The 144,179-nt window shown below is 36.1% G+C and overlaps 7 protein-coding genes and 1 non-coding gene across 9 annotated transcripts; 4 read left to right on the forward strand and 4 right to left on the reverse strand.

Annotated features, from left to right (window-relative positions):
- Positions 1-9,479: 9,479 nt before the first annotated feature.
- LOC133801488 (probable leucine-rich repeat receptor-like serine/threonine-protein kinase At3g14840) lies at positions 9,480-15,474 on the forward strand. The gene is made up of 24 exons (XM_062239708.1): positions 9,480-9,628; positions 9,783-9,924; positions 10,007-10,078; positions 10,162-10,230; positions 10,327-10,398; positions 10,482-10,553; positions 10,674-10,745; positions 10,829-10,897; positions 10,976-11,047; positions 11,126-11,200; positions 11,292-11,363; positions 11,447-11,512; positions 11,667-11,735; positions 11,930-11,995; positions 12,568-12,606; positions 12,707-12,741; positions 12,826-13,205; positions 13,278-13,476; positions 13,584-13,718; positions 13,844-13,962; positions 14,047-14,257; positions 14,349-14,586; positions 14,689-14,839; positions 14,937-15,474. The coding sequence occupies exons 1-24, from the start codon at positions 9,505-9,507 to the stop codon at positions 15,282-15,284; spliced, it is 2,967 nt and encodes a 988-aa protein (XP_062095692.1). The 5' UTR covers positions 9,480-9,504; the 3' UTR covers positions 15,285-15,474.
- A 22,529-nt stretch (positions 15,475-38,003) lies between these two features.
- Positions 38,004-50,708, forward strand: LOC133801484 (probable LRR receptor-like serine/threonine-protein kinase At1g07650). 2 transcript variants are annotated; one of them, XM_062239699.1, is made up of 25 exons: positions 38,004-38,129; positions 38,288-38,384; positions 38,500-38,659; positions 38,774-38,845; positions 38,939-39,007; positions 39,100-39,171; positions 39,260-39,331; positions 39,446-39,514; positions 39,603-39,671; positions 39,761-39,832; positions 39,932-40,006; positions 40,101-40,172; positions 40,258-40,326; positions 40,468-40,533; positions 47,114-47,179; positions 47,266-47,304; positions 47,394-47,428; positions 47,517-47,899; positions 47,984-48,182; positions 48,315-48,452; positions 48,854-48,972; positions 49,064-49,274; positions 49,364-49,601; positions 49,753-49,903; positions 50,049-50,708. In XM_062239699.1, exons 1-25 carry the CDS (start codon positions 38,115-38,117, stop codon positions 50,391-50,393), a joined length of 2,973 nt encoding a protein of 990 aa, XP_062095683.1. In that variant the 5' UTR covers positions 38,004-38,114; the 3' UTR covers positions 50,394-50,708. The 2 variants fall into 2 exon arrangements, with proteins under 2 accessions (XP_062095683.1, XP_062095682.1); XM_062239698.1 differs by lacking the exon at positions 38,004-38,129 and having other exon boundaries at positions 38,187-38,341.
- Positions 50,709-52,494: 1,786 nt separating this feature from the next.
- LOC133802169 (dynamin-related protein 4C-like) lies at positions 52,495-54,510 on the reverse strand. Its single transcript, XM_062240438.1, has one exon. It carries the CDS (start codon positions 54,508-54,510, stop codon positions 52,495-52,497), a length of 2,016 nt encoding a protein of 671 aa, XP_062096422.1.
- Positions 54,511-63,061: 8,551 nt separating this feature from the next.
- LOC133802752 (small nucleolar RNA R71) lies at positions 63,062-63,168 on the forward strand. Its single transcript, XR_009877500.1, has one exon. It is a non-coding gene; the product is annotated as a small nucleolar RNA R71 (small nucleolar RNA).
- Positions 63,169-65,621: 2,453 nt separating this feature from the next.
- Positions 65,622-67,974, reverse strand: LOC133800488 (dynamin-related protein 4C-like). Its single transcript, XM_062238461.1, has one exon. It carries the CDS (start codon positions 67,801-67,803, stop codon positions 65,785-65,787), a length of 2,019 nt encoding a protein of 672 aa, XP_062094445.1. The 5' UTR covers positions 67,804-67,974; the 3' UTR covers positions 65,622-65,784.
- A 25,859-nt stretch (positions 67,975-93,833) lies between these two features.
- Positions 93,834-96,287, forward strand: LOC133801964 (dynamin-related protein 4C-like). The gene has a single exon (XM_062240198.1). The coding sequence runs from the start codon at positions 93,959-93,961 to the stop codon at positions 96,020-96,022; it is 2,064 nt and encodes a 687-aa protein (XP_062096182.1). The 5' UTR covers positions 93,834-93,958; the 3' UTR covers positions 96,023-96,287.
- Positions 96,288-120,337: 24,050 nt separating this feature from the next.
- Positions 120,338-120,860, reverse strand: LOC133802040 (uncharacterized). The gene is made up of 2 exons (XM_062240272.1): positions 120,755-120,860; positions 120,338-120,669 (listed from the first exon to the last, which is right to left on the reverse strand). Exons 1-2 carry the CDS (start codon positions 120,858-120,860, stop codon positions 120,338-120,340), a joined length of 438 nt encoding a protein of 145 aa, XP_062096256.1.
- Positions 120,861-120,986: 126 nt separating this feature from the next.
- Positions 120,987-121,823, reverse strand: LOC133802041 (uncharacterized). Its single transcript, XM_062240273.1, has one exon. The coding sequence runs from the start codon at positions 121,821-121,823 to the stop codon at positions 120,987-120,989; it is 837 nt and encodes a 278-aa protein (XP_062096257.1).
- Positions 121,824-144,179: the final 22,356 nt, after the last annotated feature.

Genomic DNA, 144,179 nt, shown 5'->3' on the forward strand with positions numbered 1-144,179 from the left:
TAGTATCAAAATATAATAGTTACTTTATAATCATTATTATTCTATTTCTCTATTTACTTTGTGTTGTAGTATACTACTACATAATTAATAAAACAATACTATTTAGTATTCTATAGAATCTGTTTGTTTGTATCTTATAAAATATTTACTATTTAGTATCTTATCTAATAATATATGCTACCATATTTAACTACTTATTGGAGATATCCTATACAAGCTAGTATATACAATCGGATATTTGTTGATATCATATGTAATTTGGTACTAATTGGTATCCAAAATAACTTGTTATAAGTTAATATGCAATCTGATACTTATTGGTATCATATGTAATTGTGTATTAATTGTTATGCACTTTGGTATATATACTAGCTGGTATCCAAAATAACTTGTTATGATCAGCTAGTATACAATATGATATTTATTGGTATCTTATGCCATTCGGTACTAATTGGTATCCAAAATAATTTGTTATGAGTTGGCATACAATATTTGTATGATATCCATTGGTGTCATATGCAATTTGGAACTAATTGGAATCTCTTAAATAACTTGTTATTGTGTATAATATGCAATCAAAAACTACATAATATCATACTATAATATATAACTACATGATATATTTTATAATATGATAACGTATTTCTACTTTAAAACGATTAATAAGGAATATTTTATTGTATTTAATAATTGTTTTAATGAGTGTTAAATGTTTTGGAATATGTTATTAATAATGAATAAGGATATGAATTAGTTGTAGGAGATATTTGTCATGAATATAAGATTTGTTATATTTAATAATATTATAGTCCATTTGGGTATATTATTTTTCTTATAACAAACTTGTAATTATTTTGTTATAGTGGTATATTATTGTAAAGTCATCTTCTATATATATATATATATATAAACTGAAATATAATCAATTTTCAAATTTGAATGAGTCAAGAAAGTACAAAATAAGGACATTAATTATAGATGTTGAGTGATTAAAATTGTCTTTTCACATTTCATCTAGCTAGCAGTTAATATCTAATGTTAAGATTTCTTTATTGATTCATGACTAATTAATGAGAGGAAATTAATAAGAACAATAAGGTACTTTGGTAGTATAAAAGAGTGAGAAAAAAAAGTTAATAAATGTGAAGAGAAGAGAAATTGTGAGGGAATAAAAGTAGGGTAATTTCAAAAATAATTAAATTTATAAGTTTAATTAAGAAGTAATAAAAATGAAAATTTATTATGATTCATTAATATAGATATTTCCCTCAATTACTTCATAAAATATAGACCATCTCACTTTCAATCACAATCAGATACAATCAGTGACACTAGCAAGCGGCAAGTGTGTGGGGAGAGTGTCACCTCACCCTACACTAAGAAGACCCTACGCCAAGAAGACCTTGACCTTGATACTACGCCAAGAAGACCTTAACTTAATTATCACAATTAATGTGATGCTCTTCCTGGCGTATTGGCACCATTCCCCTTGATGAATATTAATGTAATAAATTTCTTTGTTCCTTATTTAAAAAATAATAATAAAATCATTCCTTTTAAAATTGTCATGGAAAAATTATACTATAACGCCCTAGCTACCCCAGAACAGTTACGGTGAACAGTGAACCAGGAATTTGACCCGCTACCCGAGTCCTTTGGTTAAAACGTGTTCTAAGTGTTATTATTGGGTTAAGGTGAAAATCAGTAAAAAGGAAATGATACATTTCATTAAATAAATAAACTGCTCATGAGCCTTTCAAAATGTTTACAAGCAGTTCTTAATACAAAAGAATCGCTATTGTTTCAAATTTACAATCTCCGCCGGCCTAAGCGGCAAAAATAGGGTAAACCCTTAGTCCCTCTGAGAACTCCTTGATCGTGGTGGTCAAGCGGCCATGTATGTACACAACATCGCCCAAGCTCTCCACTCAGGGTTGGGTGAGCTTCTCTTTCCCTTTACCTGCACCACATAGCACCCATGAGCCAAGGCCCAGCAAGAAAACACAATAAAGCATGTTATAATATCAACAACGATCATAATAACCATTCAGGACTATCAGCCCAAGCAAATAGGTGACAATAGCCAAAAGTCACGATAATGAGCACACTCCCTCTAGCCATGTGACGATAGGGTCACCAGGGCTTAACTGATAAGTGGTTCCTTCATAAGTTTGATCAGGACAAGTGCATGGTGATTAGTCACCAACATAACCTTCCTCTCGACTCTAGAGTCGTAACTATGGACATCGTCCCCTGGCCATGTGACAAACGGTCACCGGGGTCATATACCTTGGCTAAATACATCTGGTCTTAGACCAGGCAAGCGCTTATAAGTTCTTCGACCTTAGGGTCGGTCCCACATTAATGCCATGGAGCTATTCAATGCGTGATCATCGACTTTAGAATCGGTCCCTGACTAGTCAGTGCCATAAACAGGTAATCAGCATTCACTAGCATTTAATATGCAATCCATGTCCACATATATCAACCAACATGCCTCAATATCAACCATGCATGTCATATACCTTTACAGGGTGCAACTGTATTCATACACTGTTTTCTTACCTCTGGTTCAAATGAGAATTATTATATGAACGACCCCTGAGAACGATCAACCTTTAAATTCCTCGACGGTCACCTGGTCATAACCAAAATATAGGATTCATCAATAAAAATGATAACTGAGGGTTCCCAAACCAAAACCTAGCCTCCGAGACATCAAACACTACCCAACTGGGTACTAGGTTCAACCTTGAGGCCTAAGGTTTAAATCCCCAAGCTAAAAACACCATTTTGGCTAAAATGACCTTAAGGGCCGCAACCCTCCCCTGTTGCGTCGCGGCGCGCCCCCAAACAGAAAGGGGCCTTCCCTGCCAGACGCCAAGGGCCGCGGCACCCAGCCCAGACCAGCAACACGACCACACACAAACTCAGTTTTTCCCCTGTGTTTTTCCTCTCAAACCAGCCCTTCAAATCAACTCCAAACCTCCTCCAAACACACAATTAAACCTCAAAACATCACCCATAACTTACCCCCATCAAAACCCAATCAAACCTACACAAAAACTCCCCTTGATTCCCACTTTCTACATCAAAAACCATGAGCTGAAATCTAAAAGGAAAACAGAGCACAACCTGAATTCAATAACTAAAACTCACCTTAAAACCAGCTTTGAACCTTCCTCAATGACTGAACTAAGTCTACCGCCTCAGCCTTTGAGTTTCCTAGCTTAATACCCCACCTTGAGCTCAAGAACACCAAAGAGAAATATGGAGAGGAGTAACGTACGGGAAGGAAGAAGATTGTCTCTGTTTTTGTTCTGTTTTAGTCTACAACTTTCTACAGCCAACAGCCACTTAAGTCATATATATCCAAACTCAAATGACCATAATACCCTTATGTAACGCCCCAAACTCCAGGGACCGTTACGGTGTGCCTTGTAAACAGTGCTAAACTCGCTAATCGAGTCATTTGGGCAAAATCGTGAACTAAGTATGATTAGCGGTTTAGGGATTAAAAACTTTGGTTAGGATGTAACGTTTCACTAGAACGTTTAATTTATACATTGGGATCCCGAAAATATAATTTCAGAGTTTATTACAGAAAATATTTACAACAGGCCGTTCTAAGCGGCAAAACAGGGTTCAACCCTAGTTCCACTTTAAAACCTCGGCCGTGGCGGACGAGCAGCTGCATATGTACACGTCATCACCTAAGCTCTCCAACTCAAGGATGGTCCAGCTTCCTCTTGCCTTTACCTGCACCACGTAGCACCCGTGAGTCGAAGCCCAGTAAGAAAACACAGAATAACATGATATAATATCAACAATAACCATAGTAACCATTCAGGACTATCAGTCCAAGCAAATAGGTGACAATAGCCAAAAGTCACAATAATGAGCATCGCTCTTTCTAGCCATGTGACGATAGGGTCACCAGGGCTTAACTGATAAGTGATCTTTTCATAAGTTTGATTAGGACAGGTGCATGGTGATTAGTCACCAACATAACCTTCCTCACGACTCTAGAGTCGAAACTATGGACAACGTCCCTTAGCCATGTGACAAACGGTCACCGGGGTCATATACCTTGGCTATAGTCATCTGGTCGTAGACTAGGCAAGCGCTTATAGTTCTCATTGACCTTCCGGTCGGTCCAGCATTAATACCCCATATGAGTCATTCAATGCCGACCTTGATTGGATCCAATCTTTATTTGGCCCGGCGTTCACAACGCACTGCCACTTCTGACCCTTGGGTCGGTGAAACACGACCAGTGCTCAGCCCGTGGTGAACTTAACTAATAAGTCACAGCTTCACAGACGGATCTGACACCATTGTCGATTCTGACTAATAAGTCAGCGCTATACACAGGTAAGCCATGCCACCAAACATATATCACATGTCTATTATCCATAAACAAGGTATTCAACATGCTTACTTAACATGTATTAGTACCATTAGGACTATGCATAAACACAGAGGTTCAAGCTCTGAACAATATCATACCCAGTATACAAAGCATGTCCTAATCACATGTTTCTCATGCATCATATGCAATATATCCTGCAATCAACGTGCATCAATACCAGCCATGCATGCCACGCTTAATAACCAACCAACATGCATCAAGAATAGCCATGTATGTCATACTCAATAATCAACCAACATGCATCATAATAGCCATGCATGTCATACTCAATAATCAACCAACACGCACCAATAACAGCCATGCATGTCACATATACACAGGGTGCAGTTTTCTTACCTCAAAGTCGAGCTAGAACGATTAAAAGAACGACCCTTGAGAACGATCAACTTCTAGTCCATTAGCGGTCACCTAGTCATAACCAAATATAAAACCTCATCAAAATGAGTAATTAAATACTTCCAAACCCAACCCAAGCCTCCGGAATATCAAATCCCACTCAACTAGGTAGTAGGATCGATCCTAGGCCCTTAGAGTTAAGTTCCCATCACAAAAACCACCATTTAGTATTTTTTTTCCCTTAAGGGCCGCGGCCCTACATGGACCATGCCGCGGCGCGCCCCCCAGACAGAGCCTCCACCACCTTCTTCAAGCTAGGGCCGCGGCGCCCAAGAACAAGGCCGCGACCCAACTTCGCACCAGCCATTTTTTTTTTCGTTTTTCCACTTCTAAAACCTTCCAAAAACCCATCTAATCATCTCCAAATCATCAAATCAATATTACCAAACTTCTCAATGGTCCAAAACCACCAAAACCTGAAGCTCAACCCAACCAAAAACTCAACAATTCACAAAGTCCAATCCTAAGCTTAAAAACTTAAGAAACTCAAAACTTAACTAAAAAAACAGAGCACACCTTAAATTCATAACTAGAACTCACCTCAAACACAGTTTTGAATCCCCTTTAATGGCTGTGACAAGTTCCCTAGCTTCCCCCTTTGATCTCCAAGCTTAACTCCTCAAGGTGGCTCTCAAAATTCAAAGAAAAGGATGAAGGAAAGTTTGTACGGGAGAGAAAGGATGAGGTTAGGCTCTGTTTTGCTATGTTTCTACAGCCTTCCAAACCCCCAAAATCTGATATAAATCCTTAAGGTCAAAAGACCATAATGCCCCTAGACCAATTTAAAAGCTTCAAAACACTCCCAAGGGTAAATTCGTCATTTCCAACCTATACCGTTAATTATAATTAACGCTCACCGATTCCCGCTAATCTCAACATTCCCAAATACCAATAAATCATATCCCATTACCCTTTAATTCCCGGTAATGCTCTAATCATTAAATTCACCCCGAGACTCACCCCGAGCCCCGAACTTAAACCCGTTATGACTAGACCAAACACTTACATCTCATGATCGTCTCATGTCGATAGCTCGAACCAATCCACCTTATAGTGTGGCTATATTAATTAATCACAATCATGCACCCAAAATATACAATTACGCCCATAGTGGCCAAATTACCAAATTACCCACATAATTAACATATGAGCCCATATGCATGCATTCACCATCATATAACAATATAATTCACGTAATCATGCATATAATCATTAAATACTATAATAAATCAATTATGGCCCTCCCGACCTCCTAATCAAGGTCTTAAACCTTATTAGGAAATTTGGGGCATTACACCTTAAGTCATCAAAAGCTTCTTAAACTATTCTAAGGGTAAAACTGGTACTTTCCACTTATCCCGTTAATCATAATTAACGCTTCCAATTCCCGCTAATCTCAATATCCTCAAACACCAATAATTCTTATCCCGTTACCCTAAAATCTCCGGTAACGCTCTAATCATTAAAATCACCCCGAGCCCCGAGCTCAAACCTGTTATGACCAAACCGATAAATCATGTTTAAAGATCGTCTCATGCCGAAATACTCGAATCAATCCACATCATAATGTGGTCTCACAATATATCATTAACATGCGAACAAATATACAATTATACCTTCAACGGGCCAAATTACCAAAACACCCCTGTAAACAAATGTGGACTCACATGCATGCATTTAACATCATATTATAATATAATTCTCATAAACATGCATAAATACATTTAATTGCATAATTAAACAGTTATGGCCCTCCCGGCCTACTAATCCGACCATTAAACCATAATAGGGAATCTGGGGCATTACATATACACATACAACTAATTGAAATATATATTTGATGATGATATTTTTATTTTGGGCATCCAGAAGTAATTACATAACACTTGGAGCTTGCTCAATAATTTATAAAATTAATTAATAAATTTTAAAAAATAAAAAATAGATTTTGTTGTTTTATTCTTTGTTTAAATTACTTTTTAGATTTGTTCAAAGCTAGTTTTATTGAATTTTAAATTTGTTGAAAGGTTTAATATCATAACAAAACTATACAAGTTTAGAAATTTTTGTAGTTTTTTCTGAATCAAGTTTAGATACATTAATAACATTATAAAAAAAATTGTCTTTATTAAACTTTTTCTAACTATTTAATCAATTATATAATCCAACAAAAAAATCACAATCAACTTCTATAAATAGTAGGTAAAAGATGAATATTTTTGTTTTGTTTTAATTTTCATAATAATTGAATAAAAACAATTAATTGTATAGTCAAATTTATAATAAAAATAAAATTTTAAGATAAAACTGGAATAATTTTATGACTTATGTGATATTTGGTTATAGGCAAAAAATTTGGGGGATAATTTATATTAAGAAAATTCATTAGGAGTAAAAGAATACTTATTTTATCATTTAAGGAGCATTTGAAGAAAATATAAAAAATGAAGTAGCAAAAACATATTACTAACAAAAGGAGGAGCAAATTGACTGATTATTATAATTGTCATGAGATTATTGAAATTTTTCTTTGATGTGTTGCACAGTCCAAAATGGTAGTTTTTATTTTTATTTTTTTGAGTCAATCATGGGAGTTGACTATGAAAGCACGTGGGACATTTTTATTGGCTTAATTAGCAATAAATTAGTGAAATGGTACTGTAAGCATGCATGTATTGTATGATATAAATATATATATATATATATCAACATTTAATAAGCACTGCTTGTTTGAGAACAACAAATTATATCCTTTTGTATTAATTACTCCTATATATGTCTTAATCACAACCAGATCATATCAGTAATATTAATGCTTAATCTATTTAATTATAAATTTACATAAAAATTTATGAGCTATTTTACGAAATTACTAGACCCAATAAATTTTTTTTTTTAAAAAAATCAAGTTAATTTCTAGAGTATTCAAAAAAAATATATAGCAACTTAAGTTTTACTTTATAATAATACTGGTCCAAAATAATTGATTATATTACTGTATAATGTTTATCAAATAAAGTAAAGTTTACATAATTATTGGTCTTACGTTGGATATGCTGATGTAAGCACGATGAGGTAACTATTATTTATTTGGTCCTCTAATTAATTATAATTGCAATAAATGGACTCAAATAATTAAAGATCTTTCCCTCTCATTCAATAAACTATTGCCACGTCACAAAGAGTTTGGTAGAGTAATGAAGAGTGTTCACACTTCACAATCACAATAACTTATTTTTTTTCTATATTATGAGGTAAAAAAAAAACATTATCTCTAGAAGATAATTTTAACTATTACTGCTAATTACTTAAAAATTAATAAAGCGTACAATTAATATCACATTTTGTAAAATGGGAGTTTTTTTTTTCTTTTTTGGAGTCAATCATGGGAGTTGACTATTAACTCTGTGTTTTGTTTTATTATTTGTTTTGATCCTGTATTTTGATAAATTATTTTTTGGACCCTATATTTTGTAAAATAGTTAAAATAGAACCTTAAACTCAATTTTGATGAATAAAAAATTAAATATAACAACACAGTTTTTAAGCCGAATGATTTTATTTTTGTTCTGAATTATTAGTTAGGTAAATTATTTGTGACTTTAGTTGAGAAAAGATTAACCAAAATCAGGTTTAGGGTTCTATTTTAACTATTTTACAAAACATAGGATCCAAAAAGTAATTTGTCAAAACACAAAGTCCAAAAAGTAATTTGTCAAAACATAAGGTCCAAACAAGTAATGAAACAAAACACAGGGTCCAAAAAAATATAAACCTTATATATATATTTTAAATAATATCTGGAGAACAAGAAATTATATCTTTTTGTATTAATTACTCCTATATATGTCTTAATCACAACCGGATTATTTCAGTAATATTAATGCTTAATCCATTTAATTATAAACTTACATAAAAATTTATGAGCTATTTTACGAGCTACTAGACCCAATAAATATATTTTTTTAAAAAAGATAAAGTTAACTTCTAGAGTATTCAAAAAATGTATAGTAAGGGTATGATGGATTCGCGATTAGAAAAGTGAGATTCTGAAATGAAAATCTGAATTTAGTGACTAAAAACATGTTTTCTGAAAATGTGATTGGTTCAATGTCAGTAAACTGTTTTTTAGTTTTAAAAAACTGAATCTGTGATTAGTATTAAATTTAAAAATATAACAAAAACTGAATGGGTAGGATTTTGGAAAATAATTTCACAAAACTGAGAAAACGAGTTTTTCTCGTTTTTAATTTTCTTTAACAAATTTGGATACAGATTTGAATTTAATTTTCAAAAACAAACTACCAATCACTAATTATAATGGATCCCACTAATTTTAAGAATTTAAAATTATTTATTTGGTCCTCTAATTAATTATAATTGCAATAAATGGATTCAAATGATTAAAGATCTTTCCCTCTCATTCAATAAACTATTCCACGTCAGAAAGTATTTGGTAGACTAATGAAGAGTGTTCACACTTCACATTCACAATAACTTTTTTTTTTCCTTTTTTGGAGTCAATCATCGGAGTGGACTATGAAAGCGCATGGACCTTTTTATTGGCTTAATTAGCAATAAATTAGTGAAATGGTACTGTAAGCATGCATGCTGTATTGTATGATATAAATATATATATATATATATGAACATTTAAGGCACTGTTTGTGTTGGGAATGATGAATATGGCTTCATTGCAATCAGAATGCGTTACTGTTCTATTACTATTAATGCTCTTCTTGGCACTCACACCATTCAAATGCAATGCCCAATCTAGTGCACAAACTCCCGACGATGAAGGTGAAAAATCTCTCCATCTTATATATATTTTGAAATAATATCTGGAGAACATGAAATTATATACCTCGTGCAGACTTTGGTTTTGTTCATCTTCTTTAGTTAATTTATTATTATTATTATTATTATTATTATTATTATTATTATTATTATGCAGTGGAAGCTTTTAAAGAAATAGCTAAGCAACTGAACAAGTATGACGACGGGCACTTCGATGACCCTTGTAATAGCACATACAGAAATGATGTCTTGTGCAATTGCTCCATCTCTGCTAATAATGAATGCCATATCCAAAGACTGTAAACTCCTCCTAGCTCACGGCTACATATATATAATCACCATGACTTGCTCCATTTCTGTTGACATGTGTTATATGTGCAGTGATTTTTCACGACAGAATCTTGATGGCAACCTTCCATCATCACTATGGAAGCTACCTTACCTTACGGCAGTGTATGTAAAAACAAATACTTTGTTCTTTCAAATACTTTTCAACACTCTCTATATATAATACCAGTCTTTCTTCTCCCTTGCAGATATCTAAACCAGAACTTCCTCAGTGGTTCGATACCGCCAGAATGGGCTTCAACAAAGTTGGAACGGCTGTAAGTTTCCATTTATCCCTACCATTATTCAAGATATATTAAGCTGTAAAAGGCCTGTAGTAGTAATTGATTGTTTGAACAAATGTGGGCATGCAGGGATATTAGTGTGAACAATTTATCAGGGCCAATCCCTGCTGAATTAGGAAACATAACCACTCTCTTAATATTGTATGCTCTTTCTTATCCCATTTAATTTCTCTCTTTTAAACTCCTGTGATTTGCTAATTATAATAATAAACTCACAAATTCAGGAGCATGGAGAGCAACTTGTTTTCTGAAACTATTCCCTCTGAGTTTGGGAAATTGATAAACTTGTATTATTTGTGAGAATCCCGTCCCTAATCTTTTCAAAGAAATTAACCATTTCATGAATATTTGTAAAAAAGTAGTAGAAATGACACTAACTAATTTAGTCTTATATAACTGACATGGTGTGGGTGCAGGAATTTAAATGCAAACAATCTCACTGGACAGTTCCCTCTGTCTCTCACCAATCTCTCCAACTTATCCACGCTGTAAGTGACAATGTGTACTATAACTTACTTCATAGCTCAACAATCGTCACGTTAATCTTGGTGACTCATGTTTTCCATTGCAGTAGGATCAGTAGTAACTACTTCACAGGAAGGATGCCTGAGTTTGGCAATTGGAAACAACTTCATTATGTGTAAGAGTTACTGATCTCTTTGTTGGTTTTCAAAATTTATAAGCAATTTATATTGATTTTACATGCTACTCTCCACAGAGAGATGGAAGCAAGTGGTTTCAGTGGGCCAATTCCTCCTAGTATTTCTACCTTGGCAAACTTAACGCAATTGTAAGTTCTTTTTCATTCTCTACTTTTCTCTGTCTCCTTTAGATCTATGCAATCTTTGTGATGAGGCAGTCTTTGCAGAAGAATAACTGACTTAAATGGGGAGAACTCGTCAGATTTTCCCGACTTGAGTAAAATGACAAAACTTTCTATGTTGTAAGCTCCATATATACATAAACTTTTGTGATGGAACTCAACCTAATATTTGATTATTTTTTAAATTATTGGACCATGTTTGAAATTGCAGGACAATGAGGAGCTGTAATTTAAGAGGAAATATCCCTCAATATATTCTTAATTTGGGAAGGCTAATTGTCTTGTAATTGTTCGATTATTCTCTTGTCAAATTTTCTATTCCTATATGCCATGACGCGACAGACATCTAAGATCTTTATTTTGCAGGGATCTTAGCTTTAATAAACTAGAAGGGCCACTTCCAAATTTTCAAGAATTACCTTTGCGTTATATGTAAGTGACTCAAAAATGTGTAGGCAGAAACGATCAAGGAAGGACCTTACAACATCTTAAATACTTCATTGGTGCCCTTTTTTTTTTTTTATTACTCTTTTCTTTATAATTAAACTACTCCTTCTCTTATGCTATGGTGTTGCATATTGAATAGATATTTAACAAGTAACTTACTCAGTGGGCCTATTCCAGCGTGGATGAACATAATCCAAGGTGCACCCATGTAAGTTACCAATGCTATGTTTTACAAAAATGTGTAAACCAAACCAAAATTACCAAGAAGAATGATGACCTACAAACCCCAACTCTAAGCTCACTCTTTAACAGAAGATGTAACAAAGAAGATAATTTTGCCAATACAAAAACAAAGTCACTTAAAAATATTTAGCTAATGATGAAGTTTCTTACTATGTTCAGGAACATAGATATATCTTACAATAACTTTTCGGAGATATCTGAACCATCAACTTGTCAAGATAATTTGTAAGAGTTCCTTCCTTTCTTTCTTTCATTTATTTCCATATTCATTGCACCATAAGCATTTTTTTTTTTGAAAAAGAGACAGAGGTCAAAGACTGACCTCAACTCAAATAAATGAAAACCCTCACTTGTGGCGGAGGAAAACCGTGGTTACAAGAAACAACAAAACAGCCAAAAAAAAAAAAACCACCACTAACCCCAACAACAAAAATTAAATCCAGAAGTTGCCCTAATCTCTAATAAGGTCAGAAAAGGGAACCCCTCAAAAAATTTGTTTCTATACACCCAAGTAGCCACCCAAAATTTTATCTTATCCCAAATAGTCTCAACAGAATTAGACATATCATCGAACAGTCTTTTATTTCTCTCCAGCCATAATGACCAAAAAGTTGCCAACACGGTGGTTTGCCAAAGACGTGAAACTCGCTTGCCGCCCCTTAACTTAGTGAGAAACAATTGAGAACAGTTAGAGGGCATACACCAAAGAATACCAAACTCCGCTAAGACTTACTGCACCATAAGCATTTCACAATTGAATATATTTGTGTCTTAACTTTTTTTTTTGTTTTGATCAGCAATCACTTTCAGAGCACATCTGGTCATGAAAACAGCTCGTAAGCTTTAACAAACAATTGAAACAAGAATAACAATAGTTTTGATTATGATTATGATTATACCTTATACTAATTCTTGCTTTGAATATGATTAATGTAGAACGCTCAGCAAGTGCTTGGCTCCATGTTCAAAAGGTAAAAAAAACCATTCATTGTGTTGACTAAAAACCATTTCTTTTGTATATTTTTAACCAACATTGTTTGATCTTTGATGTGTAGATTATTATTCATTGCATATAAATTGTGGTGGAAAAGAAACTACCATTGGAGGCATAAAGTATGAAGGGGATGAGAAATTTGTAGGTCCTGCAAATTTATTCCATAACTCAGCCAACACTTGGGGATTTAGCAACACCGGTCATTTCATTGTTTCAGAATATACAGGGACAGAATATATAGTAAATAATGTATCTGAATTAAGAATGAAGAACTCTGAGCTCTACACAACTGCACGCATCTCACCTCTTTCTCTAACTTATTTTGCTCGTTGCTTAAGAAATGGAAATTACACCGTGAAACTACACTTTGCAGAGATAGTATTTGGAAACAACAGATCTTATGAGAGTGTTGGAAGACGAGTATTTGATGTTTATGTTCAGGTAGTTTAATCATTATGCTACTTAATGCAGCTTGTGAACTTATGTTTTACTGAGTTTAGTAAGTTATTATAGGGAAAACAGGAGTTGCCAGATTTCAACATTAAAGAGGAAGCTAAAGGAGTTGATAAGGAATTTATCAAAGTAATTAACGCAGTTGTTGTGAGTCATAACACATTGGAGATCCGCCTCCAATGGACGGGGAAAGGGACAAGGAATGTTCCAAAGCTAGGAAAATATGGGTCTTTAATATCAGCTATCTCAATAGAATCTGGTAATTAAGTAACACACAATTGTGTATGTTTTTAAATATGATGAAATTAACGTATAATTGATATTCTTTTTGTTCGTCTTTATTACTTATTATATCACATTTTGTAGATTTCAAACCCCCAACGAACAAAACAAAAAAGTTCATCATTATTGGACTTGTTTCCGCGCTTTGCCTTCTTTTCATAGCTTTATGTATTCTTTGGTGGAAGTGCTATTTTGAAAGCAAGGAATCAAGGGATGAAGGTAAATAATTAATAATATATATATAATTTCATAAACTTTGTAATGGTAGAAAATAGAATAGTTTTATTTTAATTTCATTGCCACACTAGTTGCTTTACCTTTCTTGATAATGTTCAATGAAACAGTTCTGAGAGGATTAGATCTACAAACTGGTTTCTTTACCTTTAAACAAATTAAAGTTGCCACTAACAACTTCGATGCTGCAAATAAAATCGGAGAAGGTGGATTCGGATCAGTCTACAAGGTTTCTTAAAGTTGATTTTACATGAAGCATTGACATTTGAAGTTGATGGTAGAATGAAATACATGTCATGTTTTTTTATTACAGGGTGTGCTGTTAGATGGCACAATTATTGCAGTTAAGCAACTTTCTTCTCAATCAAAGCAAGGGAATCGAGAATTCATAAACGAAATAGGCATGATTTCTGCTTTACAACACCCAAATCTTGTCAAATTGTTTGGTTGTTGTATTGAAGGAAAGCAACTGTTGCTAGTTTATGAATATATGGAGAACAATAGCCTTGCCAATTCTCTATTTGGTAAGCTTATTATATTCTATTTATGTTTCCTTTTCTATGGCTACAAACTACACTGCTAAGTTATGATAAATTCATTGATTATATATGAAAGGTCCTGAAGGAGGTCAGCTGAAATTAGACTGGAATACAAGACAGAGAATATGTATAGGCATTGCAAGAGGTCTTGCTTTCCTACACGAGGAGTCAACAATAAAAATTGTACATAGGGACATCAAATCCACAAATATACTACTAGATAGGGACCTTACCCCAAAAATATCTGACTTTGGTTTGGCCAAACTAAATGAAGAGGAAAATACCCACATTAGCACCAGAGTTGCTGGAACTATGTGAGTTATACTAATCATTTATTCCAACTAATAGTTACTACTGAAACCATTTAACATGTATATTTAACTAAACTTTTTAATGATTGATTGTTGTTATTGCAGAGGATATATGGCCCCAGAGTATGCATTATGGGGTTACTTAACTGATAAAGCAGATGTATATAGTTTTGGAGTTCTGGCTATGGAAATTGTGGCTGGGAAAAGCAACATGAGATATCGTCCAGATGAAAACTTTGTTTGCCTTCTAGATTGGGTAACACACAACTTCATATAATCAATTTCTTAACTTTGTTGTTTTTTTTCTACTGCATTTTGGTAATGATGCAATCTTATTTATATGCTTGTTGAAGGCTATTTTCTTACAACAAAAGGGAGATATAATGGAGCTGGTGGATCCAAAGTTGGAGTCAAAATTCAAAAAAGAAGAGGCAAAAAGAATGATCAAGGTAGCTCTATTGTGCACAAATCCATCACCTTCACTTCGCCCCACCATGTCATCTGTAGTGACCATGCTTGAAGGCCGAACTACCATCCCTGAACTAGTCATGGATTCAAGTATTCTTGATGATCCATTCAGGTTCACCGGGTTGCGAGACAAGCTTGATCAGATTTCACAACAAGCCTCTAGTAAATCTCATAGCCTTCTTGCTCAGTCGTCTAACTCATCATCAATGTGCATTGATTCTTGCTCTGCATGATCTCTTTATTTTTAGTGAACAGGTCTCTTCTTTTTTAGTGTTTTTCCATATAGTTATATGTCTATATATATTCAGGTCGTAAGTTCAATTGTGCACTAGAATTCGTAGCAAACAATAAAAGAAACTTATATCCTTGTATGATTGTATTATTCATTTCCTTAATTAATATGGCGATAAGTGTTGTCCCTAAGTCATTCATGTTTAGAATGAGTCCTTTATTATTGAAATAAATATTTTGTAACAAGAATATTTGGTACGCCTAACAAAGTTTCTGCTATTGAATTTTATGGATGATAGTCATTGAGTACGGCACATATTTTTAATCATAATTTTTTGGCTCCTAGAACTCCTCAACAAAATGGTGTTGTAGAAAGAAAGAATAGGATTATTCAAAAAATGGCTAGGTCAATGTTAAATGAAAATACTTTTGGGCCGAGGCCATCAACACCTCTTGTTGTATTTTACATAGATTTTTTATTAGACCTCAAATGAATAAAACTCCCTATGAATTTTGGAGAGGTAGAAAACCAAACTTTAGTTATTTTAGAGTTTTTGGGTGCAAATGTTTTATTTTGAATACCAAATATAACTTTGATGCAAAATTTAATATTGCTATTTTTATCGGTTATTCTCTCACTAGCAAAGCATATCGTGTTTATAATAAAAGAACTAATGTGGCAGAAGAATCAATACATGTTGCATTTGATGAGACTAACTTGCCTAGAATGAAAGAAAATGTAGATGATGATGTTGTAGGTTTGGAAGATGAGGTTCGAAAGCTCAATCTTGGAGAAACTTCCAAAGCACCCTCTCAATCCTCAAAAGAGGAAACATCTATGGAAAAGGTAAATGAAAGCAAATTTGCACGTCTCCCATGTGGCAAACTTCCAAAACATCCCATGTGGCACGTCTCTCCAGGGGAGACGTTAGATGTCAGGCACGTCTTCCCAGGGGAGACGTCAGATGCTCTTACAAGTCTGATATTTTATAAATAAATAATTTTATATTCATATTTTTCAATTAACGTCTCCCACCACTTTTAATGACTTACCTTGGTAGTCATCAACAATAACTTTTAATGACTTACACCATTAGACTTTAAATATCCCTGAATACTTTTAATGACTTACACCATTGGTGTAAGTCATTATAGAGAGTCATTAAAAGTGAAAATTGTTGTAGTGAAATGTATGAATTCTAACCTTAATTCTAGGTGGAAATACCAAAATGCTCATCCTAAAGACTTAATTCTAGGTGATCTTTCTCAAGGTGTCACAACTAGAGCCTCCCGTAGGAATATATGTAATAATACGGCTTTTATTTATCAAATTGAACCTAAAAACTTTAAAGAAGTCGAGCATAATGAGTTTTGCCTATTGGCTATGTAAGAAAAACTTAATCAATTTGAAAGAAATGATGTCTGGGAGTTAGTTCCAAAACCGTCACATCAATCGGTTATTGGAACCAAATGGGCATTTAGAAATAAGCTAGATGAGCATGAGATTATTGTGCGTAACAATGCTAGATTAGTGGCCCAAGGACTATGTGAGGAAACCTTTGCCCCCGTAGCAAGATTAAAATCCATTAGAATGTTATTAACTTTTGCATGCCACAAGAACTTTGTCTTGTATCAAATGGATGTTAAAAGTGCATTCTTAAATGGATACATTTTAGAAGAAGTTTATGTCTTACAACCCCCGGCTTTCAAAATCACAAACACCCAAACCACGTTTTGAAATTAAAAAATGCTTTGTATGGTTTAAATGTAATATCCGCATTTACATTAAATTTGCGACCGATATGAGAGAGTTGCCCTCGGAAAATAATACTAAATTGAACTTTGATGTATGTGTAATGAGTTTGTCAAACCTACCACAAGAAGATTTACAAACATGTATGCTATAAACTTTTTAAAAAGTATATGACATCCACGCTATGTATTTGATTTTGTGTTATTATGTAGGATATTAAGACATGCACTTATTTGTGCTCATTTTTCCAATATTGACCGAATAATTAATTACAATAAATATGAAGATTTGGTCAATAGAGTGTTTGGTAGATGTCAAGAGTTTCTGGGTCATGCATGCATGTACATACTACATACTTGTGACCATTAAATATTCATATAAATATATATTTATAAATAATGTATAAAGAGAAGAATTGCATATTTATATTAATTATCTTAGACCAAGCAGGTGTAATAATTGAACGAAGACGCTATACAATGGGGTTCAACTTGAATTTTTTTTATCTTATTTTCAAGGGGAAAGAAATAACATAAATATCTAATTTGAATATAGTATTGTAATTTGGTTTATTAAGACGTAGTATAATGCTATTGATATAATTTAATGTTGGATTTCACAAATTTTAATTTTAAATTAAGATATATAATATCCAATATTAATCTACACTAATAACATTAGGTTGAATAAAAAGTGAGTGGGCCCATACACATTAGTAATACTCATTTGAATGTGTACGTAAAGGGTATCGATGTGACTTATTAATATTGGCATATTATCATTTTAGGTTAAATTATTGTTCACATTTGATATCATAATTTATTAGGCTAACATTTAGGGTATGTTTCAACGTCAATGTGTATTTGCCAAGCCGTATATTTGACAATATACATAGTTTCTAAAGTTGTTGACATTTTATAGCTAATTTTAATATATATTTTTTTTTTTGGTAAATCAGCTATCTTTGTATTATGCACAACAAATACAATCACCAATCAATTACAACCGCCACCATTAACAACAAACAACTTAATTACATTGAAGAGAACTAACCCATCTTAAATCTTCCTTTCCGATATTTTTGGCCGTACACCAAGAAACTCTATAACCAATTTGGTATTTAATATTCTGAATAATATTCCTAACCATAGGCACCTGAAGCTTCCAAAGAGCTGCATTCCTAGCTCTCCATATGAAGTAAATGCAAGCACAAATAGAGCTTCTGTAAACACTCCTTCTGCAAGCAGAGTGTCTACATCTACGAATCCAATTCATCAACCCAAAGAGATCAAAATTATTTGAACCTATCCCTAACCACGACAGAATAGGCCTCAGACAATTTTTACTGAATTGACATTCAAAAAACAGATGATGATGACTCTCAGGATAACAGCCACAAATGAGACACAGCATGTCTTGAGAGATTCCAAACCTATACAATCTATCTTTAGTCGGCATCCTCTGTTTGAGCACCAACCAAGCAATAAACTTATGCTTAGGGTATCCATTCCTGTCCCAGATCGCTACATACTTCCATCTTGCCTCTGTATTAGACTGCATCAGCTTATACATTTGAGCAATGCTGAACCTAGTCCAACTGGAACCTCCCTGCAAAAATATAACCTTGAGCTCATTCTTAATCCTCACCAGCTGCTTCCAGTACCAACTGCTAGAAGTGGGAGCTACATAGTCCCACCAATCATCCTGCTTAAGATAAATAGCATGAATCCACTTCACCCACAGATTGTCCTCCTTTTTGGCAATGGCCCAAATATGCTTTCCTATGGCACACGTATTCCAAATTCCAATATTCTTAAACCCCAGTCCTCCTTTCTGTTTAGGCTTGCAAATATCTAACCAGGAGACACGCCCTTGACCCTCTGCATTATCACCTTTCCTCCATAAGTAAGCTCGGCAAATTTGGTTTATATTACTAACCACTGAGCTAGGCAAGACAATCAATTGAGACCAGTAAATATTGATTGTCAATAACACCGAATTAAATAGGATGCATCTCCCAGCATAAGACAGATTTCTGGAATTCCAAATACGAATTCGTCTCACCAATTTGTCCACCAAAATCTCACAATCAGCCTTGGAGAGTCTTTTGTTGCTAATGGTCATCCCTAGATATTTGAATGGCATTTTACTTCTCTGGAAACCAGAAGCTTCAGAAAGTCTCTGCCAACAGTCCTCTGTAAGCCCCACTCCATAAATGCCCGATTTTGCTGTGTTAGCCTTTAGACCAGAAGAATCCGAAAAAAGCTGGAGACCTCTCAGAATCAAATAAGCAGCTTTGAAATCTCCCTTGCTAAACAACAATAAGTCATCAGCAAAACATAAATGAGTCAATTTTAAGCTGCCACATCTAGGATGGTACTGAAAATCAGGGTGCTCAGCAACTTTAGCTAAAATTCTAGACAAATACTCCATCCCAATCACAAACAACAACGGGGATAACGGGTCCCCTTGCCTAACTCCTCTTCTAGCAATGATGAGTCTCGATGGAACCCCATTAAGCATAAGAGAGAACCTGGCTGTAGTCACACAATTCATTACCAACTTGACAAACTGATCTGGGAAATTTAAAGCAAACAACATTTCTTGTAAAAACTGCCAATCTAGAGTGTCATAAGCTTTCTGCAGGTCTATTTTGAAAAGGCATGCTGCTCTAGAGTTCCTCCTTCCATACCCCCTTACAAGATCTTGACAAAGCATGATGTTATGAGCTATATTTCTCCCTTTAATAAAACCACTCTGGTTCTCAGAAATAATGGTAGGAAGCACCTCTCTAAGTCTAGAACAGATCAATTTGGTAGCTATCTTGTAGACCACATTGCAGCAAGCAATTGGTCTATACTCACTAACATTCATTGGGCAACTAGATTTGGGAATAAGGGAAATATTAGTGGTATTAATTTCTTTTAGAATTTTCCCAGTATGCAGGAAAGAAAGCACAGCATGGGAAAGCTCATCACCTGTGATGTTCCAAGTTTGTTTAAAAAAACCACTATTGTACCCATCAGGACCAGGGGCCTTCTCATCAGGAATCGAGAAAAGAGCAGCCTTAACATCCTCTACTGTATAATCTTTTAACAAGAAAACAACCTGCTGGTTCGAAATCAAGGGACCTGTTTGAACTATTGAAACTAATACTCTCTTTCTGTGACTCATTGCTGTACCAAGTAAATCTTCATAATAGGCATAAAAAGCATTGTGAACCTCTTCATGAGTATCATGCCACCTCCCCTTCATATCCCAAATCGAATAAATGGCATTCTGCATATGCCTATTCCGAATACTGTTATGGAAAACCTTAGTATTCTCATCACCAAGTTTCAGCCAATCTTCCTTTACCTTTTGCTTAAGAAACTGAACCAAATTGTTATGAGCCCACTGATACTATTTCCTTCTAGCAATCTCCTCATCTATCAGCTGAATATTACCCGGATCACATTGCAGCTTATCTTGAACATCAATCATCAACTTATGTGTCATTGTATCTTGCATAAACACATCTCCTTTCCCTTCTCTATTAAGCTTTTTCAAATCAAATCTCAGCCTTTTCATCTTGGTAACCAGCATATACATTGGAGTCCCCTGCACATCCTTTCTCCAAGACTCATCAACTGTCCTAAGAAAACCCTCTAAATTGCTCCAAAAGTTGAAATATCTGAATGGTTTTTTATTCTCAGGCAGAGAACTAAAATTGACCATAAAAGGACTATGGTCCATAGTACCCTCAGGAAAAAAGAGAACCTCAGCATTCTGAAACTTCCCTATCCACTTCTCATTGACCAAAACTCGGTCAAGTTTAGCATAAACCCTATCTTTGCCCCCTTGTTTATTGTTCCAAGTATAAAACGTGCCAGAAAATTTCATATCTGATAATTTGCAATGCTCAACACAGTGCTGAAAAGGCAACAGTTCAGAACCATTACCATGATAAGGGAATCGGTCTTCTGGTGATAACACTGCATTGAAGTCACCCATCACTATCCAAGGATCAGAAACACTATTAGACATGTTTTCCAAATCCTCCCAAAGTTTCTCCCTACCTATTTTATCATTCACAGCATAAACCACTGTAATAACAACTTGCATTCCAGTTTTAGCCTTAACTGCAAAATGCATCCACTGACTCGAACTCCCTCTAATATCCACATCAAAGCTCAAAGGATTCCAAGCAACCACTATTCTCCCATTAGGATGCTGCATTAAATTAGTAGTAAAGCACCAGCCCCTAAACATATTAAGGTATAAAGTTCCCATGTTAGGAGCCTTTACCCTTGTTTCTAGAAGGCTAACAAAACCAATTCTTTTGTTAGAGATCATTTTCATGACCTCCCTTTGTTTATTGGTATTGTTAAGCCCCCTAACATTCCAACCAAATAGCCTATCCATTGATGAATGGAGGTTCTCCCCCTCCACTCATATTGACCCTCATTCCTTGCAGTGTTTCTCCCACTGTAACTTCAGCATCTGTGTACTGACCTAGAACCTGAAAAGAGTTCTTCTCTAGTACCTCCTTAGCCTTATTCCCATTCCCTGTTTTCCCAATAATAGATACAGACCCCACTCCATTCTTCTTGACTAGTTCCTGCTGCATATTCGTATCTGGTGTGGTCGCAGAAGGCTGAATAGAAGGACTAGTTTTCTTCTCTTGTCAAACTTTTGATGACTCTCCTATATTCGGCCTCTTCTTACAAACTTCTTTCCTATGCCTTTGCAATGCAAACATAGATCCGGTTTCCAGTCATACTGCACTCCAACATATACAAATTCCCCATTTTCATCTTCAAACTGGATTTGGTCTGGTAAATCTTTTGTGAGGTTCACTTCAACTAAGACTCTGGCATATTGTAACTTTTCTCTAGCCTGAGTTGCTCTGTCTTGTTTAACCATTTTCCCAAATGAGCTAACAATCTTAGCCATGGACCTCTCACCCCAATACTTCAACTCTAGATTACTTAATTGCGCCCAAATCAGAATCGACATAACTGTTTCTTTAGTAAACTTTGAGTGAGGGTCCCAGCTTTTCATGATGAGCGGTTTCCGATCAAAAAACTGATATCCCCCATTCACTATTCCATCCCTCTGCTCCATCGATGTAAATCTGACAATGAACACCCCTGGAGCTAATAGAGCTAGTTTGTCAAGTCCCTTATCTCTCCAGATTCTGCGAAAAAAACCTTCCATTACTGAAAACGGAGGGTTTGCTCCCAGAACATAGCAAACCAATGTGGATTGCCAGTATTGAATCTCATCTTCAATGTCTTCCGCTTCTATTTTAACACAGTTAGTCTCAATATGAGGAGCGAAATAAGCTTTGGATGTACCTGACTGGTCGTTCTTCCCCAAGTCGCCTTTTAGGACCCCCAGCCAATTAGTAAGAGTTTGTTTCACCAAGGATCGCCGAACCTCTCCATCCGGATTCATATCTATATCACTCATCAATTGTGAAATCGGATTAGTCCCATCAACTTGCTCCATCACCACTTCATCCATAGATTGAGTAGACGATTTCTGCAATCCAACTTCATCTTCCAGTCGATTTCGCTCAGAAATCTCTTCTCCCTCAACCACCAATGCCTCCACTCCTAGGATGCTTGCCATAGATTTGACTTTGAGGACTGGATCCGTAGAAGATGGCCCCTTCTTCTTCTTCCCAGGCGATTTCTTCTTCAATCTCGGTCTTCCTGCCATGGCTCCAGCTCAAGCTGAAAAAAGAGCGGGAAATTCAAAGAGCTAATTTTAATATTTGAATGGAAAATAATGATACATAAAAATTATTGATAGAAAAATAATGATATATAAAAACTATAGAGGTGAATGAAAAAATATATATTTGTCTCATGATGTTGTTTTGAGGGAGGAAAATAGAATATAAATATGAAACTTAAATTATAACTTAAAATTTTATATAAATTATTATAGGGCAGGTAACCATTTGGTACTCTGTGTTTTTGCAAAGTATCATTTTGGTACCCTCTATTTTCAATAATGCTCATATAGTACCATGTATTTTAAAATTGTACATATTTGGCACCCTAAACTCAGATTTAATTAATAAAATTTTACCAATTTAATTAAACTACTGTCAATTATGTAAATTCTAAATTTAAATTTAATTACTTAATTACATATAACTGATGACAGTTTGATCATATTGACAAAATTTTATCTATCAAATCTGAGTCTAAGGTATCAAATATGTATAATTTTAAAATACAGGGTACCATATGAGCATTATTGAAAACAAAGGATACAAAAATGATACTTTGCAAAAACATAGGGTACCAAATGAGTAAATTATCATTATTATAACACACATTAATTTCTTAAACATTTGCATCAGTTGGGAACTGACGCAAACCTTCTGTTAGCAAAAGTGGGTTATTGACGCTAACATTCCCTCTAAATAGCGTCACCTGGCCACTGATGCAAATGAACCCGCTCAACAGCATCAATGTTATAATTGACGGAAATAACCATTAATCAGTGTCACTTTCTAGCTGTCACAAATGGTAAATCTCAGTCAACAACATTAGTCAACGACATTGACTGACACGTTTGACTAACACAAAAAAAATATTTTGTTGTAGTGTTGGGAGCTACACATTAGTGTGGGGTCAATTTTTCTCTTATATGTACATTGTTTTTCAACAAAACAAATACTCTATATTCCCATAAATATTTATCTCTACCAAATATAACATGAAAGTAATAGATATAAAATTTGAGGAAAAGTGTGCCCTAATTTTTTCTTATCTATAAATTAACAGAGCATTTAATTAATTTTCAATATCTTTCAAGTCATATTATGTCAAAGAGAAACTCCATATTGTATGCATAATGTAAACCCCCCACAACAAAAAAATACCCCTTACTTAAAAAATTACAAACATATGTTTATTTTTGTATGGGCTTCCTAAAATACCCCTCCCTCATCTTTCCTTTTCTTTCTTTCTTTCATATTTTGAAAGGAATTTTTAAAATGCCAAGCTTGGACCACCATTTTTTTTTTTAAAGAAATTTAAGAAAATAACAATTGGCAAAAAAGGCCTTATGGTAACCTGAATTAATAGTATATTCTCTTATATTGAAGTTAACCCCTAAATTTGAGTAGGGAAATTTCACTTTTTATCTCTAATAATACCTAATATTACCAAAAAATCCCAACATTAATAATATTTTCAAATTAATGCTAAGCTTTTCCCTCCTACCGAAAATACCCTTCCCATTCAATCTCAGCCTTCTCTCTCTCAGTCTCGGTTTCTCTCTCTTTCAGTCTCACAAAAATCCCCCAAAAACCATCGAACCCCCACCTCCGTCGAGCCGCCATCTCCGTCGAGCCGTCGAGCCCGCATCTCCGTCGAGCTCCCACCTTCTCCGTCGAGCCCCCACCTTCTCCCATTTCTCCGGCGATCTCGAGCCCACTGCAAACTCCCATTTTTCTGTCAAACCCGAGACCCACGGAGCATATTTCCTTCAAAGTTAAAAAAACTAAGGTAAAATCTTGAACCCAAGTCCATATTTGCTTTATATCGTTGTTGAATCTGTGATTTGTGGAATGGGTTGTCCGATTTTGTGGGAAATTTTTTCTGGGTTTGAACCAGTGGCTCGATAGGTTCGATTATGGTTCGATAGTAGGCTCGATAAGGTAGTTTGAACAGTTCGATGATGGATCGATTATGGCTCGATATGAGCTCGACATGGAGCTCGACATGAGCTCAATAGGAGCTCGATAAGAGCTCGGTAGGATATGTTGTATTATATTACAAGGGCTCGATAGGTTCGATAATGGTTCGATATGAGACTAGACTGTAGCTCGATGGTTATTTATCTAGACAGACAGATTTTTCCTAGCTCGATAGGTTCGATAATGGTTCGATATGAGACTAGACTGTAGCTCGATGGTTATTTATCTAGACAGACAGATTTTTCTTAGCTCGATAGGCTCGATGCTGGCTCGATAGGCTCGATAAATTTAGGTTGTTGATATTTCTCGATGGAACTCGATAGTTTTTCGATAGTGCTCGATAGGGTATGTTGCAGCTCGATGATAGCTCGATAGAGCTCGATGACAACTTATTTCAGTGTTTTTTTTGAAATTTTTTTTATTTTGTTTTCTTACAAATTTTTTTTCATGTGTTGTTACAGATGCCTAAGTTGCTTGTTCCGTTCAGTGATCACTTTCCTGGTCGAGTGACATATCGGGGTAGTAGTACTTTAAATCACATCAAGACCAGGTTTTTGGAGCTCGGGCTGCTTGAAAGGGCTAAGGAATCCCCTTTTAAGCAATTCTTTTTGGCTTCGGAGTTTAATTTCTCCGAAGTCTTGGTGCATCAACTGTTGCTGAGGAAAATCGCCAGCAACAACGAAGATGAGGTGCATTTTTTCTTGGGGTCGAAGTCTTGTAGATTCGGCATGGGAGAGTTTGCCCTGGTGACGGGGTTGGATTTCAGTGCCTTCCCGTCACCAGAAGAGTTGGAAGGGCGTAATCTCAGCGATCGGTTGATAAAGGAGTATTTCAACGATGCTGAGAAAGTAAAGCTGTCACAGGTGGACCATGCTTTCAAGACTTGTACGGTTGTGGAAGATGTGTACAAGCTTGGTCTATGTCTGTTTGTTGAGGGGGTTCTGAATGCCATTGAGGGCAAACTGCACATTTGGCGAGATATTCTAAAAATTGTTGAGAATGTAGAGTACTTCTTCAGCTATCCATGGGGGAAGTACTCTTATAGGAGGCTATTGCATTCTTGTAAGAAGGACATGATGAAGCAAAAGGCCAACTATGATGCCAAGAAGGATGCCAAGGTGCAGCAAGAGTCCAAATACAGTATGTATGGTTATGCCCCCGCCTTACAGTACTGGGCATATGAGGCTATCCAACAGCTTGCGGTGGAGCTTGTTGTGAGCTCGAGAAACATGTTCCCGAGGATGCTTAGCTGGTCGCATCGGAGGAACAAGGATTTCACCAAGTCCGTCATCGCACCGATATTATTGAAGAAGAATGTAAGTTATGTTGTTTTTTTTTATCTATATGCTTATCTTTTATCATTATTTGAGTTAACCAAATGTTTTATGTTGTTTGCAGTTAATTGTTCTTCCGATGTTGAAGCCTCGGCCAGCAGAAAAAGACTATTACTTGTCTTTGACTGAGGGAGATCTTCCCCTTTATCCTGGGCTTGGCCAGGATCCCTCGGAGACTGATGAGGAGGAGGATGCGACTTTTGAGAAAATGGCAGAGAAAGTTTCTCAGGCTGCCGAGGCAGCCAAGATATTTGTTGATGCTGCCCCGGGGGAGGAGGTTGCAGGTCCCACCCCTCCTATTCCCCCAGCCTCAGCCCCAGCCTCAACCTGTGCCCCAACATCAGCCCCAGCCTCAGCCCCAGCATCAACCTGTGCCCCAACATCAGCCCCAGCCTCAGTGTCAGCCCCAACACCAACCCCACCACCAGCCTCAGCCTCAGCCCCTGAGCTGGCCGACTTGATTGAGCGGTTGGACAGAGTCGAGGGTTGACAGGAGACCCTCTTGAAGAACCAGTCAGTGATCTTGGACGTACTCAGTCAGATCCTGACATTTGTTAAGGAGAAACCGAGGGGGTCCAATGAAGATTCAGAGTCAGAGTCATTGGATATTCCGCTAGACTATGTTGATGATCCAACGACGCCCCCTACCATCATTGTGACACCAGATGCTGAGACTCCGGGAGTCGTTATTGTCAACCCTGAGGATGTTGCTGGGGTTCAGTTTCAGAGGGCTAGACGCCAAAGACGCAAGCCAGATTGGTTTGAGGACTATACGGATCCCACGAGGAAAAGACCTCGCACTGCTGCAGCTGCACCAGCAGACGAGGCTACACATGTGCTGGACCCTCTCAAGAAGCCAGATCCCAAACAGTATAGGACAATGTGCAAGTGGCTTCTTGGAGACATGCCCAACAAGACCCCGCGGGATGTAAAGACTGGGAGTCACGGTCCAGCATGGTTTCTGACGTTGAAGACACCCCAGTCGTGGCTCAATGATGGGGTAACCAATTTATACCTAATTATGGACTGTTTTCAATTTTACATGTTTTATTTTTACTGACTCGATGTGAGCTCGATAGGAGTTCGATAGTAGTTCGACATGGATGTTAAAATAGGGGTTGTTCTTTACTGTTTCAGAGTGGCTCGATGTGAGCTCGATGGAGCTCGATAGGTAGTTCGATAGGGATGTTAAAATAGATTGTTTTTTTTACTGTTTTAGAGTGGCTCGATGTGAGCTCGATATTAGTTCGATAGTAGTTCGATAGGGATGTTAAAAGCTCGATGTGAGTTCGATATGAGTTCGATAGTGAAAATTCCCTTAACAAAGTGGCTCGATGTGAGCTCGATAGGGAGTTCGATAGGGATGTTAAAATAGGTTGTCTTTACTATTTCATGATGGCTCGATGTGAGCTCGATAGGTAGTTCGATAGGGATGTTAAAGTAGGTTATTTTTACTGACTCGATGTGAGCTCGATAGTAGTTCGATGGTAGTTCGATAGTAGTTCGATAGGGATGTAAAGTAGGTTGTTTTTTACTGTTTCATACTGGCTCGATGTGAGCTCGATAGTAGTTCGATGGTAGTTCGATAGGGATGTTAAAGTAGTTTGTTTTTTTACTGTTTCATACTGGCTCGATGTGAGCTCGATATGAGCTCGATATGAGTTCGATGTGAGCTCGATGGAGCTCGACATCAGCATTTTATGATGGTTTTTGCTAATTTTTTTATCGTACTCTCTTTTGCAGCATATTGATGCGGCAGAACATATGCTTCGTATGCGTCGCAATTATTTTCCCAATATATATCGACAGAATGCAGTTGTGATGAACAGTTATTTCTCACAAGTGATACCTGCCCGATATGATCAGTTCAAGAAAACAGCCGACAAAACAAAGTATTATTGGGATGCTGACATTATGTCCATGTTGACCGGCATCGAGCAGCAGTTTCTGGCATCTTGGGGAGGAGTTGAGGATGTATATTGGTGCCAGAACTATGGACAACAACATTGGTTTGCCATTGAGGCTTCCATTTCTAGTTGGACTCTGACTGTTTACGATTCAGACAACTCGGTGATTAGTGACGCAAAGCTTGAGGATATTATGAGTCCATGGTGCTTTATGCTACCTTCTCTGTTAATGCAGAGTAAACTGTTTACTGATAGCTTGATGTTGAAGATTCCATCAGCAGGAAATAGGCCGCATCAGTTCACATTGCGTCGCAAACAGAAACACGAGCTCCCTCAATCAAAGAGAAGGTAACAAACATCATCTTCATACTAATTTTGTTTCTAACTAAATTTATAGTAATGTGCACTTAATATATTTTTTTTTTTTACAGTGGGGATTGTGGTGTGTATGCTATCAAGTATATTGAGCATCTAATGGTCGGTCTTCCATTAGAAGCTATCTGCGATGAAAATATGGAGGTGTTCAGGAACAAGTGGACCACAGACTTGTGGTATCAAAATTTGTTACCTTGATGATTGTATATATACAGGGTCTTTACATGTACAGTTTGTTGTTCACATTTTTTTATAATTTTCATGGGCTGTTATCGAGCTAATATCAAGCTATATCGAACTGTTATTGAATTATCAAAATTTGTTACCTTCATAAAAAGAGTTTATTAATACAACAAGTTCAAATGGGAAAAAAGAGTTTAAAGCCTAGCTTTGCCATAAACATAACTTTTCAGAAAAATCAAATAAAAAGAGTTTATTAATACAACAAGTTCAAATGGGAAAAAAAAGTTTAAAGCCTAGCTTTGCATGTAGCCCTGTTGTGGCCAAGACCACCACACATGCTACACTTGCGATGACTGGGAATGATTTCTCCATTCGATGGAGTGCGGTTTGTCTTCCTTCTTCCCACCTTATTCTTCTTCGGTCGACCAATTGGTTGTTTTTCAACGGGAACCCCAACTTGCATTTTCTCTATGTTCTCGGGAACTTCCCAATCATCCTCATTGCCAGTTGGGTAAATTGTTTCTTTGTAAGACTCCCTCCACATCTCAGTAGTGTAATATGGTGAACACAGTGAGTAAATGTTGACATTGCGCAACATGGCCGCAGCCACACCATGAACACAAGGGTAACCCATTATTTGAAACTGACCACAAGAGCATGATTTGGTCATCAAATTCACCTCACCATCACCTTCTGGGTCTACCACATGAAATTCAAACTGTCCAAGAGGATGGACTTTCAAGTACCTTGCATCATCCGCAATGCCTGAGACATCTTTCTCATATGTTGTTGCTAATTTCAATGTGCACTTCTCTACCTCCTCACGACGCGCGGCAAACCATGACTGAATTGTGAAACGAATGAATTCCACAAAAGTAGTGACTGGGAAGGTTCTTGCGTCTCTGGTTTTGTTGTTGAAACTTTCAGCGTAGTTGCTTGTCATTACATTGTATCGATTCCCAGGAAAGTATACACGAGTCCACTTATCGAAGCCAATACCCTCGAGATATTGAGCTATGGCAGGATCCATTTGCTTTATATTATTGAAGAACCTGTGAAATTTTGACTTCCGAAATGCATATGCCGCATTATACATCTCCTTGTGACAGTGATCGGTCTTGAACTTAGCGATTACATTCATACTTATGTGATGGTAGCATGCGCCGTGGTAGGCATCAGGGAAGACCAACTCAAGAGCATGAATAATGCTAGCATGCCTGTCTGAAACAAAAGACAGATTATCAACAACTCCAATGGCTTCCTTCAATTTCATCATGAAATACTTCCAAGAAGCATGATTCTCACTGTCAACAATCGCGAATGCAATTGGATAAATGTGGTTATTCGCATCCAATGCGACAGCACACAACATGTGGCCACCGTACCTTGACTTTAAGAAAGTGCCGTCCACACATATAACAGGACGACATGATGTAAATCCCCTTCTACAAACTCCGAGTGAGAAGAAACAGTAAAGAAAGCGACCGTCATCTGTGACAAAATCAGTAATTGTACCTGGATTCTTTTGCTGCAGCATGTACAGGTAAGAAGGTAACTTGGAGTACGATTCTTCAGGTGTCCCCCTAACATAACCGAGTGCCTTCTCTTTGCATCTCCAAGCCTTAATATAACTCATATCGATCCCAAAATTATTCTTCATATCCTCCTTTATGCTGTTTGGTGGATAGCTAGTGCCATCAGTAGCATATTTGTTCTTGATAAGGTGCCCAATGACAGAAGGTGCTGCTTGACGGTGGTCTTTTTGTCGCAATTCTAGTGAGCAAGTATGTACACTATTATAAACAATGATCTCAAACATCTCTGATCGCGCTACTTTTTTCCCTCTTATTCTCCAACCACAATCAGGATCCTTGCAGGTGATATACAACACATCAGTACCAGACTTCTTAACCATAAACTCAAAATTATTCTTCATTGCAAAGAGAGCCGCTTTGGTTTTCAATTCCATCTTGTTCTCAAATGTCTTCCCAAGATGTAATTCCCCCAACGCTATACCGGATGAGGGTGATTCAGAACGACTACAAGCTATGATATCTTCTTTTGTAAACATGGGAGCACTCCATTTTCTGTGATCTTCTGTTGAACATATTGAAATGTTCCCTGTATAGTTATATTCTGTTCCACCATGATGACTAGAGCTGGTGCCAGGTGTTCGGCGTCCTTGACTTGGTGGGTTCGTCCGTGCAATATGACGTATTGGTTGTTCTTGTGCTTCTTCTACTTGCAAATGTTCAGCTAATAGATCATCATCCACCGAATTGTCTCCTAATTCCTCATTGTGTTCGGCTACCGGATCGTCATTCACATAGGGGTTGTACTCATACTGGTTGTCCCTCAGGTCACCAATAGGAAATCCTAAAGTACTGGCTGCTCCCTCAGGTCCGGGAGTGGAATATGGGTCTGCAATGACAATCTTTTTAACAGGAGTGACACACAAGGCCAACCTTTCTTTAGATGTTACTCCTATGAATGCACGGACACCAAGATCACTTTCAACATGAACGGGTGTAAACGGTTGGTCGCCGCAAGTGTAAGGAACCTCCAATTTCAACTCATACATCTGTTTATCAACTTTAAGTTCCTTGTGCAATATGTCAAGAAGTTGCAAGTACGTTACAGTATCCTCCATCGGTATCACCGTGCATTGAGGGTCCTTGAAAATCCACTTATTCCCTTGTAATTCCCAAACACCATTGTAGGATACAAAAACGTAGACAATAGAGCCTGTGTTGGAAAAAAAAACATTAACATTGTCAGGAAAACTGTCATTTTTCCAGAAATGCAATAAAAAATAACATTATCGAGCTATTATCGAGTTGGAATCGAGCTACCATTTCTCAAAACAGAACACAAACCTAACCAAACCCTCCATCGAACCCCTATCGAGCTATTATCGAGTTATCATCGAGCTACCATTTCTCAAAACAGAACATAAACCTAACCAAACCCTCCATCGAACCCCTATCGAGCTATTATCGAGTTAGCATCGAGCTATCATTTCTCAAAACCGACCATAAAACACAACCAAACCCTCAATCGAACCCTATCGAGCTCATATCGAGCTACTATTGAGCTCAAATATTATAGATCCATTCGAACCCTTATCGAACCCTTATCGAGTTTCCATCGAGCACTAAACCGAACCTATCGAGCTATTATCGAGCTAACATCGAGCTACATCGAGCTCTTACAAAGACCTTCTTCTACATACCATCGAACCGTTATCGAGCTTCTATCGAGCAAAAAATTTGCAGAAAACCCAGAAAAACACGGATCGCGGAATCTCTCAAAAAATCCCGAAAAATACACCAATATAGGCTCAGATCTGTTCAAAATAGCCAAAAAAAATGTAAACAAATAATACCCAACACAAAATGTAAAATCTCATTACCCATGGTTTTTCTCCTCCAAAAACTCTCAAAATAGATGTTGCCTTTGATATTAACGACTTCACAGAAACAATGGAGATAACTAACAATGATTTTGACAAGAAAATTATACAAAACTGTAGGTTTTATGGAGATTTCGTGAGAATTAGAGAGAGAGAGGGAGGAGAGTGGAAGAGAAGGTTTTGTGAATTTTTGATATAATGGGAGGGGTATTTTGGGTATGGGAGGAAAGTTTAGCATTAATTTGAAAATATTATTAATGTTGGGATTTTTTGGTAATATTAGGTATTATTAGAGATAAAAAGTGAAATTTCCCTTTAAGTAACCCTTAGATTAGTAGATGGCAAATATACTTCTCAATTTTATTTCATCCCAATAACAAAAGGACAATTTGATTAGGTTAATAAATGATACCATTAAAGGTGATAAATGATAACAAAAGGACCAGTTGGATAAATAATTAAAATTGAGTCAACAAAGATGATAACTATTACAATTAATAGTGTCCCTGACAGGTGAGTGGGACCTTGACTTAATAACCAATGAAAGAAATAGCCTTTAATTGACTCAATAGCTTTTTATTATGTAAATCTCTCATCAATTAAATTAATTAAGTACTTGCTTTGGTCATCATCATCATCGTCACCATATATATTAATAACCACTATAGTGAAAAGTTTTTTAATGATATATACCATTTTATTACTTAATTACAAAACAAAATTTATAACATAATATGTATATCTTATTATCTTTCAAAAACTAAAATATATATATTTTAGATTGTATCGTATAACTTTAAAACATATATATATATATATAAGATAATTCTCCTAGTGGCTTCACTTTAAGTTCTATCGGTAGGGCTTTTACTATTTCTCGACCCCTGAACAATTTTTGGCGCGGTTTTTTTTTATGACCATGTATATTGTAGCTATTTAGAGCATCCTGCAAATTTTCAGAACATTCCGAATAGTTTACAGTACCGAAAACTGGGTTCAAACATGTTGTTTTTCACGCGCATAAAAAAAATTAGTCACACGTGCAACAACATGTTTGAACCTAGTTTTCGAAACTGTAAACTATTCGGAATTTTCTGAAAATTTTCAGGATGTCCTAAATAGTTACAATATACACAGTCATAAAAAAAAATTACGCCGAAAACTGTTCACGAGTCGAGAACACTGAGAGCCCCACCGATAGAGCTTAAAGTGAAATTCCTATATGAAAATTCCCATATATATATATATATATAAAATAAAAATTTATAAATGTAAACACTAAGCTTGTTGTAGGGGAACAACATCTCATCTCATGGACTATCTCATGTCAAAATTTATTGTTGAAAAATTAGGAATTTAAAAATTATGTGCTAAGAAATTAGAAGTAGATCCAGAATCCAGATGCATAACTATCAATATTGAAATTTTATAATAATCAAACTGTAATAAATAATAATATAATTCATAAACTAACAATTATTTTAATATAATTTTGCATAGTTAAAGTCGGCTTCAACTTTTGGACTTTCTTGATCATGTTTTCAACTTTGAACGAAAATTATCAACTCTTCATTATTTTTTTATATTAATTTATCAGAATTTTCTTAGAATAAGGAAAATGTTTTATATTTTTTTATATTAATAATTCTGTTTGTAATTAAATATTATTTGGATACTTGTTTTTATTAGGTCAGAAATCAGAATATAATGTTCACAAGATTTCTGATTGACTATTATTTGTACTCTAAACAACTCAATTTGATTTTTTCAGTTTTTTTTCTTCTTTTTTAATATTATTTTCTTGTCATTTCTCGGAAGTTTGCTTGTGAAGAATTTTCAACTTTTTTTCTTTTGGCAGATTTCTTTTTTTTTAAATCACGTTCTTAACAGTAATACACTGAATCATGTTCTCTTGTACTATTAACACATGAGATATATTTTGTTATTTTCTTGGGTCATATATTATAGCGATAGTTAGAGTTAGACCACACTCAATCAAGAACCATGAACTTATATATTGGTATCAGGAAATGTAAATTAAAAAATTAATTATATATATTTTAAAAATTCTTCTTAAATGAGAGGGTGTTACAATAGATCAGTAGGTCTTCTTTAGGTCTGAAAATTCTAGAACTTTCTATAAGTACGATTTATTCTCTAAACTCTCTAGATCTCATTTACTGAGAATAGGGATGGCAAAAAAACCCGGTGGATCGGGGCGGGTCGGAGCCCCGACCCGATGGGGCGCCCCTGATCAGAATATAATCGGGGCAATAACGGGGAGGGTTGAGATCCGATCCGACCCGCTAGCAATTGAAACGGGTCGGATCACGACCCGACCCGGTTGTTGTTGTTGTTTTTTTTTTTTTTTTTTTTGTAAAAATTAAAAAAAAAAAAACTAATTACTACCACTATTTAGGGTGATCAATGATCCAAATATATATATGTATGTATATATAAATAAGACAATATATTTAAGAGGGATAGAGGAGAAAATTGATGTTTTGCTTTGAAGTATATTAATTTTTTTTTATTTTAGTATGCAAGACCATTTATAAAAAAATTTAGGTAGCTCATTTATGTCTAGTATGAGAGATTTTTTTGCCATTTATTTTTATATTGTAACATATTTTAAAAAATTAGTTTTTATTTTATTACAGAAAAATAAAATAAAAAAAAAATCTTACCGGGTCGGGTCTGACCCGCTCCATCACATCCGGGGCGGGTCTGACCCGACCCGCATCAAATGCCTTAACGGGGCGGGTCGGGTCGGGGCATAAGCTTAGCAGATCGGGTCGGATCCGGGGCGGGGCGGGGCCGACCCGCCCCATTTACATCCCTAACTGAGAACATTTAAAGAGCCTAAATAATCAACATGTGAATCTTACGTGCTCACACACGCCTTTTTGTATTGGTGGAACGACTTGGAAGGCTAGAGTGTACGTGAGTCTTCTCTAAATAGGAAGATTGTTGATTATACTAAAAGACTCAATAAATCTTGATAGACTCCAAAGTTAATCTCATTTTCCTTCTATGTGTTGATTTAATGTATAGATATATATATATTTGATCCTGACTACTATTAATAATTTTTTAAAATCCCCTATCCCCACCTTCCAATGCGTCCTTCATTTTATTCTAATTAATACCAACATGGAAGAGTATGAGATCTCAAGATTGGGTCGGTGTTTGGATTCATTGGGATTGCACTTTGTTTGTGTTCTGATGTCTTAATTTTATTTTGTTTTATTGCTCATGTTTCAGTGACTTTGATTTTCAAAATAATGGTGCTTTGCACTTACTATCTCACGTACCCACTATTGGGGTTTGTGGCTTGTTTGACGGTACTTTGTTGCGCCTGTTTAGTAGATCTAAACAGCGTGTCTATATTGGACAACATTTGGTTGGATCTTCTTTCGATCTGGCTCGGGAGCTTGTTCATTTTTTTATTGACCCTGTGTTATGTGACATCCCAAGCTCTAGCATCGGGGCCCCTATGCATGGTTTGGTCGTTATCTTAAGTCCTTTATTTCTTGTTTGAATAAGGGATCTTTTATTTCTCGCTTTCTTTTGAAAGTTATTTGGCTGATAGCCATTACTGGGTTGTTCTATATCATTTGCCAGTATGGAGAGGAAACCTAATTTACTTCGCACTCGTTGGAAACTTGATTATTTGTGTCTCATTAGACTCATAATTGAAGTTTATATAAGAGTTTTATTTCTTCTATTATTTATTGTAAATAGCTTGGTAAGCCTATGTTGGTCGATTTTGCTTTATGAATATTATCTTCTTGTAGTGAACTATATCTGATTGAACTATTATTAATGAATATTTATTTTCCTTAAAAAAAAGTTTCAATTAAGACTTTTATAATTATAATTTAGATATAGATCTCTAACTTTTTTTTAGAATATATAAGGTAGGTTTGTGGAATATTCATTTTCTATCCGAATTTTATTAAATGCCATCCCTGAAGGTTCAGGGAAAAAATGTTAGAAGTAGAACATATTGTTATTTTTTATTTTATTTTTAACAAATTCTAGTCTTTTTTTTACTGTATTTTTTTACTGTTTTCTCTTGGCGGAAAGTGTCGGCAGAAGACCTTTTTCAATATTCAATAGCAAGTGTGTGTGGGGAGTGGGGACATTGACTTATCTTCATTAGAATATAACGCATTGCCCAATTCTTCCTTTTCTTTTATAAAGGGAATAATAATAATAATAATAATAATAATAATAATAATAATAATAATAATGAGGGTTTATTTATTTTTAGACCGTGTGTTTTGTCTCATTACCTGTTTGGACCATGTGTTTTGACAAATTATTTTTTGGACCTTGTGTTTTCTAAAATAGTTCAAATAGACCCCTAAACCCGATTTTGATCAAAGTTTTTTGAACTAAAATCACAAATAATTCATCAAACTAACAACTCAGAACAAAAATATAGTCATTCTGCCTAAGAACTGTGTTGTTATACTCAATTTTTTGTTTATCAAAATCAGGTTTAGGGGCCTATTTGAACCATTTTACAAAACACAGGATCCAAAAAATAATTTGTCAAAACACAGGGTCCAAACAGATAATGAGACAAAACACAATATCTAAAAAAGTATAAACCCTAATAATAATAATAATAATAATAATAAGATCATCCTTTTATTTCAATTTTTTTCTTTATATTTTATTAGTTAATTTTTATAAGTAGTATTTGAGGCATAAATACCCAATATTTTACACTTGTCACAAATAAATACCTATTTTTTTTTTTTTACAGCAAAAATACTCAATATTCAATATATGTTGAAGATAAATACCTAATAAAATTTTTTTTGCGGTAAAAATACTCAAAGTTGCTAAAACATTATTTTTATCGGTACCCCATCTATTGAAGATATGTATCACTCCGTAATTTGGGTATTTTTGTCCTCAAAATATGATTTTTTTAAATTTGAATTCATTTAAAATGTCTTTTTAATTTGTTTTTATAATTTAAAATGTTTTTTTTTTAAATATTATGAAATTGACTGATTACAGAGAGACAAATATCTATTTAGTCAACAATTTTAACAACTCTAACAGATAAGGTACTTACAGAAGCAATGTTTTAGCAACTATATGTATTTTTGTCACAAAAAAAAAATTAGGTATTTATCTTTAACATATATTGAACATTGAGTATTTTTGCCGTAAAAATAAAATATTAGGTATTTAAGTGTAACAAATATGAAACATTAAGTATTTATGCCGCAAATACTCCTTTTTTATAATATATAATTTTTTTTAATTTGAATAATAATAAATTTTATATCATAAATTTTTATCTTAAATATTTTTTAAATTTCATAATTATTATTTCTTTTAAATTAAATAATTAATTTATTTTTAAATATTTGTTTTTATTAAACACCTCACATTAAATATTATTTAATAATATTTTTTACTAATAAAAATAATTTAATAAAATAGTGTGATCGCCTATCCTCGAAAACCCCCTTTACAAGATCGAATCATTCCAACGGTCCGAAATACACTCTAAATAAGTGAGGTCGGCTCGATTTAGGATCTCATTACAAGATCTAAGTCACCCCTTAGTTAGTAGTACCATCACTTTGAGAAATAACACTAGTCGTGAAATCTACCCTATAATGTGATCGACTATCCTTGGAGTCCGTGTTACAAGATCAGACCGTTCCAATGGTCCAAAATACCCCTTAGAGCAACTCCAATGCATGGGAGCTTAAGTAGTCAAATCACAATTTTTTTATTATGCTTAACCAATCAAAAAACAGATAAAAAAAATAAATAAAAAAATATTGAAGGCAACGTTGCCCATTTTCTTCCAATTTTCTTTTAAAATCATCTATCCACCTCATTTAATATACCTCACATCTGACAGCTTTTTTCTAAAGCAACTCCCATTAGAGTTGCTCTTACAAGTTTTATGAAAAATAAATATGTTTGATTTAGTCCGTACTTATAGTACTAGTATAATAATTCTCTTATAGTACTACTATAATAGTCTAATTCAACAGACGAAAGCTCACGGTTCCTTCTAGGATTGGTACTATTGTCAATTTTGGGGGTTGTGTGAATTATCCTCTTATTGCCAAATAAAGCCAATGGACTATGAAAGCTTGTGGGACCTTTATTGGCTTAGCAATTAATGAATGAAAGGAAGGTATTACTATACACAGTTTTGCATGCACATTGGATAATATTTATATATATATACACATATACATATGGTTGAGCTTTTTAGACCATTTATGCTAAAAAAAGAAAATATGGCTTCACAATGTGATACTGTACTGGTACTGTTTCTTCTCTTCTTGGCAGTGGCACCATTCCAATGCAAAGCCCAAGCTGGTATATCTCTTCCACTGGATGAAGGTGAAAAAGCTCTTCCTTTTCTTTTACTCCAAACTCAGACCCTGTGAGTGCACACCACATGTTTGACTATTTGAGCTACTCTTCCTGGGTTTTGTTCTTCTTATTCTTTTGAGTAGTAAAGGGCTCATCTTCTTTGGTTTATTATTATTATTATGCAGTGAAAGCCATTGAAGAAATAGCTGCAGAACTGAACAAGAAAGATTTGAACTCCGCTGACCCTTGCAACCAACCGACTTTTACAGCACAGGATAATTACGAAAATGAAATCTTCTGCAATTGCTCCATCTCTGCTAATAGTACATGCCATGTCCAAAGAATGTAAACTCATGTCTTTCCTTGTTCATGATTACACACACACACACACACTTGAATCATAACTGCAAGTTATTAGATTTCTGAGTTGGGAATTTTCTCTTGGTATACAATATGCAGATCTTTTACAGCACAGGATCTTGATGGTAATCTTCCACCATCCCTATGGAAGTTACCTCACCTTAAGCAAGTGTGCGTTGTTAAAGCTTTTGATTCCAATTCTAGTTATGTATATATATAAACACTATGCTAATTAATAATAGTTGTGTTTCTTCTCCCTTGTAGTAATTTGGAACGGAACCTCCTCCGTGGTCCGATACCAAGAGAGTGGAATTTGACAAAGTTGGAAAGATTGTAAGTTTCTATTTTTAACAAAAATATCTATTTTTAACGGCTGTTCATATTGATATTGCCATAACATTATTCAAAGATTATGCTTGTGTCAGGATCATTAATGCCAACAATTTATCAGGACCAATTCCTGCCCATTTAGGAAGCATAACCACTCTCACTCGTTTGTATGCTCTTTCTTAATCAACCCTTAAATTCTCTCTATTAAAATAATCCTTTGATTTGTTTATCATATTAAGCTCTTAAGTTCATCAGGTCCATGGAGAGCAACTTGTTTTCTGGAACTATTCCCTCTGAGATTGGGAAATTGGTCAACTTGGAATATTTGTGAGTTTAATTTCCTAATCTTTTCAAATTAAGTAACCATTTGATTAGCTACATAATAAAGTAGAATGACATTTATTAATTTAGTCTTAAGCAATTGAAATGGTGTGGCTGCAGGACTCTTGCTGCAAACAATTTCACTGGAGAGTTCCCTGATCTCACTAGTCTCACCAAGTTAAAAGAACTGTAAGTGTCAATTTGTAATGTAACTCCATGACCGAAATGAACCAAGTTTTATGTCACTTGAATCTTGACTCATGTTTTCTCATTGCAGAAGGATCAGTAGTAACTACTTCACAGGAAGGATGCCTGAGTTTGGCAATTTGAAACAGCTTCAGAAGTTGTAAGAGCTATTGATCTATTTGGCTCTTAAAATTCATGATCTGTATTTATGCATGTTGATTTTGCATACAACATCTATATTCTCTATAGGGAGGTGGAAGCAAGTGGTTTCGATGGGCCAATTCCTTCTAGTATATCTAACTTGAACAAGCTAATAGAATTGTAAGTTCTCTTTCATATATTTTCATTTACTTATACAGGTATCCTTAAATTTTTTATATGTACTATATAACTTCATTTTTAATGAGAATTTCTTTGCAGAAGGATTACTGACTTAAATGGGGAGATGAGCTCAGATTTTCCGAACTTGATAAACATGACAAACATAGAAAGATTGTAAGCTATTCATAATTTGAAAATTCTAAAAATCTTGAACTGCCCAATATTTGAAATATATATGGAACTTATAGGACCATGTATGAAATTGCAGGGTGCTGAGGAGCTGTAATTTAAGAAGAAATATTCCGAAATATATTCGCAATTTGAACATTCTAGAAATCTTGTAATTCTTCTATTCACGTGTTAAATTCTCATCTTATCATTAGTTAATTTGACATAAACTTACATCTAAGCTTTTGATTTTGTAGAGATCTCAGCTTCAATAAGCTAGAAGGGGAACTTCCAAATTTTGTAAATATAAGAAAACTGAGAAAACTGTAAGTGATACAAAATTGAGTAGGAAGAAGACATTAAGGAAGGACCTTACAAGTTCATAAAAACTTCATTATTCCCTTTTTTTTTTTATAAATTCCTTGCTCATTCACTTCACTTATGCTATTGTGTTGCACATTGAATAGGTATTTGACAAGTAACTTACTCAGTGGGTCTATTCCAGAGTGGATTAAAAACAGAGGCACTGACTAGTAAGTTACCAATATTATGTTATTTAATAATGTTTCTTATGTTTTCTATTATCTTTAATGTTGACTTTGAAACCATAAGCATTGCAGGCATAACAATGTGAAAACATGCAAATATTGATGCTTAGGAATTTAGAGATATGAGGACAAACACAGTGTCATACTCGTAGGGTTAACAGTATTTGACACACACTACTAATAATATAGTTATACTGTTAGGCTATCCCAACACCAACTTGTTCTGCACAAAACACAATCAACCAGAGAAACAAGAAAGAAAAGAACAACTAAAGAACACAGCAAATTGTTTCGAGGTTCAGCTAAAATCTTTGGCCTGCGTCCCCGTGAACTCCCTTTGAGAAGTTCAGTCTCCTCACTATCAATGGCACAATTACAACTTGATCATTTAGTACAAACACAACTTTCCTTCTGTTACAAGCTTGAGCAACACCCTGGGAAGAGTAGCCTTGGGAAGTCCCTTCGACATGCACCCTCTAAACCTTGACCTTTCACCTTTCACTCTTTCTCACTTTCACAACTCTAAAACTTGATTACAGAATGATATACACTGATAAAACAAGGTAAAACACTAGTCTGCAACTGAGATTGGACTAACATATATATAAGTGGCTGGAAGTACTAAAGATGCCATAACGGTTCTTGATTTTCTTTGCTAATCCGAGTGCTAAGTAAATGTGTCATTTAATTGGTCCAACTGGTTTATATATTTTTTTTTGAAAAAAGAGACAGAGGTCATAAAAGGCTGACCCCCTCCCAATAAAATTGAGAGCCCTCACTTATGGCGGAGGAATACTGTGGTTACAAACTAGAACAAAAACAAAACCCCACAACAAACCCCACCACCAAAAGTTAAATCCAGAAATTGCCCCAATCTCTAATAAGGTCATAGAAGGCAACCCCCGCAAAACACTTGTTTCTATACACCCAAGTAGCCTCCCAAAATTTTATCTTATCCCAAATAGTCTCTGCTAAATTAAAAATATCTTCGAAAATTCTGTTATTTCTTTCTAGCCATAAGGCCCAAAAAGTGGCTAACAAGGTAGTTTGCCAAAGACAAGAAACCCGCTTGTCGCCCCCTAACCGAGTAAAAAACAATTGAGAACAGTTAAAGGGCATACACCAAAGAATACCAAACTCAACTAAGACTTTCCCCCACACTTATCTTGAAAAATGACACTCCATGAATAAATGGCTAGTAGATTCCCTTGCCTGCTTACAGCAAACGCACCAACCAGGGGATAAACAATGGTAGGGTCTCCTTCTTTGCAAGTTGTCATGAACATTTAGTCTATTGTTGAAAACCAACCAACCAAACACTTTAACTTTCGAAGGAGAAACACTTTTCCACAAAGACTTTGCCCACTCCTCTACTGAATCCAAATGAGCATAACTTAACCTCCAAAAGGCCGACCTGTAAGAGAAAACTTCATTAACGTCAGGGGTCCATGCCCTCCGATCTTCTAAAATTGCTGGCAAAGCCACCCTCTCTAACAAATGTAATAACTGAGTGAGACTGGTAACCTCCCTGTCAAACAGATTCCTTCTAAAACACAAATCCCACCCTGGGTTTCCAAACCCGCCTCACCTCCATAAACCACCAAATCCTTAATCAAACAATTACTGGACGTTGAAATAAAAAATAAGTCTGGGAATTGAAGCTTTAAAGGAGCATCGTTAATCCAAATATCTTCCCAAAATCGAATTCGATCCCCCTTCCCCACCTTGAAACTAACCAACTGAAGATACTCCTCATAAAGAGAAGAAATATTTTTCCACGGACCACGAATAGACAACCTCCCCCCTCTACCAATGTCCTAAAAACCTCCATCCCCCCATACCTACTCAGCACCACTCTATGCCACAAAGTGTTCTTTTCCAACGGAAAACGTCACAGCCACTTCATGAGCAAAGCCTTATTTCTCGAGTCCAAATTGCCAATACCAAGACCCCCATGATCCCAAGATTTACAAACTTCTTTCCAAGAGACAAGATGATCGGACTTAGAATGATCCGCACCTTCCCAAAGAAAATCCTGCATCAACTTTTCCAAAACTTCTGCCACCCCTTTAGGAATACAAAAAAGCGACATATAATACACCGGAATAGAAGAAAGATTCGATTGAATAAGTGTCAATATACCACTCCTAGAAAGGAAAGCACACTTCCACCCATCCAACCGCTTAGCACAACTCGAAACCACGGGCTCCCAAAAACCTTTGTTGCGAGGGGATGCCCCTAGAGGTAAACCCAAATACTTCATAGGCCACTGACCCACCTCACACCCAATCTCCCTGGCACGAAGCTCCACTATTTCCTCCTCCAAGTTAATCCCTAACAACTGACATTTCTGCAAATTAATAGAAAGTCCAGAAACAACACTAAAGGCTTTCAGAATATCCAAAAGCACTGACAAAGACTCATTATTGTCCACAAAAAAGATCGTATCGTCTGCGAACTAAAGATGGCTGACTTCCACAAAATCTTTTCCTACTTTGAAACCTCTTAACGCCGAAACGCTCTTGGCCTTATCCACCATCCTACCCAAAACATCAACAACCAAGGTAAACAAGAAAGGTGACAGGGATTCCCCTTGGCGAAGAACTCTAAAGCCCTTAAATTTCCCCCTAGGTCTCCCATTTAAAAACACAGAGAATGATGTAGAAGACAAACACCCCAGCATCCACTTCCTCCAAACTTCACCAAAACCTTTCTTATCCAGAACAAAGCCCAGAAAATCTCAATCTACATAACCCAACCCTTCTTACCATTACTCCGATACTCCTCCACTGCCTCATTAGCCACCAACACTGTATCCAAAATCTGCCTACCCTCTACAAAAGCTCCTTGTGTCTCTGCTATCGTATCAGAAAGAACTCCTCTAAGACGACCAGCCAGCACTTTTGAAATAATTTTATACAGACTAGTTACCAAACTAATAGGCCTGAAATCCCGCACCTGACAACTATGTAACTTCTTCGGCATTAGGCAAATGTATGTTTCATTAGTCCTCCGGTGAATAACCCCATCCTTAAAGAAACCATCGAACACTGCTTGAAGATCATTCTTAACTGTATCACAATTATCTTGATAGAAAGCCATAGAGAAACCATCCGGACCCGGAGCCTTAGACCCATCACAATCAAAAACTGAACGACGAATTTCCTCTTCCGTGAAAGGCCTCTCAATGAGAGAGGACAAAAAAGAGGGAATAGGCTCCCAGGATATACCTTCCACACCACTCCACCTCCTATGGACCGAAGAATACAGCGAAGAGTAAAAACCAACAGTTGCCTTTTCAATATCCACATCTTTGTCAAGGATAGTTCCATCCTCTTGCTCAATTCTAGAAATGAAATTCCTAGCTTTACGAGCGCTTAGGATACTATGAAAGAGCTTGGAATTAGAATCTCCTTGTTTAGCCTATTGACATTTCGACTTAAATCAATCTCCTCTCTCCTCTTCAAAAACAACTTGCTGCCATTCTTTCTTAATCTTCCCTCGCTCCAAAAGAAGTTGATCATTCCACTATCCACCTTCCTCTAATCTATCCAACTCGAACATCCTTCTTTCCAAGGAATGTTTAAGCAAAGATCTTGACCTGAAAACCTCCCGACTCCACCCCTTAACTTTGTCTTTAACCAAAGAAAGTTTTTCCATGAAACCATATCCCGGCCACCTCATCAACTTAGACGAATTCCACCACTTCTGACAAAGAACCTGGAAATCTTTATGCTCAAGCCAGGAATTATTAAATCTGAACGAACTAGGGCCCCACGAAGGAGGATTGGAGTCCAACACAATAGGGCAATGATCTGAAACAATACGAACCATCACTTCTTGACGAATGAAAAGATAAAACTCTGTCCATAAGGGAAAAAATAAAAATCTATCGAGCCTACTGCAGATTGGCCTCTGTCTGAAATTAGACCACGTGAAACGACCATTATGGAGCTTAGGATCCACCAAGCTCATCTCTCTGATCAGCGCATCAAATTTCTTCATACTTCTAGTATTAGACACGCTGTTCAGTTTCTCATCTCCTCTTCTTACCACATTAAAATCTCCCCCCAGACACCAATGACTACCACAAATGACATGTAAACCTGCTAACTCATCCCAAAAACTATCCCGTTTATCATAAACCACAAGACCGTAAATACCAGAGAACCACCAAGGATTCTTACCCTCAGCTTCAATACGAACGGAAACGGTGAGCTCCGAAAAATTACGTGTAACAATCCCTCTTGATCCGCGATTGGCACCCTGAATATCCGGACCCAAATTAATGTCCCCGTACGAATGGAAAACGCCTTTGTTGACCTCCGGCGACAAATCAACTGCTGCAACACCTGTGGCCGAATCAACATCACCTAAAATTTTCTCCTTCTGATCCTCCCTTGGTGGCTCCAGCACCTCTGAATCAGCCTTCAGACCCTGGGTACTTTTTCTGACCCAAACCTTCCTGCCACCTCTACTTGAATATTCAGACGACTCTCTCAGCTTTCCCAACTTGAACAGTCTTAAAGAGATAAAGGTACCCTCATATGGCAAGGTGATGATTTCAGGAATGAAGCCTTTCGGCTGTCCCACCACCTTCAAACGAGCGATAGACACATCTTCCAACTCTAAAGTACGTTTATCCACATCCATCAAACCACCGCACATGTCTCTTATCACCTTAAAAACATGCATATTCCATAAGTTCAGTGGTATTCCATCCACTCCAATCCAGTTTTGTGAGCATAGAAACTTCTTCTCGTACAATTGAGATCTCCATGTCCAAGAAGAAATAGAGACCTTAAAGTTATTCGAAAATTTTATCTCCCCTTTAGAGATTAGATTCTGTTGCAAGGAGGCAAAGGGACACCAAAGAATGGCTTTATCATCAGATATAAAAGACAGTTCAACTTGTTTTCCTAACAACTTTTGGATATTTCTTAGAACAAACTCCCATGCAGTCGGACTTCCAGATTGAATCAACATCACATCAAAACCTTTCCTATTCAACAAAGCCTGAGTAGTAGGATTCTTTAGATTGTCCATACAAACATCCGCACCCTTCACTGACACCACTTCCGCCCAAGATTGTTTAGAGACCTTTGGATTTGGAAATATTTTCACATCAACCACCCCAATAAGGCACTTATTCATCTCCATCCAGCTTGACTCCCATCTTTCATCAGGTATGATAACGCTTCTGACCACCCTATTCCTTAATGTGGAAACTTTGAGAAAAATGCCTCTAATGTTCTTGAAACACTCGACAAAAACATTCAAAGAGTTGTTTCTAAAGGAACTCTTGAACCCCACCCTATCCTCAATCTTCAAAGACACTATCCTTCGGATCTCTCCGATCAGCCACCTTGCTCCATCTAATGGCACCAAAATCTCGTAGCCTCACATTCTCATTCTTTCACACAAACGAACAGCCCGCCATTAGCTGTGAGTGCAATCATGAAAAATTTATATGCTGTCCTGAAACTCCAATAACGATTATTGGAAATCTCAGGAACAGAACTACCCTTATGCCCAATTCCAAAAGGGAAAAGGGATTTCTTAACCCCATAACCAGTGGGGTCATGGGGAGCTCTCCTAACCCTCATTCTAAAACCTTACTTCGTATCAGGAAAACAATATGAAACCAAAGTTGATCTTGCAATTCATCACCCAGTGGAAGCTATAGTTGCATAATTTAGCCATAGTGTTTATGTAACCTGTGTCTTATATAAGTGTGCAAGACCACAAGTCTTATAAGGAGCCAACAAGGCTTTTCGAGAGCATGGTAGTCATTGGCCTTCACCCTAATTGATCCAACTGGTTTATATGAGGACTGATATTTCAACATGTATAGCTGTACAAGTTAACTAACTTAAAGACCAATGGTACACCATAAGAGAACAAGACTCCAGGTTCTACTCTATCACATCAAGAACAACTTTCTTGAAGCTAGCCTACATTCTCTTGCTCGCTCACGTACTGCACTCTTCCTTCTTTAGATTGCTTTAAAAAAACTACCAGTTGATTCGAATGCCTTGAACCAACTTATAATTATAACACAACAAAGAGAGCAAAATTTTCTGAAATAAGAATGGGGTGTAAAACAGAATATAAATTAACTTTCCAAATAAGCAAATTTTACCAAAGATTTGAGTGGATTATGTCCCACACTTCTATATAAAAGACAAAATTCTGGAATAAATCTGAAATACTTCTCTTTTTTCCATGAAAAACATAAAATACAAATAAAGTTCCAAGCTTTCGAAAGGCCTGGCTGCTCCCTTTGGAGACTATTTCTACTCTAATGATACAGCTGTACAAGTTAACTAGCTTACAGACCAATGGTTATAGCCATTAATTAGCAGCCTTAGAATTACCCTTTTTCCTAGAGTAAGTGTTTCAAATAGTGGGCATGACATTTCATAAATACAATAATTGGTTAATTCTATTGTAATTAATCAGTTCTTCTTTACTTCTCTATCAAGGGCTTTTGATTGGATCAGCTAATATATTTTTTTCATTTGGCTTTACAACATTTAGCTAATCAAGAAGATTTTTATTGCAGCCAAATAGATATTTCTTACAATAATTTTTCTGAGGAATCTGAACCATCCACTTGTCAAGATACTTTGTAAGAGTCTTTCTTTGCCTTTTTGTTATTTCTACATCTTTGCATCACAATCATGTCAAACTGAACATACTTGTGTTTTTCATCAGCAATCACTTCCGGAGCACATCTGGCCAAAAGAATAACTCGTGAGCTTTAAAAAACCAAAACAAATTGAATTATAGTTTTCATGATGATTTTACTTTACTAATGTTTGCTTTCAATATGATTAATATAGAATGCTCAACAAGTGCCTGGCTCCATGTTCAAAAGGTAAATAAGCCTCTTTCAAAACTATTCACTGGATTGACTATAAACCATTCCTTTTGTATAGTTATAACTAACACTTCTTGATGTGTAGATCATTACTCGCTGTATATAAACTGTGGTGGAAAACAAACTACCATTGGAGGCATCAAGTATGAAGGGGATGAGGAATCGGCAGGTGCTGCAAAATTTTTCCGTAACTCAGCCTCTACTTGGGGATTTAGCAACACTGGTGATTTCTGGGGTTCTAGAAATCTTGATCAAATAGACTACATAGCAAACAATGTATCTGTATTAGGAATCAACAATTCTGAGCTCTACACAACCGCACGCATCTCGCCTCTTTCACTAACTTATTTTGCTCGCTGCTTAGGAATTGGAAATTACACTGTGAAACTTCATTTTGCAGAGATAGTATTCAGAGACAACAGATCTTATTACAGTTTTGGGAGACGAATTTTTGATGTTTATGTTCAGGTAGTCATGATTTTCGTTGACTTTGGTAATAGGATTAATAGTGCAGCTTGTGAACCTATATTTGATTGAGTTAAGTTATTATAGGGAAAACTGGTGTTCAAAGATTTCAACATTGAAAAGGAAGCTAAAGGAGTTGATAAGGAAGTTATCATAGTAGTTAAGGCAGTTGTTGTGAGTCACAAGACACTTGAGATCCGCTTGCAATGGGTAGGCAAAGGAACAAAGAATGTTCCAAACCGAGGAATGTATGGTTCTATAATGTCAGCTGTCTCAGTAAAGTCCGGTAAGTAACTTAACTGTATATGTTATCAGGAAGAACTAGTATGTTCATAGTATAAAGTAAATTTGTATTTTTTTATTTATTATTTTTCTACTTTACAATTACTATTTTTTTAACTGGTGTTTTCTTCTGTAGAATTCGACCCTCCAAAACAGAAAAGAGACATAAAATTCATCATCATTGGAGCGGTTTCAGCTTTTTGTCTTATTTTCATAGCTTCAGGCATTATTTGGTGGAAATTCTATTTTGGAAGAAAGGAATCCAGGGATGAAGGTAAAGAATATACTGTCATCAAATTTTTCATTAGAAACTTTTGAAGGTAGTTGGTGAAAAGAATTAAAGTTCACATTCTCTACCTAAGCTAGAAAAAAGCAATTACATCTAATTAAAATTATTTCATTAAAAACTTTTTAAGGTAGTTGCATTGCTACACATCATTTCTACAAATTAAATCAAATATATAGTTTCAAGTCATGCTCAGCTTAGTTAAACTTTTATGCAAAGGATCTAAAAGTATGGGGTTGACATAATCACCAAGAACACAAATATTTATATTCTATATTCTAATTTTCTTCTTTAATGATTTTGATTGTATGCCTCACTAGTTTATTTATCTTTCTAAAAAATTCAATCAAAATTGTATAACATATGAGAAGTTGCTATTGTCTGCACAGTTCTGAGAGGACTAGATCTAAAAACTGGTTTCTACACCTTTAAACAAATTAAAGCTGCCACTAACAACTTTGATGCTGCAAACAAAATCGGAGAAGGCGGATTTGGATCAGTCTACAAGGTATCTAAAACTTTTAATTTTTACTTATGAGCTTACAAGCTGATGGGAAAATGAAATACTCAACTGAATAAATGTCATATTTTTATTGCAGGGTGTGCTATTAGATGGCACCATTATCGCAGTTAAGCAACTTTCATCCAAATCAACACAAGGCAATCGTGAATTTATAAATGAGATAGGCATGATTTCTGCATTACAACACCCGAATTTGGTCAAATTGCATGGATGTTCTGTTGAAGGAAAGCAACTATTCTTGGTTTATGAATACATGGAGAACAATAGTCTTGCACATTCTTTATATGGTTAGCTTATTATCTATATCTGCTTCCTTTCTATGGCTAAGGACTTTGCTGCTTCGATTAATTCATTGATTATTTCTTATGTTTAAAAGGTCCTGAAGAGGGTCAACGAAGATTAGACTGGAATACAAGGCAAATAATATGTATAGGCGTTGCAAGAGGTCTGGCTTTCCTACATGAGGAATCAGCACTGAAAATTGTACATAGAGACATTAAAGCTACAAATATATTATTGGACAGGGACCTTACCGCAAAAATATCAGACTTTGGTTTGGCCAGACTAAATGAAGAGGAAAAGACCCACATTAGCACCAGAGTTGCTGGAACTATGTGAGCCATATCTTCGTTTTAGCTCTTTAAATTGCAACATTTTGACTATCTTGGCAATGATACTAATCGGATGTTCCTATTAATAATTAGTGAAACCCTTTGACATGTAAATTTAACTAAATTGTTCAATGATTGGTTGTGGTTGTTGCAGAGGATATATGGCCCCAGAGTATGCAATGTGGGGTTACTTAACTGATAAAGCAGATGTGTACAGTTTTGGAGTTATGGTATTGGAAATTGTGGCTGGCAAAAACAACATGAGATATCGCCCGAACGAGAACTTTGTGTGCCTTCTAGATTGGGTACCAAAACTTTATAACAATTTTCTTTAATTCATACACAAATAGATTTAGTTGATTTCTTTCTTTCTTTCTTTCTTTCTTTCTTTCTTTCTTTCTTTTCTATTGCATATTGGTATTGATGTAATCGTATTTATGCTCATTGAAGGCCATTTTCTTGCAACAAAAGGGAGATATAATGGAGTTGGTGGATCCAAAGTTGGGGACCAACTTCAAAAAAGAAGAGGCGAAAAGATTGATTAAGGTAGCTCTATTGTGCACAAATTCATCACCTTCCCTTCGCCCCGCCATGTCTGCAGTAGTGAGCATGCTAGAAAACCAGACAACCATCCCTGAATTGGATATGGACTCAAGTATTCAAGATGATCTCTTCAAGTTCACCGGATTGCGAGACAAGCTTGATAAAATATCACAACAAACCTCAAGAGAATCTAATAGTCTTCTTGCTCATTCATCCAACTCATCATCATGGATTGATTCTACCTCTGCATGATCTCTTTATCTTTAGTTAGAGTTCACATTAGATCTCTTCCTTTCTATTGTTTTCCATATAGCTATGTCTTTATATTTAGGCAAGTTAAAGTGTAAACTAGAATTATTAGCACACAGTAAAAGAAAGCTATCCTTGAATTATTCATTTTGCATGTGTTGTTACTAAAAACAATTGGCTCAAAACAAATCATGTATAACCTTACTAGTTAAGGGAAAGTAATTCATGAGTCCATGAGTTTCAAATAGAAATACAAATGACATTTGACATACTATTTTATTATAAAATAATTAATAAAAACAATATTATTTTGAAGTTGAATTGAATCATGACTAGAAATTAGATTCTTTGCTGACTCTGGTTCATGGCTACTTACATGAATGGAATCATATGGAGGCTACCTTAACTTAAACAAAAGCTTTTAGCAATGCCAATAGCAGTCTTTTCCTTCTACCTTGTAGTAAATTAGGCTGGAACTTCCTCAATGGTTCAATACCGCGAAAATAGGCTTCAACAAAGTTGGAAAACGGCTGTAATTTTCCATTTTAAGCATGAGAATCAAGATTAAGCTGTAAAGGCTTGTAGTAATTGATGGGATGAACAAATATGGTGCTGCAGGTCATTAGTGTTAGCAATTTATTATCATCAGGACCAATCCCTGCCTATTTAGGAAACATAACACTCTCTGGTTATATATATTCTAACCATTTATGCTTCTCATCCCTAACCCAAAGTGTGATGTGTTGATTGCTAATGTAATCTTATCATATAAAGCCTTAAATATAAGTCTTTTAGCTAAAATGTCCAGCTGTCTTGTTTAAACAGTTTGGTTAGTTATATTCTGTTTCTATAGCTATATAAAGGCTTGTAATCATTTGTAAAAGATAGCTTACTTTGTAATCATCATCAGAGCAATAAAGATCAAAGAGAGTTGGTTTTCCCGTGGATGTAGGTTGGAGAAATACTTCTGAACCACGTACACAGAAGTGTTCTTTACTGTTTGATGTGTGTGTGTTCTTAGTTTCTGGTTTGTTAGAGTGTTCGATTGTTTACATAACACAAAGCCATCACCACCATAAGCAGAGGCAGAGAAGAATGAGTTTGGGAAACAAGGAAAACATTAAATCAACAAATGTGCAAGATAAAACTAAAAGAAGTAGCACTACCATGGCAAGGACTCTAGTCACTATTACATGTTCTTGTTTGTCAGTTATAAACTCACTGGCTAGACTCCTCTTACTCCACATTGGTATGATATTGTCCACTTTGGGCCAAGACCCTGGTGACTTTGTTTGAATTCCCAACATTTGACAAATAAGATTTTATAACCCATCTGAGATAAAAAGAAAAAAAAAAGATTTTTGTTCAAATATATGTAATTATGTCAGGTATATACTAGATAGTTGTTTACTCGAGACATTAGAAAGGAACAAAATATTTTTGTTTCAACATAACCAACACTAATATCATTACCAGTTAAGTTTAATTAAGACTTTGGATATGTTAATATTGTGATCTTTTTATTGTATATTGGTAATCATGGTTCTGAACTGGTCATGGACTCAAGTATTCATGATTATCTGGTTTCAGAACGAGCTTGACTAGATTTCGCAACAAAGTTCAAGTGAAACTCAATCTTCTTGCTCATTCATCCAATTCCAACTCATAATCATGGATTGATCCTGCCTCTAGATGATTATCTTTATCTTTGGTCAGAGTTATCATGAGTTCTCTTCTTATATACACTACATTTTAGGTATGTTCAAGTGCATACCAGAATTAAAGAAACCTGATTTTTTGTCATTTCCATGTAGAGTTATTATTTGAAACAAATTATATATGTATTGAGAAAGCGAAGTAATTCATGTGTCGGGACTTATTTGATTGATTATTAAAAGCAACTCTAACAGAAAGGATCACCTTGTAAAAAGCACATCAATAAGACTTCATTAAAATATTAAGAAACCAAAACTTCATTAAAATAGTCCAGACAGTCAATCAGACATACCCCCCAAAAAAGATCTAGACATTTGATGAATGAAAACTAGAAGCTGAAACTGAAAAGAAAACTTAAAACCAACTTGATAATCAAAACAAACATTTCTTATTCTCCATAAGCAACACTGTCCATGATATTAGCAAGCACACCCTTGCATTCCTGCAGCTTCTTCAAGCTGCCAGTAAGCTTTGAGCGCTTGGTAGCAACAGAAGGCGATTCCTCCATCAACCTCTCAATCCCGCCACCATGAGGAGTCATCAGCTCCGTCACAATCTCCATCTCCAAATCTTTGTTCACAAGGTTGAAAACTGTGTGCTGTAAATGAAGAGCCATTGAATCCACCAACCTCATCAGCACAATCTTCCAATAAGCAATCATCCTCATTTTCAAATCAAATGCTTGATGAAGAAGATGTGGATATTTCCTTAGGTGCTCCACTTCAATCTCACCAAAACCATCTAAATTCACCTTAAAAGGCCTGTTCTCATCATGTAAGATGCCATGAATGAATGAATCCTTCTGTGCCATAAGCTTGTTCCATTCTGAAAGAAATTCAGGATTACAAGTATAGTCAGTTAGTTTCTCCATGTCCACCACCTCCATCATCCAATTCAAAGACCTTTCCTTCATTTTCGCAATCAAATTATGGCCGGCCCGCCTAGCAGACAGCTGAAGCTGGTAGTAATCCTCAACGTGATGCATCAAAACTGTATTCAAAACTTCTCCTACATAGTCCCATAACTTGTCAACAAAACCAATAGGAATACAAGAAATTCCATTCACCTTACCTTGTAGAATAGTAAGAAACGAACCACGAGGCAAGAAATTCGGCAATGAAATCTCTTTAGCTTCCTCCAAGTTCCTTATCTCATCCATAAGAAAATCTCTAATGTGATCACTCTCAGCACACTTATGAAGCTCATCATTGTACTGGTTTAACATCTCAACCAGTCTAGCAGTACAGTGCATTCTCTTGTTGTTCGGATACTCATCAAACTCACCTCTAAGAAGAATCTTCCGAAGTGACTCTTTCACAAATCCAATGATTCTCATAAAAGCAGTCATTGCTTCAGCAACAGAAGACATATGCTTCGGCAACTTATTAAGTTCAGTCAGATTAAAGTTTACCTTATCATTAATCTTCTTAACAATCTCAGGCAAGTTTCTGGCAATGCTGGAAGCTTGAATCTGAACCAATTTCTGAGCCAAAACCGGTATGCCAACAATTGATTTATCGATCTTCGAAAGTAGAGGATGCCCTGCAAAGAGCCTAGCTTCCTCTTTCCTCGCCTCCTCATAAGACTCATCTCCTATCCTGTTCCTCACGCATACATAGCCAAGCCCAATGTTGACATCATCTGCCGTAACCTTCTCAAGCAGCCCTTCGGGAGCCTTATCAGCCTTAGTAACCACAGCAAGAGTCCTTTCCCCAGTCTTGTCCACACTCTGAGACATCCGAATAGACTCACAAGTAGGGAAATCAACAGTTGCAGACAACACATTGAGTATTATACTAGCTTCAGGCTGTATATACTCCATGATAATATCTCTAATCTGATCATAAATATTCTCAGGCTGACCATGAACAGGCACTCTAGTTATGCCAGGAAGATCAACCATGGTTAAATCAGGAACACCTTTCTTTTTCACAACCAAAGTCAAGGGAGCATTAGAGATACCTTTGCCATTACCTGCAATCTCATCGGTGGCTGTGTTAATGGCTTGAGAGATGTTATTCTCATCTGTTTCGACCACTTTCCCATTGAACTCCAACAACAGCTTTGGCTCCGGATTGGGATGGTGTTGGAGCCTCATAATGAGAGGGACCCTGGTGCATATTCCTTGGCCTCGAGGGAGGCTTATGCCTGCTAAAGACTCGAGCACGCTGGACTTGCCTGAGGACTGGTCCCCCACCACAACAATGGTGAGGAGCTCTATTCCTTCGTCCATAACCATGAGGTTTCTGAGCCTGTCGACTGCGTCGAGGAGCGGTCGAATCCGGTCGTTGTAGGAGGAGACAATGGGAGCGTTGATTGGCTCATTGGGATCAACTTGAACCAGTGCTAGCGATGATGAGTCTTCTTCTTGTGCCTGAGATGATGTTGACGACTTCTTCTTCATGGCCAAAGCCTTTGTTCCAGCCATTTTTCTGAAAGCAAAAACAGAAAAGAGAGATTGAGAGAGAGAGAGAGAGAGGTGTAGAGAGGTGAAACGGAGAAGGGATAATTTATAGAGAGGCTTTTGCATGCATTAAGAGATGTTACGTAAAAAAACTTAAAAGGTGGGAAAATGAAAAGTCTGATCAAACTCTCCAAAGTTTGGAATGTTAAAAGATGGTTTTGTAATTATCCAAGTGAAGTGGAAGAGTCCCTCTACTTAACTAGTGGTCTTAATTTATAATAATAATAATGTTATTTATATAGTATCAAATGTGTACAAAAACTCATAATAATAATAAGAAAAAGATTAATGATACGTGCACTCAAAATATACACTCAAACATTATACACAGTGATGTGGCAGTTTAGTCTAGCCAATCACATTTGTTAAAACTGGAACCTACTGTTTTAAAAAGTAGTGACGCGTCACTGTATGTAATGTTTGGGTACATATTTTGGGTGCACATATCATTACTCTAAGAAAAATAGGTAAAAGTAAATTTTTTTAAAGTGATTTTACATTTTGGTTTATTTTTTATAATTTTTTGTAAAATTGTCTCATTTTAAAATTCAATAAGTTGTAGGTGTCTAAAATTTTCGACCGTCTTTTTGAATTTTAACTAACTATCTAAATTATGAGAGATCATTTTGCAAAAAATTATTAAAACTGAATTAGAGGACAAAATAATTTTAAAAAATAAGTCATTTTGTTAAAGGACAATAATAATAATAATAATAATAATAATAATAATAATAATAATAATAATAATAATGCAATTGATATTAAATATGCTTTATCCTTAGTTAAGTTTCAAAATCAAAAGTGATAATAGGAAAGATGAAGTTAAATCTTAAAAGACACCAAAATGCTGATTTTGCAAGAAAAAGCCTCAATTGTCCAGCAAGCTAGCTTAATCTCAATTTCTAATAATATTATTGTTTAAATATTATTAAAAAAAACATTTAAAAATAAAAATAAAATGTTGTAAAAGTTATACAACTCAGAGACCAAATTTAAGTTAAAACAGATAGAAAAGAAAAAAAATATGAAAAACAGAGCAAGAACATAATTTTTTTAATCCAATATACATGTTAGATCTCACAAATATCGTTTTTTTTAACAAAATTAAGGTATAATTTCCTTTTAATATTATCATATAACTCTAAGCTTCATTTATTTGTTTTGTGTCATTTGGATAGATTGAGCTTAAAATATTTTTCACTCTTCCACTTGACTATAATGTTTATTAAGTACTTGATGTCTAATTATTAATTTAAAACTCATCAACTACTCTTAATTAATTTCATCTTGATTAATTACCATGAGTTACAAATTGAATATACAAAGCCTATTTTATCACACCACAAACGTTTCATCTTAATAATTTTCTGTTAAATTAACTAAAAAGCAAGGATTATATTACAAGAGAAGCAAAAAAAGCCACACATTGTAACATATTATTATTATGTTGAATAAATAGTATTTTTCTCCACCGAATTTTGACCGATTCAGATCATGTACATCTGAATAATTCATGATGTTAAAAATTCTCATGAACTATCCATACGTTACTAAAGTGTGTGAGACTTCTCTTAGATTTGGTATGGGCAAATAGAATAATAGTATGACATTTCATCGCTTATGTGGCAATAATATGTGTAGAATAATTAATAATATTGCCCCTGAACTTTGACGACTAACAAATTGTGTCTCTTTTATTAAAAAAAATTAATTTTAAATTTAAAAAAAATATTTTTTATAGAAAAGATAATTAAATTATTAAAAAATCATTTTAAAATATTAAAAAAATACTAAAACATTAAATCATTTAATGCTTATTTTATTTTTTTTGTTCTCGATATGTTCTTGCAGTTCATCAAATACAAACTCATATTATAAACAATTTTTTTAGTAATTTCATGTGTAAAATTGAACAAATGAGTGTATTCAATAACCACAAATTAGCTTTGTTGACTGTCTATTTCATTGTCAATTTTTATAAGAGAAGTTAAAGAAATAACTGTAAGAACACAAAGATTTTTACGTGGTTCAGGTTGTAAAAGAAACTCTAGTCCACGAGTCTCTAGTATTAGGGAGATTGCAAGCTTGTGATTGTAAGCTTTTATAGTGTCTTCTCAGGCAGCGTTTAGATTGCTCTAAGTACAAGTAGTTTTCTCTAAAAAAAATCGATCTCTTTACAATGAAACTCTCAATACTGTTTATAGAGGCTGGGGTCATTAATGTTAATCATAAACAATTAATACACATTATTTCTATAATTTGGGAATTAACACACTTCAATGCAATGGCCTGCATTGAATAGAAACTACGGCCCAGGCGAGATTTGTGGGGCCCACTGCAGAAAGCTAACCATTTTACGAGGAACATGCCCCTGGGACTATCAAGGCATGTTGTACGTACTTCCGTGTCAGGCGGCGTAGTGGGTGTACGAATTGTCGAGTCGTACACTCGACAACACTATTGACGGATCGCCTACATAGGTTGTCAGACAATCATCTGACTCTGAGAACCCACACCCATTGACACGTTGCTCCACCTTCTAGGTCCGAGAACCAGAACTTTGGGACTGGGAGGCGATCGAGATACGAAACTCGTTGCCTTAACTGTCCGAGCTAGAGAATCTTCATCTTCGAGATCGAATATTAGCGAGTAACTCACCAAGGCACCTACTGCTCTCTTCGGACAAAACTTAATCTAGGAGGACATTTTCTCCAACTACAGGCCTCGAGTAGTAACATGCCCCGAGGATATCCACACACATCCTAGCCAGCCACTAGGGATCGCCACGTGTCGGTGGTGAAAAAATACGGACAACAAGTTTGGTTCTCTTAAAAAAATAAACAATTACAAATCTTTACTCTGACAATAAAATAAATGATTGCGAAGAGTAATATCTCAGAGATGATAATAACCATTACCATATTTATAGGTCGTCACTCGTCGTCGACACTTCAATTCCAAATTTACACTGAAAAAACTTTGATTAAATTGTTGTCATATCAAATTTAAATCTCAACAATTTTCGTTATAGATTCAATCAGCAAAATTAGCAAAGAGAATGTCATAACTTCACAAAAAATACCAAAAACATAATTAGAAAAGGTTGTAAAAGTAATACAACTTGGAGACCAAGATTTGGACCAAATTAAATTGAGAAAAAAATAGAGATTTTTATATAAAAGATTAATTTTCACTAAAAAATTATATTTATACTGTCAAACTTTTTTTTTTTAATTTAACAGTTTTAAGGAAATTTTTATATTTTTACAATTTTATATATATATTTTTTGTATTGTTTTCAAGTGAAGTTATTTTCACGTTGGTTTTAGGTTCTTTTTTTGGGTTATTTTTGTTATTTTTTAGTTTTTTTGTTGACCAAATAAGTTATTTTCAAGTTGTTTTTCCTGTAAACTAAATTTCCATAAGTATTAAACTTTGAAAATCGTATCTTTGAAAACTTGAGTACACATTTTGTTGTGTAAAATCGATACGCAAGTGCACGTAATCGTAACAAGTAATAAAGAGTAAGTGAGATCGTTCCCACGAGGACTGTATACTAAGTACCCAAACTTAATTCCTATTTCTATTTGGCTAACAATAATTGAGTCACAAGAATTAACTAAAATTGTAAAACAAAAATCTAAAATTAACTTCAATAACTGAAAACAAATAACGTTACGAAAATTCAATGGATTAAAAACTAGGGCAATTAATTTCATCAACCATCCTCTTTAATTTTCCTTAACACAAATCTTACTATTCAATTCTTCTCTTGTGATAGCAGGTCAACAATAATAACTTATATTCGTACTAGGATATATAAGTCTCAATCTTATGCAAATTTTCTACATCTCTGTGATAAATAAACATAAGATAGGCATTAAGATTAACAACCCTAAAACTACACAGACCACATAGGTACTCTCGTCCTAATGTGAAATCTATGTTTATTCAATTATAGCATATTCAATTCTCACTTCTCAGATTTCGAATCAAAATCATATATTTCATGTCAATGGTGATCAATCATTCACAAGCATTAGAATCAAATTGAATAAATCAGTAGATAAAATTGAAATCATAAAACTTGCATTAATTTAAAATAAAGGTTCAGGAGAATCCATTAACACCCTAGAAAATTAGTTTAGTTCATGATCAAATCCATAATAACCATAGAAGAAATAAAAAGCATCCAAAATACAGAAATTCAAAGTAGAAAAGAAGAAAACTGTGATGAATTCTTCAATTCTGCTTGCAATCCTCTACAATGTGCCTTCAGCCGTCTCCTTAGGTTAATCTCCTCTAAAAACGTCATTAAGAAAGCTTTTATAATCCCTAATTAATTACGTGCAAAGGACAAAATTGCCCTTGAAAAATGCCCTAACTTCGGCTTCCGTACGGACTGGCGCCGCGGCTCCACTTGATAGAGCCGCAGCTCTAGTGCATTTCGCAACCCGGATTTCCTCTCTGACTTCATGTAGCGCCGCAGCTCTACTTGATAGAGCCGCAGCTCTAATTCAGATTTTAATAGAGCCTCAGCTCTATCTGATAGAGCCTCAGCTCTAATGCTGACATATTTGTTTTTCCTTCTCTGTAACTCATAGGGCCGCGGCTCTACACCATAGAGCCGCGGCTCTAATTCCAACTTTTCACCAAATCATCAATTTAACCCCCGGTTTCGCCTAGTTTCCATTCCTTAGCCCGTTTAACACCGTTTCTTCAAAAATTAAGCACTTTTCCTCCAATTTCAAGCTATTTCTTCCATAACCACACTTAATCCTGAAAACACAATAAACACCGGCATAATATCGCACAAAACCAAATAAAAGATTAAAATTGCATCTTAAAACACGCCATAAAAACATACCAAAACTAGTCCTAACAAATTCCCCCAAACTTATCCTTTACTCGCCCTCGAGTAAAGAACACAACTAAGACTCTATAAACCTAAACAAACCAAATTGACAACCATTAAAATAGCCTCAAAATTCATGAATGCCATATGCATATAATTCTAAAGAAAAGTAACGTGCCACTTCAAAAATTAATCCAGAATTTCAATCAAAATACTTCACCAATTCACTGTAATTCATCGATACTCATGCTCATTCACCCATAACCAATAAATGTAAAGAATTGAACCAATCTATGCATGCCAAATTCTCACCATCAATCCAATCAACATGATTATTCCATATGCTTGCTATACTTACTATTCTCCACTAATGTAAACAAATACACACTTAAAAATCAATAGGACTTTACAAAGCTTGTAATAGATGGCTTAGGTAAAGGTGGATGAGAAGACATTTTAGGCTCAAGTATACCATAAGCATTCAAACCAAGCAACCTATCCCTTTAACTCAACTTCACATCCCATTGTTACTCTTTTTTTTTTCAAGATTGAGAAGAGTTGACTATTTATTCATCACACACATTTTTTTTTCAAACTACATTCCCCCAAACTTAGATTTTTCCGTAAATAACTTTAAGGAATGTAGTTTATTCTGAATTTATAATTTCTTTTCTTCTTTTGTTTCTTTCTTCTTCAATCTTTTTTTTTTTTTAATTGCACTGAGTAACCACATATTTCTACATATGTCCCTTAAACATTCACTCCCCCTTCCAATCAAGAGATATGTTTTATACTCATGGTATAGGACAAAGGGAATAATGAATATACGAATACAAGTATGGGCTCAAAACATGTGTTAAGCAATGAAAAAGATCAATTGTAAGGCTTAAATAGGGTAACTAGGGATAAAAATATATAAGGGTTAGCTTGAAAGGCTCAAACGTTCCAAATATGGCCTATATCCTCTTCTTAAGTGTGTATTGTTTAGGATTTCATCTCAAATAGCAAGCAAGCAAGTTCTAGAAAAATTTCAACTTGTACAATCCACAATCCAAAATTCAACATGCATAACCAGAGTTCAATTCCCACATTTACAACTATGAGCAATAGTTCAAACAAATATCCAATTAACTACAGTGAAGTGACAAAGTATTTCAATCAAGCACACAGATTTTTTATATGCACAACTCTTCCTTCGGATTATACAACACAGCAATCATTCAATCTCATTGGCAAACAATTATCAAATTGGTTTACACTCTAACAACCCCGTGAAAACTAGACTCAAACACAATAACAACTAATACTAAACTTGAAAAACAACAAATAGCAACAAAGCTGAAAAAAAAAATCCCTTCGTCCAAACTTAAGACTAACATTGTCCCCAATGCTAAACTCAAATAAAAAGAAAGACTTACCTGGAATGGGAGTCATGCTAAAAAATTCTGATGGAAACCCTTAAATTGCGTTTCTAGGCCCAATTGGCGTCGCAGCGCTAGTGTGTAGAGCTGCGGCTCCAATTCAAATTTTCTGGCACTTCCCCTTCTAATCACATTAGAGTTGCAGCTCTAATTCAACTTTTGTGCTATTTTGCTATATTTTTTTTTTCACGTTTTTCACGGTTCTAATTACATAAAACATTAAAAAAAAACTAAACAAAAATAAAATAAAATAGAATTGTTCAACTAAAAAAAAAGAATAAAAATAAAAATAAAAACAAAAACAAAAACATAAACTTGAGATGCCTCTCAAGGGCGCTGTCGTTAACGTCATTTAGCCGGACGCTGACCACTTTCTTAAATTCAACTCGGATCCAAACCACCCCTCATGTCCTTAAGAGCCATAATATCATGAGAAGACGCTCGTTTCTTGATATTGCACATTTTTGGAACTTTCCATCGCTCATGAAACAATCGAGCTTTCTCACTAAAGATCTTTTTCATTTTATGACGAATTGTTCGCTTGCCACCTTCAACCATAGATTTCTTCTTAGTAAATTTCAGCTTATCACCCTTACTTTCCACCACATCAACTCTACAACAAGTTGGAACCTCCGTTGCTGCAAAAACATTAAATGTTACCTCTTCTTTTTGCACTCGCAATTTCAACTCACCTTTTTGCACATCTATTAAGGCCCTACCAGTTGCTAAAAATGGCCTTCCAAGAATAATTGGAATATTTTCATCTTCGTCCATATCAAGAATAATAAAATCTGCAGGAAAGATGAATCTATCGACCTTTACTAACACATCTTCTATGATCCCTCTCGGATGAGCCAGTGATCGATCCGCCATTTGCAAAGACACAGTAGTTGGCCGAGCTTCTCCCAATTTTAACTTTTGAAAAATAGATAGAGGCATTAGATTTATACTAGCCCCTAAATCACATAAAGCCTTTGTCACCATTGAACCCCCTATAGAGCATGGAATGTTGAAACTACCCGGATCTTTAAGCTTGGGAGGTAGCTTCTTTTGAAGTATCGCACTGCACTCCTCAGTAAGTGCCACTGTCTCATAATCCTCTAGTTTCCTTTTCTTAGTCAAAATTTCTTTCATAAACTTCACATAACTCGGCATCTGTTCAAGTGCTTCGGCAAAAGGAATGTTGATGTGTAGCTTTCGAAAGATATCCAAAAATTTAGAAAACTGCTTGTCAAGCTTATTCTTTTGAAGCCTCTGAGGATATGGGATCTTTATATGGTGATCTATGCTTATTTCTGGCTGCTTTGTCTCAAGGTTCTCATTAACTTCTTCAACTTTACCCCTTTTCTGCTTGTTCTCTGTGATAGGTGCCTGTTGATCCTGCTTCTGTTCAACTTTCTTCTCTATACTTGGTCCCTCATACACTGTTCCGCTCCTCAAGGTAATAGCTTGACACTGTTCATTAAGATTTCCCTTCGGATTCACTTCAGTAGTGCTTGGCAAGTTCCCTTGAGCTCGGTTTGCCATAAGCGTGGCCAACTGTCCAATCTGAGTTTCCAAGCTTCGAATAGATGCCCTCGTTTCTGTCATAAATTGAGTTAACACATCAGCCTGACCATCTTGCTTTGCTTGCATCTGTTGCTGTGCAGGTCTTACTGGTTGTTGCTGATAAAACCCAGGAGGAGGTCGAGGATACTGCGGTTGATTCTGTTGAAACTGTTGCTGACTGCCCTGCCCAGTTGTCCACGAAAAGTTTGGGTGATTCCACCACCCTGGATTGTAATTCATGGAATATGGGTTGTTGGAAGGTCTTGGGAAGTTCCCTATTGCTTGCACTTGCTCCATAGGCATATTGTTAAAATCCCTATTCGTGCATTGTTCAAATAAATGAGGCCCCCCACATAACTCACAAATTATCTGCATTTGCATCACTGGAGCTTGAGCATGAATGTTATTCTGCTGTAACTGTTTATTTAATGTTGCCACTTGAGCTGACAACATTGAAATGGCATCCAATTCATGCACTCCAGCCACCTTCTTATTGGTTTCTCTTTCTGATGGCCATTGATAGTTATTCATGGCCATTTCCTCCAACAGATCATAAGCTTGGTTAGCGCTTTTACTCATGAACGCTCCTCCAGACGCTGCATCTATGATTGTGCGAGTAGTACCACACAAACCATTGTAAAAAATATGGACTAACATCCATTTTTCAATTCCATGATGGGGACATTTTCTCAACAACTCCTTAAACCTCTCCCACGCATCATACAACGATTCACCATCTTTTTGGTGAAAATTGTTGATTTCACCTCTATACCTTGCAGACAGCGATGGTGGGAAAAATTTTGCTAAAATTTTTTGAGTCAGCTCCTCCCATGTTGTTATAGAATTGGCTTCCAGAGAAATAAGCCAACTCTTTGCTCGGTCCCTCAATGAAAACAGGAAAAGTCTCAACCTCACTGCATCATTTGTCACTCCATTCATCTTGAATGTGGCGCAGAGCTCTAGGAAATTAGCCAAATGTAAGTTTGGATCTTCCGTTGGCAATCCCCCAAACTGAACTGATGATTGTACCATTTGCAAAATAGCAGGCTTAATTTCAAAATTATTAGCCTCAACCGTTGGAGGTCTAATGCACGACTGTGCCCCCGTTACAGTAGGTAACACATAGTCCCGCAAACTTCTTTGCATTGGTTGCTGAACTGGTGCAACTCCTATTCCTCCAACATTATCCGCTGCTATCCCATCATTTCTATTCTCATCGTTACCATGGGCAATGTTGTCGATCCCTCCATTACCTCTGTTCTGAGCCATTTTTTCTACCCTTTTCTGTTTCCGATTTCTTCTACAGGTTTTCTCAATTTCCGGATCAACAGGCACCCTTGACTCAGACCCTTGTCGTCGCATAAACTATATGAGTACCTGAAATCACAAAGTGCACAGAAAGCCAGAATGAGAATGGTAAGAAAGGAAGGTAACCAAATTAGAAAAAGAATTACTTTCTTGATATTAGTAAAAACAGTCCCCGGCAACGGCGCCAAAAACTTGTTGTGTAAAATCGATACGCAAGTACACGTAATCGTAACAAGTAATAAAGAGTAAGTGAGATCGTTCCCACGAGGACTGTATACTAAGTACCCAAACTTAATTCCTATTTCTATTTGGCTAACAATAATTGAGTCACAAGAATTAACTAAAATTGTAAAACAAAAATCTAAAATTAACTTCAATAACTGAAAACAAATAACGTTACGAAAATTCAATGGATTAAAAACTAGGGCAATTAATTTCATCAACCATCCTCTTTAATTTTCCTTAACACAAATCTTACTATTCAATTCTTCTCTTGTGATAGCAGGTCAACAATAATAACTTATATTCGTACTAGGATATATAAGTCTCAATCTTATGCAAATTTTCTACATCTCTGTGATAAATAAACATAAGATAGGCATTAAGATTAACAACCCTAAAACTACACAGACCACATAGGTACTCTCGTCCTAATGTGAAATCTATGTTTATTCAATTATAGCATATTCAATTCTCACTTCTCAGATTTCGAATCAAAATCATATATTTCATGTCAATGGTGATCAATCATTCACAAGCATTAGAATCAAATTGAATAAATCAGTAGATAAAATTGAAATCATAAAACTTGCATTAATTTAAAATAAAGGTTCAGGAGAATCCATTAACACCCTAGAAAATTAGTTTAGTTCATGATCAAATCCATAATAACCATAGAAGAAATAAAAAGCATCCAAAATACAGAAATTCAAAGTAGAAAAGAAGAAAATTGTGATGAATTCTTCAATTCTGCTTGCAATCCTCTACAATGTGCCTTCAGCCGTCTCCTTAGGTTAATCTCCTCTAAAAACTTCATTAAGAAAGCTTTTATAATCCCTAATTAATTACGTGCGAAAGGACAAAATTGCCCTTGAAAAATGCCCTAACTTCGGCTTCCGTACGGACTGGCGCCGCGGCTCCACTTGATAGAGCCGCAGCTCTAGTGCATTTCGCAACCCGGATTTCCTCTCTGACTTCATGTAGCGCCGCAGCTCTACTTGATAGAGCCGCAGCTCTAATTCAGATTTTAATAGAGCCTCAGCTCTATCTGATAGAGCCTCAGCTCTAATGCTGACATATTTGTTTTTCCTTCTCTGTAACTCATAGGGCCACGGCTCTACACCATAGAGCCGCGGCTCTAATTCCAACTTTTCACCAAATCATCAATTTAACCCCCGGTTTCGCCTAGTTTCCATTCCTTAGCCCGTTTAACACCGTTTCTTCAAAAATTAAGCACTTTTCCTCCAATTTCAAGCTATTTCTTCCATAACCACACTTAATCCTGAAAACACAATAAACACCGGCATAATATCGCACAAAACCAAATAAAAGATTAAAATTGCATCTTAAAACACGCCATAAAAACATACCAAAACTAGTCCTAACACATTTTAAAAAAAAATAGGAACATAAAAAGTAAAAAAAAAAGTGTATTTAAGAAAAATCTAAAAATAAAATATGAAAAACAGAGCAAGTAAAATTAAATATTTTCTCCATTTTAATAATTAACTTTTCAATTAGTAAGTCACAGGTACCTAACTGGTTAAAATCTTTTCCAATCTCACTATTCCAGTTCACTTAATATTTAATAAAATAAGTATTTGATGATGTCTAATCATTACTTTAAAACTCATCAACTACTCTTAATTAAAGCCTATTTGCAGTCCATGAGTTTCTTATTTATATTTTTCTGCTAAATATACTAAAAAACAAGGATTATATTATAAAATTATAAGAAAACCATACACTAACATATTACATGCCAAGACAATAAAACCACACACAAACACAATTATTAATACTAACCACCATAACATATCAAACATGACCAAACTACTTTAACAAGTACTTAACTAATCATAATCAAGTTGTATTAATTCTGCCTTTGATCTTAGCCAAAATCTCTCTACATTCCTTCAACTTGTTAACAGTAGCAGTCAGCCTTGCCCTCCTTGCAGCCACACTCGGAGCTTCCTCCATCAACCTCTCAATCCCACTCCCATGAGGATCCATCAACTCATTCACAATCTCCATTTCCAGCTCCTTGTTCACAAGGTTATCAAGATTCAACCTCATATTCAAGGCCATGGAGTCAACCAACCTCCTCAACACCACTTTCCAATAAGCCACAATCCTCATCCTCAAGTCAAAAGCTTGGTCCAAAAGATGAGGAAACTGCCTCAAATTCTCAAACTCAATCCATCCAAAACCTTCTAACTCCATTCGAAACCGTGACTGGTTGTTCACTTCTGCCATGAAAGTTTCCTTTTGGCACATGAACTTGTTCCAGTCCTTGACAAACTCAGGGTTACAAGTGTAGTCAGTGAGCTTTTCCATCTCTATGACCTCCATAACCCACTTCATTGACTTCTCTTTCATCTTCTCAATCAGGTTTAGTCCAGATCTTCTTGCCGAGAGCTGGAGCTGGTGGTAATCCTCAACATGACTCATCAACACTGAGACCACCACCTCCTCTAAGTACTTCCATAGTTTCTCAACAAAAGCTATAGGAATGGTTGATATTCCGTTGACCTTTGACTGGAGAATGGAAAGAAAAGCTGTCCTTGGAAGAAAATTAGGCAGAGAAATCTCTTTAGCTTCTTCCAAACACTCGAACTCCTCCATCAAAAACTTCCTCTTGGGATCACTTTCCGGGCTTTCATGAAGCTCATCCGAGAAACAATTGAGCATCTCAACCAACCGAGCAGTACAGTGCATGTTCTTCTCACTTGGGTACTCCTGGAACTCACCTCTGAGAAGGATTTTCCTTAGTGATTCCTTAACAGAACCTATGATCCTCATGAAAGTGGTCAAGGCCTCGGCAGTGGAAGAAATTGACTTGGGCAACTTTCGAAACTCAGAGAGACTCTTACTCAACTTGTCATTGATTTTTTTATCAATGTCAGGCAAGTTTCTGTCGATACTTCTAGCTTGAATCCTCATAAGTTTCTCAGCCAAAACAGGTACGCCCACAATCGACTTATCAATCTTTGAAAGCAGAGGATGATATTCGAAAAGCCTAGTTTCCTCAGCTCGAGCTTCCATATACGATTCATCACCAATTCTGTTCCTAACACAGACATAACCAAGCCCAATATTCACATCATCAGCAGCCACCTTCTCCAAAAGCCCTTCCGGAGACTTATCAGACTTGGTCACAACAGCCAAAGTCCTCTCCCCAGTTTTGTCAACACTCTGAGACATTCGTATTGACTCACAAGTGGGAAAGTCAACCGTTGCAGACAGCACATTGAGTATAATACTCGCTTCAGGCTCAATATACTCCATTATAATATCTTTGATCTGATCATAGATATTCTCAGGCTGACCTTGAACAGGGACTCTAGTTATCCCAGGAAGATCGACCATGGTCAAATCCGGAACCCCTTTCTTTTTCACTACCAGAGTCAAAGGGGTCTTAGATATTCCCTTACCATTTCCCGCAATGACGTCGGTGGCGACGCTTATAGCTCCGGCGAGGTGCTGTTCGTCGGTCTGAACCACTCTTCCTTTGTACTCCAAATAAAGCTCTGGCTCTGGCTCGGTGTGGTTCTGCAGTCTGACGACGAGTGGGACTCTGGTGCAGATTCCTTGGCCACGAGGCAGACTGATACGGGCTAGAGACTCGAGCACGGAGGACTTGCCGGAGGACTGGTCGCCGACGACGACAATGGTGGGAAGCTGGATTCCTTCCTCCATAACCGCGAGGGTTCGGAGCTTGTCGACTGCGTCGAGAAGGGGACGAATCTGGTCGTTGTAAGATGCAACGATCGGCGCCACGAGAGGAGTACGAGGGCTTTCGTAGTTCTGATCAACTCCGACTGAGCTCTCGCAATGATCAGCATAGCTCAAAGATGATTTGGTGTCTGAGTAGCTCTCCATTTTCGTTCTCTGAAAACTGAAATATCAGATGAGAAAGACTGTGAGAAATGTAGTAGCAGAGATGACCGGTTATGGTTTTGTGATGAGGTTTTTAATGGGGGAAGGTGAGGACTGGAAAGGAAAGGGAAGAAGGGTGGGAAATGCTGGATATTTCGACGAAAGTGACGAAAAGTTTCAGAGAGATTCGGTTAATGTCGTACGAAGAGGGACCATGCAAAGACATTGACTATTCTATAATTTTGTATTGTGTATAAAAGAAAGAAGAAGAAAAACAAAAACAAAGAAGAAGAAAAACAACTGACCTTTTAATTATTATTATTATTATTAAGGTTTATACTTTTTTTTTTTTTAATAATGTATTTTGTTTTTTTTTTAATTTTATATTTTGATAAATTATTTGTTAGATTTTATATTTTGTAAAATAGTTCAAATAGGCCCTTAAACCTGATTTTGATAAACAAATAATTGAATATTACAACACAGTTCTTAGGCAAAATGACTGTATTTTTATTCTGAGTTGTTAGTTTGATGAATTATTTGTAATTTTAGTTCAAAAAACTTTGATCAAAGTCAGGTTTAAGGGTCTATTTAAACTATTTTAGAAAACCTAGGATCCAAAAAATATTTTTTTTAAAACATAGAGTCCAAACAAGTAATGAGTCAAAACACAGTATCTAAAAAAATATAAACCCTTATTATTATTATTATTATTATTATTATTATTATTATTATTATTATTATTATTACAAGCACAATAAACTATATACAAGATTTTAATAATGTATTATATAAAGAGATATTTCTCAACTTAATTATATAAAATGTTACACTTAATTAATTAAGTTATTTTATTACGGCAAAAATACATTAGTTTAACTTTTACTTGCATAATTTAAATACTTTTACCACAAATACTGATTTTTATTAACTTTTATTATAAATTTATAAATTCACAATTTCAAATAAAATAACAACCCATCAAAAGAATGCCCAATCTTTTATTTATTTTAAAAGATACAATAAAAATATATTTTTTTAATTTTAATTGTATCAAATTAATATTTTAGAATAAAAATCAATATATCAAAGTTTTAACTTTGTTTTAAAAAATTAGTAAAAATGAATCAATTTTTAAGGATAAAAAATTAATTTTAACTTTGTATGAAATGAAAAAAAGTTTTGGACGTTTTTATTTTATTTTAATAGTTTGTTATTTCATTTGAAATTGTGAAATTATAAGTTTATAATTAATAAAACTTAGTAAAACTTGGAAATTTACCGCGAAAGTACTTATGTTGTATGGATTTGTACCTAAGTATCCAAGTTTTTTTCCACGTAAAAAATACTTAAGTTCAACTTTTACTTGCTCTATTAGTACTAGCATATAACTTTGTGGTTAAATGGTGACGACGGGTACTAAATATGCAAGTAAAAGTTAAACTTAAAGTACTTTTAATATCAAAACAAAAAATAACTACTTAATTGTAATATTTTGTATAACTTAGCTACTTTATATAAATAAAGTAAGGGTGTCTTGGTAAAATACTCTATTTTTTGAAATTATTTTACACTTTATCCTAGTTTTGATAATTCTTAACAAAATACTCCCGACACTTTAGATAGCTAGTCAAAATTTTTAAATAATAGATCGAAAAATTTAAATAATTAGTCAATAAAAAAATTCAACAGCTAATTGAAACAGAATTTTACAAAGAATTATAAAAAGTAAGTTAAAATTGCAAAAGGGATTTAAAAAGGGGGGTATATTGATGATTAACTAACTCATAAAGTAAATATAATTACTAGTTCTATTCTACTAAGAGCATGAAATTAATAAAGCCACGAAATGATGATGGATCTTGGAATTTGGCAAAGATGCTCCCACTTTGATAATGTGCTTACTTTATATATAAAAAAAATGCAATCTTTTTATTTTTTTCTTCATAAAAGTATAAAAGTAATAGGACGAATATATATATAGGTACAAGTTACAATCACTCACTTTATATATAAAGCTACAAGTCACAACCACTCATTCAAGTTTTAAATAATATAAGTGAAAGACAATAGAATTACTCCCTTCTTTGAGAAGGAGACTTTTTTTTTTTTTTTTGGTTCACATGAACTAAAGTGTAATTTTCTACATGCCTGTCTGTGTTTAAAAAAAAAAAAAAAAATTAAAATATAGGACCCAAAACATAATTTTAAAAAAAAAAGTATTTGCCACATAATTTATTATAATGCGCTGTTTTAACCTAAGTAAAAAATTTATTATTTTAGTCTAAAAGTAACAAAATTTCACATCCCAAAACATTACAATACTCATTTTTCTCATTCTATTCAGTCAAAAATATACAAAATAGATACCATGTAAAGTCATTTGCACATGTCAACCTACACATACTTTTAAAAACCAATACCTCACAACAAATTAATAATACATCAAACAAAAAACAAAATTCACTTTCTCCAAACACTTTATAGACTAAACCCCATAAAAAACAACAAAAATCATTTCATTACATATATAACAAAGAGAAACTAACTTACCATACTCAGGGGTTCCTCCCCACAAAGGCGCCAAATATGCATTGGTGAGTCTTCGTCTTCCTCTAGTAATGGCCGTCGAAAATGGTTTGTGTGTCCCCTGGTGTTGACCCGAAGAGAGAGAGAGAGAGAGAATTTGAGTTTTTGCAGGAATGAGTTTCAGTTTTGAAGGAATGATTTGACCCGAAGAAAATGATTTGGTTTTGAAAGAATGGGTTTCAATTTTTTGAGTTTTCGGTTTTAGGTTTTTTTTTTATTTTAGTTTTATGTTTTAATTTTGTTTTATTAGTTTTTGACAAAAAAAAAAACAGGATTTATTCATATCTGTGACATGTGTCTTTTTTTCCCACTTAACGGAGTGGTAGTGACGGAATTAGCCAAATTATAATGTTTGGTATTTAATCCGTCAAAAAAATATGTGGTATATAAGTTTATAAAACTGAAAACATGTAGTATTTATGTCATAAATATTTCTTAAATTTAAAAAAAAAAAAATAGATAGTAGACAATAAAACAAAACTAAAGTAATTACAACCAGTCTCATATATATATATATATAAAAGGAAACAATTCGAAATGAAATAACAAGGCTAACAAAATAGAACATAAATATATTAATTATCAAACTTGTACATTAGCAAATAATAAAACAAAAATCCCCACTAACACATTCAAATCAACTACCGATAACATTTAAATTTGAGTTTGAATCTTATAGAGGGTAAGGAGTATGTAAAATCAACTTTATCTACTATATTATGAGTGCTTTATGTTTCTAAATTTTATTTGTAGAATCTTGAAATTGATCAGTATGATCTCATTATTAGATACTTTTCATTTGGTTTTTGGAGAAGTATATAATTAATAGTCCTCCATTTGATCAACAATAAAAGATTATATTAATCTCAATTATTATATAAATAAAGAGAATAATAACAGTCAAGCATGGTAATTAAGTCATGATTATGATAGTGACTTGTCCAATACAATAATAGAATTGGCAAAGGTAAAGTGGATTTCAAAAGCGCTCACATGGTGTTATTGGTAAAAAATAAATATCATATTTTTTAATTAATTTTTTTATTCATTAATATAAATTTTCAATTTTTAATTTATCTTTTAATAAAAAATTTAATTATTTTTATATATTTTCAATAAATATTAATAGTTATATTGAGTTTTATTAAGCTAGTTTGCATTTTTTATGTTAGGGTATAAATATAAAAAGTAGGTTAAATATATCATTGACACATATTTTAAGATAAATTTGATAAATTATACATCATCTATTAGAGATGGTCTAATGTAAGGTGGTGTTGCCCGACAAAGGGTAACCCATAACAATCTATAACAATGCTTGTTGACGCGGTTCTTCGCCAACAGGTAATTACGAAAATAAGAGGAAGGGATTAGTGCTTAACAATGAACCGAAATAGATAAATGATCTTTTAATAGACTGATGACACAACTACGTTTTTAAGTGATTCAAAGGTTAAAATCCTCCCACTCCACCAGCCAATATTATTGTTATATTTCTGGTATTCTTTACAAGGTATTTCCTTACACAGTAGAATCCAACCCCTTGCAATTCCCAAGGTCTCCATATTTATAGGAGAGGGCACCTGGGAGTTGGTAAGGGGGGTCATCCCGTGACCTTCTTACCTATCATGTCAATTCTGTGACATTCATGATTAATTCATAAAATCTGACACGTGAAGTGTGGTCTAATCAATAGGTAAGGGGGATATTGGGCCGCACGGCCCAACCTAGTCGTGGGTGCCTGAATACGCACGTTCATGCTGCGTGTCCGAGAAGTCAGGGATATATCAGACACGTGATGTTTGATATATGCACGTTTACCTTGCGTGGTTGACTTTATAAAAGGTTATAGCCTCCACATCCATCTCGTATCACGAGCTGGATGCCTCCTCGACCTGCGGCCTTCACAGTCCTGACTCGGTCCTTAAGTAATCTTGGCGAACCTTTGGATACCCCGAGCTAACGAGGTAGGACCTGACGACAACAGCTCCGGTCATGAGGGATCTACGTGGCTGATATAATTAGGCCGTATCTCAGCTCGCTAATAGCCTGTTGGAAAATTAGGGCGTACAATGCTAAATACAAATTTGTGTTGTACTTTTATGTAAATACTAGTGAAGCAGGCTAAGTGCTATGTGTACGAATCAGTTAAAATGGAACAAAACCAATATGTAACAACTATATATGACATGGTGTATTACACACAAAAAATATACAAACGTTTTAGTTATGTATAGTTTTACAACCAAAAGATATTTGATAAGAATAGGTCAAAGTGCTTCACATGGTAGACATTTGTATATCTACCATGTCAAGTACTATGGTACAAGTTCTTTTGAACTTATGACAAGATTTATGCAAGAGAAATATTAGATTAGTTTTCATACATAAGTTATTTAAAATATGTGCCATTTGGCAGAAGTCATAAAAAGTCATATAATTCTCCATTAAGTGGTATTTTTAATATAAGAAATGAAACAATTAAAACAAATGTAAAACATAAGAGCTAAAATGCCAATAAATATTTTATTTAGATTTTGTACGGTAATAGTGATATTCAAAGGAAAATTTGAAGTTCTATGCATAATGACTTAGTGAAATTTATTTTTAATATGCAAAAAAAATCAAGTTTTCATGATTTCATCGATGGTGTTTCGATGCTCTTGCGATGTAATCATGAAAACTCGATTTTTTTTATCAAAATGATATTTTTTCAATACAAAATCGATGCAATTTCAATGCTTTTGCGATGCAATCATGGAACTTAATTTTTGGCAATAACGAGGCTTTTTCGATGCAAAATCAATAATGTTTTTTGCGATGCAATCATGAAAACATAATTTTTAGCAATAACGAGGCTTTTTTCGATGCAAAATCGATGCTCTTGCTATGCTATCATGAAACTTGATTTTTGGCCAAAACGATGCTTTTTAGATGCAAAATCGATGATGTTTCGATGCTTTTGTGATAAAATCATGAAACCTTGTTTTTTGGGGCAAAACGATGTTTTTTCGATGCAAAATCGATGGTGTTTCAATGTTTTTGAGATGCAATCATAAAAACTTGATTTTTGACCAAAACGATATTTTTTCGATACAATTTCAATACTCTGCACTGAAATTTGATGAAAACTTTGGAAGTTCAATTTTTTTTCATTCAAATGTTCGTTTCAGATTTTTTTTTTAATTTTGGTATTTTTCGAGATCTATAATATTAGAATGAGAGTGAGAGAGAGTGAGAGAATGGGAGGCATTAGAGAGATAGAGTTCGGACTGAGAGATAAAATGAGTGTTTGAATGTCAGGGGTATTTTTGTCCAAAAAATTAAAATTGTCATATATTTGGGATAGTAACTTATGTTGGCATATTAAAAAATTTCACTAAGTTATTTTGCATAGATAATGGAATTGATTTATTCAAATGGTTTACAAGGAGATTAAAAAGGGAAAGTTAAATGTATAAATTTGAGAACTTGTACAATATAATAGCTTAAACAAGAAAGATTTAAAAAATAGTTAAAATTAACTAAACGAACAAATTCTAGAGACTTAATATCAATTTTAATAGAATAATTGGTCAAACTAAAAAATTATAAATGTAATTGTATTGGTTGTGTTTGGTAAAATTTTTATTTTTGAATTTTTTAAACACAAAAATAAAATTATTTTTATTTTTGTTTCTTTATTTTTTAAAAATAAAAATATGTTTGGTAACTATTTTTGTTTTTTGTTTTTAAAAACAAAAAATAATAAATGTGTTTGATAACTTTTATTTTTATTTTTATTTTTTATTTAACAATACAAAATGAGATATTGATTTTGTTGACTGTGTTTTTAGCCAACGACGTGGGAACGTCAATAACAACAAACATTCAAGAGAATTTAAACGACACAGACAGTTTAATCAAGAAAAGTAAATAACACACAAGATTTTATAGTGGTTTTGCCCCGTTCAGTCAGTAATAGCCTAATCCACTAAGAGATTTTATTACTTTTTCTACACTCAAGATCAGATGAACCAGTGTCAACTGAGTTTCTTCAATGTAAATTTTCAGGAATACAAAAAGGGTTCTCTCTCAAGGAAAACACACTTTCTCTCTCTAGAACTCAGACCCAATCTCAAATTGCCAAAAGTCATTTTCTGATCCCATCAACCCTCTATTTATAGGCTTGGGATCCTAAACTGATATCCCCCTAGGATCGGGATATTTTATTACTCATATTATATTTAAATTACATAAAATATTCAAAATACAACAGATTCCTCAATTCGAGTGAGGAATGAGAGATTCCCGCGATGCCCAGACCGATTCTTGCTGAAGCCGTTTCTAGGAATTTGACGTAGTCTGGTCCATTTGTTTGATGAATATCTTCTTCTGGTCGAACACATACATGCTGGACACACACAAGTGATGGTCGGACATATGCATGCTGGACACATGCATATGGACCATACTCCTTGGACTGCTCCTCGGACCAAGGTCCGACCAGTCACTTTTTGGGCTCACCTCGAACCACAGCCTTGGGGTCTCCTCGGACCAAGGTCCGAGCACACCTCTAGGCTCCCCTCGGACCAAGGTCCGAACACCTCTCTTGGCTCTCCTCGGACTAAGGTCCGAGCCACACTTCATGGGGCTTCTCCTTGGACCATGGTCCGAGCCACCCTCCTTGGCTCTCCTCAGATCAAGGTCCGAACACCTGCATGGGGCTTCTCCTCGGACATGGTCCGACCGGACCTCTTGGAGTGCCTTCCTCTGACCAAGGTCCGAGCACATCACTTGTGCCCCTCCTCGGACCAAGGTCCGACCGGACCTCTTGTGGCCTCTCCTCGGACTAGGGTCCGAGCCCATCTCTTAGGGCATTCCTCGGACTAGGGTCCGAGCCCATCACTTGGACTCCTCGGACTAAGGTCCGACTGGACCTCTTGGAATGCTATCCTTGGACCAAGATCCGACCGGGAACACCTTAGCCCAAGTATTCTTCTCGGGTGCACTTGGCTTGGTTATAACATCTCTAAGCAGTCCAAGCTCTTCACTGATGTACTGGGCTACTGTAAGCCAGATCACCCATCTATTCCATGCCACTTGTCACCTCTATTGCTACGTCATCGATCTCCAACTTTTGGGGATAACAGATTTGAAGAAGAGAAAATAAAAAAAAAACAAAAAAGTAAAAAACGGTTTAAAAAAATTTTGATAGTGAAAAAATTCTATTTTCAAATTTTAATAAATTTTAATTAAAATTTTTAAAAATAATAAATAAAAATAAAATTACCAAACACTATTTTAAATTTAATTGTAAAAATTTTAATTAATTAAATAAAAAACTATTTTTTTAAATGTTGTCAACACCATTATTAACTTCTAATTTTTTATTATCTTATGTTTGTAGCTTTAACTTAAATTTGTTTTTAGTCATTTATATATACATTTGAGTATGAATAATATTGTGATTTAATTAAAATATTTAAGTATATTTTATACTTTCATTTGTTCAAAGTGATTGTCATTATACATTCTTTATGTTAAGTAGAAATTATTGAAAAAATAATTGAGAACACATGTAATAATAATAATTTTAAAATTGTCAAATAATAGTAAAAATACTGCACAAAGTAATATTAAAAAATAAGGCTTAATACACAAAATCTAGAAAATAAGGCTTAGGTTTTAAAAATATTAAATTAGATATAGGCTTCTCAAACCCTCAAAAAATATATTTTTTTTAGAAAAAAAAGTCTCATATATGACAATTCTCATATAGGGATTTTACTTTAAGCCCTATTGGTGGGACTCTTCAGTGTTCTCGACTCGTAACAATTTATCTTTTTTTTATGACCGTATATATTGTAGTTGTTTAGAACATCTTGCAAATTATCAGAAAATTCTGAATATTTTATAGTACCGAAAACTAAGTTCAAACATGTTGTTTTCCACGCGCATAAAAAAAATGAATCACGTGTGCAACAATATGTTTGAACTTAGTGAAGGCCCCACCGAAAATATTGAGAGCTCCACCAATCAGACTTAAAGTGAATACCCAATAAAAAAATTGTCATATAAATACCCACACTTACAAAAATAAACCATCCATATATACATCTATATATACAAACTCACAATATTTATGAGTTATATTATAATTGGGTAGCCCAAATAACCAATTAGCAACATTTAATAAAGACAAGAAAAGAAAAAATCAAGTAAGACAAACAAAAAAATGTGCAATGACAAAATTGACATTATTTACTTAAATAAATATGTTATTACAAAAAATTGAAATGGAGGAAGAAGACAAAACATTAAGGATAATATTGGAAGGAAGAAAAATTGGTTGATAAGCTTATCCATGTTTCTTATATAAGTACAGATATGTATATGTATATGTTCATAATAGAAGATATTTTTATTTATTTTTTATTTTTTATAATAATAGTATATAAACAATGAGTGGATCGAGTTTTTCTTCATTTCCTTTTCATAATAGATTACCAATAATAGAGTTGTTCTCCTTCCTTGAGAAGGGATTACTAACTTAGTATAATAATGTCGTAGTCATAGACGAAGAAGAAAAAATAAAAAGAACAAATGCTTTGGTCGCATATGACTTAATGAATTAAGGGTCCACTTAGAAGTAGTACACACAGGTTATGGTTGGATATCTAATAATAACTTTTTAGGGAAAGTATCCAATGTTTAGAGTTTGTTGTTGATTTATATAATTTTATTATTTTTTTGGCGGGTTAAATACCCAAAGTCAAAAGAACAATTATTTTGCCATTATCAAGTCGTTAACCTTTGTTAGGTGGATTGAAATAATACGTGTTACCAATTATTTACCAAAAAAATGGTTGCTGATGACGTGACAAGGATTTCCAACACGTGGTCGACATGGATTAGAAACATGGTTCAATATTAATAATAGCACTAAGTGGACGTAGGTCATTACCATTCCTTGAGGCCGAACCACTATAAATCCTTGGTGTTTTCCTCTTTTCCATTAGATCTACTTCTCAATTGTCATCTTATCATTTATTGTATATTTAACTCCATGTCGTTGGCCAAATCGAGGGTCAACATTCTGGTGCTTTTCATTGAGAGTTTGGCAAAAATTGTGAGAAAGTCTAATGGCGAAAACATCCAAGAAGACTGAACAAGCTGCAGGCGCTGCACCATCCCAACCTCCTCCCCCAAGCGTGGCCAAGAATGAGCCACATTTGGAGTTTGATGAGGAGGAATTAGACTCCGACACACTAAGGGCAACGCTAGGAGTGTTGCAGGATGAGTTGGCTAGTCTAAGAGCCAATCAGGAGAATGCTGCGGAAACAATGGCGCTGCAGCAAAGAGAAATAGAACGCCAGCGCTAAGAGCTGAGTGAGCGGCAGACGGAAATGGATAGGCGGCAGAGGGATGCAATGGTCGAGAAACACTGAGAGCCCTACCGGTAGGACTTAAAGTAAAGCCCCTATAGGAGAATTGTCCTATGTATATGCCCCAAATTTCCTAATAAGGTTTAGGACCTTGATTAGGAGGCCGGGATGGCCATAATTAATTTATCATGTTATTAAATGATTATATGCATGTTTATGTGAATTATATTATTATATGATGATAAATGCATGCATATGTGTTCACATTTTGTTATAAGGGCATTTTGGTAATTTGGCCCGTTGAGGGCGTGATTGTGTATTTTCATGCATATGGGTGAATTAAAAATAATACCACATTATATGTGGATTGGTTCGAGCCATTCGACATGAGACGATCATGGAATGCAAGTTATCGGTTTAGTCATAGCGGGGTTAGTTTCGAGGCTCGGGGTGAGTCTCGGGGTAATTTGGTGATTAGAACGTTGCCGGGAATTAAAGGGTAACGGGATATGAATTATTGCTATTTGATAATATTGAGAATAGCAGGAATTGGAGGGTGTTAATTATAATTAACGAGATAGGTAGGAAATGACGATTTTACCCTTGGGAGTCTTTAGAAACCTTTAATTGACCTAGGGGTATTTTAGTCTTTTCACCCCTAGGATTGATATAAGCCATTAGAAGGCTGTGGAATTGTAAAAAACAGAGCATCATCATCATCCTATCTCACCTCTCCCGTACACCATTTCTCCTTCTTCTTCCTTTCAATCTTTGAACACCATTTTGAGGAACCAAGCTAGGAGAGCAACACTTGAGGGTTTAGTGATAACTCTACAAAATAGAGTTATTTTACCACTTTTTATGTGCTAATTGTTGCTTAATTCTTGAGTTTTTAATTGATTTATTAAGTTTTTAAGTAATTTTGAATTTATTAGGTTTATTTTAATTTTATATATTGTTGTGTGTTTTTATAGTTATTTTGTTGTAAAATGTTGTAGTTAATTAATTGAATTATTGTTGTTTAGTTTGAGGTAAAAAAATGTTGTATTATTGAATTTAAATATAAAATATAAAATATAAATTAAGTTATAATTAATATTTTCAAAGAATTAACTTGATTTATTTTATAGTTGAAAATATTTTATTATGATTTATTTTATATTTATTTTGTAGGAAATTGGTCTATTGTTGGTGCTTAAAAATTAATAAGAGCAAAGAAGAGAAAGGTGTATTTTTGAAAGAAATAGTATGAAAATTGGCATTTTTGCCCAGCTGCCTCCTGAAGCCTGGCCCAATCCGCACTCCCTGCCCAGGCCCAAACCGGGCCCATCTCCTCCCAGGCGTTGCTTCCAGCTCTCCTCCCTGCCCACCACGCAGCAGCCAACGTAGCATTCCTTCAGCACCATCATTCAGCTATCACATGCCTAGCCGAAGCACCAAAATCATCTCTTCTCCTCACCATGGGCCTCCTGCCCAGCCCAACAGGCCCAACAGCCTCCTCACGCCTGGCACCCAAAGCAGCCACCAGTTGCCTGTCTCACAGCCACCCCACAGCCCCCTTGAGCCCATAAATTGCCCAAATGTACCACTTGTCCCCTATGACCAAAATGCCAACTTTTTACCCTTTTGTCTACACATTTTTACCACAACATCATCATTACACTCTATAATTTACCTATACATACTATATTTATTTTATTTAATTAATCTAATCAATTTAATTAATTTAAATTAATTATTTTAATAATCTCACTTTGGCTATAAATATGGAATTTCAAGACCATTTTAGGGTGCTTAATTTTTGGTTACTCTCTTCTTTTCTCCCATTTTCTCTCTACCATTCTCTCTTCCATTTTGGGTTTTTCAAGAGCACTTTGCAAGTATGTATGTCATTTATTTTGTAATTTCTACTCTAGTTATGTGCTTCTAATCTTTTTCATAAGATTATTAAGATCATGATGAAGCAACTTGTAACTAGGTAATATTTATGTGTATGTTGATTTCCCTTGTAATGCAACAAAGTTTATGAGTTTTTCTTCTTCATATATTTCTTTCATCTTAAATATCTTGTATTTTAGATTGTTATAACATATTTACACTTTGTTCTTCATTAGTGCATAAACATAATATTCTTTGTGTAAGATGTGTCATTAAATTGTACACATCCATGCTTAGAACAAAAATATTATGTTTTGCCTTATAAATAATGTTCATTAATTTATTTGTTATTTCATTAGATTGATTTACACTAAATGTTTTGAAATTATAATTTTGAAAAGTGAAGAAAAATCCTATATTTTTAGAAGTAATTTGTACTTAAAATTATAAATCTATTTTGAAAATGATAGTTTGATTTATTTTAACTATCACTAAAACTTGGGAATCAATATACTAATAAATATTATTAAACTTACATTTGTGGATTCTAGTATCTTAATAATCTTTTCTTTTAACACTTATTTTCAAATCATTATTGGTTTATTTTCATTCTCTTAAATAGCTTTATTTTTCAATCTTTTATTTTATGTTCATAATATTAAAACTCATCAATCTTTGGAGCTAGGTTAGAATTTATTACTTTTGATTTAAAATAGTTTTCTTTTTTTATTTTAGACAACTCCTTTGGGTTCGATCTCGTGCTTACACGAACACTATATTCCATATACGATTTGTGCGCTTGCGAGTATAAATTTTTAAAACATACCCGTTTTGGGTCCATCACTTAGGACCTTGGTTCAACCATTGAAGGGGATCTAAATCAAGCTTGAGGTAAGATTACATCCATAAATTTAAGCTATACTCTGTTTTTCAAGTAAGTTTTCAGTTGAGAATTTGAGGTGTTAGTTGTGAGAATTCATGGAAGTTTTTGAGTGAGGTTGATTGGGTTTTGATGAGGATGTGGTATGAATGAAGTTTTAGGGTTGAATTTGATGTTTGGGATTGATTTAGAAGCTTAGTTTTCAGGGGAAGTCGCAGGGGAGAAGACCAGAAAAGTTTCTGGTCTGCTGATGGCGCCCCAGCACTAGGCAGAACATATTCTGGGCTTCTCTGACTTTGGGGCAGCGCCCCAGCGCTAGTGCATTTTCCAGCAAGCATATTTTTGGGGTTTTTGATGATTTTGGGGGCTCGGGGAATGGTTCCACTACCCCATTTTGGTGATTGGGAGTCCCGAGAGTGCGGGATGGATCCCGGGAGTGAGGTTTTAGATTATAAATTTTTTTATGATATATTTTATTGATGGGATTCCATATTTGATTATGACTAGGTGACCGTTAAAAGATCAAAGGATTGATCGTTCTCAAGGGTCGTCCTTTTACTAACTCTTGCTCGAACCCGAGGTAAGAAAAATGCACCTCATATGTGACATGCATGGTTATTCTTGATGCATGTTGGATGTTTAAATGTGAACATTGATAGCATATTGAATGCTTAGCAATCTTTCTCACTTGTATATGGTTATTATTGAGGCATGTTGGATGTTTTACTGTGATGCATGTGATGCACAAGAAACATGTGATTAGGGCATGCCATGAATATTGAATATGAGATTGATTAGAGCTTGAGTCTCTGTGTGTTGTGCATGATCATTGTTGACCCAGATTTTGGCCAACTGACACGGAGTCAGAAATACGCTTGACGTGAATGAATATGTTGAAATGAGTGTGATGGCGAAAATAATAAGAACACAAGATTTTATAGTGGTTCGGCCCCAAGATCTGGTAATAACCTACGCCCACTTGAATTGTTATTAAAATGAGATTCAAAGGAGTGATCAAAGAACTAGGGTTCAATGAGTTTCACCAACCTCTGAATGAAAAAAAAATACAATTATTCTAGTGTAATCTCTCTCTAATCTCAATTGACCTCTTTTGCTCAAAAGAAAAGGATCCGATCCTCTTCCCTGAGCCCTCTTCTCCTATTTATAAGCTCAGGGAAGATTTACATTGATTTGTAACAGATATTCTTTCCTAAATAATCGAATACTCAGGAAATCATGGGAGATAATTTCGGATTCCATCATAACTGCCTAAGACTTCCTCTGCGTATAATGCGTGTACGACCAGACTGGTCGTATGAAGAAACCGATCGCATGATATCGGATGTCTTCCTGGTCGATAGTCGAACACAGATTCTGCCAGGTGTCAACCACGTGTAATTAATGCCTGCCATGTCATTCACTTATGATTTTTGGGATAACATTTGCCCCCCAAGTTTGTTTAGTGCGACCAGCAATAAAGAAACTTAAGGGAACAACCGTTCATATCCCCATGATGTCTATCAGAATCCCCGTGCGTTTTCGAAAACCGTGACATAATTATGTCTAATCAAGTCTTTTCAGTTTCCAAAAAGACACTTTTGACGACTTATACACTTCCCCACGTTTCGAAAGTGGGAAGTGATGATTACTGCCTTTTGGCCATCCCTTCGATCCCTATAAGTAGGCTTTTCTTCCCTTTTAAGAAATTTTTTACTCACCATCTTTGTCAAAATTTTCAAGAACTTGCACCAGAGCTTAGAGCTTCGAAAACCAGTTCGACGTCTAGCCAAAGGTCCTTCGATTCAAGTCTTCATTTTCTTCTTAATCTCCATCTTCTCTCAGGTAAGGACTCCATCTTTTAAGCTCTCTATTACGCCATGCATGCCGTCTTTATGCTATGATATTTCTGCGTTCTTGAATAGGGTTTTTAGGGTTTTTTGGTATAAACCGCCTACCGTTTGGTAAAAGTGCATCTTAATGCCTTGTATAGGTTAGGTCGATACGTTGATAGATTGAATCTCTGATTTGGGACGTTAGGTTGACGAAAGATTCAATCTTTAAGCCAGGTGAAAAAACCAAAAATTTTTCCCACCCTTTAGGAGTCGAAAAAGTTCTTTTAAGAAAACAGTTTTCTTTCCTTTTGGTTTTTATCCATCTTTTAAACTATCCATGTTGAAGTTAGTGTAGGATTAGGATGCTGCTGGTTATTTAGGCACGAGCAACGTTATCCCAACTCCCCACACTACTTCACGGATTGTGTCTTATCTCCTCCATTGTCTGTGTTGCGGTTCATATGCAAGACCCCTGGGGGGGGGGGGAGAAAGACCTATCGAAGACGAACTCTTGGCCCAACTGCTTGAAGGCGAAGAGAATCCATCCACTCTGATTCTAGAAATCCCATTTTCACGTCCTAACCCAAATCCTCCACCAGCTCCTACCCAGAACATGGCAAGAACGAAAACTAAGGCTAGAAAAAGACACAACCCTTCTTCTCCAAGTCAGCCTCCTGCTGATGCTCCCTCGACCAGTGGTCGAGGTGAATTCCCTCCTGAAACCGAAGTTCAGAGGCGTGCCCGTCCTCGTCATGCCGACCAGCCGGCTGTCGAGTGGCACGTCGTATCCCCAAGTACAGTGACAATTCGCATGGTCACCAATTATTTAAATAAATACAATCTGATGAGGGTGACCCTAGTCAGACCTTCCATCGACCAGCGAGCCAACCTGCCAGGGGGGGCTTATAGCGCCTGGTCGAGATACCATATTGAGGCGGGTGCCACCTTGCCTCTTCATTCATTTTTCCAAGGGGTGGCAAATTACTTCGGGGTGGCCCATTTTCAAATTACCCCGAATGGGTATAGGATGCTGGCCGCGCTCTATATCCTCTACAAGCTCAAGAAATGGCCAGCCCCTTATCCTCATGAGGTCAATTATCTGTTTGACCTCAAGTCCAACCCCAACCAAGACGGTATGGGGTTTTTCCATTTTTACCGCCAGGAGACCGGACGCACCTTTCTGTCCGAGACCACCCGTATCTCCAACGTGGGGAAGTATCATCTGGAGTACTTCCTTACGCCCGACATCGCCGCGGACAATCTGGCGTTCACTCGAGGAGGTAAGGAAAATAATGATCCTTAAACTAGTAGTTTCTGCACTTTAAATCTTTCTTGTGGTAATACTTCACTGTTCCATTGTGTTCCAGGTCCATGGTTACGTCCGACCCCCACTCCAGGAATGGAGTCGAGGGCAGCACTTTTAGCCAGCATGCCAAGTGCTGCTAAGAGTGTTAAGAACTTAATTAATGAGGCTAACCTTAGGTTGGCTGGTCTTCGGGGCCCCCAACCTGCGACTAACGAACCCGCGGCAGGTGGTGTCAATGCCGATGTGGAACCTGAGCAGGGACCCGAGCAGCAACCTCAGGCATCCCCTCCTCGGAGGAGGCCAACTGGGGTTACAATCAGGGAACCTGCCGTTCCCCATCGAGCAGCGGAATCATCGGTCCCCAAGGGCAAGGGAAAACAAAAGGCTGCTGAGCCTGTCGAACTATCTGACAACTCGTCGGATGTAAACGGTACATCATTCTCGTTTTTGAATAATCTGCCAATTCCTTCCCATCTATTTGATGGGGATGGCAGCTTTATGAACGCCCCTTCTTTAAATTCAGATTTCTTCTAGGAACTAGGTAGTTCTATAGATAATGTTACGACCAGTAGGTGTATCTCAGGTACTTTACTTTTGTAATCCTTCTACTCTAATCTCTGTTTTCTCGCGACCCTTTTATCTCATTGTCTGAAGTGTTTCTCTTTGTGCAGGTATGGACTCCGGGGACTTCTATGACCACTACCAAGCTGCCTCTGAATCTTCTGTCCCGAAGAAGGACAGTAAAAGGGCTCGAGGGGAAAGTAGCAAAACTTTCAAAGAAGGCCCTGACAGAAGAGGCTCCTTCCAAGGAGGACTCACCACCTCCGCCCTCCTCTGAGTAGACGACCCCCGCGCCCGCCAATCCACGACCTTCCTCAAAGGCCGCAGACAAAGAGACTTTGGACCACTTGTCCAGCCACATAGTTGGCATGGCCAGGGAGAGAATATATCGGCTCTCAAAGCACAAACGCAGCCAGACCGCCATCGATGACACTGCCACAATGGACATCAACAAGATCATTAACAGAGGGCTGAATGAGATAGCCAGCGTAAGTCGTCTTTTGCTGCTTTGTCGTTTATGCTAGACTTCTGTTCCTAACTTTCATTTTTTCCTCAGGGGTTTTTGTCTTTGACTGCTAGCTGGCGCCGTGCTGGGGCAATGGTCTCTCGAGAGAATAACTTCGACTCCAAGCTGGCCCAGGCCAAGCAAGCGCTTGAGGCTGATAACACTAAGCTGCTCGAGGATAACAATAAGCTGCTTGTGGAGAAAAAATAGTTGTCCAAGATGAACGAGCAACTGTGTGAGGACCAAGCCACTCTCACCCAGGAGCTTCAGGAGAGTCAAGGGGCCTTGAAGAAAGCCAACGAGGAGCGGAATAAATGGCAGGAGAGTGCTGTACTCAACACCCAAGACTGTAAGCAGGCCATGCTTGACTTGGCTGGCAGTAGGGAGGAGACAAAGAGGCTCTAGGGACGAGTGCAGGAGCTTGAAGGGCGCGTTCAGGAGCTTGAAGGGCGCATTCAGGAGCTCGAGGAGGACGGAGCTAGAAATCTGAAGAAGTACAAGGAAGCCGCCTTCCTCAGTTTCTATGATTTCTAGAAACACAACCGGGGGGCCAAAATTAACTACCTCTCCGAGAAGTTGCAAAGGACGCTGATGGCACAGTGCACTGCTCGGCTGGAGGCAGAGGAGAGAGCAAAGGCCAAGACCCCCGCTGCTGACGCTAAGGCTGATCCTCCGGCTGACAAGAGCGCTCCTCGTCCAGAAGAACCTTCTGCTCCCCAGTAATTTTCTTTTCATCTTCCACAGTTTTTATGGCCCACGGGCCTACTTGTAAAGACAATTTAATTTTGATTGCTGCGAGGGCAGCTTTTTACTTACTCTTGAACAATTACATCCGAGCAGCTCTGCTCGCGGTGTAAAAGATTTTTCCTTTTAATGACATGTTTACATCCGAGCACCAGTGCTCGCGGTGTAAACGATTGCTTTGTTGATATTATAATGTTTCTTTTATTATAATACCTGTTCGCATGACCGAACTTAGCATAGTACTTTGGTTTGATTTTTCAAAACATAAATTTTGAAAAATGCTCTAAGTACCGTAGCATGCTTTCACTTATTTTGTTCATGTGTTTACATACCTTATGGTATGCTTTGCTATTGATGTACCTTATATGCCCCCCGAGTGATCGAGGAGCTTTAGGTCCTTGGTCACTTGCCTTGACCACGACCTGTTCGAACATTGCTGCTCGTAATAGAATCCAACACTTGTAATACAGCAAAACAACACACGTAATGAACAAATACTTGTAAAAATAAATTTACAAAGGTGGGCAAGAATGACTGGCTGCGCACAGTCCCTAATAATCTCGTATTAAAATGGACTAAACATGTCTGTACGAGGGATCTTAAAAAAGATCTTACACTTATAAGCGATTAGCCATACAACGTGGCTAACCCTTTTTCGAAACTTGTAAAAAGTAAGAATTAATACAAGCCAGTCCTTTAAGAAGGACTGTTCATTGGTAGTACTTGCGCAGGTGTTCTCCATTCCAGTAGTGTGGAACGAGATCTCCATTTAAGCGTGCAAGTTTATATGTGCCCGGGTGAAGGACTTCTTCGATTTGATACGGTCCTTCCCAATTTGGTCCGAGTACTCCAGCAGTGGGGTCGCGGGTATTCAAGAAAACTTGTCGTAGCACTAGATCTCTGACGTTCAATTTTCTTTCTTTTACTTTTGAATTAAAGTACCGGGTGACTTTTTGCTGGTACGCAGCTACTCGGAGTTGGGCTTTTTCTCGTTTTTCTTCTATTGAGTCTAGGGACTCCATCATCAATTGGCTGTTTTGAACCTGGTCGTATGTAATTCGTCGATGCGAGGGCGGATCTAACTCTATTGGCAACATGGATTCATATCCGTATGTTAAGGAAAACGGAGTATGACCTGTCGCTGTTCGGTGATAAGTTCTATACGACCATAGGACTTTAGGTAGCTGTTCCGGCCACGCTCCTTTAGCGCTTCAAGTCTCTTCTTCAGGGTGTCTTTAAGCGTTTTATTCACTGCTTCGACTTGCCCGTTCGCTTGTGGGTGAGCAACTGAAGAAAAGCTTTTGATAATCCCGTGTTTTTTGCAGAAGTCGGTGAACAGATCACTGTCAAATTGGGTGTCGTTGTCTGAGACGATTTTTCGAGGCAAACCATACCGGCAAACAATGTTCTTGATGACAAAGTCAAGAACTTTCTTGGTCGTTATGGTGGCGAGTGGTTCAGCTTCGGCCCATTTGGTGAAGTAGTCAACAGCTACGACTGCATACTTTACTCCACCTTTCCCTGTTGGTAGGGATCCAATCAAGTCTATTCCCCATACTGCAAAAGGTCAGGGACTCTGCATCTGTTTTAATTCATTTGGAGCTGCCCGTGGGATTTTGGAAAATATTTGACACTTATCGCACTTTCACACGTACTCCGCAGAGTCTTCGTTCATAGTCGGCCAGAAATAACCCTGCCTCAGGATCTTTTTCGCCAAACTTTGCCCCCCAGCATGATCTCCGCAAAAGCCTTCATGTACTTCCTTCATCAGTTCCTTAGCTTTCTCTAGTGTAATACATCTGAGCAACGGCATGGAATATCCCCTTCGGTATAAAACACTATCGACCAGAATATATCTCGTGGCCTGCCTTTGAAAAGTTCTGGCTTTGTTCCTATTTGTCGGCAATGTACCGTTGGTCAGATACTTCAAGTATGGCGCCATCCATGTGTCTTCCATCCGGATTTCCATGCTAGTCACATCTGCTCATATGCTCGGCTCGCTCAATTTTTCTACTGGCACAATGTTTAAAGTGTCAGCATCTTTCGTGCTTGCGAGTTTGGCTAAGGCATCTGCATTCGAATTTTGGTCTCGAGGTATCTGCTGGAGGGTGTACTTCTGGAACTGTGCCAACAGATCTCTAGTTTTATTTAGGTAGGCTCCCATTTTGAGACCCCGTGCTTGATATTCCCCTAGAACTTGATTCATCACCAGTTGTGAATCGCTGTAAATATCGAGCACTTTTATATCCATGTCTTTTGCCAATCGTAATCCAGCGAGGAGGGCCTCGTATTCCGCTTCATTGTTCGAGGATGCGAAGTTAAACCTAATGGCGCAGTGAAATCGATGCCCTTCTGGCGTTATCAATATCACTCCTGCCCCTGCATGAGATTCGTTAGACGACCCATCCGTAAACAACTTCCACGAGGGAGCTTGATCATGAGGCTGAGGCGTATTAAGTTTTTCGCATTGCTCGTCGGCTGGGAGTTCGGTAAAATTTGCAATGAGATCGGCCAAGACTTGTCCTTTTACTGCTGCTCGCGGTGAATATGTGATATCGAACTGCCCTAGTTCGACTTCCCATTTTAATAGACACCCAGCCACTTCTGGTTTCAGGAGGACTTGTCGAAGGGGCTGGTCGGTTAAAACTGTGATAGGATGGGCTTGGAAGTAAGGACGTAGTTTCCTGGAGGCCAGGATTAGACAGTATGCTAACCTCTCGATGGGCGGATACCTCAGTTCTGCCCCAATTAGCCTCTTGCTTACATAATAAACCGCTTTTTGTACGCCTTCTTCCTCTCGTACTAGTACCGCACTAGTAGTAACTTCAGTGATCGCCAGGTAAATGAACAAAGTTTCTCCTTCGATTGGCTTAGATAAAATGGGAGGTTGTGCCATATGGGCTTTCAAGGCTTGGAAAGCTTGCTCGCAGTCTCCTGTCCATTCAAATTTCTTGTTGCCCCTAAGTAGATTGAAGAAAGGGATACACTTGTCCGTTGATTTGGAAATAAATCTACTTAGGGCCGCAATTCTCCCAGTCAAACTTTGTACATCCTTAATTTTTTCTGGCGATTTCATATCGATCAAGGCTTTTATCTTGTCGGGGTTGGCCTCGATTCCTCTTGAATTAACAATAAACCCCAAAAACTTCCCTGATCCAACTCCGAAGGAACATTTGAGAGGATTTAGTTTCATTTGGTACCTGTTCAATACATTGAAACACTCTTGCAAATCCTTCACATGTCCTTCCGCATTTTTTGACTTTACCAGCATGTCGTCCATGTATACTTCCATGTTCACGCCGATCAACTCTCTAAACATGTGGTTAACTAGTCGCTGGTAAGTCGCACCTGCGTTTTTCAGTCCGAAGGGCATTACTCTATAACAGTATAATCTCGTATCGGTCCGAAAGCTGGTGTGATCCTCGTCAGGGGGATGCATGCTAATCTGATTGTAGCCTGAATATGCATCCATGAAAGAGAGGATCTCGTGTCCTGAAGTAGCATCGACCAACTGGTCGATCCTTGGGAGCGGGAAACAATCCTTCGGGCAGGCTTTATTGAGGTCTGTAAAATCCACACAGGTTCGCCACTTGCCGTTAGGCTTGGGAACCAATACTAGATTGGAGACCCACGATGGATAAAACGCCACCCTGATGAACCCATTCTCCTTTAATCTCTCCACTTCTTCTTTTAAGGCTCTCGACCGATCCTTATCGAGAAGCCTTCTTTTCTGTTGCACGGGCGGAAAACTCTTGTCTATATTCAGGACATGGCTTATGACTGTAGGATCTATCCCAGCCATGTCTTTGTGCGTCCAGGCAAAGACTCCCTGGTTCTTCCGCAAAAATTCCACCAGTGCATGCTTCGTAGTGGGCTCTAAGTTTTTCCCGACCTTCACGATTCTGGTCGGGTCCTTTTCGTCAAGTTGGACCTCTTCCAGGTCCTCGACGAGTCCTACATTTTCCTCAAAATCCCCAAAGTGAGGATCTAAATCTCCATCCTCACTTTGGGCAACACCTTATTTGGTGACTCCTTCATTGGATGGGGCTTGTGTATCAATTGCCATCTGCAACCTTTCAGAGGGAGTGCTTTTTGATGTTTCCTTCTTCGCCTTCGTGACCGAGGCGTTGTAGCACTCCCTAGCTTCCCTCTGGTTTCCCAACACGTGTCCTACCCCTGCGTTTGTTGGGAATTTTATGGTTAAGTGCCATATAGAGGTGACGGCCCGTAGGTCAACCAGTATGGGTCTTCCAATGACGGCGTTGTACGCCGAGGGACAATCGACCACTATGAAAATAGCGAGTAATGTCCTGGTAGCAGGCGCTGTACCTGCTGTCACTGGAAGTCTGATTGACCCTGTGGGGGCGAGTCCTTCGCTAGAGAAGCTGTAGATTGTTTGGTTGCAAGGCTCCAAGTCCTTAACGGACAACTTCATGCGTTCCAAAGAAGACTTGTACAGGATGTTCACTGAACATCCTGTATCAACTAGCACTCTTTTCACCATCATATTGGCCGTTTGGATGTCCACGACCAGCGGATCGGAGTGTGGGAACCGGACATGTTGGGCATCGCTATCAGAGAAGGCTATCTTGCCATCGTCTGATCGAGCCTTTTTCGGCGCGCAGTCCTCCACAGCCATCATCTCGATGTCCTGGTCGTGGCGCAGGGTCCGAGCATATCGTTCCCTGGCCTTGCCGCTGTTTCCCGCGAGGTGCGGGCCTCCGCAGATGGTTAATAGGGTGTCGGCTACGGGATCAGGCTGCAAACGTGGCGAGCGTTGGCGTGTGGGTGCTTGCTCGTTGCCACCTGGAGCTTCTCGTTGGGAATTTCTCGAGGCCCGTACATATCTTTTCAAGTGTCCTTGTTTGATAAGGAACTCGATCTCATCCTTCAACTGGTTGCATTCATTGGTGTCATGTTCGTAGTCGTTGTGATAACAACAGAACTTGGTGGTGTCTCTCCTCGAAATATCTTTTCGAATGGGGGCAGGCTTCTTGTCAGGCACACTGGAACTCGTGGCCTGATATACCTCTCCCCGAGACTCAATAAGGACAGTATAGTTAGTGAACCGAGGTTCATAACGATTACCCTTGGTCCTTTTGTTTTCAGAGGTGGAAGGCTCGTTGTGTGGTCGTTTCCCACCATTCTTGCCATTGCCGTTGCCTTTGCCGTTGGGCTTGGGCCCATTAGCGGCTTTGGCGGGCTCGGCCGTCTCCTTATCTTTGCCTGGGGGCTTTCCTTCATTGGCGATGGTGTCTTTGAGCTTGATGTAGCGATCAGCTCGATCTAAGAATTCCTGGGTAGTTCTAACCCCATGCTTTCTGAGGCTCTCCCAGAGAGGGGTATGGCGCTTAACCCCTGCCGTTATGGACATCATTTTGCCTTCATCACCCACCGTTTTTGCTCCGACGACTGCTCACATAAAACGCTGAACGTAGTCTTTCAGCGATTCTCCATTTTGCTGGCGTATCTTGACCAGCTTATTTGCCTCGGTGGGGTGCACGCGACCTGCGTAGAACTGCCCGTAAAAATCTCTCACGAACATTTCCCATGAAATTATACTTGCAGGAGGGAATTTAAAAAACCACTCCTGTGCAGCATCAGAAAGTGTTGCAGGGAAGATCCTGCACCGAGCATCTTCGGACACTTTCTGAATGTCCATTTGTATCTCAAACTTGTTGACATGAGATACTGGGTCACCATACCCGTCAAAGTTTGGAAGCGTAGGCATCTTAAACTTGCTAGGAGTCTCTGCCATGGCTATCCTCTAGATGAAAGGAGTACCTTTTCTCCTATCATGGTTGATATAAGATGTTCTTCCCCCGACCAGCTGCTGCACTGCCTGGTTGAGGGCATTTATCTGGGCCTGCATGGCGCTAGGAATCGCCGGGGCCTCTGCTGCTGGGGGGACGTACTCGCCGTGCCGTTCGCGGCGATCGTTGAGTACATCTCTCAAGTCCTCATCTCTTCTCCGCTGCTCGCTAGCTCCGAGACGGTTGAAGACATTATTTTGTCTGGGTTGCCCCTCAGCGTCCCGTCTGTTGGGTTGGTCATCCTGAGGTAGTTGGCTTCTGCCTCCACCTCTTTCTTCATTTCTCCGACCGACATTCCCTCTGCCTGAGTCGGCTTCGTTATAACCATGGCCACCTCTAAAAAGTCCATGGCTAAAAGTATTAGTCACAAAAATCACAATTTGTTGTCACTGAATGTATTTTTAGTTACAACAAACTTTATTACTAAAAATAATAAGTTGTGACTAAAACTACATTAGTGATAACTTGTGATTAAGTATGACTTTTTAGTCACAAGTAATTTTTTGTTATTACTAAAAGTGGCATTTAGTCACACAAAATATATATTGTGACTAAAAAGTTGTGACTAAATGTTGCCTTTATTTGTAGTGTTGACACATATATATATATAAAATACAATAATATTTAAAAAGAAATTAATAATATAAATAAAATAAGAAAGTGGAAAAATCATAGCGTAGACAATCTACTATTAAATATAAAAATATTATGTTAAAGTTAACGGAACAAAAATTAAAAAAAAAAGTTAAAATCAAGAATTTTCTTCATCTATATATATAAATGCAATTTCTTTAGTCCCTCATAGGACTTAGCTCTTCATGTGGATCCCATTCATTTTTCCAAATGTCAAATTATAAACATTTTTGATATTTTTTATTTTTTAGCTTTTGACTTGATCTAACCGGTTATATCAACGGGCTAGAAAAATAGAGTTAATATGACTGTGAAAAGTAAAAGCATTATTGTAATTTAATGTCTAAAAAATGTACAATTGATGGCATTATGGTAAAATTCGTATAAAGTTGGATTTATTTACAATATTGGCAGCATGACCTTTTTGCTGTTGCTAAGTACCTATAAATGAATTGTCGTGTAACATTATTAGAGTCGAAAGTAACAAAATCTGAACTATATTTTTATTTTTTTGTATATAAGAAATGAATTGTATTAGAAAATATTTTATTTCTTTAATGTTGGGATGGCTGAATTGCCACTAATTAGGTAGTTTAGGGCTATATAAATTATAGATTATTTAGTATTAATTAATTTTGTCAAGATATTTGACAATAAGGTTAATTAGATGTTCTTTTAATATTTTTTTTTTATAAATGATAGAATGTTTAGCATTAATTAATTTTTCCAATGTATTTGACAATAAAATTAATTAGATTTTAAAAAAAACTTTTATAAATGGTACAATGTTTAACATTAATTAATTTTGCTTGTATATGTGACAATAAGATTGATTAGATGTTTATTTAACCAAAAAAAAATTATAAATAGTAGAATGTTTAATATTTATTAATTTTGTCAATGTATTTGACAATAAGATTAATTAGATTTTAAAAAAATAGATAGTAGAATGTTTAACATATATTATTTTTGCCAATATATTTAACCATCATACTGATTAAATGATTGAATGTTTAGCATTAGTAATTTTTGTTGATGTATTTGAACAATGCGATAATTTAGATGGTTAAATGTTTAGAATTAATTAGTTGTAGTTTACTTGTGATTGATATTCTATTTTACACACTCTTTAAATACCAGATAATAAAAATAAAAAATACTAACGAGTAACAAAAAATAGCATTTGACTCAAATATGTTCAATCATGGCTCAAATGTGTAATATTGTAAGTAACAGCTAATATCAAAGAAGATTTGAAATTAACAAGATTCAATTAATTTATGGAAAATCTATTGTGAGATATAGTTAAAAACTATTCATAGACTTTCCAGCTTAAATTATTGACAATTATATCGTTTATTTTGGATAATAATATAATTCACCCAAACTTTAAATCTTTTAATATTGCATATCAACTAGGCCATTTAGGTTAATAATAAACTTAAAAGAGCTAAGGTAATGAAAGAAAATAAGAAAATGACTCGGTTATATGTTTTAAAGAGTAAAATGGTATTTTAACTAATTTAAAAAAAAAATTGATCTCATGGTTCACAAATTTTATAGTTTAATCTAACGATTAAAAATCTACGAAGATTTAGTCCCTATCTCTAATTTTTTGTCAACTTCATATCTCATCAATTATTTTAAGACATTATATTTATTTATAATTAAAAAAAAATTACAAATAATTTAAATATATATTAAATAAATAAATGAGTTGTTTGTTGGGAGAGAAGAAAATTTGGGCAGAGCTGATTTATTTTTTCTAACACAATCAAGTGAGGGAAGAATTGTCCATATATAAAATCAAAATCTCTAATTATTAATTTGGCACATCCAGATGTGTCACTTTTTCCTGGGTAAGGAACAATATTGTAGAAAATTTCTTCGACAACTGATTGACAAGACCATGGCTTTCTTATTTATGAGCTTTTCAGGCTCACTGACCATACTTACCACCGTCGTCACCTTCTTCACACTCATTTTCTCACCTTTTCTCTACTCACAGTCACTCTTCATCATCTGAAAAACTTGTTACCAGAGAAAAATAATGAAGAGTAAGAGAAAGCGTACCGCTGCAGTGTTATACAACAAGCCTACTTCTATCACCACTGCTTCTGATCTCAGTCACCAAGAAAACTTAGCTAAGAAAGAAGGTGACGATCATGGCAGTGGTGAGTTAGTCCTCGTTGCACCACCAATAGCTTCCTCCTACAACGACAGGATTCGTCCCGTGCTCGATGCAGTCGACAAGCTCCGAAACCTTGCTGTCATGGAGGAAGGAGTACAGCTTCCCACCATCGTCGTCGTCGGAGACCAGTCCTCCGGCAAGTCCTCCGTGATCGAGTCACTCGCTGGGATCAATCTTCCTCGTGGCCAAGGCATTTGCACCAGGGTACCTCTCATCATGAGACTCCAAAACCACTCGAGTCCTCTGCCGGAGCTTTTCTTGGAGTACGACAAGAAAGTCGTTCGGACTGACGAGGAACATGTCTCACAAGCCATAAACAAGGCGACTCAAGTGATTGCCGGACCTGGTAAGAAAATATCTAAAACCCCTTTGACTCTCGTGGTGAAGAAGAAAGGGATTCCTGACTTGACCATGGTTGACCTTCCTGGGATCACCAGAGTCCCCGTTCACGGCCAGCCAGAAAATATATACGATCAAATCAAAGATATCATAATGGAATATATCAAACCAGAAGAGAGTATCATAATCAATGTGTTGTCTGCAACGGTTGACTTTCCCACGTGTGAGTCGATTCGAATGTCACAGAGCGTTGACAAAACCGGAGAGAGGACTCTAGCCGTAGTCACCAAGTCAGATAAGTCACCCGAAGGGCTCAAGGAAAAGGTAACTGCTGATGATGTGCATATAGGGCTTGGTTATGTCTGTGTTAGGAACAGGGTCGGCAATGAGTCGTATGAAGATGCTCGAGTAGCGGAAGCTAAGCTTTTCGAGTCTCATCCTTTGCTTTCCAAGATTGATAAATCGATCGTTGGGATCCCTGTTTTGGCTCAGAAGCTTATGGAGATTCAAGCCAGGAGTATAGCTCGAAACTTAACTGACATTGTCAAGAAGATCAATGATAAGTTGAGCCATAATATTTCCGAGTTCAAAACACTCCCCAAGGCCATGTCTTCCATGGCTGAATCCATGAGTTCTTTCATGAGGGTCATTGGGCAAGTCAAAGAGTCACTAAGGAAAATTCTGTTGAGAGGAGAATTTGACGAGTACCCAAATGATAAGAAGATGCATTGTAAAGCTCGGTTGGTTGAGATTCTTAATGACTTTTTCTGTGATCTTAAAGAATGTCCTCAGAGCAATCCAACTCGTGATTTTTTGATGGATGAGATCAAGTACTTGGAAGAAGCCAAAGAGATTTCTCTTCCCAACTTCTTTTCCCGGACTATATTTCTCTCTATATTACAAGAAAAGGTAAATGGGATTTCGAGTATTCCCACAGATTTTGTGGAAACGCTATGGAGCTACATAGAGGAGGTGGTGATGACTGTTCTGATGAGCCATGTCCAAAACTATTACCAGCTTCAACTCTCAGCCAAAAGAGCAGGGCTTAATCTGATAGAGAAGATGAAAGAGAACTCTATGAAGTGGGTTTCGGAGGTTGTGGAGATGGAGAAATTGACTGATTATACTTGTAACCCGGAGTTCGAAATTGAATATAAGAAGCTCATGGCTCAAAAAGATGCATTCATGAGAAATGTCTATTCCTGCAATTCTATGAACATTGAAGGTCTTGGCTTGGTTGACTTGGTGAATCCAAGCAAGTCTCCACATCTATTACCTCAAGCTTTTGACTTGAGGATGAAAATGGTGGCTTACTGGAATATTGTGCTGACAAGGTTTGTTGACTCCATGGCTCTGCATTTGCAGCTGAGTGTTCACAAGCTGGTGAATGACCATTTGGAAAGAGAGCTTGTAGCCCAAATGATGGCTCCTGATGGAAATGGGCTGGAGAAAATGATGGATGAGTCGCCATTGGTTGCCACTAAGCGCGCCAAGCTGGATGGCAGTATTAACAAACTCAAGGAATGCAAGGAGATTCTAGCCAAAATCATGGACAGAACTGCTACTACTAGTTGTGGTGAATGATCACCTTTAGGGGTTTATCTTTTCCTCCTCTCCAAAGGTTAAGTCAATATAAGGTTCATGGTATAGTTTGTCGAAGTTGTTTAGTGAGTTGTACTTTTGGAGATTAGGAAATGTTCGTTATAACAGATGGTTTCTTTTGGAATATGTTGTTGGTTTTATACTGTCATTTCATTCTGTTTCTGCCTTTTATCAAATATTTAGAGCTTTTGTTGGAATGTCTGTGAGGCTATCTATCTGGCCCATCTTAATTAAGAAGTTTTAGTTTCTTGTCATCTTATAATCCATCAAAGTCCAGACACATGATTTACTCTGCTTTCTCAATACATAATTTGTTTTCCAACAACGTTTTCTATATTAACAACAAATACTACAAGGAAATAATGAAAAATGAAATGATATATAATATTACATCATGGCTTACCTGAACAGTACTTTTCAAATGATATTTGTGTTCCTTTTAAGGTCTAGCAACTTTATTTGAACAAGTCTTTTGTAGAATATCTCAAGAAAACAGTTTCACTCTTTACATCAAACTTGGCAAGTTTTTCTTTGAGAAATCTTTGCATCCGAAATGATTCTTCAGTAGATTTTACTATATCATCATCTTCATTAGTTATTTCATCAAATTGTTTTTTCGTACGAATCACACGTTTTTCACAAAATTTAGGCTCATTTTCCATCTCATTCGCAATTTCTTTAGCTGAAATCATAGCAGAAACAAATCCATCTTTCCTATAATTTTCAAAATAAGAAAGAAGGCCATCTAATTGATTTATAGCATTGTCAATATCCATATTTTAAACCAAATAGTCATGCCTAACAAAAATTCAAAATTCTCTAATTCATAGGTTGCTAGACATTTAGCTTCACTCTTTATTTTAGGATCATCACTTGTTTCTGCTAGTTCAAGCAAAACATCTCTTATTTTTGGAGTTTGAAATTTAATTGCCTTAACACTTTCAATACGACTTTCCCAATGAGTTTGAGACAATGATTTCACAGTCAAAGTAACCATATTATTTTTCAATATTGTCCATTGCTTAGGTGAAGAAGAGAATAGTGTATATATACGTTGTAAAACACCAAAAAATGATACACCTTTAACACAAGAATTAGCAACATCACAAAGTACTAAAGTAAGATTATGACAACCACAAGGTGTGTATAATGCTCTAGGATTTAACTCTAATAATCTCTTTTGCATACCTTCGTTCTTTCCTTTCATGTTAGATCCATTATCATATCCTTGTCCTCTTATGTCATTAATGTTGTTATACGTAGATTTCGAGCTATAGTAAATATGACCTCGAAAGCTGAGTTCGCAATAAATGGTCTCGTGAGGGTTAGGGCATGCTCTAGGATTGTAAATCGAGCCTGCAAAGTACGATACACGACCTCGAAATGATCTCGATCTCGAAAGGGAGCTCTGAGAGCACCCTCATCTTCAGGAACAACTTCGGAGTAGGGGTCTTGAGCTCGACGTACTATCTCGAAAGCCACGTTAGCTCGGGAGATGTCACTGGCTCGGGCAATGATGGGAAACTTGGGAGGCAAGAGCCTTAGAGATACGCGATCACCGCTTTGAATATCAACAAGTATTATAAACATGAGATGTAATCCTCATTTATTAATGTAAATCCCTAAGAATCGTGGGATATTATTTAATCAGTTATGCGTTTCCTGGTCTTCAGGGACGTTTCCTTTTATATCTGATTATAGGCATTTAAAGCCATTTATTTTATTCACAAAAGAGTAACTACCCAAAATATGTGGGATAGTATTCTGTATCCTTCTCTATAAATAGAGAAGCCATGCACCATTGTAAAGGACCGAAATTCTGATCCTTGAGAGAAAACTCTGGAGAATTCATGCTAAAGAATTTTTTCAGAGATAATCTTGAGATTAATAACAGAGACTCGTGGACTAGGCAGATTTAACTGCTGAACCACGTAAAAAATCGTGTGTTTGATTTGTTTGTTCCGTTTGGCCATTGTCATTTATTGTTTTTGTGCTCTTCTTTTATCTGTTGACGAAAAACGGCGTCAACAGTTTGGTGCTTTCATTGAGAGCCTTAAGCGTTCATCCCTGAGAGATTCATGGCTACAAACAATCAGAACACCCCTGACGAAAGCTACCCAAGGCGTCCTGGAAAACAACCAATGGAGAACCCGGAGTCTGAGGAGAGAAGTGGGTCCTCCGATTCCCGGGGACCACCGCCTCCACCGAGGGATGAGGATATGTACTACAATCCTGAACGTTACGTTCCTATTGTAGAACTGGAAAACCGGCAGTTGAAACAGCTGTTGGCAGAAGCCAACAAACGGAATGAGGAGTTGACAAGGATGGCCGCGGAGGCGCAGGTGGCTCAGCCCCCGCCTTCGCGCGAAAACCAAGTCCCTCCTCCAAGGGACGTGCATGTTCCTCCCCGGAGGCCCCGTGGACGACCACGAAAAGATGCTGCCACGAGGAGGCCGACTCAACCTCCGGCACCAGCAGAGCCATCTGCTCCTCCTAGGCCCCAGAGGAGTACCTAAGCTCGGGTCCCGCCTAATCCACCTGTGGAAGCGCCTGCAGGAACTGAGAATAACCGAGCTCCTACCGAAGCTCGGACTCAGGTTCCTGGTAGCGCACCGAACGCGACTGACCCATCTCGGGAAAATTCTGGACCCTCTAGGCCTAGGCAAGGGAGGCAGCCACCGTCGTCTATACGGTTCCCTCCATCTCCCATAAGACATCCTTCACCTCCCCGCAGAAACGCTCAACCTGTTCGGAATCAGGATCAAGGGCGTACGGGGGATAAAGGACACAGGGAGACTTTCCAGGAGCAGAGAGGCGCACAATCTGAGAGGAGTCAGACGTCCCGGTCTCGCACTGCAGAGACAAGGCGACATGGGAAGAACCCATCTCGAAATGACCGATCAATGAGTTTCACCAGTGACGAGTCCGGAGAGACCAGGTCCGTCAGTAAACGCGACCGAGGTCGTAAAAATACTGGAAGCCGCAAGACCCGTCCTGACCTGCGGAATCATCTGATTCAGAGCAGGGGGAAGGGAGATCAGACAAATCCGGACCTAAGGAATCACCTAAATGGGCGTAGAGATCCCTCACGGAGACGCGAGCCTGGGATCATGATCAATGACTGTCAATTCCAGACACCACCTAAGGACCCAGTCCAAGAAAGGATTGATCAGCTCGAAAAAGCCTTTAGGCTTTTAAAGAATGAACGAGGGAACGGTCGATATGAGGATTCTGACGATGAGCTCGAGCCGTTTGCTCCAAATATTTCTAACACTCAATTTCCTCAAGGGTTCCGGATTCCTCATGTCCCAGCGTTTGAAGGAAAAACCGACCCATGCAGTCACCTGAGTACATTCAACACTATTATGAGAGCTAGTAACGTGGGTTACGAGCTCAGGTGTATGTTGTTTCCAACATCATTGGCCGGACCTGCTAAGAGTTGGTTCGAAAAGTACAAGAGGCACTCGATAAATTCATGGGAAGTCTAGAGACTTCAAGAAACAGTTCCGAGCCATGATGGGAGTCAGACCAGAGGCATCCACTTTGACTAACGTCCGACAACAGCCGGGCGAAACACTGAAAAGCTACCTGACAAGACTTAATCTAGAGGTCGCACAGGCTCGAGATGTGGATGACAGTGGGCACCTGATGGCTATCCGAGCTGGTGTGTTACCCGGAAGTGCCCTTTGGGATGACATGCCAGGGAAACCGGTGAGGTCAATAACCGAGTTTAACAGACGGGCGCAGAGATTTGTCAATGTAGAGGAGGCGAGGTCAACGCTGAAGGCGACCTCGCAGACCGAAACTACAACGATAAACATTAACTCCGCCTCAACCTCGGCTGACCAAGCAGCTCCACAGCCTATCTCGGAGAATCCCTCCAAGAGGAAAAAGAGCGAGGGAAATAACCCCGAGGCTGAAGGAGGAAAGAAAAAGAAAGGAGAAAGGTATTTCTCCGTATATAAAGTACACACCGAACTCAACGAGTCTCGGGAAAACATATACCTGCCTAATGAAAACCAGGTCCCCTTCAGGCGTCCGGACCCAATGAGAAATCAAAAGTCAAAAAGGGATTCCAGTAAGTATTGTCGGTTCCATAGAGACACCGGACACACCACTGATGAATGTCGACAGCTGAAGGACGAGATCGAGGGGTTGATCTCGAGAGGTTATTTCCGGCAGTATGTCAAAAACCAGAGTACTGGACAGACTACTGCGAGTCAGAGAGTAGCCGCGCCTTCGACGGCACAAAATAATAACTCCCGATCTCGGGAAGAAGACAGGCCCCCGCCGATTGATGGAGAGGATGTAATAACCATCTCGGGAGGGCCTCATCTCGCGGGAGGGGGAAGAAATGCTCAAAAGCGATACGTTAACGAGTTGAAGACAGGGGACGGGTCTCCTTATGAACCCGAATCGAGGGCACCAAAAAGCCAAAGGGTTGAAACGCAACCGATAACATTCACTGAGGAGGACGCATCTCATGTTCAGTTCCCTCATCATGACCCATTGGTTATTACCCTTCAACTTGCCAAAAAGAGAGTCCGCCGAGTTCTCATAGATAATGGGAGCTCGGTCAACATTCTTTATAAGGCGACCCTTGAAAAAATGGGACTCTCCCTTCGCAACCTGAAGGCATGTGCAACTACTTTGTATGGCTTTTCAGGAGAAGGGACTGCTTGTATGGGATCCATTGAACTCCCCGTGACCTTGGGAGGCTATCCAGTCTCGGTGACCAAGATGATGGAGTTCGTGGTGGTAGAGTTACCATCTGCCTACAATGTACTGCTCGGGAGACCCGCCCTGGTCGGGCTGGGGGTAGTGTCATCTGTGAGGCACCTGGCCCTTAAGTTCCCAACCCCAAGCGGGGCCGGGACTTTAAAAGGAGATCAATTGGTAGGAAGGGAGTGCTATAGCATTTCTTTGAGGGGAAAGAAACAAATGAGCGCTCAGGCACTCGTTATCATACAAAATAAAGATGGGACGGTTTTAGAAATTGATGAGGAGATCGATCCGAGGATCGAGGAAAAAGTTGACCTCCAACCTTTGGAGGAGCTCGAAGAAGTTCAGCTCGAGGAAGCTGATCCCTCAAAGAAGGTAAAGGTCGGAAAACACCTCCAAGACGAGGTAAAATAGCAATTAATTTGCTTTCTGAAGAAAAACCAGGATGTCTTCGCATGGTCACACTCAGCCATGTACTGGATGTAGCCCGAATGTAGCCCGAATGTAGCGAGCCATGCATTGAATATAGACAAAAGCTTTCCCTCGAAGCAACAAAAGTGAAGACAGCTGGACGAAGACAGAAAGAAAGCACTAAAGGAGGAAGTTGACAGGCTGAAAGCAAACAATTTCATTAGGGACGCTTTTTACCCTGACTGGGTAGCCAATCCAGTGTTAGTCCCGATGCCCAATGGGACATGGAGAACCTGCATTGACTACTCAGACCTCAACAAGGCCTGCCCAAAAGACTGTTTTCCGCTGCCAAGAATTGACCAGCTCGTGGATGCCACGGCGGGGCATGGCCTGATGTCGTTCATGGATGCCTATTATGGATATAACCAGATTCCCATGCATGCCCCCGACCAAGAGCATACGAGCTTCATCACAGATAAAGGGCTCTACTGCTACAATGTCATGCCATTCGGACTCAAGAATGCTGGAGCCACGTACCAGCGGCTCGTAAACATGATGTTTTCAGAGCAAATAGGAAACAACATGGAAGTTTATGTTGATGACATGCTTGTAAAGTCTCAACTTAACAAGAACCATGTTGATGATCTCGAAGAGTGCTTTGGCGTACTCAGGAAATACAACATGAAGCTAAATCCTCAGAAGTGCACTTTTGGGGTATCTTTGGGAAAATTTCTGGGCTTTATTGTCAACTCTCGAGGGATCGAGGCTAATCCCGAAAAAATAAAGGCCCTGATTGATATGCCTTCACCTCGAAAGCATAAAGATGTCCAAAGCTTGACAGGCAGGATGGCCGCCCTGAGCAGGTTCATCTTGAAGTCAACGGATCGAGGCCTTCCATTCTTCAACTTATTGAAAGGAAGTAAGAAGTTTGAATGGACAGAGGAGTGCGAGCTGGCCTTTCAGGAGCTCAAAAATCACTTAGCTGAACTGCCCATCCTATCGAAGCCTGAGATGGGAGAAGTATTGTTCTTATACCTCTCAACTACCGAACACGCGATAAGCGCGGTGCTCGTTCGAGAAGAAGAAAAACTGCAGAAACTCGTCTATTACATCAGCAAAAGATTACTGGGGGCAGAGTCAAGATATCCACTGATGGAAAAGCTTGCCCTCAGCCTAATCCACTCATCTCGCAAGCTCCGCCCCTACTTTAAAGCACATCCCATCCATGTACTGACAGATCAACCACTTAGGCAAGTCCTGTCTAAACCAGAGGCGTCAGGTCGGCTCCTTAAATGGGCTGTTGAGCTCGGACAGTTCGAGATCACTTACCATCCAAGAACGACCATTAAGGCACAAGCCTTGGCAGACTTCATAGTGGAGTGCACTGGTATAGCCGACGACGAGGTAATAACCATGGCCCACGAGCTGTGGAAACTTTACGTCGACGACTCGTCAAATGAAAATGGAGCGGGCGCAGGAGTTATTCTGATCACTCCTGCAGGGAGAAAATTTCACTCTGCTTTAAGATTTGGTTTTAAAGCATCTAATAATGAAGCTGAATACAAGGCTCTACTTGCGGGACTACGAATAGCAAAAGAGCTCAAGGCCAAAGCTATACATTGCTACAGCGACTCCCAGCTCGTGGTTAATCAAATCTTGGGGGAATACCAGGCTCGTGGCACAAGAATGGCAGCTTATCTGGCGAAGGCAAAATCCGCATTAGAGTATTTCGAGTTTTATGCAATCGAACAGGTTCCCCGAGAACAAAACTCAAATGCAGATGCCTTAGCTCGGCTCGCCACTTCCGCCGAAAATGAAGAGCTGAATGTTATACCCGTAGAACACCTATCAGCACCCAGCATTACTGAGCCAGACGAGGAAGATGTGTGTATGATTGAAACAGAACCAACCTGGATGAGTCCAATAGTTGATTATCTCAAAAATGGAATTCTTCCAAGAGATCGAAATCAAGCTCGAAGGTTGATGTATCAACTTCCTCGTTACACCATTCTGGATGGAAAGTTATACAGAAGAGGGTACTCCATGTCGCTGCTTAGATGTGTAACTCCTCCCGAAGCTAAGAAGATCATTGAATAAATTCATGAAGGGTTCTGCGGAGATCATACCGGGGGGCATAGCCTGTCCAAGAAGATTATACGCCAAGGATATTTCTGGCCGACCATTAAAACGGACTCTTTCGAGTACGTGAAAAAGTGTGACAAATGCCAGAGATTCGCAACGATACCCCGAGCTCCACCTTCCGAACTGACCATGTTGACATCCCCATGGCCTTTCGCGGTATGGGGCATCGACCTCATAGGCTCACTCCCAACTGGCAAAGGCGGAGTAAAATATGCTGTGGTCGCTGTTGATTACTTCACAAAATGGACAGAGGCTGAACCATTGGCGACCATAACTTCGAAAAAGATCCTTGATTTTGTGATAAAGAACATCGTATGCCGATATGGAGTACCAAGAAAGATTGTATCTGATAACGGAACCCAGTTCGATTTCGACTTATTCACCAACTTTTGTGACAAGAACGGTATAATAAAGAGTTTTTCCTCAGTGGCTCACCCTCAAGCGAATGGTCAGGTCGAAGCCGTTAACAAAACCCTCAAGAGTTCTCTAAAGAAAAAGTTGGAGGAGGCAAAGGGACGATGGACCGAGGAATTACCTCAAGTCCTTTGGGGATATAGGACTACAGCTCGGACATCAACGGGGCATACCCCGTTCTCTTTAGCGTATGGTTGCGAGGCAATGTTGCCCATCGAGGTCGAAATCCCAACGATCCGAACTCAAAATTACGATCAGAGTTCCAATCATACTCAGCTCGAAGAAACCCTAGACTTGATCGAAGAAAAAAGGGAAGAGGCTCAGCTGAGAAATGCTGCTTACCAGCAACGAACCACAAGATATTTCAATAAAAGGGTTCGAGATCGAAAGTTCGGAGTGGGAGACCTGATTTTGAGACTCGTATTCTTAGCAACCCGAGATCCAGCAGCTGGAGTGCTCGGGCCAAACTGGGAAGGACCATACCAGATAGAATCAGTCATCCAACCCGGCGTATACAAACTTGCGAGATTAGATGGGAGCCTGATACCACAAGCATGGAATGGCGAACACCTTAGACCATATTATCAATAGTGTAGGAAGTGTTGCCTGTAACCATGAATTTCTATCTGTACTCGTTTGTTTGTTTGTTTGTTTGTTTTTTAATTTCATCAAATAAAAGGTCTGCTTTGTTTCACATGTAATGTATTTTTATTTTTGCAATCTCCCTTAATTTAATAACCTATGGTCACACTCATAGGATATTAAGGGGGCATCATTGGTATACATACCACCAGCTTAAAAAATAAAAAATATATATAAAGTATTTGGATGTAACCAAGTACGCGATTTAGATAGTTCGGACATAACCGAATTATCAAAAACATAAAGTATTTGGATGTAACCAAATACGCGATCTTAGATAGTTCGGACATAACCGAATTATCAAAAACAATGTATTTGGATGTAACCAAATACGCGATCTTAGATAGTTCGGACATAATCGAATTATCAAAAACAAAGTACTTGGATATGACCAAATACGCGAGCTTAGATAGATCGGATATAACCGACCATCAAGAACCTAAAACATTTGGAGTTAACCAGATGTGCAAACACAACAGGTTTGGAACAAACCAGCCAAATTATCGATCGATGATAAATGGGAGCCTAAACCTATTGCGAAATATGTCGAGATCGAGGCTGGAATATCTTAAAGAAAAATAGTTTCGAACTCATAACCTCGGAGGAAAAATACTGAGGATGAGGAAAAGTGACTAAAAAGATAACCAAATCATTCATATTACATACCATATAAGTACTTTCGAGTTCATGGTTAAAGTAATATCCGACCTTGATAAGTAACGAGGTCGGAAGCGGATAATTCGAATAAACTATGCATGAATGCATCGAATTTCAAGCCCAAGTCAAAACTATGTTTGTATGAATAAATAAACATAACCGGTTCATCAATTTAAAAATATGCAAAAATATTTCGAGCCAAGAAATGTAAAGCATATAAAAGAATGGTAAAAGAAATTGTATCAGCCCCGTGGGCATATATTAAAACAGTTATAGAAATAAGGGGACGCAGCCCCGATAACTGATCTCCCCGAGGTCAGATTCAAGAGAGAGGAGTCTCCTTGGCCTTCTCAGCATCAGTGGCACCGGACCCCTCAGGACGAATAGCATGGCTATCCTCCTGAGCTTCCTCCGAAACGGTGCCCGGAGCAGCCTTTTCCTTCTCGAGCTGCTCAGCCTTCTCCTTCTCAAGCCGTTCAGACTTTTCCTTCTCGAGCCGGGCATTCCATCGTTCAAGAAGCGGCGCCTCGTGGGGACCCAAGAAGCTGGTGTCCAGCTCTTCGTTATAAGCCCACATCCGGTACATGGCTGAGTCGACCGCCTTTTCCTTCTTTTCTTTGTACTCGGCAGTAAGGCGAGCTTTGACATCCTCTATGAATTCGAAGGTGGCGGCCTTGTCCTCTTCGAGCTTCTTATTGGTCTCCCGAAGCTGGATGTTATCTTTCTTTTGCTCCTCGAGTTCAGTTTTCAACTTTCCGAGCTCCTTGGCCATTTCCTGGCGCTCCTTAACCACTGCCTCGAGCTTAGTATTCGCCGCCTTCAGATCGTCGTTCGCTCTAAGGTGGAGGTCCCTCTCCTCTTGAGCATGAGTCTTGCTCGAGTGGATCTCGTTGTTCAGCTCGTAATTGAGCTGGGCAGTGAAGGCAAAAGCCTGAAAAAAGGAAGAAACCTCCATTAGCCTCAGGACGGAGTGAATGTAAGCAAAAGGAATATAGAAGGATACTTACCGCGGCAGTGTGCTCGATACTCTTCTCGTACAGGACAGTGCGATCTCGGGTGCTGTAATGACCCACTAATCTAGACTAATTGGACCATCATCGAAACTATACATAAAACTTACATTTTTACGAAAATACCATAATTTATTGAGTAACTTGAAAATAAGAGTTATTTACAAATAAACAGAATACTAAGAAGGATTTTGGGATCCCATTGTCTTTAAAACAAAACAAGATTTAAAATAAAAGACATTACATAATAATGCGGAAAATACACATAAAAACCATAAAAACATAAAAGGAGACTATATCCTCGAATCGAATAACGCTCGGCCCCTTGACTCCATTCATCATCGATACACATTCTCCAAGCGTCACGAATCTTTCCGCCTCTAAACTTATTTTCCTGCACATAAACAGAAAGGAGTGAGCCTAATGCCCAGTAAGGAAAATCTAACACAAAGTCACATACATAATTTCATAAGAAAACATAAAGACTTAACATAATAAATATAACATACACTTATTATAATGGCCATTATTACTTGGGGTCCCATAGACTAAACAAGCATATGCCCATGGGGTTAATGGGGTCCTACTAGCTAAGTAGGTCATATGCCCATAACCCATTTGGGGTCTTGTTAGTCATATGGGTCATATGCCCAAGCCTACAAACATACACATATACATATCATAACACTTTTAATAACATAAACATATAGATAACATAAGCACATAACATATTAATTCTAGCCTATTTTCCTTACCAAAGTTGCCGAGATTATGGACTGAGTTGGGATTGTTGGAACACTCCTAAAACCATAAGAAAGAGTAAGTCTAAAGAAAGGAGATGAAATGAAAGAGATGGAAAGACTAAACCATAGAAAACATACTTACCGACTTATATGCTTAAAAGCTTGGATTCCCTAACCAAAATAAGAATAAGGTTAGGGGACTGAGTAGAAGGTTTTGAGAAAGGAAATAACATAAAAATACAGAAAATAACTAGAGTTTTGGGTTTACCTCAAAGATTGCAAGATCAGTCTAACATCCACCGAAATACTATAGCACTCACTTACTTCCCAAAGTGTTTGATAAGCTTATGATGTTTAAGCTTATAGTTTTTCCCCAAACCAAGTGTTTACACTCTCACACTCACTTAACACTAGCAGCCTCTGAACTTAGAGCAAATGGTGAATAATGGCTGGGTACTAGGTCCTATTTATAGAGTTTGGGAATGAAAATATCTTGATTTTACTTGAATAAAAATAATGGCTTTTTAAGTGAAAATCATTTGAATAATCGTTCAGCAGAGGCTGAAGACTCGTTCAGAAGATGCTGGACTGTTGAAGGAGTTTGAATGGCTGAAGGGAAAAGAATTCAAATGTATTTGAATTCATGCTGGTGGAGGCGATATATCGCCCCCTATAGGCGATATATCGCCTGGACCTTTGTTCCCGAGGCGACTGTGCATCGATTCGTGTTTTCCGTATCTACGTGCTGCGACATATCGCCCCCTATAGCTGCGATATATCGGCATACGCTGAATATTTAAACACGAATTTACACATTTTTAGCTGAGTTTGAATGGAGTAAACAGCCTTGACTAAGCCCTCAACGTGCTCAAAGCTGCTGACTGACCCTATACATTCAAACTTTTACCCTTATTTAATTTAATCCTCAAAAATACTTAATCCTTAATTACCATTCAAAACATGTGCTTAAAATCCTATTGGTTGATGTCTAAACCTTATAATATAATAATATAATCCTTAATATCAGACACATTAATCAAACCTTAGGTTATACTTAATATTCTTAAACTATAGGTTAAACTTAGAAAATCTATAAGTACTACTATGAGTGTCCAAATAACTCCCGGTCTGAACCAAAAATCCAAAGTAACAATGATAACACTAAACATACTATAATACTATTAAACAATTAGCTAAGTAAAGTTCTTGGACTCTACAGGTGCCAGTCAGGCACTGCCACTGAGGAGCCTCGAAACTGCCGTAGCTCTGGCCGATCCGGGACATGACATCCGAAATCAGCGTAGATCCATGAGGTCCGGCAGCGTTATCCACCACATATGAGTCCATATGGGTCGAGATGGTTAGCTTCTGAGCTCGAGAAGCAGAAGGTCTATTGGCAAGCTGAGCAGAAGACGTTTGACCCGCCACAGGAGGTTGGGATTCGACCACGACAGGGATACCAGCCTGCGAGGCCGGTGCCATCGCAGAGACGACGGCCTGCGAGGAAGGCATCGTCGTGGGGGCGCTGATCTGGACAGTCGACGTAGCAGCAGAGCTCGAAGCCGGCGGGGGAGGAGGAGGCATTTTATTAGATCTCTTGGAGCCTTTCCCCGGCTGGCTGGTCTTCACCGACCCTGCTCTGGGGCGTTTGCTCCTCTTGGCGCCTGCATTGTCGATAAGGGCGTCGAGGTCGGAGTCCATCTCGCCTGCACAAGTCACAACACTGAGTTAGTAAAAGAGAAATTTATAGCAAGTAATTTCGGTATCAGACACAGAGTGATATGGAGGAAACCTAACTGGAACTCTCCCCCGAGCTCGAGCTTGGGGACCATGAAATTCCCCCGTCTTCAGAGGAGGCGGGGGGAGTGCCTTCCCTATAAGTAGGGGATAACCTCGAGAGGTCCCTATAGTCATTGGTCCCGTACTGCACCGCTATCCCATTCCACACCTCGTCCGTGGTGTACATGGTATCATATTTTCCGAGCCCACTATCAAACCTATGGACACAGTCGTCTACCCAACTCCATATGTAGAAGTGGTATCTATCCTGTGGGCACGAGACTAACCTATTGGGCCTGTGTTCTAGTAGTGTGAGGGACCACATCCTCGAGGTAGGGAGGACTTTACCTTCATCTGAGTCCGAGCTCGAGGCTTCATCATTGGCCTCATTCCCGGACCGCGGATTCCTCAGACGAACTGGGAGTGTTGGCCTCCTCTCTCTCCTCGGAGGAAGGGCGCCTGTAGGCAGGGGCACCTCCTCCCAACGTTCGTATTTTTTATTAGACCAGTCAGAGGTTGACTGGCCTTCTCCCAACAACCCACAGGCTCGGAGCTTGCCCTCTTGAAGAAGATACGAAAGAGACCTCCTACCATAAGGAAGTCGGAGCAAGGCCTCTCTGTGCTCCCCCATTGCCTTGGTGGGGGAGGGACGCTTAAAATTAGCTGAAAAGCGAAACACATTTCAGCTAAGTACGGTCTTAAGGGATAAAATTCCGAGCTCAAAAAATAATAATAAAAGTAACAAGAGTACTTACGAATCCGTCTGAACGATCGATGTCGAGACAGGGACAAACCGTCTATCCAGAAAAAAGCCTTTTTGGAGTCAGGAGGGTGGTTTGGAAGATCTTCAAAAATCTTCGTCTCTTTGGGGTAGCTCGAAAGATAATAAAAACCATCTCCTCCCCGAGCTCGGGAGGGGTTACTTTTCAAACAAAAGAGATATAAGATCTCTTGAGGTGAAGGTCCTTCCCACCCCAGCTCGTGGAACAAGGACCTCAGGGCAGACAGCACCCTGTATGAATTGGTGTTGAGTTGGAATGGAGCCAACCCAACGAAATCAGTGAAGTCTCTGAAAAAGGATTTCAAGGGCAGCAGAGCTCCTGCCCTTATATGTTCCTGGCTCCAGGCCGAATATTTCACACTGACGTCGCGACCCCCAGGGGCGAAACAGCTCCGTTCACGACTAGCCGGAGCTCGACACTTCAGGGTGTCCAACGAACTAAGGCCATGGAGGGCCAAAATGTCAGTTATTTGGTCGGCGGTGGTAACCGAGCTCTGGTAGAACTCGGCTTCGAACATCTCTCTCCGAGGCTGCGAGGACGAAGGTTCCGCCATTAAAGAAAATTGGAGTTCCCCTGGATGATATGCAACCGTGACTTTTAACGCAGGGTCGAGGGGAATTGGCCTAGGTCCTGGGTTGGGCTCCGGATAGATGGCCTCCCGAAGAACTCTTCTCTTCTTTTCAATGACCTCGTCTATCTGACGGTGATAGTGGGCTCGAGTGTCCTCTTGCTCACGCGCAAGCTCGTATTCTTGTATCCGACGCTGATTCCGGACGAACAGTGATTCTGGGCTCGGAGATTTAGGCTCGTAAGGGATGGCTCGCAATGACCCCCATCGTCTTTCCAGATTCTGTGACATCTAACGAGAAAGAAAAAATGGTGAGGGCCATGCATGCAAGAATCACGACCTCGATGGTATGAGCTCGGGGATTTAGGAACAAGAAATTAATTATTGAGACCCTTACTAAAGAGTCAGAGCGTGTGTTCCACGGGAGAGAAAAGGAGCGTGGAAGATTTTTTGAAAATCCCGAAATTCAAGGGAAAGAAAGGTGGCGGTTAGCCAGGAAGGGCATTCTCGGTTTTCGTGCATTTGTCAAGGACAAGGGTTTTTACCCGAAAACTTATTAGACAAGAAACATGGCCTAAAATTTTCAAAACCCAGAAAATTGAAACTTTGCTCAAACGTTAAAACTGGATATAAACCAGTGATGCGAAATCCAGCAGGGGAAGTCTAGGAAACTTGAAAGCCTATCGAAGTGAAACCCCCTATCTTATTATGCTAAGAACGTAAACTAGCATACACAGCAAAAACAGTATAAAAAAAAAACAGAAATGGCATACTTACACAGTGATGGTGATTGCAGAGAAATCGTCGACTGAAGAAGAGGTTGCAAGAAAGAACTCACTGACTCGAACAGACCAGGATTTCTTTGTTTCTTGGGTCGAGAAAACATGCGCAGGACAGAAGCTTCTTAGGAGAGTCTGGTTTTCTGGTTGTTTTTCTTTTCTTGCTTACGATGAACAAACGTGAAGAAGAAGATGAAGAGGGGGGGTCTTGTATATATAGGTGGAAAAATGGAATTAATCAGGAGCGTCGAATGAAATCCTCACTAGATCGAACAGATGGGGATCAATGACAAGAAGGCGCCGAAAAGTTGTCAGACGGACGATCGTGGGCATGTTTCCAAGGTACTCAAGTGCCTAAAGTGAGCAATACCCAGCTGACGCGTGTCCATTTTCAAAGGTGTGACGGTACAGTTCTCAGAGAAAGTAGTTCAAAAGTTTCCTTCTCTTAGGATTCGAACAAATACTTTTGAGGGGGCAAGATGTTATACCCAGATTTCGAGCTATAGTAAATATGACCTCGAAAGCTGAGTTCGCAATAAATGGTCTCGTGAGGGTTAGGGCATGCTCTAGGATTGTAAATCGAGCCTACAAAGTACGATACACGACCTCGAGTATCGTGACCTCGAAATGATTTCGATCTCGAAAGGGAGCTCTGAGAGCACCCTCATCTTCAGGAACAACTTCGGAGCAGGGGTCTTGAGCTCGACGTACTATCTCGAAAGCCATGTTAGCTCGGGAGATGTCACTGGCTCAGGCAATGATGGGAAACTTGGGAGGCAAGAGCCTTAGAGATACGCGATCGCCGCTTTGAATATCAACAAGTATTATAAACATGAGATGTAATCCTCATTTATTAATGTAAATCCCCAAGAATCGTGGGATATTATTTAATCAGTTATGCGTTTCCTGGTCTTCAGGGACGTTTCCTTTTATATCTGATTATAGGCATTTAAAGCCATTTATTTTATTCACAAAAGAGTAACTACTCAAAATATGTGGGATAGTATTCTACATCCTTCTCTATAAATAGAGAAGCCATGCACCATTGTAAAGGACCGAAATTCTGATCCTTGAGAGAAAACTCTGGAGAATTCATGCTAAAGAATTTTTTCAGAGATAATCTTGAGATTAATAACAGAGACTCGTGGACTAGGCAGATTTAACTGCTGAACCACGTAAAAAATCGTATGTTTGATTTGTTTGTTTCGTTTGGCCAATGTCATTTATTGTTTTTGTGCTCTTCTTTTATCTGTTGACGAAAAACGACGTCAACAAATGTCAAGTTTCAAATTTTCAATTTCTTTTGCGAGTTCACTAAAAAATCGTTTTCCTGAAGTATCATCCACTTTTAAAAATCCCAAAAAATATTCTTCCATTCTTATTGGACTAGTTGAGATATCTACACACCTCAATATAAGAGACATTTGTTCTTGATGACTTAAATCAGGAGTACAATCAAGTATAACTGAAAAATATTTTACTTCTTTGACTTTTTTCAAAATTGTATTTTTCACTTCACTCGCTAATAATTGAATCAACTCATTTTGAATTCTATGTCCCAAATAATGATTATGAATTTCATTATTTTGAATACGTCGAACATGTTCTTGCATAATTGGATCAAATTTAGCAATCATGTCAATTAAACTAAAAAAATTTCCATTGTTCTCTTGGTAGATCTTTTCATTATTTCCACGAAATGCCAAATTATTCTTTGCTAGACTTTTTACAATAGCAATTATTCTTACTAAAACATTCCTCCAATGCTCCTTCTCCTTATTAATTCGTTCTTGCACACTTTTATCTATTGTTTTATTATTTGCAAGTCTCAATTCTAAGTCAATCCAAGCATTCATGTTAACAATATGCTTATTACTTGTTTCATGTGTTTTAAGCCTAGCACCAAGATTTTTCCATTCCTTAATTCCTTCATTGCCTAATTGATTCATATTATTAGTATAATTAGAATGAAATAATTTGCAACAAAAACAATACACCTTGTCAAAATCCTTAGAATATACCAATCATCTTCTATCATATGTTTCTCCATTCGATAATTTTCTCATGTAATAAAAAGTGGAAAAATGCCTAGAATTTTCATCTTTTGGAAAAATTATATCATTTATTCTAATTGGACCTTTTTCTACTAACAAATCTCTTAATTTAGTATAAATAATTTTTCACTATCCGGGATCATAAATATTATAAGAAACATCACTACTCAAATTATCTTGAACATCTTTTCTTTCTATATCAACTTCATTTTCATTAATATTTTCTTGACCATCTTCATTAACAATTACATCATCATTCTCATTCTCTAAGTTCTTTTCTACCATAATTTCCTCATCTTCTAGTGATTTCAAATTATTTTTTTCAATTGTTTCACTACTCAAATTCAATGCATCATTCTTGCTACTTAAAATAAATATCAAGAGCTCCTTTTTGTGATTAAACTAAACTTTCTATTCTTTTTTTCTTTTTTAGTTCCTCATAACCTGAAGCATGTTTTCGATTATACATATTTTTTCTGACTCTAAAACTATTACATATAGAATAAGCAAACTAGCAAGCAAATCAAAATAATATAACAAGATAGAAATAACAAAACAACAATAATAACAATATAAAATATTATAAACAAATGAGTAAGAATGATATAACCTGGAGGCTGGAGATTTTTGCTTTCTAGCAAAATTATGAAGAAAGATTTTGATTCTTGAATCCAAATGCTTAAAGAAAGAATGCATATGAGAGAATTTCACTTTTAGAGAATATATAAGAGAAATAAAATAGTGTATTATGAAAATTGTAATAGGAATATATATACACAAATATGTTAAGGGTATATTAATAAAATTAAATCTATCAATTACCAAACCAACGGTATAATTTGAAATGTTAACCTATAATTAATAACAATTTCTATTAACAAGAAAAAAATAATGTTAGAATATATATATTGTTATTACATTGGAAATGAAAAATAAAATAAAATAAAGTCAAAAGAAGTTAATCAGTACCTAATTTTTCTCACTAAACTGTATAACTCATGACTCACCACTTTAAAGTTTAAAAAATACTTTTTTTAAAAAAAACTTCATGAGTTAATCGTGTACAATAAATATCTTAAAATTTTAAATATATTTAATATATGTATATGATGGTATGAAAAAATGGGCCTCTTATATTTTAGGCCTTAGGCAGCTGCCTCACTAGCCTTGAGGTGAGGCCGGCTCTGGACACCCATTTATCCTAGTTATACAAAATTTCAGAAAATGATCCAGTTTTTTAAAATTTGACCCAAAAAAGAAAATCAGTCTTGTACAATTTGAAAGCTAATAATTTGGTTGTACAATAAATATATAAAACGAATTATTCAAAGAATGTTTAAGAATTATTGACGGCAAAATTACTCAAGTAGGTATTTATCTGCAAGATTTTGTATCTACTTGAGTAGTTTTGCCGCCATAATCTCATATTTATACGTGGAAATTAGATCCTGTACCCATTTTAAATGATCCACTTTAATTTTTACCCACTATTTTTAACTTTTATTTTAATACCCAAATTTTCAATTGATGTACCCATTATACCCCTTCAATTACATGTTTTTTTTTCTCAAACACATTACAATTATAATGTATTTCCAATTTAACTATAATATGACACATATAATACACATTACAACAACACTTAGAATCATGTGCTCAAATAAGGGTAATTTGGGAAATCTCATGATAATAATGGGTAAAGTTCAACTAAATATATTTAGTGTCTAATTTTAGTTAACTACTTCTAAAATTGGGTAGTTCTCAACTTTTCCCTATTTATACATGTATGTAAATATAAATTACATTTTCTTTGGAAGAAATAAAAAAATTTACATTAAATTAGATGCATCAAAATTACATTTATGGGCTTGTTTGTTAAACAAGATAATTGTCATTTATATTAAGTGGTACATATCACTATTATGCTAAAGTGACAGGGAAGGGGACATCAATTTATTGGCATAGAAAATTTGGTATGACACTAATATTCTATTTATATTAAGGCTTTATCTTAATGAATAAAATGAGGTTGATATTGAAGGGTTCAACACATTTGATTTGAGACACACATAAAAGATTTTTCTTTTTAAAAAAAAAGAAGGAAGAAACCGTTCACCACACACAAACTTATATATAATTGATGATATACATTCTTCTAGACGATAAGATAATTGATTATTGGTTGAAATTCTTTGATCTCCTACTCTCATGTCAATAATTATTACAAAGGGATTCACATACCTTAAATATCCATCCGCCTTATCTTGTTCATACACAAACACATTAAACACATTGTAGTTGTGTAAATCTATTATTATTTAATGCAAAACATATATAGAAGTGAAAAGAATGTAAATTAATATGTTCAATTAAGAATTATCTATATATATATAAAGGAGAGCTTCAAGAATATTATGTGGCACTCTAAAATCTCTTCAAACCACTCTTTTTATTTTATCATTTAATCTAATTTTTTTTATTCATTTTCTATTTTCTAAAATATCTTAATAATTGAAAATATCAATATATATACATATTAATTTGATTAAAAATTTATTTAGTTAAATATCTTAACTACTTATTTATTGATTTTCTCATTTAATCTAATTTTTTTATTCATTTTCTATTTTGTAAAATATCTTAACAATTGAAAATATCAATATATATACATATTAATTTGATAAAAATTTATTTAGTTAAATATCTTAACTACTTATTTATTGAAAAATACTAAAAAAATTAATTAAAAATTACATAATAATTTTCGATTATCTATACATCTATTTTTCTTATTATATTATAATTATGTTTTTTTATTCCAAAGTGAAACCCTTCAACAAATGTAACCGAATTAACCAAATTAATACACATACTTATAAATACATTGATTCTAATATAGTCATACGTAAGTAGTTATCCAATAATAATAGCATGAAAGAGATATCAATGAGAATGGTCACATATGGTTTAACTAAACAGTTATCACAATTAGATTTTATTATATCATTTTATAATTAACATTTTACAATCTAAAGTATCTAATTCTTTATTTTCTTTAATATTTTATTAATTTTTTCAGTTTTAACCCATAAAAGTATGCCGTTACAAAATAATATGTTGCTTTTGCAGGCAGTTTTCTTCCTTAGAAAGAGAACTACCTTGATATTGGTAAGAACATATAATACCCGAATATTAATGAGAATTAAAATTTATTATCGGGTGTTGAATCGCTTGATGCTGTCATTTTTATTTAAAATTCTAATTATTATTATTTTCACTAAAGAAAGTAAACTCTGAGTATATCGATTTACACTATATATATGAATTTTAAAGAACCTACGTACCAAATTTTCAATTTTTCTTTTCGCTATGTAATTCAGTAAATATTAAATCTATATCTTTATATCTATATCTATATCTATATCTATATATAAAGGAGAGTTTCGAGGAGATTATGTGAGACTCTAAAATTTATTCAAAGCACTCTTTCTATTTTCTCATTTAATCTAATTTTTATTCATTTTCTATTTTCTAAAATATCTTAACAATTAAAAATATTAATATATATGCATATTAATTTAATTTACTTAAATATCCTAACTACTTAATCATTGAAAAATACTAAAAAAAATTAATTAAAAATTACATAATAGTTTTCGGTTCACTATATATCTATTTTTCTGATTATATTATAATTATGTTTTTATTCAAAAGTGAATAGTTTTACAAAATATTATAATTATTATCATCAATCATAAATATTTATAATTGTATTTTTCTCTTATTTGATATTTTACTAAACTTGTGAAAATAAGATATTACTAATGGCATTCTTTGGATTTGTGATTTGTTTTCACTATAATAAATAAATATTTTATAGATTGTAATTTTAGTGGACATTCCCGCAGCAACAAAAGATGCGGAGGTTGATGTGAAACACGAAAAATTCTTTTTAGAAATAAGGAACACATTATGAATGAAAAATAATATAACTAAAAATAAAATAATGCACAACAACAAAAATAATAAATGTTTATTTAAATTATTTATGTTTTTTTAATTTAAATGTAATAGTTTTACAAAAATATATATTAACAAAATGTATAATTTAATTTAAATTTGATTTATTTGAACATGTTGTACGAGTAGGGTGAAAAAAAATTCATATCATAGCAATCTCCTAAAAGTATTTTAAAATATGTATATTTTGTAATAATTACAAAAGACTGCGCGAAGCGCGGTTATGTTTTCTAGTAATGTTATATTTGGAAGCTTTTTATATTTAAGAGAAAAGAGTGTTGTTAATCACCTTAAATACTCAACACACTATGAAACTTGTATTTAATATAATATTTGACACCGATATTAAATTATACCAAATTATGGTATGCCATATATATATAAAAAAAAATGTGGACACTAGGAACTAATTGCAGCTAATTGTCCAAAAATTAAATGATACTTCAATTTCCACGTGTAGGGTTCATGCATTGATTAATATTGCTAGTAAAAAAAATTATTTCTAATGATAGCTAAATTTTATTTTTCTATGGCATTTCGTATGTTTGGCCAAACAGGCCATGTATAACTTCTCCCACATTTCGTGCAGAGGATATTAGCAGATTTCCTCTAGGTCAATACAATTTGTAAGCTTTTTTTTTTTTTTTTGTACCAAAATTAATTCTGCAAAAAATAAATGGAGAATTCAAAATGAAATCATTTTTACGATTGCAACACTTGGTTCTTCATTTTCGATAACACAAACATGTGAACTAGTTAGATAGATTTAACTACTTAATCATTTAAAAATATTGACATACTTGTTTTCATTTATCTTATTTAAGCTTTATTTTTTTTTTGACGAAAAACTATATTTGCGTTCGCAGTCTCCAATCCAAATTATTTTTGTAAAACATACACATGCAGAGGACTTACAAGGATTATGGTAACCAAGGATTATGGTAACCACCGACTTTTTATTCTTACCCGCCATATTCTTATATCTTTATATATATTATAAATATGATTTTAACGGAAGTTTTTGGTTTTCATTAGATTTAACACTTTTTTATTGTTTTCTAACACCGTTAGTTTTAAAATTATCTAATTAAGGTAAATAACATAAAAATAAAAATAAAAAAGTAATAATGAGTCATAATAATTTCTCATCACATATTTTAACATTTCACATTAAAGTATTTAAATTGCTCTATCAATTATGTTTTGAAAACTATAACCCAAAATTATTTATGTGTTTAAATTTATTATTTTCTTTATTTTATTAATTATTTATTTTGTCACTTAATGTATTTTTTTTATTCAATTATATATATGACATAAAACATGAATATAAATATTTCTTATTTTTTCGTTTAATTTTTTTAATGAGTAATTACATATTTTAATTGTTTTAGCCACTAATATATAATATATATATATAACTTTTTATTCACTTTATTCATTTTTAACTAAATATATAAAATTTGATCAAATAAACTTCTTAAATTTATAGTTTTAATTTAGAATTTCTTAATATTTTATTATATTGAATATTTGTTTCTAAAAGAAAATTAGAAACAAATATTTAATTTCAAACTAGAATCACCATATATAATATATAAATCAAAATATAAAAAATACAAAAATTTAAATTATTAAGAACACTAAATTTCAAACTTATAATCAAATAGTTTACTTTAAAACTAGAAAACATAACATATAAAAAGTGTATATCTAACAGACTCTTGGTTGAATAGTTTATTTTAAAAATAAAACTATCATATTATTTATTTATATTTAAACTATAGATTATATTTTGGCTTAATTTTTTTAATATGTCTGTGTCATTCTTTTATAATATATAGCATTATTTATTAATTTGAAATTTATATGCAATCCTAAGAACTTAATAAAAATAATTAATAGTTTTTTTTTAATAAAACTAAGCAATCGTGCATTACAAATTTGCTTGCATCTAGTATATTAGACCACTTGAAAGCTGCAAAGAAAGTTATAAGGTACCTTCAGGGTACTAAGGATTACAAACTCATGTTCAGAGAAACCGACAACCTGGAAGTAGTTGGCTACTCAGATTCAGACTTTGGTGGTTGTACTGATTCACGTAAATCAACCTCTGGTTACGTGTTTATATTTGCCGGTGGAGCTATATCATGGAGGAGTAAAAAATAGACCTTGACTGCTACTTCTACTATGGAGGCCGAGTTCGTTTCGTGTTTTGAGGCTACATCGCATGGTATATTGCTAAAGAGTTTCATTTCAGGCCTTAGAGTTGTAGACTCCATATCTAGGCCATTGAGAATGTTCTGCGACAATTCAGTTGCTGTATTCATGGTTAAGAACAACAAAAGTGGCAGTCGAAGCAAGCACATCGACATAAAGTACTTAGCCGTGAGAGAACGTGTTAAAGAAAATAACGTGGTCATTCAACACATTAGCACTGAATTGATGATTGCTGATCCTATGACGACAGGCTTGCCACCCTCATAAATTCAAGGATCATGTAGTGAACATGGGACTTTGTTCCCTTATGTAAATTTATTGTACAAACTGAAGTTATTATCAATGAAACTCTTATGTTGATGTTTTCTCATATTTATGCGCATTTTAATTTATGTGAGAAATTTTTATAGGACTTGAATAAACATAGGGTTTGTTCGTTTAAATACACAGCCACATAAATTACATTGTTATGTAATAAATATATTGTAATACATGGAAGATAATACTCGCCATAAAAAGATGACCTATCACCATGATTCATGTGTTTATTATCTAACAGGGATAGTTATCGGGCCTAAGTAATACATTAATTTAAATGCTGACCAAGTGGGAGAATGCTAGAATATTTATTTATATGGTATATAAAATCAATTTGTTACAACTAATTTATTTAATATATCAAAGTCAATATTTTATTTATTGACAAATATTTTTTTTGTGTGGTAAATCAACAACTTTGAATTACTACAAAAAACAATTACAAATAAAAGGCAAAAGCCCAACAATTAATTACAAGCTCTTAAAAGAGCCTCCACCCAATCTTGATCTACCCTATTGAATTTGTTTAAATTCATGTAATGTAATCTCACACACATAGTATGTATAATATTCTTCACAATTAATAACATCAATTGTCGGAAGTTTTTGGTCCCAAAAAACACTATTTCGACTATGCCAAATGAAATAAACCATAGCAGAAACAATGCTGAAAGAAATCTTCCTTCTTCCTTGCGACAACTTCTTTTTCACCAGCCACTTAAAAGATTTGAAATCACTTTTAGAGAACAAGAGGAGGTCATCCACAAAGCAAAGATGCATGAGCTTTAAACTCTTGCGTCTCGGATGAAATTTAAACTCAGCCTCCTTAGCCACCTTGAGCATAATCCTTGACAAACACTCCATTCCTATAACAAACAGAAGGGGGGAAATTGGGTCGCCTTGTCTTAAACCTTGTTTAGCTTGGAGGTAACCATGAAGAGTACCATTCATGGAGAAAGAAAATAGAGGAGTGGTAACACACTCCATGATAAGGTTTAAAATTTTTTGAGGAAAGTTTAGAGCTTCAAGCATCTCTCTAAGAAATTCCCAGCAAGCATATCATAAGCTTTTTGAAGGTCAATCTTGAACAAACAAGCTGACTTTGCACTTCTTCTATCATATCTCCCCAAACCATGTCTTGACAAATCATAATATTATGTGCAATTTTTTTTCCTTTAACAAAACCACATCGATTCTCTGAAATGATTCCTGTAAGAACTTCCTCTAATCTCTTGCAAATCATTTTAGAAGCTATTTTATAGATCACATTGCAGCAAGCAATGGGTCTATAATCACTCATAGATTCCGGGCATACCGATTTAGGAATCAAAGTCACTATTGTAGCATTTATCTCTTTAAGCAATCTTCCTGAGTTAAAAAATGACAGAACAGCTTAAGTCATTTCATTTCTTGTTATCTCCCAAGTATCTTTAAAAAAAAGCACTACTATAACCATTTGGTCCCAGTGCTTTATCATCAGGAATTGAGTGCAGGGCATCTTTCACCTCTTCTTTAGTATAATCTTGCAATAACCAATCAGCTTGTCTTTGAGTCACCATTGGCCCTTCTTGAAAAATTCTCTTGTGAACTCTGGTTCTATTAGTAACACAAGATCCCAACAGAATGTTATAAAAATCTAAAAAAGCTTCGATAACACCCTCTTGATCATCAATCCATCTTCCAGTCTAATCTTTGATGGAGTAAATTGTATTCTGCTGCCTTCTTCTTTTAAGACTTGCATGAAAAACTTTTGTATTATCATCTCCACTTTTTATCCAAGCTACCTTGGCTTTTTTACTAAGGTAACTAATATAATTTCTGTGAGACTCTACATAAAAGTGTCGAGGCCTAATTTCAGCCTCAATTAACTCTGCATTTCCAGGGTTTTGCTGCAAGCTTTGTTGAATCTTTATCATATGTTGATAGCTTTCATGTTCTTGAATCTCAACATTTCTCTTGCCTTGTCTATTCAACACTTTTAAACAAGATTTGAGCTTCTTCAGGTGAGAAACAAGACAAAACATAGGATTACTAATTGTCCTCACCTTCCAATTCTTATTCACAGTATCAATAAAACCTTCCAAGTTCTTCCAAAAATTAAAGTACCTAGAAGGCTTTTTACTATTTTGCATATTCGGGTAAATAGAAAGGAGGCCAGGAGAATGATCAAACTCACCTTCAGGGAAGAAAGTGACCTCAGCTGTAGTATATTTGTCCATCCACTTATGATTTGCTAAAAATCTGTCCAATTTTTCATAAACCCGATCTTTGCCTTCTTGTTTATTATTCCAAGTGAAGAAGTTTCCATTGAATTTGATATCTTCTAAATCACAATCTACTACACTATTCTGAAATGGAATCATCTCATTGGCATTATCCCGGTATTGAAGCCTTTCCTGAGTACTCAATACCGAATTAAAGTCCCCTCCAACGATCCAAGGGAAATTCGTACCTTTTGATAATTGCACAAGATCTTTCCACAGTTGGTATCTTCCTTTACTGTCATTGACTGCATAAACCATTGTTATAGCAAAACAGTCCCCTCTTTTCGGCTTTAACACATAGTGGATATACCAACTAGTAGCCCCTTTTATATCGACATCGAAACTATTAGGATTCCACTCAATGATAATCTGTCCATTAGGATGATGTAATGACCCAACTACTCTAGACTTTGGACCATTAACGAAACCTATACATAGACACTAATCCCTAATAACACTTACAAGTGAAAAGATCATAACTTTATTAAAAACTTGTAAAAACAAATGTTAAACTTACATAAAACTCAAAGTAGGATATGGGATCCCATTGTTTTAAAATCAAAACATAACATAATTGTATTTAAAAGAGATTACATAAATACGTGCGGAAAAATACACATAAAACCATAAGTAAAGACTTCATCCTCGAATCGAAACTCTCAGCACTTTGAATCCATTCCGCCTCAATACACATTCCCCAAGCTTCCAAGAACCTTTCCCGCCACTAAAGCTATTTTCCTGCACATATAAACAGAAAGGAGTGAGCTTAATGCCCAGCAAGGAAAATCTAACATATAATCATATACATAAATTTCATAATGTAACATAAAACATATCATAACACTTATGTCACATACATACTATAATAGCCATTATTACTTGGGGTCCCATAAACTAAACAAGTCATATGCCCATTAGATTAGTGGGACTTGCTAGCTAAGCAAGTCATATGCCCATAATCTATTTGGGGCTTGTTAGTTGTATAGGTCATATGCCCAAGTCTACAAGCATACTTAACATAGCATTTTACATAACACATATTCATAAGATAACATAACAAATCATATAACACATAAATCCTGTCCTATTTTCCTTACCAAAATAACCGGGATATGAGAACTGATTTGGGACCTTGGAACACTCCTAAAAACCATTTATAATAGGGTGAGTATATTAAAGAAAAGGGATGAAAGTGATGAAGGAACTATACTATCAAAATATACATACCAAAAACCTTGTGCTCAAGAACTTAGATTTCCTAACCAAGAATAGGAATAAGGTTAGAATACTGAGTAGAAGACTATGAGAACTTTAAAGAAAATAATACAGAATGGACTAGAGTTTGGGATACCTTGAGTACTTCTATGACCAATCTAAACCTTGAACCAAAATGTGAATAGAACCTTACTTCCCAAGTGTTTGGTAAGCTTATAGTGATCAAGCTTATAATTCTCAACCCAAGTGTTTACACTCTCACACTAACCTAGCAACTTGCAGCCTCTGAACTTAGCTTAATAGATGAATAAATGGCTGGGTACTAGGTCCTATTTATAGAGTTTAGGAATGAAAAGATCTTCATTTAACTTGAATAAAAATAATGGCTTTTTAAGTGAAAAATGTTTGAATTATCGTTCAGCAGAGGCTAAAGACTCGTTTAGAAAGATGCTGGACTTATTAAGAGGTTAAGGATTTGAATGAGAACATTTTTGAAAACTTTCAAAAACACACTGAAGGAGCCGATATATCACCTGGGCTAGCATGCCCGAGGCAATCGTGGTACTTTTCGTGTTTTTCGTATCTTCGTACTACGATATATCGCCTCCTATAGCTGCGATATATCGCCATACGCTGAATATTTAAACACGAAATTACACATTTTTAGCTTAATTTGAATTGAGTAAACAACCTTGACTAAGCCTTCTAACGTTTTCATAGCTGCTGACTGACCTTAGGATATTCAAATTTTAACCTTAATAAATTTATTCCTCAAAATACTTAATCATTATTAAACCTATACATGACATGTGCTATTATCTTATTGGGTCTTATCTAAATGTTATAATATAATAAATATTACACTCAATATCAGTCATATTAATCAAACCTTAGGTTAAAATTAATATTCCTAAACTATAAGTTAAACTTAGAAAATCTACAAGTGTACTATGAGTGTCCAAATAAATCCCGGTCTGAACCAAAAATCCACAGTCATAAAGATAATACTATTATTACTATTATACTACTATCTAACTTAGCTAAGTAAAGTTCTTTGGACTCTATAGATGATGAGCCAAATTATTAGTAAAACACTAGCCCTTAAACATTTTAGGTATAAGGCTCCTATTCTACGAGCCTTAACCTTTGTCTCAAGGAGCCCAACAAATCCTATTTGTTTGTTATGAATCATCTTCATAACACCAGTTTTCTTAGAGGATTTGTTGATGCCCCTTACATTCCAAATAAAAATTTTATCCATCTATTGGTGGAGGGTCTCCCCCTCAATCAATAATGGACCTCATCTCACATAACACCTCTCCAACCTCCACTTCATTAACAGAAACATCCTCTAACACATAAAAAGAGTTCCTAGTCTTCACTTTGGGTGGGATAGCTATCATAACCTTCTTCCCTTTAACTTCCTTGAAATCTTGATTATCTTCTGTTGCAGTTGTTGGTATCTATTCACTCTGAACCCCTGAAGCCTCCTTTGGTTTCCATAGCTTCCTACTTTGCTCCACAATTTTCACTTTCTTACACACATTACTGGTATGACCTATGCCCTTACAAATCTCACATTAATCTGGCTTCCATTCGTAAGAGACTTCGATATAGATCATCTGCCCTTTTTCATCTTCAAATTTTATTTGAGTTGGAAAGCCTTTTGAAACATCTATCTCTATTAAAACTTGAGCAAATTGGAGCTTATCCCTATTCATTGTAGCCTGGTCTTGCTTGATCATTCTCCCTAAAGTGCTTACAATTTTTTCCATTTATCTCTCTCCCCGGTATTTTAATTTAAGTTGTCTCAATTATACCCAAACTGGAACTTTCCAAACAACCTCTTTAGTAAATCTCACATCAGGATCCCAAGCCTTCATGATTAATAGCTTCCTATCAAAAAATTGATACCCCCCCTTAAGAATTCGATCTCTTTCCTCATCCGATTGAAATCTGACTAGGAAGATGCCATGAGTAAGTAAACTCACTCTATCTATATTCTGTTGCTTCCAAATTCTCCTAAAAAAATCCTTCAATCACGTGTATTGGGGGATTTTCTCCTAACACATAACACACAAGTGCAAAATTCCAGTATTGAATCTCATCAATTATATCTTCTTCTATGATTTTAGCATAGCCCCTACCTCTCCCATAACCTCCTTTCCAAAACGCAGAACAGGGAAAATCGAAGGAGTATTACCTGATCTGGTCTTCGCTGAGCTAGCCCCCATTACTTTTACAAAAGATGCTTGAGTTCCTGATCTCTGTATCAACTCTTTCTCAGTTGAGTGTGGAGATAACATTATCCCCTCACCATCATCACCAAGAATCAATTTCATCACAATCATAGGTACACCAGGAATTGAATCAAGATCATGTTCAGAGTTTGAACATTGCAATTCCTCTAGTACCAGGAGTTAATCCATCTTTTTCGTTTTCTTTACTGGATCCGACGAGCTCAGACCTTTCTTCTTAGTCTTCAGAGTTTTGGCCGCATTTTTACGAAGTCTAGGTCTCCCTACCATAGCACAACCCTAGCAGAGCGTAGAGAGCCCTTTTATCTTTTTTTTTTATTGACAAATATTCTAATTAATGGTCAACATTATTGTTATCCAATTTTGTTTGTTACCCAATTTTGCATATCTCAATCTGTGGCGGAGACTTTGATGGAATGTCCCACTCTATAAATATAGAGTACCGGTCCCCAAGCTCACTACTCATTATTCTGTCTTTCAGTAACTCCATCTAAAAGAGTTAGTGAGAGCTAGGAAGCCCGTGTACTCGTTCTAATTTCTCTTCTTTTCTTTTATAGATCTAGAGTTGTAGATTAAGATTATCAATAGCAATGCTTGGAGGTACATATATTCGATCATCTAAATTTTATAACAATCTATTTATTCCGCATTTGGATTGTTATGCATCTAGATTAAATTTTAATCCAACATATCGCTCATGTTTCGAGAGAGGAGAAATTCCTCATCCTTAATATTATAGAGGCGAACTCCACAATTACCATGGCTCTACCACCAGCTGCAGAAGAAGTAGATGGAAAAAACACAAGGACAACAACAACTATGCTCATCATTACCACAAGAACCACTGATTAATTTTTATTCTTACTCTCCATCTTCAGCTTCATATATATATATATATATTGCAATATGTGTGATCAGTTTCTAAGACACTACCATTCTAGAATGATATCAAGGACATTAATTATTTCCATATCATTTTTAAAAAAATGATAAAATAAATAATTCTGTCCACATATATATACCTTAATAGTATAAGTTGTCTATTCCTCATTATTATTATAAGGTCATTAATTATTAATGCATGGGGACTAATTGCATGTATATTGTACAAATAATGGACCACTTTTTATACCTCAATAATATAATTAAGTGGTCCATTATTATTACTAGGAATGGACCACTTATATCTTTTTTATCATTTTAAACCAAAAAATTAGGAGAAATATTCGGAGAAATATGCTAAATGATGGTTGGAATTGAAAAAATATGCCTCTCTTTTACAATATTGGAAAAGTATTTTATAGCTCATCTTTTAATCTTCCTTGCGTCTGTCAGGAGATGATGATTCCATAATATTGGATAGAATTTATTGATAGATTGTAGATAAGATAGCAGCAGGGATAAAGTGCAATATACCTGGACAGAAATTAAAGCTCTCCTTAAAATTAAGAAATAGCTAATAAATAGAGATCTATATAAATAAATACCTGGACACCTTGCTTACATACATATAATCTCAACGTAATAATATGTATGTAGAATAATAAATTACTATACTCAACGTAATAAGTTTCATATGGTTCATAATATCCAATTTATATTTGTTATTCTTATCTTAAGTGTGAAAATATGAAAATGATGAATATTAGTGGATCAAAGAACACCTTTTCTTTTTAATAGGATTGATTCCATGGGAAGAAAATTCTTGTGACGTACTCCAAATCTGCCATTTGAAATTAATGGTGTGGATGTATATGCAAGAGATTATGAAGATAATTTAGATCAAATAATTGATGATAATGCACATTAATATGATTATCATTAATATGGATAAAATAAATCAATTAATAAGTTTGCAACCTTCCTAAATATTTATACACACAAACCAATTAACTTTAGTTATACAAACTTTCAAAAATATCCAGTCTTGTAAAATTTGCCCCAAAAATAAAATGAAAACAAAAATCTTGTACAATTTCAAAGCTAGCTAAACAATGACTTTATTTGAGAGATATTGTAGACTTTTATGTGATTGTGGGGGTCATTGTAAGTGTAGATCTCATGTCTCCCATTGGGAGAGGTGGGAGACATCTCACCTCTCCCAATGAGAGACATTGAAAGCTGTCCAAGCACGTAGACTTTCAATGTCTTCCATTGGGAGACGTGAGATGTCTCTCACCTCTCTCAGTAGGAGACATTGAAAAGTCTCCCAGTTTTTTTTAAATAAATTAATTAAATGAAAATATAATTAATATTAATTTAAAATGATTTAATAATTAATTAAAATGAAATTGATTTAATAATGAATATAATTAATATCTTCTTCTTTAGGTTTTGATTTTCCTGCATAATGTCCTGAGTTTGCTGCAAAATGGTGTCCATTTCAGGTGGCAATTGCCCGGACATTTGAGAAGTTGATGAAGATGCTGCCCTCTTTGTGCCAATTTCCCTCAACCTAGGCAACCCCCCAAACCCTTTCTTATAACACAAGCATGGCCCAAGGACATCCGTGACAATGTCCATATCAGGCGGGAACTGACCATCGACATTATCGCCGACACAAGAAGCATCAGATGATACATGCGCCGTACTCTGCGATGCTCGACGCTCAGTCATCTCAGTCTACACGATAAAAACACATATATCACATTCCAATATAACATTATTTGAAAACCTAACTTAGAAATTTTTAATATAACTACATATAAAGTATAACTTTATTATCTATCTGCCAACATCCTATCATTAATGACTGCAGACCAGTGATTGCAAAAGAATGTAATTAATTTTTTTCTTGTATCAGGGAGCAAATGAGCTAAAGTTAACTAGGTCATGAAAATTCATATCTAAATCACAATAATGAAGATATTTTTGATATATACACTAAGAATAGTTTATTCCATTAATGAGGAATTTAGGTCTCTAAACACATACATGAACAATATTTGGTTGTTTGTAATGTAGATATGGATTTTCATGAACAAAATAACTTAGCCCATAAGCTCCCTAGTATGGGGATAACATTAGCTACGTTCTTTTTTTTTTTTTTTTTTTTTTTTTATCTTAGTTCACAATCATTAATCATAAAAATATTGGCACATAGATTATAAAGATTTAATTGTTATAAATTTAATTAATAATTAATAAGTAATTACTGATTGACACCAACCAATTAATAATTAATATTTATTAATTATTTACTAAACTTTTTTAAAGTTAAATGATCATAATTAGTTAAGGTTAGGCAACTTACATGTTTTGTTGCCGCTTCATCGCTAATCCATTTATCCTATTTCTTGTGGAGCTGCTTGAATGTGTCGATCATGCTCGGAAACTGGCCAGTAGACGGGTTGATCTAAAAAAAAAATTATTAAAACATTGTTACCTTTATAATATTTTCGTAACTGTAAAGATATAGGTTATTATAATTTACGTGATCATAAACATGGACAACGATGGATTTGGAACCGTGTCCTCCTGGTATGGTCATTTTTGTTCGAGCCTCTTTATTTCTCTTCGATATACGCTTCAAACAGAAAATACTACTCATAAATCTAGATTGTAATTTTATAATTAAACATTAATGTAAAAAATAAGGTTTACATGCTGAGAATCAGGATGCCAAAAATCGCATAGAATTGCCCAATCAAAAGAACTAATCGAATTATAAGGTTTCGACTTCGCTCTCTTGTTGTCCACCTCTCCTCCAACCTCTACCCAATGTTTCTTCATCGTGTAGCGCCAATCACTCAGATGCTTTTGCATTTGTCTTACCATGACATCGTTGATTACTGGATTGTCTTGTGGATAAATGAATTTGTCCTAAAATCAAAATTAAAATTGGAATTTGTTAAAATATTATGAAGATAGAAAAATAATTAATAGTGAGTTATTGAAGATTTACAAAATGCTTACAGATAACCTCTGCCGAATAACTTGGAGATCAGCTGGCGTTACTTGTTCCAAAGCTAGTGTAGTTGGGGGTATGGTGTCACGCATATAACGAGCCATGGAATTTTTGAACCACTTTCCGAACGTTTGAATAGCTTTTCCAGTTTGTGCATCAAACTCTACTTTCAGATGGCTAACTTTTTTGGTGACCAGCTCCTTCTCGATATTGGTACCGTAATAAGCTCCCCTGCCCCTCTTGGAGCCACCACCAGTGTCATTGCTTGGTTCGGTCATTCTACATTAAAATATTCATTAATCAACTAATTAAAATTATTTATGTTTATTGCTTTTTGTTATAAAATTAACATTTTATTACTTATGGTCTTTCCCAACCTACCTTATTTCGACCTAGTCATTTGGCCAAATTCGTGTAACTAAGTATGATTAGCGATTTAGATATTAAAATTTTTGGTTAAGATATAAGGTTTCACTAGAAGGTTTATTGTATACTTTGGGATCCCAAAAATATAATTTAAAAGTTTATTACAACAAAATATTTACAACCAGCCGATCTAAGCGGCAAAACAGGGTTTAACCCTAGTTCCTCTCCTTCAAACCTTGGCCGTGACGGTCGAGCAGCTGCATATATACACATCGTCACCTAAGCTCTCCAACTCAAGGATGGTCAAACTTTCTTTTGCCTTTACCTGCACCACATAGCACCCGTGAGCCGAAGCCCAGCAAGAAAACTCAATATGCTCATGAACAAGTAATAACATGTTGCTAAATCATTATAGGCATGCCTAGCAGTAACAACCCTACTCATGCATCCAAGCAGGTACAAATACATGTTTGTGAAGTCCTGCGCTTTGAGTAGATGGCTAATAAGTCTCTCGCTCCGAGGTAGATGACTAATAAGTCATTTCTTGACTAGTTGACTAATAAGTCACTCTCTAAATAGATGACTGATAAGTCCATCTCAATCGGATAACTGATAAGTCTATCACGGTCAAATGACTAATAAGTTCATCTCGGTCAGATGACTGATAAGTCCGTCTCGGTCAGATGACTGATAAGTCTATCCCGGTCAGATGACTGATAAGTCCATCTCGGACAGATGACTGATAAGTCTATCCCGGTCAGATGACTGATAAGTCCATCTCGGTCAGATGAATGATAAGTCTATCTCGATTAGATGACTAATAAGTCCATCTCGGAGGTCCCATACCCTCCTAGCCATGTGACGTGTAGGTCACCTTAGCCTTTCTGGCTCTGGCTCTAAGTAACTAGCCCTTAGATTAGACAAGTGCTTTTAGTTTTCATCGAACTTGAGGTCGATCCGGCATTGATGCTCATTTGAGTCATTCAATGCAGATGTCGATTAGATATAATCTTTTCGGGTTGCGTTGAACACGCTAATATCGTCCTTGACTCATAAATCAATGCTATACGACTAGTGCTCAGTACTATTGTTGATCTTGACTGATAAGTCACAACTTTACAATCAATACTGACACCAATGCCGATGCCTGGCTAATAAGTCAGTGCTTCCTCAATGAGGTAATACAAACAGACATATATCATATGTCAAATATTCAAATATAAGTTATTTAGCATGCTCATTTAGTAATCAAAAGCATAATTATAACCATGCACAATTACAGAGACTCAAGCTCTAATCAATCTCATAATCCACATTCATGCCATGCCCTAATCTCATGTATCTTATGCATTTTCAATGCAATCAATGTCCACATATAGAGCACTCGACATGCCTCACAAATAACCATGCATGTCACATATGGGGTGCAGTTTTCTTACCTTTAGTCCAAGCACAGGTTACCAATAAATGAGCCATAAGCACAATCCTTACTCCAAGCCTCTAGTGATAACCTAGTCACAACCATAAACGGTGGTCCAATGAGTTCAAGTTCTAAAACCAATCCCAGAACCAAGACTTAGCCTCCAAGACATCACATCCCATTAAACCGGGTATTAGGAATGATCCCGAGGCCTAAGGTTTGAGTTCCCATGACTAAAAACCCACTTTGGTCACTTTTCCTCTTTTGAGCCGCCCCAATCATTAGAGCCGCAGCCCCACTCAAGTCAGGCCCAAAAACTCTTCTCTGATAGCAATTAGAGCCGCAGCTCTACCCAATAGATTCGCAACTCAAATAGCCCATCAGCCCCAAACCACTAGCTTCTTCAAGCTTGAGTCGCAGTGCCCAAGAACAGAGCCGCGGCTCAACCTCGAACCCAGCCAAAAACCCTCAATTTCTTCATCTAAAAACCTTTCAAAAACATATCCAAACATCTCCAAAATCAAAAATCAAAAGTTCCCAAACATCCCCATGATCCAAAACCAACAAAACCCAAGTCTCAAATCACCCAAAAACACATCAAAACACAAAATCCAATTCAAGCTTAAAAACTTAGAACTTAAAACTTGAATTACCTCCGATTGAGTTGTTTCCCAACTAAATCCTCCGGCTAACAAGCTTCTAATCTTCCCTAGGATCGCTATGCCTCGATCCTCGCTTGAATTCGAGTCCTAGAACTCAAGTTTCCTTAAAAAATGCGATTGGGAGATGAAAGTGGAACTTAGAGGGAGAGAGAACGTACATAACGTTCTTTTTATTTCTTTAAAAGGTTACTTCAAGCTTAAGTAGCCTCAAACAAATCCTAACGCTCGGGGTCCCGAAAACATCCCCGGAGGCAAAATAGTCAAAACCTCCAGAATTTCTCCCCTGATCTTACTAACTCCCAATTTATCATCAAATATTAATTCTCATTACCCAATAACCCGGTAATGCTCTAAATACCCCATTGACTCACTCAGAGTCAAGAATAAATCCCGTTGTGACCGTCCCACTAGCTTACCTCCTAGGATCGTCTTGTGTTGGGTAACCCTAACATAACTAAATAATAATATAACACCACACACATATCACATATATACCAAATATGCCCCAAATGGACAAAATATGAAAATCACCAAATTACTCAGAAATGAGTTCACATGCATATTTAATACACATAGACATGCATATTATCATTTAATAACATAATAAATCAATTATGGCCCTCCCGGCCTCCTAATCGAGGTCTTAAACGTCATTAGGAAATTTGGGGCATTACATGTTATTATCTGTTCATGAGCATAATGAGTTTTCTTACTGAGCCTCGGCTCACGGGTGCTATGTGGTGTAGGGAAAGGCAAAAGAAAGCAGGACCATCCTTGATTTGGAGAGCTTAGGTGACGATGTGTACAAATGCGGCTGCTCGACCGCCACGGCCAAGGGTTTAAAGAGGAACTAGGGAAAAACCCTATTTTGCCGCTTAGGTCGCCTGGTTGTAAATATTTTATTGTAATTAATCTTTAAAATATATTTTCGGGATCCCAATGTATACAGTAAACGTTTTAGTGAAACGTTGTATTTTTAACCAAATTTTTTAACCCTAAACCGTTAATCATACTTAGTTACACGATTATGGCCAAATGACTCGGTTAGCGAGCCTATCACTGTTTAAAGTGCACAACGTAACGATCTTTGGGTAGTAGGGCGTTACAAATTCATTATTTCGTTGTAAGTTACTCAATTACTTTCCACTGCCCTACAAATGATATTTTACTTTATTTCGTACCATGATATTTATGGTTGTTTCATATTCCAAATGTCTTTGATTACGATTTTAATAATGATTGGATGAAATATTTTATATTATGTGCTATATATAAAATGTTTTATCTTTCTTGTTTGCACATACTATATGCTTATTGAAATGCCTCTAAGAGATTGATACAAAGAATGTCAAATTTGTTCTTGTTATGTAATTGATTTTGTGTTTATATTTTGGTTTAAAGTTCTTAGTTTACCTAATCTATTTTTGTTAGAATGCAATGCACATTAATATTCCAAGCTTATTTCTCTCTACTATCAAACTCTCATCATAAAATTTGGGCTCCATAATCTATTTCCTTTGTCACTATTACGTACATATGTTTGGATAAATAAAATAAATTAAATGATAAAATAAATAATTAAAAAAAGTAAGAAAATAATAAATTTAAACATATATATAGTTTTTTTTATTATAGTTTTGAAAATATAGTTGATATAATAATTTAATTAATTCAATATTAAGTTTTAAAGTATGTGATGAGAAATTATTATGGCTCATTTATTATTATTTTTTATTTTTAATTTATTTACCTTATTTAGATGACTTTATTAATTTTTTTTTAGTTTATTTACCTTATTTATATGACTTTAAAACTAACAGTGTTAGAGAACAATAAAAAAATGTTAAATCTAATGGAAACCAATAATTTGCGTTAAGCTCACATTTATAATATATAAAGATATATATATATATATATACTAGTTAAAACCAACAATGCAATATATGTTTATTTAGTTTTATTTAGAAAATATTTCTATTTATTTTTATTCTGTTTTTTTATCATATAATTTTAAATAAATAAACTTTGTCATATATTATAAAAAAAAATGATATAAACATATTAAAAAACCATTTAACAAAGATTTCGCTAGACACAAACTTTTTATATATAAATATATGATGCATTTTAGTTTTAAAATTATATAAATATTTATATTAGAAAGAATATGTATGAATTTTAATATAATAAAATATTAAAAAAAATCCAAACTAAAACTATGAATTTTATAGTTTATTTGATCAAATTTTAATTACTTAATTTGCAATATTTTTAAGCCAACAAAAAGTTATATTTTAGTATATATTATTTAATTAATGGCTAGAGAGCAATTAAATATAAGTAATTTCTCACTAAAAAGAAAAAAAAGTATATTTATGTCTTATTTTACAATTACACACTTGTGTAGATAAACAAAATAAGTTAAATAACAAAATAAATAATTAATAAAAGAAAGAAAAAAATGACTTTAAGCACATAAGTATTTTTTGGTCACATTTTTTAAAACATAATTGACATAGTAATTTAAATACTTTAATATGAAAATTTTAAAATATCAAATGAGAAAATATTATAGCTCATTTATTACTTTTTTTTTTAAAAATTTATTTACTTTATTTAAATAATTTTATTAATTTTTATTGTTATTAAAAAAAAAGATAAAATAGATAATTCTCTCCATATATATATATATATACCTCAATAATATAAATGGTCCATTCCCCATTACAAACAATGGACCACTTTTTATACCTCAATAATATAATTAAGTGGTCCATTATTATATCTTTTTACATATCTCATCGGACGCGTGGATCCTCTGACCATTATTATAATAAATTCTGATGATAAGAAGATATATAATAAACCAAGAAATAAGGAGAATTATTCGGAGAAATATGCTAAATGATGGTTGGAATTGAAAAAATACGTCTCTATTTTATAATATTGGAAAAGTATTTTCCCCTAAATAGAATACTACAATTTCATTTTTCCTAAGAAAAAACAAAACTGATTTTGATACATAACTGTGTGATGTGACAATTGAAGGAAATAAAACAATAAGTGATGTGACTGACAATTGAAGGAAATAATCATGGGACATGCGATTTTTATTCATTTTGCAAACAAAATAAAAAGCAATTCCCACATGCTTTTAAATATGTGGATAGTACAGAAGCAAACAGAAGAAGTAGAAAAGATATGACAAAAAATTTAGAGCTTATTGCATAATTCCATGAAAGACATAAGTAATAAGCATTGTAGAATAACAAGTGTTTTAAATAGGACAAAGATTTTTTTTCCTGCCCCTCTTTTTTATTTCCACCACATATGTACATATCTATCTGATATTTTCATTTATTTCCAATTATAGAGTTTTTTTTTTCTTTCATCTGCTTTTGTTTTTGGACCCTTTTAAATAATTTCCTAAAAGAAATATTTAAGAAAAATTATATTAAAAAATTAATTAGGTACAAATATCGACCTCATATATTTATTTCTTAATATTTATAAATAATGTTTTGATAACTAGTGTTTTCATTATTTATTAGTAATAACTTGTGTCTAATTACTTTTTTGTTGTAATTAATGGTGACATTAAATAAGAAATAAAATAAAACAGCGTATCTGTTGTCACTAGAAAATTGTCAAAAATATGTGTCTATTTCGTTTCTTCATATTGATGTTTGAAACTATTTAGTTTTGTAATAAAGAAAGGTAAAGTAGTACTATTAAGTGTGTGTACATATGTTTGATTAAAAATATGCCATTGGCATTTGACATTTAGTATCTTTGGGAATAGACAGAACCAGAGCATTATATAGTTTTGGACTATTGCATTAATTACACATATCATGGCCAATTAAATAATGACACCATTTTTTTTATAGAAAAAATCATGACCAGTGGCCATGGATATATTATTTTCAAGTGCTATAAATACAATGTTAGGGTGTTAGGAACTGATACAAGTGAGATCGAATCCTATACATATTATTATATGATGAAAATGGAGAAGAGTACTAAGAATACTAGTGTGGTGATGATGATGAGCTATGTTATAGTTATAGCTCTTGTGTTTCTTCCATCCACTAGTTTTGCAGGTGGGCGAGCTCTGAATAATCTTCAACTTTACTCCTCAGATAATTATCCTGGACAGGCACGGGTCACTCTCGTTATCGAACCTTCTCTTTCAGATATATTACTGAAAGAAAGTTCAGAAAAGGAACCTCAATGCATTGGTAAATTTTGCGCGCCTTGGTCACCTTGCCAATCTGGATGTATGTGTTGGGAAGACTGGTTTCTGAGGTTGTGCTCCGATTGGATTCTAATATGTATTCTATGTATTGTCGATTGACACTTACATATATATGAAATAATGTCAATCATATATATAGTGCTAGTAGTAATGAATAATAATGTTACACATGATATGATGACATGAGCAGGCATATTTACGTACGGTGTAAATATGCATGCATGATATTAGTGTAACTTAATTTATGTATGCCTTTAATTCCTTGATAAAATGGAATGCTATTATTAATTAGTCTTGTGTTGTGTTTTGTACGATTTACTTATTATCCAAACTATTACCACTTTCAAATTTGTTTGTTTGTTTTTAGTCTTGTTCACTTGTGTAAATTTGTTAAGATTGAGTGAGTCTTAGTTTGAGGTGTTAGCCTAACGTGAATCTATTTTGAATTATCACTACAAGAAAATTAGGCTCTAGCGATGACATTAAAATTTTTGTCGCTAGAGGTACTTTCAGAGATAGGCATGCATATCTCTTCTATTTCGCGCGAAACCAAATAAAAAAAATCCAAAATCTTATTTTGTTTTCTCTATAATTAATCTTTCCTCTTAGACCCCATACCCCAAACACCCCCAAACCCCAAACCTCTCAGACCCCAAACCCCACTCTCTCCTCTCAGACCTCAAACCTCAAACCCCAAACCTCTGTAAGTCTCCCTCTCTCTTCTCTTAGACCTCAAACCCCAAATCCCAAACTCGACTTTCATAGGCAGCGGCAGCGGCGTCCTTCGATCATCCTCTAGGGCAGCTCCATCGTATAGGCGGCATCCCCAAGCTCTCCGATCATCCTCTCGGCATTCACAGGTATATTTATGTAATGACCCACTATACTAGACTTTTGGACCATTAACGAAACTATACATAAAATCCTAAATAGAACTGACATTTGCGAAAATACCATAATTTTATTAAGTAACTTGTAAAAATAAGAGTTACTTACAAAATAAAATACTAAGAAGGATATGGGATCCCATTGTCTTTAAAAACAAAACATGATTTAATAAAAAAAAAACATTACTTAAGAAATGCGGAAAATACATGTAAAACCATAAAAAGGCATAAAACAGTAACTACATCCTCGAATCGAATAACGCTCGGCCCCTTGACTCCATTCACCATCGATACACATCCTCTAAGCGTCCACGAATCTTACCGCCTCTTAAATCTATTTTCCTACACATAAAACAAAAAGGAATGAGCCTAATGCCCAGCAAGGAAAATCTAACATATAGTCATAAACATAATTTCATAAGTAACATAAAGACTTAACATAATACTTATAACATACACTTATTATAATGACCATTATTACTTGGGGTCCCATAGACTAAACAAGCATATGCCCATGGGATTAGTGGGGTCCTACTAGCTAAGTAGGTCATATGCCCATAACCCATTTGGGGTCTTGTTAGCCATATGGGTCATATGCCCAAGCCTACAAACATACATACATACATATCATAACATATTTATAACATAACACATAAGCATAAAACATATAGATTCTAGCCTATTTTCCTTACCAAAGTTACCGGGATAAGTGGACTGAGTTGGGACTTTTTGGAACACTCCTAATAACCATTAGAAAGAGTGAGTCTAAAGAAGAAAAGAGATGAAATGAAAGGGATGGAAAGACTAAATCATTTGAAAAGCATGCTTACCGAAACTTATGTGCTCAAGAACTTAGTTTTCCTAACCAAAATAAGAATGAGGTTAGGGAACTGAATAGAAGGCTATGAGAAAGAAAATAACATAAAACAATGAGCTAGAGTTTTGGTTTACCTCAAAAACTTGAAAGACCAATCTACACCACAACCGAAATACTATAGAACCTCACTTCCCAATGTGTTTGATAAGCTTATGATGTTTAAGCTTATGATTTTTCCCAAACCAGGTGTTTACACTCTCACACTCACTTAACACTAGCAGCTTCTGAACTTAGAGCAAAAGGTGAATAATGGTTGGGTACTAGGTCCTATTTATAGAGTTTGGGAATGAAAGTATCTTGATTTTACTTGAATAAAAATAATGGCTTTTTAGGTGAAAATAATTTGAATAATCGTTCAGCAGAGGCTGAAGACTCGTTCAAAAGATGCTGGACTTATGAAGGAGTTTGAATGGCTGAAAGGAAAAGAATTCAAAAATGTTTGAAAACATGCTGGAGGAGGCGATATATCGCCCCCTGTAGGCGATATATCGCCTGGGCCAGTATGCCCGAGGCGACCGTGCATCGTCTCGTGTTTTCCGTATCTACGTGCTGCGATATATCGCCCCCTATAGCTGCGATATATCGGCACACGCTGAATATTTAAACACGAAATTACACATTTTTAGCTAAGTTTGAATGGAGTAAACAGCCTTGACTAAGCCCTCAACGTATTCAAAGCTGCTGACTGACCCTATAACATTCAAACTTTACCCTTATTTAATTTAATCCTCAAAAATACTTAATCCTTAATTACCCATTCATAACATGTGCTTAAAATCCTATTGGTTGATATCTAAACCTTATAATATAACAAATATTATCCTTAATATCAGTCATATAATCAAACCTTAGGTTATACTTAATATTCTTAAACTATAGGTTAAACTTAGAAAATCTATAGGTACTACTATGAGTGTCCAAATAATTCCCGGTCTGAACCAAAAATCCACAGTAACAAAGATAATACTATACATACTATAATACTAATAATTAGCTAAGTAAAGTTCTTGGACTCTACAATATATATTTATATAAATATTTTGTTTGTTTTATTGTTAATATTGTTAACTTAATTTGTGTGTATATATATATACTCTTTTGTGAGCCAGTGTAGTCTCGGCTAGAGGCAGTCTTCATTTGATTTACTCTTCATTTGAGATTTTGTCTAAAAGAAGACCCTCATTATGTAGTCTCGGCTATATGTTCAAATTGACAGGTATGTTGTTTGTTTATTTTGAGTCCTGTTTTGTGCCTATTTTTATGGTTTAGTCTATGTTTTGTGTTTTGTATTTTGTGTCCTGTTTTGGGGCTATAATATGTGTCTTCCTATTTCCTTTTTCTTTGGTGGGATTTGGGCTACGATGTTGGCTTGTTTTTGGGTAATATGGTATTAGAACGGAATAGCAGAATTTTTGATGAAAAGTCTTGCCATTGTGATATCATTTGGGAGAGGGTTAAGTTTTGGGTTGCTACTTGGGTGTATCGCACAAAGAGTTTGGAGGGGTTATCTCTCTCTAGAGAGTGGAGAAGTTTTTTTGTTTGTGTAGTTAGAGTTGTTTTGTTTATTTATTTTTTTTGTACCAAAGTTTTCCTCCGTTGTGGTAAAAATAGTAATCATGACATAACTAATTAACTTTATTTCGGTTACACTTTAGTTATATTGGTTTCTTGTTCTTTTTAAACAGAACTTCCTGAGGTGTCCAAGTTCTTGAAGACCAATGTGTATATATATAGGAGAAGCTCATAATTCTAAGACAGAGGAGAGAAAGCTGAGAAGAGTGCTCTGGTTTTCAGATTGAAGAGGTTCATCAAGAAGTTCTAATACATAAGGTTTCGGCTTAGAGAATTCCTAGGAGAGTTGAGTGAATTCTTGTATGAGTGTGTGAGGAAATCTATGTATAGTGAGGAGTTCATTCTTGAGTGAAAATCAGAGAGTTTTTGGGAGAGATCAGCTTAGTAATTTACTGGCTTTCTTGTTTAAAGGATTGGTGTTTTTTCAGACCAATTTGGAGCTGTTGTAACAGAGGTGCAACAGTTGCCAAAGATCAATAAAACCCTTGGGGAAAGCTGGATGTAGGCTAACTATTTGTTAGCTGAACCAGGATAAAATTTCTGGTGTTCTTCTTCCTTATTTTCATATTTGTTTAATACTTGTTTCTGTTCTTAATATTGTTAAATTGTTTATTCTGTTTGATCTGAATCTTTAAGATATTATAAGCTTAGAACTCAGTTTTATATAGCTTTGATCTTCACCTATATTCTCAGTTTTCTTCCTACAGTGGTATCAAGAGCCAGGTTGCAAGGGTAACAAGATCAAAGCTACAAGCAAATTTACAGATCAAGATCTCAGTCACCACCATGGCATCAACTTCTACACGGTTTGATCTTGAAAAATTTGATGGAACGGGTGACTTCAGTTTGTGGAAAGAGAAGATGATGGCAATCTTGATATATCAGAAACTTGATGAAGCCCTGATCAGTAACACGAAGGATAGCAAAGAACCAAAAGAGAAGGAATCTTCAAGTCTTGATGAGAAGAACTTGATTTCAAGACAAGCTCGGTCATCTATAATAATGAATTTGTCTGATAATGTGTTAAGGCAAGTCATTGGGGAAAAGACAGCTGCTGGTCTATGGAATAAGTTGGAACAGCTTTACATGACTAAGTCTACTGCATCGAAAATATTTCTAAAAGGAAAACTATATGGCTTCAAGATGAATGCCATGAATACTCTAGAGTAGAACTTTGATGAGATGACAAAGCTGGTATTAGCCTTGAACAATATGGGGGAGAGTATAAAAGAAGAGGATTAAGCTGTGATATTCTTGAATAGTTTACCAGATCAGTTCATAGAGATGAGGACTGTCATAATGTACAGTAGGGATACATTGACTTTGGAAGATGTCTTGAGCACACTAAGATCACGAGATGCATAAATGACTTGGGACAAGGCAGCCAAACAACAAAGAACTGAAGAGAGTTTAATTGTTCGTGGCAGACAACCAAAGAAATACTTTCACAGAAATCAGTCAAGAAGTCATTTACGTGGGCATCACAGATCAAATTCTAGGCCTAAAGAAACAAGAAAATGTCACCATTGCGGCAAGATAGGACATCTCATCAAGAATTGTTGGGAGCTTAAGAAAAAGAAAAGGGAAGAAGAGCCCAAAATCACACAGCAAGATGGAAACACAGGAGACAACTATTACAGTTTAGATGGAGAAGTTCTTGCAGTCTCACAAGACCGAGAAGTTAAAGAATGGATATTGGATAGTGGGTGCACTTATCACATGTGCCCTATTAAAGACTGGTTTATGGATTTACATGAAGTGGAATAAGGCAGTGTATTGATGGGTAATGATCATAAATGCAAAGTTCTTGGAATTGGCTCTATAGCTATCAAGAATTCTGATGGGACAGTTAAAACTTTGAATAAAGTCAGATATATACCATATTTAAAAAGGAACTTGATTTCACTTGGAACTCTTGATGATGAAGGGTATAATTATAAAATTGGCAAGGGTACTATGAGGATCACAAAAGGACAGCTAGTGGTGTTTAAAGGGATTAAAAGAAATTGTCTATATGTGTTAGATGGGGAAACAGTTCTACCAGCTCAAGCTTCATTTGTAAAATAGAATACAGTGGACTCAAAGACATGGCATCTCAGAATGGGTCACATCAGTGAAGCTGGACTCATTGAGCTTTCTAAACAAGGTAAACATGAATGTCTTGACAAATTTAAAATATGGAAAATATATGTTGAAAATCAAACTGGTTTTAAAATCAAGACATTAAGGACAGATAATGGTTTAGAATATATTAATCATGAGTTTGATAAGTTGTGTTTAGATTGTGGTATAGAAAGACACAGAACTGTGGTAAGAACTCCTCAACAGAATGGGACAGCAGAACGAATGAACAGGACCTTGCTGAATAAAGTGAGGTGCTTGTTACTTGAGTCAGGACTGAAGAAATCTTTTTGGGGAGAGGCTTTAAGTACAGCATGATACCTGATTAATAGAAGCCCCAACAGAACAAATAATTTCCTTACACCCGAAGAGAAATGGACAGGTAAACCACCTAACTTAACTCACCTCAAAATTTTTGGATGTATTGCCTATGCTCACAAAATTAATGAAAAGCTAGAAAAGAGGGCTACTAAATGTATTTTTATAGGATATCCTCAAGGAATCAAAGGTTACAAATTATTTTACATTGAATCTTTCAAAACTATTATTAGTAGAGATGTAGTGTTTAATGAGCTTGATTTTCCTTTTAAAAGAAATGAGAAGGGTACTGTTTTTTATGATGCAGGAACGATCAAATAAAAGGATTAGAGATGGAAATAACTCATTCAGAAATCAATGACAAGAATGATGACATAGATGAACAACAAGATGACAATGTGAAAGATTATCAACTTGCTCGTGACAGACAAAGAAGAGAAATCAAGCCACCTATTCGATATGCTGAAGCAGATATAATTGCTTTTGCTTTATCTGCTATGACATCAACACCAACTATGGAACCAACCAGCTATTATGAAGCTGTTAAGAGAGAAGATTCATACAGATGGAAGGCTGCAATGGAAGAAGAAATGAAGTCCTTAAAGAAAAATGAGACTTGGACATTGGTACCTAGACCCGAGGGACATAAGGTGATAGGGTGTAAGTGGATCTATAAGCTGAAACCAGGCATAACTCCTACAGATCCTATGAGGTATAAGGCAAGGTTAATGGCCAAGGGTTACTCACAAACTGAGGGAATTGACTACTCAGAAATTTTTTCACCTGTTATCAAGCTTAAAACAGTAAGAATGATGCTTGCTTTGGCTGTGCAATTTGATTGGGAGGTAGAACAAATGGATGTTAAAACAACCTTCTTGAGTGGCAAGTTGGAAGAGGTTATTCTAATGGAGCAACCCGAAGGATTCAAAGTTGAATCTAAGTTGGAAAATTTGGTGTGTTCTCTTAAGAGGTCATTATATGGCCTTAAACAATCACCAAGGCAATGGTACAAAAGATTTGATGAGGTGATGTCTAAAATTGGGTTCAAAAGGTCTGCCTATGATACATGTCTTTATTTCTCAGATTTGAATTCAAATTTTCCCACCTTTTTGCTCATCTATGTGGATGATATGCTGCTCATGGGAAGGAACATACAAGAAATCAACAAAGTAAAAGAAGTACTGAAGGGAGAGTTTGAAATGAAGGACTTAAAAGCTGTTAAAAGGATTCTTGGGATCGAAATCCATAGAAACAGAATTGAAAGAAGGATGATACTTTCTCAATCTCAGTATGTGCAAACTCTAGTGAACAAGTTTAAGATGGCAGACTCAAAAGAAGTTTTTGTCCCTCTAGGTGGTCATTTTGAGTTATCAAAAGAGCAATCTCCTACAACTCAAGCTGATATAAATCAAATGAAAAATATACCTTATGCTGAAGCTATTGGGAGCATAATATACTCCATGATTAGCACCAGACCTGATATAGCACACTCTTTGAGTGTTTTGAGCAAATTTATGTCAAATCCGGGACAAGAACATTGGAAAGGAGTAAAATGGTTACTAAGGTATCTCAAGGGAACATATGATGTTGGTTTAATCTATCAAAAGAGAGGCTTACAGATTAATTTGGAAGGCTTTGTTGATGCTGATTATGCATCAAGTAAGGATGACAGAAAGTCCATCACTTCCTACTATTTTCTCATAAATGGTTGTTGTATTTCATGGAAATTTCAGCAGCAACCTATAGTGACATTGTCTACTACTGAATCAGAATTCATTGCAACAATAGAAGCTTTCAAAGAGGCTACATGGCTTTCGGGTATACTAAGGGAGATCAAAGTTTTGAAAGCAAAAGCTATTATATATTCAGATTCTCAGTCCTCAATTCACTTATGTAAAAATCCTGTTTATCATGAGAGGTCCAAGCATATAGATGTGAGACACTTTTGGATAAGGGACAAGATTGAAGGAGGAGAAATAGCTCTCGAAAAGGTGGACAGTGAAGAGAATGCAGCTGATGCTGGTACTAAGATTTTGCCTGTTCTTAAGTTCCAACACTGTTTGGAACTTATGAATGTTGGAAAAGGCTAAATCTGAGTTTTTCCCCAAGGTGTTTTTTAATTAGTCATGTCATGATTAAGGAGGAATTTATGGTAAAAATAGTAATCATAACATAACTAATTAACTTTATTTCGGTTACACTTTAGTTATATTGGTTTCTTGTTCTTTTTAAACAGAACTTGCTGAGGTGTCCAAGTTCTTGAAGACCAATGTGTATATATATAGGAGAAGCTCATAATACTAAGACAGAGGAGAGAAAGCTGAGAAGAGTGCTCTTGTTTTCAGATTGAAGAGGTTCATCAAGAAGTTCTAATACAGAAGGTTTCGGCTCAAAGAATTCCTAGGAGAGTTGAGTGAATTCTTGTATGAGTGTGTGAGGAAATCTATGTATAGTGAGGAGTTCATTCTTGAGTGAAAATCAGAGAGTTTTTGGGAGAGATTAGCTTAGTAATTTACTGGCTTTCTTGTTTAAAGGATTGGTGTTTTTTCAGACCAATTTGGAGCTGTTGTAACAGAGGTGTAACATTTGCCAAAGATCAATAAAACCCTTGGGGAAAGCTGGATGTAGGCTAACTATTTGTTAGCTGAACCAGGATAAAATTTCTGGTGTTCTTCTTCCTTATTTTCATATTTGTTTAATACTTGTTTCTGTTCTTAATATTGTTAAATTGTTTATTCTGTTTGATCTGAATC

Source organism: Humulus lupulus, chromosome 9 (assembly GCF_963169125.1).
Source record: "Humulus lupulus chromosome 9, drHumLupu1.1, whole genome shotgun sequence".
Classification (NCBI taxonomy): Eukaryota; Viridiplantae; Streptophyta; class Magnoliopsida; order Rosales; family Cannabaceae; genus Humulus; species Humulus lupulus.

Bases quoted from the DNA above. Each gene is read 5' to 3' on its own strand.
- LOC133801488 (XM_062239708.1), top strand. From the start codon at position 9,505: ATGATGAATATGGCTTCATTGCAATCAGAATGCGTTACTGTTCTATTA. The intron at 10,079-10,161 runs GTATGTAAAAAC...TCTCCCTTGCAG, and splicing joins CTACCTTACCTTACGGCAGT to ATATCTAAACCAGAACTTCC. The intron at 12,742-12,825 runs GTAAAAAAAACC...TTTGATGTGTAG, and splicing joins CTTGGCTCCATGTTCAAAAG to ATTATTATTCATTGCATATA.
- LOC133801484 (XM_062239698.1), top strand. From the start codon at position 38,194: ATGGTTGAGCTTTTTAGACCATTTATGCTAAAAAAAGAAAATATGGCT. The intron at 39,008-39,099 runs GTAAGTTTCTAT...TGCTTGTGTCAG, and splicing joins TTGACAAAGTTGGAAAGATT to GATCATTAATGCCAACAATT. The intron at 48,453-48,853 runs GTAAAGAATATA...TTGTCTGCACAG, and splicing joins AAAGGAATCCAGGGATGAAG to TTCTGAGAGGACTAGATCTA.
- LOC133802169 (XM_062240438.1), bottom strand. From the start codon at position 54,510: ATGAAGAAGAAGTCGTCAACATCATCTCAGGCACAAGAAGAAGACTCA.
- LOC133800488 (XM_062238461.1), bottom strand. From the start codon at position 67,803: ATGGAGAGCTACTCAGACACCAAATCATCTTTGAGCTATGCTGATCAT.
- LOC133801964 (XM_062240198.1), top strand. From the start codon at position 93,959: ATGAAGAGTAAGAGAAAGCGTACCGCTGCAGTGTTATACAACAAGCCT.
- LOC133802040 (XM_062240272.1), bottom strand. From the start codon at position 120,860: ATGGTGACTCAAAGACAAGCTGATTGGTTATTGCAAGATTATACTAAA. The intron at 120,670-120,754 runs GTTATAGTAGTG...TTTTTAACTCAG, and splicing joins TAAAGCACTGGGACCAAATG to GAAGATTGCTTAAAGAGATA.
- LOC133802041 (XM_062240273.1), bottom strand. From the start codon at position 121,823: ATGGTTTATGCAGTCAATGACAGTAAAGGAAGATACCAACTGTGGAAA.